Below are 144,179 nucleotides of genomic sequence, written 5' to 3' on the forward strand. Positions count from 1 at the left end.
CCCCATCTGACTGGCACACAAATTCCACAGATATGAGCCATACCCTATACCCTCACCAAGCACACACACTTACACACTGAGAGGCACAGTATTTGTCTGCAGTTTGCACACCCTTCTATTGGATAGCCCTATGGAACATGTTGTTGCTTTATAAATGCATGTCACCTATTAAAATAATAGGTTGATAGGCTTTTGTGTAAAGTGTGGCTTACAATTCCACAGATTCATAATACTGAATTCCAGTTTCCTCCTCTAAAAATGATTATCGTATCCATTCTACACCAATTCTACAGATGCTTGAAAAGATATTGCTCTTCAAAATTGGACTAAATAATTTTTGTCATTTTCTAACTGATGTACAATAAACAAAACAAGCTGGGAGAACTCATTCTCTGCTCTATTATTTCCAAAAGGATACTTATTGACTTAATGTTTTCATCATAATCAGCGCTGCATCATTTTCTGCAAACATTTCTCATTGTAAAAGAAAAACAGAAATAAATAGTATGCTGTTGAAATAATAAGTAGCCCTCTTCCATTCCATGTGCACTATTCTTATTCACTATCTTATCTATTTAATCATGACTAGTATTATATACTACCTCTATAGAAAGGTGCAACCACTGAGGTAGAACGCTTGGGTAAGGAAGCTTTATTATTTACATACAGAACATGCTGCCAAACATTAAACTACAACATTGCAGAGTTCATATTCCAGAGTATTATACAAGGTATTAAAACACTGAGTCATCTGAAGCCTGAAAAGATGGCTTACATAGCCATAGGAATTGCTATACAGCACATAGCTAATAATGAATGTACAAGAGCATATTGTATAGTACATACATGCACACAACAATATTCCACTTTCAGTAAAAGAAAAACATTTATATAAATGTCACTGTGGAAAAATAGAGTCATATAAAGCTGAGTGGTGCTTACTTTCTTTGCTTCATATAATGCCATTTGTGTGCATCGCCTTTGGTTCACTGTGTTTACTGCCCATTAAGGCACATCCTCAAGATCTGAGGTGATGTCATATTAATTGATTAAATTAAATTATTAGACCTTATTAAACATATAAAACACAACATATACAAAGCTGCTAAATAAATCAGAGGCCTGATAAATAAAGCATTTCTATGAGGATAATGTAATAAAAGAAGCAAAGTTTGCACCTAAATCAAAAGGTGAAACAGCAGCTCTCTAATTCACTTGTATAGGATTTTTGGGAGATCATCAAGGGAGTTAATGTTCGCCACCATTCTTCAGAGAGGAACTTCTCAGTCCTCTATTAGCTTTCTGGAACTAAATATAATTCGATACATTATTCTATTTTGTTGAGACATTTTGTGAGGCACACACCACAATTTATGGATGCCTGAGGACTAAGGACTGGATATCCAAAATACATATCAATTGCACTTGCTGTTAAACCGTGACTTTTAGCTTGTGGTGCTCCCGGTGTGACCGAACTAGCCCCAAACTGATGTCTGTGACAGGTCAAGAGAAACACAGTAGTGCCATATAATAAAGAAAATGGACATTTATCTACTGCTTAAAATCAGGTTGTTGCAAACAATCATGAAGCAAAGACTTGTATCTTTCTGTTTTACGACCAGTTTATAACCAACTGGGATGCCAGTTTGCTTCTTCCAAAATATGAGGTAAAATATCCTGATGGTTTAAATTCACTTTCATTCACTTCTATTTGTTAAATTGCATCCACAGACTCATCTGGTGGCCAGATTGCCATGATTTACATGTAGAATGCTTGCTTTGCCTCGCCAAGCCATTACCTGTGAATGGTATAGACACAGTATTCATAAAATACTGCCCTTTTTCACAGATATACTTAATTTCATATCCCCTGATTTTACTGGATTTTACACCATTTTTCTGGTCCCCTAAAATTTTTAAAATGGTGGTTCTACTGCTAATAATTGTTATTGGGTCCCTAAATGCTTCTCTAATCTGCCAGCAAAATAATACAACAAAGAGCAGATTACTGGTTTCCTGTTACTTTCTAAAATCCTGGTAGAATTTCTTTTATATTAGAAAATGTTGGTGCTAACACAGGGCAAACTTGCCTTGAAGAAAGTGTAGTGTTAGCACAGAGAAATTACAATAAAGAGTTAAATTTGATGTTGTGTAACAAAGGAAGGAATATTCATGTTCTGCACCGGTAACTAAATAAGGGGACTAAGCATCTCTCATTACAGCCGCTGTATTCATCTGCCATCAGTAAAAAGGGTTTATTAGGATTCTGTTGAAAATCTAAAAATGTTTTTTGTAAAGCACCATGTCTAGCCTGAAGCAATGTTCAGCCTGCTTGAACGTCTTATTTGTGCATTAGACAGTGTGATGAGTTACAAGCAATAGGGTCTACACCAGAACAGCAACTATGTATTTCCATTGCTTAAAACTGCTCCCTGTTCTCAGCGTAAGAAAATTTACTGTGCATTACAGGAGGACACAGACTGGCAAAAAATGAGTATGTAAATGTAATTGACTGTCAAATTCATATTCCTCAGATGCCCTTGGCCTACAAAATCCAATATCCTAGAATGCATGTAGATATTGATAATAGTATATAAGCCTTTATTTCTACAGTGTTGGAATATTCTGCAGTTCTTGATTATATATCATTCCCATCAGCCTCCATCCAAAAGTGTCTTAAAATCTAAGGTCCCTATCATATTCACACACACTATGGTCACTTTTATTATGAGCTAATTAACCTACCTGTATGTTTAGGCTGAGGAAACTCACAGAGTGATCCCCAACCAGTGGCTTGTGAGCAACATGTTGCTCACCAATCCCTTCAATGTTGCTCTCAGTGCCCCCAAAACAGGTAGTTATTTTTGAATTTCTGACTTGGTGACAAGTTTTGGTTGAATAAAAACAAGATTTACTACCAAATAAAGCCTCCTGTAAGCTGATAGTGTGCATAGAGGCTACCTAATAGCCAATCTTAGCCCTTATTTGGCACCTCCATGAACTTTTATGATGCTTGTGTTGCTCTCCAAGTATTTTTACATTTGACTGTGGCTCACAAGTAAGAAAGGTTGGGGACCCCTGGTAGATACTGTGCAGGGCAGCAATTCTTTCCCTGCTAGAGTAGTCTTATCATCCATATATACAGTACCCCTGGCCTATGCTGCAGTGCAGTTATTTCTGTGCAAGCCACTTGTTATGCCATGGAATTACTAATCACAAGCATTATGTATGTGATAGGAGTAATGTTTTGCAGTGATGCTGTGGCAACCCCTGAGAGCAGTCTGTACCGGGGTGGATCTGCTGTTGATACAGCCATCAGAGTTCAGGAGTTGTTGGTAAATGTAAGTAAGGAGGCAGTTACTGGTACTGTATGTATGTGCTTCTTCTATCCCTGTGCCCCAAACATCCTGTCTATGGAGCGCTCATTGTCCTGTCAAGGTGCCTGCCCCCTTTTCCCCCTTGGGAACCAATCTGGCTGTCAGAAAGCGCCCCACATGGCCAGCTTAGTGCTCTGGGTCCCTTAAGTCTCAGCTTGTGGGGGAGGAGAGGTAGGGTGCTGGGGGGCATAAGTGGGTCTGTGGGTTGCTGTGACACAGGCTGTTTCATGCCCTGTGGGGATGGATTAAGAGGAGAAGAGGGCAGCAGCACCTGAGAGAGTGGGGGTGCTTGGCGAGTCAGTACCTGGGATACAATAGAGGCTGAGCTTGGTGAAGCCTGGTTTACAGGACACAGATTACTGTTCCAAGGGCGGAAAAGAGTATGAGGTGCTTCCTGTGTTACAGTGAAAGTCTGTCCTGGGCTTGTGGCATTAAGTAGAGCCCAGTCAGGTCCCGGGTGCCTGGGGTACAGTGCATACAGGGCAGCACGCAGCCGTTGATTTTCCCGTAGGAGTTCGAGAGCCCTGAGCTCTAGCAGTAGCTCCTCTACCCGCCGCCTCTCCCTGCAACGCCGTGCTGCCTCATTATTGCGCCTCCTGCGGGCCCAGTAGGTACTGCTGTGCTCTGTGTGTGGGATGGCTCTGTCAGCCTGCTGTAGCCCTGGGGACTCTCCTGGAGGTGCTGTTGTGCTTCTAGTATGAGAGAGGGCTGATTCCATCTTGACTGGAAGAGGAGATACTGCTCACCCCCTCATTCGACTTAACAGCTGTCTGGAAGGCCACAGCCAGATACCTGTTCTGGGCACAGTTCAGATATGCAGTTGTAGAATGGGAGTTTCCTGGGGGGAGGGCTTGCACTTGTTTGGTACCTTGGTGCCACTGGCTAGTGCTGTAATCAGTTTGGTATCTTGGTACCACTGGCTAGTGCTGTCATCAGTTTGGTACCTTGGTGCCACTGGCTAGTGCTGTCATCAGTTTGGTACTTTGGTGCCACTGGCTAGTGCTGTCATCAGTTTGGTAGCTTGATTTCACTGGCTAGTGCTGTCATCAGTTTGGTACCTTGGTGCCACTGGCTAGTGCTGTCATCAGTTTGGTAGCTTGGTGCCACTGGCTAGTGCTGTCATCAGTTTGGTAGCTTGGTGCCACTGGCTAGTGCTGTCATCAGTTTGGTACCTTAGTGCCACTGGCTAGTGCTGTCATCAGTTTAGTGGCTTGGTGCCACTGGCTAGTGCTGTCATCAGTTTGGTACCTTGGTGCCACTGGCTAGTGCTGTGATCCTGATGCACAGTGTAGGTACAGGGGGAGATATTCTCACTCAGCCGAGGAAGTTAGTCCAGTTGTGACAGCAATCCAATTCTCAGAAGTTGCTCAGGATGTGAAACTCTTTCCACTAAGGCAAAGACTGTGGGGCTTCTCTCTGCCAGAAACTATAAGGAGCCCCTTCCTAGACCAGTGCCATTGGATAGTCCTGTGGCAGATACAGCAGATTTGCTAGAAGAGAATTCTAAGTAGCCCAGGGATGCATGCACAGGCCAGCCCCACACTATGTTCCTTATATACATTTGTGCCTTATACTTGTATGACCCCACCTCCCATCCACTCTCCAAAGCTCACTCGGTGGGTTTTTTTTCAAGTCAGTAAAAAAGGTGATTTCACAATTTTCATGTAAACGCCCTGGAACTGTGGTTACCAGCTATGGAAGATTCCCTCATTTTAACATCCCCTGAGCTTTGTGTTACATGATAAAGAACATGCACAACAGCTCTCTCACCCTCGCACATCTGTTTGATCTGAATCCTCTGTGCTTATAGCAGGCAAACAGTTATGGGATGTGCCAGAAATATTATATATACAAGTATGGAAATTATTTCATTATTTCATTCAATTATTTTCATTCAAAAACAATAGCCATCTACGTCTTCTGTGCTTTCTGTTCTCACAGAGGCACCAGCTTGTGCTAGAGGTGTCAATTTGCAGCCATTGCTGCATATGTGTTACAACTCTGGCCCATACAATAAGATGCGGTGCAGTGTGACTTAGTTTAACTGCTCACACAAATTGTTGGCCACTGTTGGCTGTTAAACATACATTATTGAGAATGGGAATAGAATTTCTTCAAACAGGCTGACAAACTAGCACAAGGACATTGCATGAATGGTTATTCAAGGCAGACTTCCCTTTAGAACCTTCATGCACTCCCATAACCTGTGCAGGCACTCAAGGTGCATCATTCAGAAAGAAACATCTTTGCTTTTTGGGATTGCCCATTTGCACAGGCATTGTTTGATGCACTGGAACATGAACTCAGAGACTGTGTCCCCAGGAACCTTTTCTCACACCATGCAGTGCTTTATGGGCTGGTTCAGGACACCCATACAGAAGGGGCAATTTTGGAAGCCTGGCGGAAAAGTCTGGACCTTTTCATGAAATATACATTTAAGCAATGAAACCCTTTGTGAGTAGGCAATTTTACGTGTATTTTAACAAATAAATGGTATTACGCTGTGTTTGCTTTTTTATACGTTTCATGAATGGGAAGAAGCTGACAAGTGGATCTGAGATATACTCATATTCCTATAGCATTTTGTGAGTAACCACCCAAAAGGTTGGTTCACTTGCCTTGCACATTTTGGGTGTTTTAAACATTTACCTTTAAGCACACTGTAACTTTTGGTAATATGGTGTGTTAGCAGATATTCAGTGCTAGAAGTTACTACCCTAAGGGGCTGATTTACTAACCCACGAATCCGACCCGAATTGGAAAAGTTCCGACTTGAAAACGAACATTTTGCGACTTTTTCGTATGTTTTGCGATTTTTTCGGATTCTGTACGAATTTTTCGTTACCAATACGATTTTTGCGTAAAAACGCGAGTTTTTCGTATCCATTACGAAAGTTGCGTAAAAAGTTGCGCATTTTGCGTAGCGTTAAAACTTACGCGAAAAGTTGCGCATTTTTCGCGTAAGTTTTAACGCTACGCAAAATGCGCAACTTTTTACGCAACTTTCGTAATGGATAGGAAAACTCGCGTTTTTACGCAAAAATCGTATTGGATCCGAAAAATTCGTAAAGAATCCGAAAAAATCGCAAAACATACGAAAAAATCGCAAAGTACCGATCATTACGAAAAAAACGCAATCGGACTCCATTCGACCCGTTCGTGGGTAAGTAAATCAGCCCCTAAGTGTGTTCCCTTCTCTTCCTTGATTTGTATAGTAACTATTTTGGTCATGAGTCAGGACTGTACCAAAGGGAGCAGCAAAGACAATTTATTAGTGAAGTGGTGTGGTACCAATAGAGAATTTTCTCTGTTTCTCTGCTATATCCAGTATAGCTGTCTCTCAAGGGTCCCTATGCAAGTAGATATCAAACTGTGGCACTGACCCCACTACCCTTGGGGCAGGGGATAGGCGCCAATATTGGGTAACTCACAATAATATTGAGAAGTTGACAGCTCTGTGATTCAGCCACAGAGTTATAAAATATTTGTATTGTATATGTTATAAAAATTGTGTTTGTGCTCTGTTGCTTTAGTGAAAGCATCTCTACTTATTTTACATCTGTTACCTTATAACTGAGACACAAGGTACAGTGTGCTGTTCTAAGGTGCTAGGGTACATGGTACTTTATATCTGACACTAACCATATGAAAACTTCAGTGGTCTCTTTTGTACATCCATGTTTTTCTTATTGCATACAAATGGAGCGCATTTTTGTAAACATTACGACCCATCTGTGTAACACCCATAAAGACATTTACAAACTGATGCAAATTTTGCATCAGTATTTTAGCATTGCAATACTTACCACAAAAGTTCTACAGTGACTTGTAATGGATATAACTTCTTATGTAATTTTACTAATTATGATGGTTTCTACCCAAATTTACTGTAATTTTGTAATTTTTTGTAATTTTGTCCTCTTAAAGGAGAAGGAAAGGCTAATAAAGAGTTAATCTCAAGCTGCAGGCATACCTTCAGTTCTCTCAATAGTGCCCTTAAAGCTCCCCATATTTCACCTGTTCAGATGATCAGAAGCCAAACAGGAAGAAAAAACACTGAGCTGTGTAAAGAAAGTTCCCATAATGCCTCACTCCTGCACCAAGAGCAAGACCGGTGTACATGCTCAGTTTGTAAGACTATGAGGAAGCTTCCTGCTGATTGGCTCAGATCCACATTCCTAAGGAGGGGGAGTGAGTTCTTAGCGTTCTTGAGGGAGGGGGCAGCAGGAGAGGAGAGAGCTGCGTGTCTCTGGAAGAGGAAAACAGACACAACACATCTTTTGACAGAGGACTGTATTTACATAGACCTTTCTGATAAAGCTTTAAACTTCAGTCAACCTTGTTAAGTCTATTGGCATTACAGTAATTCTGGTGTTTACTCATTTATAAAGAGTGACACGAAAAAGCCTGCCCACTGTTGATCCATAAATACTTGGATCATGGTCAAATAAAATCAAAACATTTTGAAAAGCACAGCGACAGGGGTACTGTCTCAGTAGGAGTATGTTTGCATATTACCATGACAGGAAAATTGGAGCAAAGTAAAGTAAAGTAACAATAGAAAAGAGTGGCCCAGCTTTGGTAGGTATATTTTGGGTGGGAACGTGCATTTTTAATTACTGGGTGGACTAATTTCTACACAAACTAACAGCACAACATACTGTATAGGCTATATTCAAAGGCTTATATGCTGCTGCAATAAATTCAGAAGTGTCAGAGCTGAAGTGACTTGAGGGATTTCACCAGAAATACACCAGAAGGAGCACCTTTTATATCTTTACCCAGGACACCTCTGCATCTTGTGTTGCCTTCACACTCACAGACAGAATCCAGTTCCAAGTTCAGACATTAACATAAAGGGGCATATTTATTATAGTGTGTAAGCCAATATCACTGGTGACGTTGCCCATAGCAATCAGTCAGCAATTAGATTTGAACGGCCACCTGCAAGTTAGAAAACAAAAGCAAAGATCATCACCAGTGATGTTGGCTTACACACTATAACAAATATGCCCCTTAGGCTGCTATGCCATTTGCAGCCCACAAAATTCTTGTCAGCCTTCTCATGTGTTGAGGGATTTACACTGGGTTTTGAAAGGGTATTGCTGGCTATCTTTACTGAATTGTTATAGTTATAACAGCATTAGCCAGTGTTGTTAAGTATCATTTCCTGTTATTGTCTATTATTTTACTAACCAATACTTCTTTTCAGCTGCAGGTGTTAATAAAGTCAGGGCATGCCTGTCACACTGCCATTCCTGTGTGCTTGGTTACTGGGGACTTGGGGGGTCACTGGGTTAGGTAAAGGAGACCCACTACTACTGCTGCTAACACATAAGGGTGAGCTACTTTGCTACTGTTTGTGTTTTGAGCTAGTATCTTGTTGCTAAGAAAATAGTTTTTTGGTTTCTATGATCTGACATGCTGCTGATTTACTATATTCATACTAATGGCTCCACTCCAGGAAGTGGTGAGCAGGTCACATGACCAGAGTTAAACTACCATTTTGCTAACAGGGTTGTGCAAAGGCTAGCAAATGGGCATTGTCATTCCAAGGCACCCTGGCCTTGGCCTGGCAAAGGGTTAACCCCTATCACCATCTAGTCTCCCGCAGAGACCCTTAATTAAATATGCATCCAGGGACTACTGAAAGGTGACAACTACAGCCACCTTGTCAGACTGGCCGTATCCAGCCATTTGGAGGGCGGGGAACCTGGGGCTATTGCTTTCTTTGATCTGTGATCAAAGAAGTTAGTTGTGGCCCTAGAACAGCAGGGGGGGGGGTGCAGCTATCATAATATGGATAATAGAAATGGATCCATATCTCCGCTGCTTTAAGGTCCTATGTGATTTATGAGGAGGCCCCAGGCTTCCCAATGATACCAAACAGGAGCGGCCTATACCCATCCGTGAGGGAGGATGGATTCTGGGGGACTGGGACATGAGACACCCCCCATGTTTGTTATCATTTATATCCCCCCCATATGGGTTAAGACAAGTCCCTATTGTCATAATAATATTGGGTACTTGGCAATATGACCAGAAACGGGCAGGAGAAGTATAGCTCTCTACAGGGGAGGTTCTGTGACACACCCCTGGGCACTCCCTCCTCATGAATACAGGAATGAGGGAGGGTCCCAGCAGTAGGATAAAAAGGGGCACAGACCCAGGTGCCAGTCAACTTATATTTTGGGGCATCCATGTTCTTTTGGATTGTGAGTTCACCGTTTTCCAAAGTCTCGCCTCAGGAGGGCACAAGATCCCTGTAACGTTTCTCTGTGTTTTTATCCCCTTTATTTTATTTACTGTTTGTACATGTCTCTTGTGTAATATCCTTTTAATGCACTGTTTACCCTGTAATATTAAATATAAAATTTAATAAGTTCTGTCCTTCGGCTCTATATCAATTCCCATGTACCTTGTATGACTGCTCAGGCCTAGAGGTGTATTAACTGCTTGGCTGTGTGTATACTAATTTGCTAGTGGGCTGTCAGTAGGACAGTGTATATGTAAAGTAACTGTGGTTGCTGGTGTGTGTGTGGAAGTAGTAGAACTATCCCTCACTGCAGTAGGAAAGTTTGTGTATGAAATATTCGGGTAATTGGGTTTCTATCGCCTGTTAATGATAGATGGTGGCAGCGAATAGTTGTATTTGGGGTGGTAGTTTGTTTGGGGGTGCTTGATGTTAGTCTAACCTGTGTGAAAGGTGACTGAATGTAACCCCTTGGTCCCCGTCCCGATGTCAGGCGTCTGTGAGTGGCGTTTCCGTGACAGGCATCAATTAAATTCCGTACATCTTTATATATAAATACTGTGTATATATATAACCAAGCAAAGCACCACACATATAAGGACTAAACAACTAGAAAATGTGTGTAAAAACAAAATGATCCAATTCTTCAGTCACATAATGTTACTTTCCTTTTCCTTTCTGCTTGTTTAGTATCTCTGAGTGTGGTGCTTTTATGGTTACATTGCTGCTTCTACCTACACTCAGGCCTGGGGGATTTAGTAAGTGATAAATATAAGCCAAAGTCCAGTAATGCAAAGGTAGCAATTATTAATAAATATTTGACTGGCCTAATATTAATGTGATTGGTAGCTGTAGGTTTCTGTATAGGATAGTATGAGCTTCAGTTTATTGTGGGCTCTGCTAGGTTGACAGTAGCATCTTTTTAAAGAAACAATACTGACTAATTATTAATTCAGAATTTGGAATGTTGCTTGCAGAGTTAAAAAATTACAGTAAAAGACAACGGAAGGTCTGCTGAACTCTTAGTTTTTTTAGCTACAGTTAGGCCTTCAGGTGCAAAGTTCTTCTGATAATGTAAAGTTCCCCTTTCATGCATGTGGAAATGAGAAGTAGCTGTGCCAGACCACATGTTTCCTTTTAATACTGCAGTAATTAAACGTACACTGTCCAGGAGATTTACAGCTATTTGTAGTTCCTTATACAGCTGCAGGCTTATTCTTTCCACCCAGGCAGGTGATATGAAGGTCAAAGACTCATGAATATACCGGCTCTTATTAACCAAATCTTTGGCAGTGTCCCTTAAAATTTGCAAAGCTCCTGATTAAGAAGATATCGTGTTAGATTAAATTTTCGTAGCTAATGGTGACAACATACAGACTAATACAGGCTGCTAATGCAATGATATTGGATGTTTTAAATACTAAAACTGGGATTGTTATTGCTATATGCTGATATCATCAGGATGTGGTTTAATATTCCAAGTCATGGCACTTTCTGATAAGCTATGACCATCAATGTTACCTTAAAACAATAAACTTCAGCACACGTACAAAAATTTTGACTTAGTGGGCCTCTGGGGGGCTGTTTCATAATGCCAGGGCCTATTTTGAATCCCAGTCCAGGACCGACATTCCTTATAATACCAATGCATCAGCAGCAGTCAATAGATCCTTTTGACCTACTTTGTCTCAGATGCAGTTATTGGGATAATGTAATAAAAGACAAACAGTTCGCAGTAGGTTTATTACCAATAGCAACTAATCAGGCATTTGCTTTCAAAAAAGTGTTCATTAAATTCTACCTGCTGATTTGTGGCAATAGTTTTCTTTGCCCCCAGTATACTATCTTCCTGTCCTAAAGTTCCCAGGAACTGTAGGTAAAATCAAAGATTCCCAGGCCATAGTCCAGAAAGTTTAAACCTTCATGGACAGTTAAATGATTGTGTTATAAAAGCCGTAGTAAGGCCACAAATGTAACTAGGTCACCCAGGGTGTCCCAGTCTGATGCATCTAGCTCTGGTTTGGGCCATATTTGGCTGCCAATAGTGAGAGAAGGCTCACAGTGATTGGCAGCACTGCCAGGAATTGCGGGAACTAGCCATAGGCCAGCAATGGGTGTCACACCTCAGTATTCCCTTTAATGACTGTAAAAATGCCAATTGCAGCATTCCCTTGTTAATGTCTACCTGGCAAGTAAGTAACTGAAATGCTGCAGAACACTTCTAGAGACATTTATCACCGCCACATTAGTGGTGAAATTGCTAAGGGGCTGAGGGTGTGACTGCACCGGAACCCACCTTTCCCATTGCAGTTAAAAACTCTGCCATGGTACAGGAGCAGTAAATTGCAGACACAGGGGATACATAATACAGAGAGTTTGCATTTGTTTTGGTTTCCATAAACTGAACTCCAGCTCTCATTTATGTCTAGTGATTTTCCTTTCTCCCGCTGGGAGTAAGTGGAGCATTGCTGCAGACGTGTTGGAGGGAATGTTATACCAGTAGTTCTTAGCCATATAGGTATTTTAATGAATAACAATAAACAAAATAAGGTACTTCCTTGAGTACCCCAATAAGTAAGACAATTAAGTCTTTAGAGGTATGACAAATCAAGCAGCTTTACAAAAGATCAGGCCTAATCACCTCAGCTTTCATTACTGGATCCCTCCAGTGGAATCCTCTAAGAGATGAAGGAGAGCTTGAGCCCCTTTTTAACTGTGGTCCCTACAATAAAGTGGATGTTTGGTCTGTACTAAATCCACAACACTTCTTTTTGGCGGAGTGAAAAACTACTCATGCACATTACAGTGTTACACCTCGGAGTGGGCAATGACAGTGCGGTACCACCACCTTTACTTCGTTCATAGTATCTCTGCTCCCAGGTTTTATTAGGACTAAATGTTCGGTACTGGGGAATTCTTCTCTAAGCTATCCAGCACATGCACCTCTGGTATAAGTGACCAAAGAGGTGGAACCATGTCTTATTTAAACTAGGGACAGGAATTGGTCACACTACCCCTGACCAACTGGTCAGCCTTCTTTCCACAAGGCATATCTTAAAGGAACAGTAACACTAAAAAATGAAAGAGCTTTAAAGTAATAAAAATATAATGCACTGTTGTCCTGCACTGGTAAAACTGGTGTGTTTGCTACAGTAACACTACTATAATTTATATAATAAGCTGCTGTTTAGCCACGGGGGCAGCCATTCAAGCTGGAAAAAAGGAGCACAGGTTACATAGCAGATAACAGATAAGTTCTGTAGAATACAATAGTGTTTTATCTGTTATCGGCTATGTGCCTATGCCTTTTCTCCTTAAAATGGCTGCCTCCATGGCTACACAGCAGCTTATTTATATAAATTATAGTAGACTTTCTAAAGTAAACACACAACTTTTACCAGTGCAGGGCAGCAGCACATTATATTTTAGTTACTTTTATACACTTTCATTTTTTGGTGTTACTGTTCCTTTAAAGACCTATGCCTATCTGATACCAACCCTTTGGGCCCCCTACACTGATATGCAGTGCAATGTCTCATTAGCATACAAGCAAATTAGGCTGTGATCTCTGCTACCTTGTAAATTAAAAATAGGGTAATTGTCTCAAATTACACCTGTTTTCTTGCACAGTACAAAACTATGAACTGGCCATTGTCATGAACTGGCCATTGCTATTGTGTTCTTGTGTTAAGGATATTAGATTGTAAGCTCAATGCACAAGGAACTGTGAATGGTTACACACTGGTAGCAGGGTCTGCTGTATGCTTGTTATGCCACTATGATCTATTATAAAACCTATACACTTTTATACTAAAGAATATGGATGTGCCATGATCATGGAATCTTAATATAATAATATTAATAATGAATAAAGAATATTAATAATGTTAACTCATCAATAACACCAAAAATATATTATGTACAGTAGCTGAACAAAATCAATAACTCTAATGAAATATTAAATATATTTTTCAGTTATTTAAGGGTTGGCTATTGAAAAAAACAAATTCATTTAGATTTCACCCCTTTGAAAATATAACCTTAAGCTTTTGCAAAGCATTAATAAACACTATATGGCCACTATATTTTCCCAATATAATGGCCCATGACCCCTGTGCATCTTTGCTTGAGAGCTAAACTAGCAACTAAATCACAATAGATAGATACATAATAATAATAAATGATGGTATATTTACACTAAGGTAACCATGTTGTTCATTCCCAAACATCACTGAGAGTCCAAACCATGTTTAGTTTATTGCTTAGGCTTTACACCACCTTTAATTACAAAGTAGCAGAACCACAGCCTGACTGTTATTTTCTCCTTGTTTCAGGAGTTAGCTTTTCTTTACATCTTGAACTTGGAAAGTCTTTCTTGGAAAGTTAGTTTATTATTTCCACTTGAAAACTAAAATTTGAATTTATCTGCATGCAGATGTTTGCTTCAGGTTCTGTATTTGTTGTATCGTGTGACACCTAGTGGACATTTTGTGCTTAACAACATTGATTCCAGTTCAGTCATGGTTCAGGATCACGGCTGCACACAAAATAGATAAAATACAGTTGATTAACTAAACCCACTAACATCTTAGCCTATGTAACATGTTTAAAAATTAAGAACAAACAGACCACTTCTGGAGTAAAAAAAAAGTGTATTACACTAGCATTACCAATTTGTCATCAAGTGATGCCACTCCGCAGTCATAACCCATACCATCTTGATGAGCACACTGCACCTAATATCTAATTTATAATTCACCATTTTATCAGACTTTATCAGTGTTATATGAAAATAAGAAGTTACCTACCCCCTTACAATTTTCATCAAATTGGAAACCACAAGCAAAAGTATTAGCACAAAGATGCCACCAGTTGAGCAGTCCCCAGTTACAAGCTATTTAACAGCATTTCCAGTCCCCCTGCTTTTACCCTTTTACCTTCATGGTAGTGACTCCAAAAAGGAGAACTAAAGCTTAACTAAAGAAATAGGGTAGAAATGCTGGACCTTATGTTTTGGAGTTTTGGACCAGTCCAAGGCAACCACGGCCTTTTACAAGACCTGTGCTTCTAACATTGTCCCTGGAAAGAGGGACAAAAAAAAATGCTGTGCGGCAATTTTTTGACCACACCTATTTTGTGACCACATCCCCCAATACCACTCCCATTTTACTAAATTTGGCAGGTTATTTAAAGTTTGAACACATTTCTGGGGGTTTGGGGGTCATTTTATGTGTTTATGTGTTATTACAGTTTTGCTAAAAAGGTGAAATTGCTCTTTAAGCTGCAAGTCTCAGATCCTCCAAGAGACCTGTTTAGCTTATTAGTTACAATTGTATCTAAGTGCAGGTGTGGCTTATTAAGTTTCTGGGCTCTCTGCCAAAAAGCCCACTTATTTAATTAAGCTTGAGAAACATTGTATCTAAGTGCAGGTATAGCTTGTTAAGATTTTGGGCTCTCAGCCAAATGCTACTATTTAATTAAGTTTGTATCTTTTTTGGGACTGCGGGCACAGCTTTAAAAAAAGAGGGACTGTAATGCGAAAATCAGGACAGTTGGGAGGTATGCAGTGTAATACAGTAGTCAGTAAGTTGCTATTTATGTCCTGGAAAAAAAGTCTAGAACCAAGATCATTCACAATAAGGTACAAATATCTCATGTCAAGTGGGGCACTTACTCAGGGCATAAGCGATTGGATAGATTTTTGTTATGGCTTTATACTTTTCAATCTCAGCAACATTATGCCGATGCCCTGGATAGATGCTTAATTATTTTATGTACAGTTGATGAAATTCATTTTACAATAACAAATCTGTATGTACCAAATACGGGTCAGAAGGTATTTCTTAGCCAGGTATTTAATAAGATTGCAGAATTAAGGCTGTCCAGATGTAAGAATGGAGGCAGGGGAGCTTTGACCAGGTTAGGCAGGCTTAGGAAGGAGAGGGTTAACGGGTGGGGGAGTCAGTGAGCAAGGAAGGAGCAGGAACATAGCCAGAAGCCTCGCTTTGTCTCCAGCAGTGGTGGGAGCAGCATCCCGCTCACCGACCCAGGAATCAAGGAATACAATCCATAGTTCATGGTGGGTATATAGTCACAGTTCAGTTGGTGGGGGGGAATGCTTGCAAGAGTGGGGAATGGGGGAGGTATTCCCCCCCCCCCCCCCCCCATTCTGTAGAGTTGTTTTTTACCTCCCTGGTTATGGCCCCGGGAGGTAGGGGTTTAAGTGAGGCTTACTCGCTTCTACTTGCCCATCCGAGTGCAGCAGAACGGGGATGGCTGTCACTGCGGGGGACCTGTTCCCTTGGTGGAGTATTATGAGCAAGCATTCCAGTTGAGTAATTATTTTGTAATAGTTCTTGCATTGTTCATTAACAATGTTAATAAAGCTGCAGCCGTTTCAATCCACCCATGTGCCTCAGTGTTGATTTTTATAAATAAAAAATAGGGTCTAATAAATGGTAACGACTACAGTAGCCTTGATGCTGCCCAGGTCATAAAAAAAAGTAGGCATATAATTGCTGAGGATTTTAATAGCGTAGAGCACTCAGGATTATATAGTATATAGTCTAGTTTATTTTCTATCAATAATAGTAATTCTTATCTATGTAATATTTTGTATAATTTTGGATTATATGATCTGCGGGGGATACAACAACTGTCGATGAGGGATTATACATTTTATTTATTGGTACATAAGTCTTATTCTCACACTGATTTTTTTTTTTAATAGGTAGAGATTTATAAGAGTCCATAAAAGATTCTGGGATTGAGAATATTACATGATCTGATCATGCCCCTGGTTTCCTGAGCATTAAACAGGTGCTTGGTAGTAACCCATCTCCTCCCTAGTAGCTGAATTCTACTTTGTTGGATACTCAAATGGGGAAAAATATAACTGAACCAAAGGTTAGAGATTATTTTAATTTAAATGATATGGAGGACAAGATTGCTACACTTTGGTTTGCTCATAAGTCAGTTATTAGAGGGGAATTCATTAAATCTGGGTATATATGAAGATACGAGGGCAAAAATTTACTAGGCAGTTAACAGATCTAGAAAGAATAAACAAGATTGCTCCCTCTGAGGTTGTCTCGAACAAGTTATGGTCTCTTAGGAGGCAAATAAAGCTCTTACCCACATATTCAATTCCTCTCTGGCTTCTGGTACTTTTCCCTTTCTCTTCAAACAAGCATGTGTCAAACCCATTCTTAAAAAGGCTACACTGGACCCGTCCTGCCTTTCTAACTACCGTCCCGTCTCTCTCCTGCCCCTAGCCTCTAAACTCCTGGAACATCTTGTCTTTTCTGGTGTCACTAACTTCCTCTGCACCCATTATGTGCTGGTCCCTATGCAGTCTGGTTTTCCGCCTGCGCACTCCACTGAGACAGCCTTATGTAGAGTGGCAAATGATCTCCAGACTGCCAAGGCCAAAGGACGCTACTCAGTCCTCATTCTCCTAGACCTTTCCTCTGCTTTTGATACGGTCGACCATTCTGTCCTTATGCAAATTCTCTATTCTCTGGGTATCCGGGATCAAGCTGCATCCTGGTTCTCTTCCTATCTCTCTAACCGCTCCTTCTCTGTCGCTCTTGCTAATAAATCCTCTACCCCGGTTCCACTTAGTGTGGGGGGGCCTCAGGGTTCTTTGCTTGGTCTGCTGTTCTCCCTGTACACTCTTTCTTTAGGACACCTTATTTCTTCTTTTGGTCTTAAATACCATTTATATGCGGATGAAATCCAGATATATTTAGACACCCCTGCACTAACCACTGTTCAAACCCAGATTGCTAACTGCCTCCTGGCTATCTCCTCCTGAATGAACCAACGTCACCTTAAACTTAACCTAGCTAAAACAGAGCTCATGCTGTTCCCACCCAAACCTGGCCCTTCCCCTCCTTTCACCATTACTATTGATGGCATGACCATCAACCCTGTTAATTCTGCATGCTGCCTTGGGGTTATCTTTGACCAGTCACTCTCCTTCTCTAACCATATTAATAACACTGCCAAAACCTGACGTTTTTTCCTCCGCAATATTGCAAAGGTACGTCCCTTTCTTTCACAAGCAACAGCTAAAACACTAATACATGCCCTTATCCTTTTCCGCTTAGATTGCTGCAATCTCCTACTAACCGGCCTCCCAGACTCCCGCCTCTCTCCCCTGCAATCAATCTTAAACTCTGCCGCCAGGATCCTCCTGCTCTCTCCTAAGAGGGAACCTATTCAGCATAACTTAAGCTCTCTTGCATGGCTACCTGTTAAGCAAAGGATAGCTTACAAAATCCTTCTGCTAAAATTCAAAGCCCTTCACTCCTCTGCTCCTCACTACATTTCTTCACTGGTCTCCCTGCACGTTCCTGGTCGTCTTCTCCGCTCCTCTCAGAGCCTCCGTCTTTTTACACCATCCACACCCACTGCGCTCTTTACCTTTCTATCTTGCTGCTCCTTACCTCTGGAACTCTATCCCTGAATCCCTCCATAGGGAACACTCACTAACTCTCTTTAAGAAAAAGCACAGCTGTTACCTTCTGGAGCACTAAAACATTATTTTGCCCAGTCCTGCGCTTAAGGGCAAATGCCCATACCTGGTGCACTCTTACCTTCCAATTTGTGCCTGTATGTTACCCAACCACTTAGACTGTAAGCTCTATAGGGCAGGGATCTCCATCCTACTGTGTCCCATACCACATGGAAATTATTCCCTGTGCATTTATATATATATTTATTGTATTTATTTATTATAACATTTGTCCTCCCTGTGTGTAATTTTGTATTTTGTAAGATTGTACAGTGCTGCGTACCCTTGTGGCGCTTTATAAATAAAGTTATACATACATACATGCAGTTCTATTGGTTCAGAAGGAAAATATCTTGGAAAATTAAGGGTAGAGGCATATCCCTTAAAGGAAAAGGAAAGGCTAAGTCACTTTGGGGTGCCAAAATGTTAGGCACCCCCAAGTGACTTTTATCGCTTACTTTTTACCCCAGGCTGGTGCCCCTGTTAGGAGAAAACAGCACCAGCCCGGGGTAGCTGTAGCGAACGATTCCTTCTTACTTCTGTCTTTGGAATCCCTGGGCTGGCGCATGCGCAGTAGAGTGAAAAGCCGACTTTTTTGTTAAAGTTTGGCTTTTTACTCTACTGTGCATGCGCAAGCGCTCAAAGGAAGAGGAGGCTCGTTGCAGCTACCCCGGGCTGGTGCGGTTCTCTCCTAACAGGGGCTTAAAGGTAAGAGTGACTTAGCCTTTCCTTCTCCTTTAACGTAAACCCCCAAGTTTGCCCAGGAGCAGTAACTCATAGCAACCAAGATGTTGACTTTTAAACAGGTGACTAGAAAATTCTACCTGCTGATTGGTTGCCATGGGTTACTGCTCCTGGGAAAACCTACTGCCTTTTATTACATAACCCCCAATGACATTTACAATAGGGAATTTACTGTATTTGAAAAGCGTATGCTGCAACGGAAATATATCAAGGGGGGGTATTTTTGACCTATCAACTGTTGGGACTCAAGGATCAGGATTTTTTGGAGGAGTGTAGGATAAAGTTCCTGTAATGCTGATCATGAGTAGATGGCAGAGGGCAGCCAGACTTAATAATAATGTACATACATTTACCATTCAGTGGTCCCCTTGGATGGAGTGGTGCAAGAACTAGAATGTATGTATAACAGAAGCATGATTGAATTATGTACAAGAATATGATTTATTTTTGTAACTTTTTGGTTAATTGTTGGTGGCTACCTCATATACCTCATATAAACATATATATGTTGTTAAAAAGTATGATAAAAAGGAGAAAAAAAGAGCATCTTACATACGATAAATAACAAATACAAAATCATACTAAACAAGACAAAGTCAAAATCATTAAAAACAACTGTTCTATCTAGATGGCCTGATTAGAAAGAAAGGGTACCCACCTGTGTAAGGGACTACTTGGGTTTTAGAGATGAAATCACTATACAGAGCGGGATTTTGTATAAGGGACACAGTCATCATACCCAAGACTCTTTTAAGTCACCTGGGTATAGATGCATGCCTTCACCAAACCAAAGATGTGCTATCCTGGCCACATATGGGACAAGAGATAATAAGAGACCATAACACTTGCAATAAATACCTCTATTGATGACTCTCAAACTGCCTACTATACCATAGAGTGAATTAGGAATGGAACCCTTTTTTATACTTAGTAATAAACTATTATCTAGTAATAAACTATTATTCTAGGAGAAATCTATGTGTGATGGTAAAGATCTTGCCATGAAAATCCACACTTGACTGGAGGAATACACCTATAACAGCAGTACTGTATAAAGACTTATGTCCCTACCTCTCACTGCTTAAGAGCTGCTGTTTCCAAAATTGATAGAAGGGGTAATTGACAAATTTACAGAGGTGCTGGAAAGCAAAAGCTTATTATGATAGAGAAGCCAAGGAACTTCCAGAACTATACACTGGTCAGACAAGACATATACAACCTTTCCTTGCTTCAGCAAATGAAAGATTGCGCCAAGGTACAGTATTTATTTGGAGAAGGTTGCTCCACATTCATACATAGCAGAGACTGATGGTCATTTTTACATTTCTATATTTTTCTATATGGACAGTACTCCAGTGTTTAAATAATATTCACTTTAATTTGGTTTTGTGTTTTATTAAAAAAGGGAGATAATTACATAAAGGGGACCAGAAAAAAACTGGTGTAAAATACCAGAAGTATATTTAGAAATGCTAATGTGCTGCCATCTACTGTTTGAACTGGTACTACAGACACTAAGGTTTGTGATATGGTCTGTGTTGAAGGCTGAAGGCACACGGTGTTACTAGTAGCAGCTACTTGTTGTAGCTACAAAAATAGACAATGCTGATCAATTACTTATAATTGTCTCTACGTGTGTTTTCACAGAGGTAATTCTCAGTATTGTCTATGGTAGGGTATTTTTTGGTGTTTACTAGCTGTGACAAGTAGCTGCTCCTAAATAGCTCTGTGTGTCTTCACCCTAAATAAAGTTTGTTGTTACAAGCTAGCCATAACACATTTCTAATAGAGTGGGGAAAAAAATAGAAAGACCTTTGTGAGCATAAATTGTTTCCCTCAACACAAGCAGGAATTCATTATCTACACGTAACAACTCCAACATATTGTATGAAATCTCCCATTTGTCAACATTGTATACTAAGTAAGGGTACAATGAATAATGGAGAAACAGATTGTGTCACATGTTGTGGGAGTTTTTGTGTAAAAAAACAGCTCACTGTAATAAGAACGTGACAAAGAAATATAAGAGTTCATTTACCATTGCATCTATTAGTGCAAACTGCCCTTTTCTAGTGGAAGGTGCTGCCAGACACAAGGGTGCCCTCTATTACTAGGTCCCAGTGCTTCTCAGTTTGCACTAAGGAGACATTCCAGGGTATGGCCATGTGCGCCCACCACCAGCAACCCTTAAATGTACGCAGTGCTGCAAAGAGTGAACCATTTTTTTTAACTTGCCCCTGCCCCAATATGCTTATTGAGGGCTACATTTATGAAATTAGAATTTTTTTTTCCAGTGTATTATCGGAGTCAATAAATATCTTGAAAACCCCTTAGTTCTAACCAACGTTTAAATCAGGCAAAAGGACTTAAAACAAATGTGAAAGTACACTTTGAAGCCATCCACTGCAGCCTATATTTTAATAACATCTTTGTAAATTGTTTTATAGAAACAAATGGATTGTCTACTAAATGCATACAAATTGTCAGTTTGCTGCTCAATGGTCAAAGTTTATGTGATGCCACTCGGCCAGTATTTGGCCAGCCCAGCCAATATATAAATAGCTAGGGCTATTTACATTTCCAGTAAATTTGTAATACCCTATAAATCCCTCCCTTCCCTAACCATCTCTTCTGCCAAATTACCCCGTATAAGAATAGACCCGCCCAAGTCCTGCTCATTTCCCTGTGCACATCACCCATTTCCCTATCCTGTGATGTCGTTACCCCACCCCCATATCACCACCTACTTCCCGCCCCCAAAGGCCAGTATTAATTTACAAAAAAAGGTAGCAACCCTGTGTGATGCACTGGCTTTGCCGCCTCACATTAAAATGGATAAATGGTCATTGGTAGAAAAATACAGGATAGCAAACAGAAGTGTGCTTGTGAAAAGAAGGGTCCTAGATTCCTAGATATTGTAGCTTTAATTTGCAGCTATTAACACTTTAAAGTTGCTCTATGCTGTGCAGTTTAGACTGTAAAGCGTTAATACAATTTCCAGCTGAGTACTTCATATACAGTGGTCATGCATCATTGGCTTGTCCCAATGCCAGACAATAAACAAAAATAAATACGATATGCATGTTCTTTGGCTAGAATTAACGTTCAGTTTTAGAACCTTTTCAAATTTTGTCACTCGTTACATTTTTAGTAAACAATAATAAAATTTACGTCTTGGCAGTATTAAACACACATGTTGCTGCTGGCAAAAAGCTGTCTTGTTTCCTGTAAGCAAATCAAGGTTTTACTGAGTGTTTATGTTCCGTATCTTGTATCCAGTAACATTGTGAGCAAAACATTTGATCATTTTTAGGCTTTCAAATCCCTTTGGTTTATAAGAGCTAAAAGGATCTTTCTCTTGTTTTTAAGGTGTGAATCGCCAAAGGCATGAACCATTCAGATGTCTGTCTATATCTGATTCTAGAAAATATATGCTGCACCAGGATCAGTGAGGACAAAACACATTTTTTAGGGCTCATTTACAATTGGGAGGCAAGGTGTACAAAAACCATTGTGCACTTTTCACTAAGTATCCCCTAGAATTTGTGCCCAATGACCATTGGCTCAGCTCTTTGCACTCCAAAAAAACAGCTGCATCAACCATTGGCAAAAACATAAGTGATAAGTGTATGGGCTGTAAGGGGTGCACATTTACTGTCTTTCACACATCAGCACCTGTACCCCTGCCCAGGGTAAATAAGCCCCTTTTACTAATGTCTATATTTAGCTTTCCAATGTGTTGCTATTTGGACCCTGAGTGGTGTATAACTGTAAAACAATATGCATCTTAAGGGCCACCAATTAGATTCCAAGAAATATTAATTGGCATTTAGACCTGAATCAATTCATATGTCTCATTAATTATCTTAAAAAAGGTACATTGTCTATGAAGAAATCTAGAGCTCAAATTAAAAAAAAAAAAACTAAACAAAACAACTCAAGCCAAAGTCTGAAAAAAAAGGCTCATGGACAATCATATTAAGACATAATTTGTTTCTATATAACTTGAAATTCCAGCCATAATGATAAAACTGTTTAATACAAATTAGACCAGAGAGCTTTAGCCAATTTTATCTGTGTCACCTTTATTAGATACTTTAAGTATCTGGATTTACAAAAAGAAACTATTGGGTGCAATGCATTGGTCATGGATTGGACAGAAACAAAAAGTAGGAACTGAACAGATTAGATTATGCCTATTACATAAAAACAGAAATTACACAAGTAACTTTAAACAGTTAAATTAGCCTTTTTTATGGGTCAAAATACTTCCATTAAAAAAGTTTATAAAAGGTAATAAAAACATAAATTACAATAAAAGTCTGTACACAATTTATTTTTTTATAAAGCAACCAGAACAACATATTGTCTGTTAAGAACACTGGATTTGGCAGAAAGACAGATATTTGAGGACAATTTTTTGGAATGGGCAATGTTTGCTGTAGGCTCCGAATACAAACCTTAGAATGTTTATGCAATCGGCTTTCTCTTCATATAAAATGTAAAGTCTAGTTTAAAACTAAACTATTAAAATACAGATATAATAAACTTGAGGTCTCTACATAAATCAACAAACGCCTACATTAATATTCGGTTGGTTAGTGCACAGTAGACCATACTTTTGGCTTCAGATTACTAGGATCTGTTGTAGGGATGCCAATCACCTGGCTGCCCAGTTACTGGCTAGCTAATCATCATGGGTAAGCCAGTGACATCTGGAAGCTCGAGTTTGGCATTCATTGGTTACAGATACAAGAACTGTACCTTGTAAAAATGACCAGCAATAGAGAAAAGGGTTACTCCTCATTTTCCAGATAAAAATAAACAATATTCTTTGTACGGTGATGGTGATTTACATTTTCCCATGTTGTACTCCGTACATCTTGACACTTACCATTGAGTGTGCTATAGTTCAACAAACTCTGTTTGTGGGGGTCCAGGCACTCTCAGAGCATTGCTGTGTGCCAAATACTTGTTATGCCTAACAACAACATGGGCACATTAATCTAAATTTACAATCACAGTCTTCGCTGCACATGATGTGCACTGCAAATCAGCCATATGTTGCACAGCAACTGTACATAAATTTTTTATGGTAACGTACATTCTGAGTCCAAGAGTTATAAAATCTGTACAAAAGCTGCTGTCAACACATAAATGAAACATCTTTATTGTTTATGGCTCAAACTTCAGATTCCAATTGTATCATAGGCACCGCGTGAAGATGTTTGTCCAAATTCATGCTAAAGTTAGCTATACTTAATTCAAGTCTTATAAGTCTTCTTTTCAGCAAAACACGTTAAGCTTCTGACTGAATATCTGTTTCATCTAAATGAGATGTGTCATTGTCACCCAGCAATTCTGTTTCCGGAACAGAGCCTTCTTCTTCCTGGACAGGGTTTGGAGACATATCTTCTGCCAGTAATTGAGCTTCATCTGCGCCATCTGCAAGCAGAGCGACCCTGTCAGCCATGGAATTATTTGAGGGTGCTGTTGTGACATACCCGGTACTAGTGGAACCACTTCCACTGTGATGGGATCCGGGTTTGGGTATAATTTGAGGTGGCATTGGTTGAGGAGCCATTTGCATTGGTATCTGGACTGGGTAAAAATAAGCAGCCATCTGTTGATACCCATTGACTGGAATGTAGAGTTGAGGTGGAGGAACCATAGGTCTAATTTGTCCTTTCATTGGCAAAAACTGTGGCTGTTGGAATGGCTGGGTTTTTGGCTTTGGCCCAACATACCTAGCATTGCTAACATTGCTGACTGGACTTGTACTTAGAGAACTTGTCTGTGTTGTATTACTTGCCCCAGATGTTTGTGCTGAGCTATTATAATTGGACATATTCTCCCAGGTTCGTAGCCTTGTGTGTATGTCCTTAAATCTTGGTCTTCTAGCAGGAAATTCACTCCAGCACTCTAGCATTAGGGTGTATATCCATGCAGGACAGTCATCAGGACACAGCAGCACCTGGCGATTTCGTACCATTTCAATGACATCCTGGTTGGAATACCCACAATAGGGTTGCAAGCCATAGCTGAAAATTTCCCACAACAACACCCCATAGGACCAAATATCTGAATCAACAGAACACTTGCCATATGTAATCGCTTCTGGAGACATCCATCTAATCGGAAGCATGGAGTTTCCCATCAGTTTATAGTAATCTGCAGCATATACTTCCCGGAACAGACCAAGATCTGAAATTTTAACGCTGAGTTTATCGAACACTAAAACATTTCTGGCAGCCAAATCTTTGTGAACAACATGGTGGCTTGAAAGAAATTCCATTCCTGCTGCTATCTGTGTCACAATATGAAGAAAATCAGTGGGTTCTAGAGTGGATTTAACTGTCTTATCATCATCTGTGCTGCCTACATCTGAGTGTGGTGATCTCATGACCAAGAACTCGTGCAGATCGCTAAGTGGAGAATAGCTAAATACCATGCTCATGGGCTGCTCCTTGGTCACGGTCCCTATAAGACAAACAATATTTGGGTGCTGAAGCCTGGATCGCATCATGGCCTCATGCTTGAATTCTTCACGAAGAGCAACTTCTACTTTGTCTTTTAGTGTTTTAATAGCAACAGTTTGAGTCTGTTCCCCTGGAGTGGTACCAAAGAGATGTCCCTTGTACACTTTTCCAAAACGGTCTTCGCCTAGCTCTTCCATGAACCTCACAGTTGATAGATTTATTTCTTTTACTTTGGGCTGAAAAGCAAAAAAAGATAAGATTACATGATAGTCTTATTGAAACTGTAAAAATACTGGTTATATATTTAGTAACTTTTACAAATATAAATAAGTGCAATTTTCAGTGTATGCTCCTCACTTCAGATACCTCGTGTCCTAGGTCAAATACAGTACATACTTTAGAGTATTTTATTGAAATACATTTAGTAAGCTTGCATTGTTCTCAAGAAGACCAAAATTAGAAACAGAAAGCCCTTGATGCCAGGTCTAACATGGTACTAGGGATAAGACTAATGTTTTCCTAATAAATGGTAAGCAATTGGAGTCAGATCAACAAAAGAAGTCTGCATCTGTTTGCTTGCAGCCCAATTACTGCTTATACAACATAACATTACTTCATGTTATATTGCTTAACTGCTTCATTTAAGTCACTACCATTATTGAAGTTACTACTGTATTTAGACGGATACAGGCTGTGGTAAACAACCAGGGCCCCAGTCTTTTGGGGTTTCTTCACGTCAAGCTATTTGCAATCTGTGGGAGAGCAGAGGGACTCCATTATGCCCTACGCTTTTATCTCTTTTCATGGAAAGGAACAAATATTGTGGTGTCGTGTACACAAAAAAAGCCAGGTAGTGTTAATAATACTTTGACAATGCTGAACTACACCTAGTAACTACTATACCAACTGCCACTATAAGGATGTTGAGGGATGCTCAACATGTGGAATTATTCAAAATGGTACCTTACCACCACTAAGAATTGTTCAATGTTTAAACACATTACCTGCTGTTTGTGCTGATTCATAAGGGGCATTTCCATGTCCTGGCTTGGAGAGGCCATGAGCTGGCGGCGCTGCGGTGTGGAGGCTGAAGCCTTCTGTTTATTTCGGCACATGCAGACTAAGAAAAAGAAGCAGGCGATGACCAGTGGGATTGCAATGCTGGGGACCAAGATGTATAGGATCTCCATCTTTGTGTTGTCACGTGTACCTATGAAAAAACATGGAATTCATATTTAAAGACCAGTTGCTGTACGTCCTATACATCTGAACATTCTCAAATAAAATTCTAGGCATGCTGATCACTGTGAAGTGCAATTACCATCTTGTTCTAAGTTCTCAAAGTTAGTTAGTGATGTACTTCATAGGCTAGATCAGGTGTCCATCCTGGCTGATGAACTATTTTGCTAAATGCAGGGGAGATCCCACATGAGGATTAACTATTATATTGTAAAAAGAACTGTAAATAATGTATTAAGTAAGTGCCTAATCATTCAAATATGAATGAGTATTACTGATATCTGAGTTGTATTTGCCCTTACATAGATAATAATGTACAACTGTATTGCTTCTTGTTTTTTTTCTTTAGCTGAAGTGTTTTTTATAAAAGGCATAAATCTAATGGCAATATTCAAATTGCAGACTATAGAAAATGCCTTAAACCAAAGAAAACAACGCTGTTTCTATAAAAAATGATAACACATAACCTAAAAAGCTCAGCCTTGATACATACGGCAAGCAGGAATATCGCATAGCTCCATGCGGACATGTTTATTCAGTGTGAAACACCAAGGTCCCTCCATCTGGCCTCCTGGATTTCTGCAGTAAGCGTGGCCACCACCGATTTCAGGGTGATCCGCACTGGATAGTGAGTGACTATGGGGAACCTGATTGCTCCATGGCTGGCACTGGTGGCCAGACTTAGTGACGATGACGGATCCTCTGTAATCAGTTCCAGTCCCATTGTAACACTGCTGATCTGAGGAACAGAAGAGTAGAAGAGAAACAGTAATAATTAGATATCCATTATACATATTGGAGGTTAATAACCCCCACAATATTTAAAAGATTGGTAGAACATTCTTTGTACATGTGTGGCGTTTAAAGTCTTTGATGTTCAGCCTTGTAGCAAACTCTAGCTCTGGATTCTGTATAAATTCTGTACAAATGCTGCACATCTGGCATGAATGTCACGCCGTTTAGACACAAACACTAAACAAGTTGGACAACCGCAAAACAGAAATAGACATTGTCATAGATGAGTCAGAGACTGTTTGGGAGATATTTACAAACAATGAACAGATAGCTGTCTAAAATGACAAATCTCATGAAAATTAATGAGAAGCCAAAGCGATCTAAAGATCACAAGTGACAATGAACAGAACTCACTAGTAAACAGTCTTCAGAATCACTCAGTGTAATGGTTCCCGCACAAAGGGAGAATTTAGATGGGAATTGGGAGCTTGTCGATTGAATTAGCAGTTCATTGGCCCAGGAACTGCACCAAACTAAATGCCTTTCCAAAACAATATGTGTGGGCTAAGCCCATGCTAGCTGGGTGATTTAATCATCACCACCATGTTAGAGGCCAAATCAGGTCTGCTTGTTTAGGTAGGTTACAAAGGTTTAATTAAATTAGATCAAATTGCTTTCAAAGATTGAGAAAAAATCTTGTATGTTGAGAATAAAAGCTCTCTGTGTGTCTACATTAATAGATATTTTGCATTAATACATAAGGTGAAACAGAGAAAATTTCTGTCTGGCTGTTACATGCCTAAAGTATCTTTATAAGCAACAATGGGCACCAATCCAGTCTAACCACTGCCAATTGTACAGCATTAGTAGGAAGTAGGTCAAGTGCTATGGAGCCAAGGCAGCCCAAGGCACATGATAGTTGTATCTAACCATTAACACTTACATCTGTTAAGCTTTTCTACTGGGATCCCAATCCTCATGCAGTTGGCAGCTTCTGGACTTTCAGGCAGTGGCAGTTCCTCGCAGTTTGGTAGGTGAAGCTGCATGAGAATGAGGGGGTTGGAGCGGGCAATGTTGTACTCCTGCCTGCATAGGTCATTTTCCAGCACTTCACACTCATCCCTGCAGAGCTCTCTTGGCTTGGAGGTTTGATCATCACAGAGAGGAAACACAAAGTGGCAAAATGATGGGATGGCAAACTGAGAGCACTGGTCAGAGAGATGGGTAGAGGTGCCAATCATTGTAAAGGCAGCTGAAAAAAAATAAAAGTCAATTATTTTTCATTAGCACTTTTTATTTCTCTGCTTAATTGGTTTAAAGTTTCACCTATAACATGACTACAAAACCTCTTGAAAAAGGTATTTTCTTTAGGCAAATGGTTTACCACTATATGACAGAAGCATCACATGGTATCTGGCAAGCTAGAGTCATTTTAGGGCAAAGTTATTACTTAAAGTATGCCTAATGTGTCTATCCAGGCACACAATATAACTAGGCCTTGACTCTTGGAGCTACAGAGAGACTAATTTATTTGTGTTTATATATAAATATTTACATTTCCATGCACTCATATATAAAGTATCCCTTAGCAAAACAATCTATAAAATGTTAGTTCTGAAGAATACCTGACTGTGAGACAACTGAGCAGCAGAGGGCGCCAAAACAATAAAGTACAACAATGTTAACCAAAAAAAAAAACAAGTAAGTCTCGTTTTGGGTGTCACATAAATATATAAGCATTTCATGAATATGAATTTGGAAAAGGGAACAATGGCAGTAACAGTCATTACTATGAATACACAAAGAGCCCTGCATGTTCAATTTCTAATTCCATCCTATACAGTACAAGCAAATGAACCAATTATACGTGTAATGTACGTTCTTTCATATTGTGCTGATAAGGTACACAAATTAGAATTTTGATGAAGAACTGGGGAAATGCTTGTCTCTAGATTTACCTTAAACTCACTTAGACTAACATGAAGTATTTCAACCACTGAAGCAAAGACATCTACAGTATAAAAGTATGCATTGCCTGTATATTATCTGCCTTAAGTTTTAGAGAAGCCCCCCCCCCCATCTATTCTATAAACCTATGTCACCCCATAATCAGATGTGCGAATTTTATAACTAGAAGTTAAGGGGCCCACAGCAAAAACTTTTCAGGGGCACCAAGCTTTAGGGACAATGCTCTCTTTTGCACATATATACTGAAACTACCAGCTCGAAAACTCACTGGTCCTAACAACTCGTGGCTCTGCAGAATGAGATGTTTTGCACCAGTAAGGAACAAGTTACACCTTTCTCTGTGTGGAAGTGACACAACAGGCTCTAGGCCAGTGGCTCATGAGCAACATGTTGTTCACCACTCTCTTTGATAATATTTGTTAATATTAATGGTTTCAAAGTAGGTGCCAATTTTTACATTTCAGGCTTGGAGGCAAGTTTTGGAAGCACAAAGACACAGTTTACTCAAAGCAGAGCTTCCTGCAAGCCAGAGGCTATTGTCCCACCCATTCCCCAAAACCAATAGCTAATTCCTACCTGTAATTCGATTTTCAATTTCCCCCTGCATCTGAAGGGAGTCCACATATATGGTCCTGTTGCCAATGAATCTCGCACAGGCAATACCTCTGTAGGGTTGACAAAACCCATCTTTGTGGTAGTCATCCCTGGAGGAAAAGAGAAACACAGACAAATGCATTTCACATAAGTAGGTCTGCAGATGTCTAGATGTTAAAGAACAGTGGAATTATGTTCTGAAAAAAACTATATGCATGTATGTATGTATGTGTGATTGTATGGATGGATGGATGCAAAGGTCTGGAATGAATCAGCTCCCCAGGTGCTGCGCTCTATGAAAAAGCATTAACCATTTCCCTGCAAGGTATAACATGGGATTAGCCATTTGCAGTGCATATAGCAATATTTCAGCAGGGAATCTGTTAAAGATTTATTTTGGATTCGACCCCAGAGGGTGACAGGAAGTGCTGAGGGGCCCCTTCCTAGCAAGTGAGAGGTTAAGGGACTCAATTCTCCAACATGTGAAAACAGCTGAGTGTACCTCTTCAAAAGCTGTTGTGGGATTTAAAGCAAGCTTTGGTTAAGTACTTAAGAGCCAGATCTGTAACATGTAGCTATTGATTCCTACAGCCCAGACCAACCAGGGAGGCAGCACAATAAAATATATAATCATTTCATATTTAAAGCAAACAACAGTTTGTAATATAAGGTCTTATAATGTGCCATCATTATCAAGACATTTCTGCCTTACGTTTAAGGTCAAGGGCACACGGGGCATTTTTATGTTGTGTTTTTAAAGTTTCAAGTTTATTGTCATATACAAATAACAATGAAGCATCATTACTGTAATGAAATTTTTTTGACCCGTGTTCCTCCCAACTTTACATAGACAAACAAAACAAACAAAAAAAAAATACAAATATTAAATATAATAAAAGTGTGCAATAAAGGTACAAGTATTTACAACAATAAAATGCAATGCAATAAAAACACTAATTTGAGCGAAATACGCATAAAATGCAGCCCAATAGGCAATGATGGAATATGCAGCAGTGCAATCCCAAGGGGTGCTTACAAGCCAACATATACCAGTCTATGCCATCATATGCTTTTTCTGCCGAAATGCCAATTCCATAGAGCAATATGGGATCTGCATGGTTACTGAATTTACAAAATGGCAGCAAAACTCTCAAGAGGTGGTTAGTGCCTGAACATATTAGCAGCGTAACTTTCGTGTTGTAATTAAGTTAGCTATTGATCCTAGGCCACCTTATGCCACTACATTTGGCTTAGAAATGCACATCATCAGCCACTTGTGGCTTTTGTTAGCATATTTAAACTCAAATCCACTTTTTTACAAACACCCTGTGTGCCCTTGCTCTAAGGCAAATGCACAATAATTAGTAATTCCCCTTCAACAAGATGTCTGCAACTCAGCTGCCAGGAGGATTTGCTTAAAGAGAAAACATGTTGGCTATGTGACGAACTCCCACAAACAAAGTGACCTTAATGTAGGCAAAATACACACTAACTTTTGCTAGTGTCTCTGTAGTTTTATTGTACATTAATGGCATTTAATAAAGGAATTTTTTGTGGGCATGGTAGGTTCCAGGGTACATTCAAAAGGCCCAGAGATCCAGGGAGCATCTGGGCCCACCAGGAATATTCCTGGTAACCCTGCGGACTAGTCCAGCACTGGATACTAGCCTGGGAATTTAGTTCACAAAATTGCCATAAACTGAAATTCTAGTTACTAAAAGGAAAAAACAAAATGTTGTAAAAAGAACAAATATATTTCTTAAAAAGGTGTTATTGTATCTTTGATGGCAGACTGTCCTTCCAAAAATGACTTTTATAAATTAGCAGTACCACTTGAGAATAATACAGATCAGTTAGAACAATGACCATCTGAAGTTGGTGTAAGTTTTTTTCTGCACTATTAATTTGATTGCAAGATGGCCTCTGATGTCCCTGACCCACCCACAAGTCATCAGTGCTGCATCCCTGACATCAAATTCAAAGTGTGGCAACCCTAGCGCACACAGTTACTAATAAACTACAGCTCCAAGCAACCCACTGACAGCTAAAGGGGGATGCAGATTCACAGCAATTGGTGGGATTTTTATATTTTCTCATCTTTGGGCCCGGATCTCCTTTATCGACCAGGGCAGGCTACCCTGTTTTGTAACAATCTCATTTTTAAGCAAAGGTGGACAACTGTCATAATTAACTAACTTGCAAACTAACCGCAAACTTGTAAATGTAGTTTTGTCATTCATTTTTATTTAAATTTTAGCAAGAACAAGTATTATTTTTTAAGATGTAAAATTCCTTCCTATACTAAAATATTTTTTTCCCATAGGGAATAGCTAGCACAGCACAGTGCTCACCCCAAATCCTACCCTACCTGACCAGCATCTACTCATCCAGAACAAAATTTCATTCTCCTCAAATGCCATATTAACCAATCAAGTTTGCCCCCCCCCCCTCACCTCTCCATGTGCCCCCTGGGGTGAGCCTCATGGTTTAGGGTCCTCTGAAGGGGAGCATTATGACGGAGACCTTTCAAAATGTTGTTATTTTTAGAAACAGTTGAAATAAGTCTTTAAAATAAATATACAGTAACATCATCAAATTTCAACTTCATAGGGAAAAAGACTTTGCAGCCAGCAATAACATGGTTAAACAGCAAGGTTTTCAGACAATTGCTAAACAGGGGGCTTTAAATATGCCAGGTTGCCTTATTTATAGCCCAGCTGCACAGCACTAGGACTCAATGTACATCCTGGGGCCATGGAACACTGAGTGCAAGAATGTCCCCAATCACAGGCTTTTTTAATGATTTACATTTTTTTGAGTTTCTGTTAGCTGCTATATATATATATATATATATATATATATATATATATATGTATATTATTATTTTATTATTATTATTATTATTCCACAATGATTTCTGATTGCACTTTAAACTGCTAGGCTCACTGGCCCTAACAACCAGGCCATTGTTTGAATATCGGAATGAAGAATGGATACAGGAGTAGCTAAATTAAAAAACATAACCTGTCTCAACAACGTTTTTCTGTTTAAACAGGATCAATTTAGAGATCTGAAAATGTGCAGGGACTACTAGGAGGCTGAAGGGGTTTAAGGTGGATTGGGGAAACTATAATGTCTAAGGTTTTTATTGCTGAGAGAAGCTAAGCTATAAAAATAAATTATGACAATCTTGGAGGCAGAATAGAAAGGCAAACATTAAGAAGACTATTGCAAAATTACTTAGATTACTTCCATCTGCATCATACTAAAAATAATTTGGGTCATTCTAGGCAAATCTGAACCATAGGTGTAACTCATGGCAACCAACACTTTTGCTTTTGTTATTCTACTTGTAGCTGGATCAAAGAAGCCAATCACTAAATGGTTGCTATTGCTATGGGTTACTGCCCATGTACAATTTTGCCAAGTGTTGAGCCGCAATTCAACAACAGGACAGTTTATCTTGCCCTTTTGAAAAAAGCAGCCATGCACAGAACTTGCTATGTTCTCCTGTGATATATACCTTGACGAACAGGCACTTCTCTGTAAAATGGGGTGCAAAGTTTGCAGGCACACTTTACTGGAGAATTAACTGAGATGGAAGTGCGGTTATTTGTTAAAATGAAATATAAATGCTTACAGCTGTTCGTAAAGGATATTGCATAGGAGTGCTACGGTCTGACTTGATTTGGGATTCATAGCCCCACAGAAACATTTAAAAGTTAACAATCGCTAGTAAATAAACCTCAAGTTCAAAAATAGATTACATTTCTCCTTTTCAAAATGTTCAAATAGAAATCGTCTTAGCGACATGAAATAAATGAAAGGAAAACACAGCAGCGTAATGGCCTGTAATGTTACATACATTAAACCAAGCGACCACTATATCAAGTGATGCTAAATGATAGACTCTCCCAGCTTCTGTCCTTACCGACCTTTAGAAATATTGGTGGCCATCAAAATGGATTGCATTTCACCTCCATGACTGTCACCAAGACATTCAAACTCTTAGCACAGGGGTCCCCTACCTTTTTTGGGCAGTAACCCATAGCAACCATTTAGTGATTGGAATTTAAATCTAAAAAAAAGTTGGGGAGCAACACAAGCATGAAAAAAGTTCCTGGGGGTGACCAAAAAGGCTGTAATTGGTTATTCTGTAGTCCCTATGTGGATTGGCAGACTACAGGGGGCTCTGTTTGGTAATACCCAAGGTACTCCAAAACTTGCCTCCAAGTCAGAAATTCTAGAATGAAGACCTGCTTTGAGGCCAGTGGGAGAAACATGTTGCTCATGAGCCACTGGTTGGGGATCACTGCTCTAAGCACTAACTGCTTCAGATAACTCACTTAAAGTAATCATCACAAAAGTCAGTTACACCATTTTACCTACTGTGGGTAACTATACTATAAAAAACACTTTGTTCAAAAGCCTTAGTATTCCTCAGAAATCAATCAAGGGCAGTGGCCCTAGGTGTGGGATATAACAAGATTTATGCTCTGATTAAAGGTGGCAATACACAGGCTGATAAAATCTGCCAACTTGGGCTGGAGGGACCAAGTTGGCAGCTTTTCTTGGCCTGTGCACAACTCCTGTCAGCCTGTTTAATTTGTTTTGTATCGGGCGCGTTGGAAATTCATTGGACAAGGACCACATTAGCTTATTGAAGCAGTCCGCTGTCAGCCTGCACAGACCTCCATTATGATACAATTGTTTTATCCGTGGGGTGGCCAAACCTGGCTTCTTTAAAAACCTCAACAAACGGAAAATGAATCTTCCATTATATGTGAAAAGGAAAAAGGCTAATTCCTGGCAGATAGTGTCCATGTTGGAACTGAACTCCGCACCCAAACACTAAAGGAGCCACCCAACAATGCATTCAGTTAGGTACTGTTTGAGGACACCCCAAACACAGACACCATCTTCAAGTACAGGTATGAGACCTGTTATCCAGAATGCTCGGGACTTGGGGTTTTCCAGATAAGGGATCTTTCAGTAATTTGGATCTCCATAACTTAAGTCTGCTAAAAATAATTTAAATATTGATTAAACCTAATAGGCTTGTTTTGCCTCCAAGGATTAATTATATCTAAGGATCAAGTACAAGGTACTGTTTTATTTTTTATTCATTTTTAAAAATTAGAATTATTTGGTTATAATGGAGTCTATGGGAGATGGCCTTTCCATAATTCAGAACTTTTAGATGCAATGGGAATGTCTTGTTGATGGTTTCAGTTCCCAATTAGAGCAACTGTTATCAAAATTGCACACATGCCTAAGGTAATCCTGTCTAACTAACTACATGTAACGGGCCAATTATATCTCATACAGCATGCTGGAGGGGTGGATTAAATTAAAATAATCTCATACAGTGAAGTCTATGGAGCCTCTGAACAGACTGGGAGCCATAAATAGCCTTTGGATGGCCATATTTGGCCCGTGGACCTCCAGGGGGGCAGCCCTGGCCAATGGCATAAACTAAAGATAAAAATACAATTTTCCCTAAAACTTATTGCAGGCTAACATTACTATGCCATTCTGTAAAACATTTACAAAGGAGTTTGGTTCACATAGTCATAAAATAGATCAATGTGTCATTAACATGGTTTGCTGGCAAACTGGCCTGTATATGTATAGCTGGGCCCAGCACCCAATCTGTGTATTTGGGAACGATTTACCAGTGCCTCCAATGCAGCCCTTATATGGCATGGAAAGAGCAGTCTAGTAATCTCAGAGCGCACTCTAACTGCTTGTTGAAACTAGCTCTTTATTCAGTCTCTTTTGTTGGATGAAATTCACATACCTTTTCTTACTGGCTGTGATTCTGGGAATTGTTGATCCAACTCTGTTGATCTAATTTTAGAAAACTAATGATACGCAATTGTTTTTACATAACATCATCTTCATTCAAAGGCAAAATGCACTTTGTCTACAAAGCAGCGGCCAGACACTGGGGGGCCAGGACATACTGTGGGACATGTTATACCCATAATGCTCTACTTCCCATGCAAGTGGATTCTTGTAATCCATAGATAAATTCAGCCTTCAGTCAGTGTTTTGTAATTTTGGCATACAGAGCTAAGATGGCACAGCAGTTAACTTTAAACAAGTTAACTTTAAGGCCAAATTTCCATTTTTTGAACAGAAATTCTGCTTTTTTTTAGTGTATAAAACACAATCGTCATCTCTACAAAAATCTGACCCAAAATCTGTACTACATTCATGATGTTCAAAGGATAAAGCCCCATAATAAGGGTAGCTATGCACCTGCACCACATTGCCCAACAAGCATAAGGGTGCAAGGCACAGCTAAACTGTACAAGTACACGGCATACCTCCCACCTATCCCTATTTTCGTGGGACAGTCACGATTTTGACAACTCAGCCCGCAGTCCCGGATTCTTTCTGAAAAGTTCCTAATTTCCCTTTGATTTCCTGCACTGAACCTGCACTGAACGCTAAAAAAGATACAATGTTTCTCAAACTTAATTTAAAAAAAGTAGCTTTTGGCAGAGAGCCCAGAAAATTAAACAAGCTACACCTGCATTTAGATACAATTGTAACTAATAAGCTAAATAGGTCTCTTGGGGAATGGAGACTTGCAGCTTAAAGGGCAATTTCAGCTTTTTTTCCCAGAACTGTAATAACACATAAAACAAGACCCCAAAACCCCCAGAAATGTGTTCAAACTTTAAATAACCTGCCAAATTTTGTAAAATAGGAGTGGCATTTAGGGGGCGTGGTCAAAAAAGTTTTGCTGCACCACACGCGGCATCTCATTTTGTCCCTCTTTGCATTTTTCAAATGTTAGGAGGTATACACGGGTGCCTGGAGTTGGTAAACATGGGTTTCCATATCATGTTTGCTTGGGTTTCCATGTCATGTTTCTGAAGTGACCAATAAAAATGAAGATGGCTACTGCTTTCTTCCATCCCTGTATGCACAGCTAAAGAGGGCTGTCAGGGATGTCCATACTAAAGCAGATCCTTTGTATCCATCAGTCATTCCAAAGGAAAATTCAGCAACATGGCACAGAAGACGAATGCGTAGGCTGTGCACCCTCCACAGGTGTAAAATAAGATGACATTGCAGCATTACCGCTTCCATTCTACTTCATATACAATGCAGACTTATTTACTGAGGAAAAGACTTTTTGTCCTTTAAGTTCAATAACATTATCCAGCCCCTAATTTCCATTAAAGTGAGGAAACAATCCTTCTTTACAAAACTGCTTCTGGCATCCACATGCTACATGTCACTGATACCTTGGCCACTTAAATATCTTTTATCATTCAAAAAGCAATTAGAAGCTAAAAAAGGTATATGACAGCCCAGCGTATAGAACAGCACAATAATAACACACAATAAATCTGCCTGTAGTAAGCCCTGCCTTGCCTAGAGCTCAGTATGACAGGTGCTTTGTTAAACTAACACTTATAGCAGTAACTGATATGACAGATAACCTCTGGATTTGACATGGGCTGCGATGAAGGTGTAAAACACAGAAGAGATGATTACAAAGTTACATTATCTCTATGGGGCCCTCTCCTACTCCCACACTGTTTTATGTTACCTTCTGCTGTTCCTAAACTGCAAAACGATAATTATATTTTTTCTAAAGAAACACAGCTGTTTTTATAGGGATTCCCACAGTGTGTTTTTATAAATACATCGGTACCTACTGGTTTTCTACTCTTAAGGGAAAGATTTCTTTCTCAGCAGACAGAGACAAGTACAACGCCATGTATTCTCTTTTATAGATAACATAGCTGTAAATATATTACCAGCCCCTCATGCCCATGGTTGGTGTATTTCAAAACAGGCTTTTCTTTTATAGCATATTATAAGATACTTGGGGGCATTTGACATTTGTCCCTAAAATCTGCAAACTTCTGGAGTTTACCCTATGTTCAGAAATCATTTGGCTATATGGTTGATTAGATATTTAGAAGAGTTAAGATATAGTGAATAATATACAGCAAGTTGTAAATTTTAAGAGGAGCTCCATGGCCATATTAAGGTCCAAGGCCAAAGGCCAAGTGCTTTTATACAGGTCATGGAACTCCGAGGTGACTTTGTTTATTATAATACACGCGTTCCAGAGTCATGTGACAGAAATAACATCACTAAGCACTGATTATAACTGGTGATATTACTAAGCACTAATTATAACTGATGATATCACTAAGCAAACGGAACCACTGAATTATAAGGATATAATGCACAGGATATTCATGGCTCCTGTGTATTTTATTTTAATATATAAGCCTAAAATCCAAATACATATACATTATTGCACTGATGTGGATAACCGATAGAGTGTCCAGAACGCATGTTTTGGGATTATGTGGTATGTGAAAACTCAAATCTAATAATTGTAAACTGCTCACCAGGAGCTTTAAGCTGTCTGACAACTCAAAATAGATGTAAAAATGCATATAGATATACATTACCACTACTTATTCAAAAATAAAAGGCTTTGTTAAAGCATTGAGGAAATCGGCCAACACAAGTGCATCTGGCAAAGAACATAATTTTATTGCTCTCACAATGAAGAAGATTGCCGCAAGTAATACTACCGAATGCTGTAAATGAGGTGCCTGTAATGATATGCAGCTTCTGTACAGTATCCCTCTGTGTCTTTTAAGCTGAGATGTGTTTATTACCAAGACTGTTCACCCTTCTTTCCCCCCTTTTCCCAAGTACAGACTCCTATTGCAAGTACAGGCCATTTTATTGGTGTAAAGCTTTGGCTAATGATAAAACTGTATGTCTGAAATGTAAAAATAATCAACAAAAATGATGAGTTAATATATAAAGCAGCTGGGGGACATATGGTAAAAGAAAGTCAGAGGCTGCAGTTTGGATGCTTAGAACAAACTGCCTTTCAATACAAACTCTCCACCCACCCTATGCATTCTGTAGTGTTTTTATTGTCCTTTAAAACACAAATCCATTTTACACACAGTTGGGCACATATGAAAATATCCTGACACATTTCTGTCACACTTCTTTTAATTTTAAATATTTTAATATATCAGCTGTAGAGCTTGCCCATTGTGGGCCATATTAGCTGAATTGTATGAGATCTCGTGTGTGTGGAGGGTGGGTGTGATGAATTTTGTACAATTGTTGTGATCTATGATGGATGAAACAACTAATCAACAAGGTTGCTGCATGGATAACATTGGCATTTCAGTGATTCAATTCAGTGGTTCCGTTTGCTCAGTGCTTCATTTGCCAATTCAGATGGCCTTATGGGAACGAGTGCATTAGAATAATTGTTTAGTGGCTTTGCAGTATGGGAGAAACCATGCTTTTCCATATGATCTGTTTACTATGCCTGGACAGTGCTGATCATATACAGAGGCTTTACTACTGTGTACAAGATATAGTAAAAGGTGTACAACGCATTACAAAGGAAGACTGCTGTCTAAATGGCTTACAGTCTACATGCAGTAAATGCACTGCTTTGAATGTAGTATTATTATTATCATGTATTTATTAAGTGCCAACATATTCCACAGCACAATACCATAAATGTGTTTATACACTTTAAACATTCAGATTTACATACAGAAACAACCATTAACCAATACAAAAGTTAAAGAAGGCCCTGCCCAAAAGAGTTTACAATCTAAAATGTATTTGAAGATAAAGCATGGCAGAAGGAAGAGAGGCAGTGTAACTAAAAGCTACTGGGCCTGATTTATTACAATTTATATATATATATATATATATATATAATTAATCAGAGGAACCACAGGGACTGCTATTGTTACAATCCACGGGGATTAGGGATTCTAGAAATCCATGGAGCAAATGTACTACATGATGAGAGGAAATAGGCAACACACTCTAAATGCTCTAAAACTTAAGCAAGAGAACTGCATTTTTAGTAGCTATTAGAAAATTTGTTGAAAAATATTTGCTTTTCCTTTCATGTACAAAACGATATGTATCATTGTTTAGCACTGAAACACAACACTGGATTAAAAAAACATATATATATATAGATATATAGATATATACATATATACATATATTTCTAAATCTATTTAGCAAGTGGAAGACAATTTAAACCACAACAAATGTGAATAGGAGTTTAATCACACAAAAGTCCAAAAAATCCCCTGTGGTTCTCTAGCTGAACCCATGGCCAGAAAACACACAAACACAATAACTTTCCCTTCAAATACAAGGAAGATTTTTCTGGACTCAGCTATCCATAGGGAGTGGGAAAATACAATTTATTCCTTGCATGTATTTCCTCTGAGCCAGCCAAAACAAATCTTCTTAAACTAACAGTGTTTAAACATGAGAAATATCGTGTAGATTGTAAGATTTTTTAGGATCCAAAAAATTATACCCATGGGGCGTCTTTCAACTGCTAAAGGCCCCGGCTAGATATTTTCCTATGTCATCATTTCATATTTCATTTACATATTAACATTTAATGTAGCAAAGTAACCAAGAAAAGGATATAGCAGCCTACATATTAGGCAATAATTATTAGTCTTGATACTATGTGTCACGTCTAGCGTTTAACCCCTTGCCTGTCCAAGTCATTGATTGTGCTTCGCTACTTGATGCCACACAGCACACAACTTCAAACAGATAGTGTACAGCTTATTTTACAGACTAAGGGGCATGTGTAAGCCAACATCACTCATGACATTGCTCATAGCAACCAATCAAATTTTTGCTTTTGTTTTCTAACTTGTAAGTGTTCAAACCTAATTGCTGATTGATTGCTATGGCCAACATAATTGGTGATATTGGCTTACACACTATAATAAATATGCCCTTTAATATTCTCTGGAGCAGAAGATGCTATACTGCTTACTTTAGAGCTTAAAGGAACAGTAACACCAAAAAATAATTAAAATATAATGTACTGTTGGCCTGCACTGGTAACACTGGTGTGTTTGCTACAGAAACGCTGATATCATTTATATAAATTAGCCATTGTGTAGCCATGGGGGCAGCCATTCAAGCTGGAAAAGGAGAAAAAGAAGGTAACAGATAAGCTCTGTAAAATACAATGGCATTTTATCTGTTATCTGCTATGTAACCTGTGCATTTTCTGCTTTGAATAGCTGCCCCTATGGCTACACAGAAGCTTTGTTTATATAAACTATAGTAGTCTTTCTGAGACAAACACAACAGTTGTACCAGTGCAAGGCAACAGTGCATTATATTGTAATTACTTCTATACACTTTCATATTTTGGTGTTACTATTCCTTTAAGGCAGTCTCCAATGCCACAATGCTACTGAACCCCAACTGGTCCCAAATATACTGCACTGTTCTACTGACACCAATAAAAAGCATCTGTGCTGCCGCTGCTAACTATAAGGCAATTGCCACTGGAATATCTAAATAAAAGTACAACACTTTAAACAAAGATGTAAAGGGATTTTTCTCTTTTCACTGCTGTCCTTTTTAGTGCTTATTTCACTTTAAAGCCCACAATTACAGAACCATGCTGAAAGACTTTTCCAGAGACAGACTAGTGAAAAACAATCAACATTTTATAGACGTATATAATGTGTAAGGGACTTTACAAAGCGAGTCAGGTTACATGTTTGCAAAAGCAACGTTAATGTTCATTCCCGTTAGCTGAGGATAGATTTACACCTTTAAAAAGAATTCTGTAGATACGCCAGCCAAATCTCATTGAGCACACATTACCGCTTTGCTAGTAAAAGCCAATGAAAGGAGAGAAAGATGAAATAACCAGTGATTTTAAAATGCCCCTTTACAAGAATGTCAAAAGAAAGAAAATTCAAAATTGCAAGCTGCTCGATATGTGGCCAACAGAACACTGTCTTTGTCTTCGTCTTGAAAGAAACAGTATATAGTTAACAATGAAAATTTAGAATAAATAGGAATTAACTGCATTTTGCTTTCCTTTCTCTACAGATATATGCTTCTTGCTCAGATACCTTTATTACCCTGCATTAATACACAAGCCATCTGCAATATTGCTAGCTATATTGTTAGCTTACTGCTGGAATTTAGTGAAACCCATGCAAAGGAAATATAACCTACAGCCACCTATATATCACGAAAAATTCATGGTTTCTGTTGTTTCCTGTGCTAAACAGAGCAAACAAGGAAGCTGAAGCTACTCCATGCAGAGTAGATAATTAGATTATTTGTGCACAGGGGGTTGTATACTGGTAATCTAATTATCTACCTTGCAAGCCCCAAACATGAAGTACCTTCAGTCTTCTTGTTTGCCCTGGTTAGTACAAGAAAAAACAAAAATATGTAACAAAGTATGTTCAGCACAAGCCCTATTCATTATACTGACCATTTCAGCTTAGAACGTCATTATGCATAACATTGAGAATTCCCTAATTTAAAATCTGCTCTAAAGCAGGGCCCTCTGTAAATGTAAACATCAAGGAAAGGAACACAAAAGAGAATCCCATGTGATTTACTAGATATTTCTAGTAAGTGTAGATCTAGTTACAGCATTTTAATTAGAATTGTACTTACTGGGTGTTCGGGTTAGGGCTGTTGGTTGGTCCTGTACAAACATAGAACAAAGAGACAGAGATTATATTACAGATATAAAAAATCTATTTATGCAAAATTCCATACATGAATATAAGTATGCAGTCTAGCAGAAGTTGGCACTAAAAATTAACACCGGGTAATTATAACCTCATACACTGGAACTATGGTGGTCTCCTGGCCAGTAAAAATGATGCTTGATATTGATGTTATTAATAGGGAATAAAGATAAAAATAGGAAGACAGAGATTTAAATAGGTGGCAACCCTACCTGTGACTTACACCCCTACAGGCATACTATTGTCATATCCAGACAATGTCTATGATTGGGTAGTTTAATAAACTTGTAGATGTGTATTATCAGTTGTAAGCTATGTATGCCTTGTAATAGCAACTTCATAAAAAAATAAATATCATTATAAAGTCTGCCTCCATACACAAAGAAAATACAAAATAGTACAGCATTCCAAACAGTTATCATGGCTCACATTTGGGGCATTATAGTCTACCAGCATTTGTTTATCTAAGGCAGGGCAACACTATATAACAACTGGAACTGGAACCAGCTTTTGCAGAAATGAAGATCTTTGTAGGAATTTCTGCAATTTCAGCTAACTAGGGCAGTGAAGGGATTTACAGCCAGGTCAGCTATTTGCCTTGTCTGTTATTTAATTGTAAAGCATTGAAAAGCTTACCAAGTCTGACAAAAAGGACTCCAGTGGCAGTAATGGTCTTTATCCCATTCGTGGCGACGCACTGATAATAGCCAGTGTCTGTGGTGTCAAGGTCTTGTATCCGTAATCGTGAGCCGTAATCTGTTTTCCTGATGGTAATTCTCTTGGGCTCCTGAACAACAGGCGCATCATTCTTCAGCCACTTTACATTGGGGAGCGGATTCCCTGACACTTTGCAGTGGAGCGTTGCCGCCTGACCTTGCACGATTGTGATATTGTTCACAGGTTCCAGAAATGTCAAGAAGTATCCTGGGGGAGAATATATAAGTCAAGAGGAGTCAGAGCACAGTTGGAGAAGACAGCCCCCAGGGTGCAATTATGTACACCATTTCTGCAAAATGCCTTTCTTTTTTAGGCATACTAGTGTGTGACAGATTGCTACACTTGATCTAAATCTATTCCCCTTTTTTATGAAAGAATTCAGCACGTTTCGATATCAATGTGAATAAATGAAGGCCCTAACCTCTGTCCTTCCCTGCAGCACAGTGCAACCTCTGGCCTGCAGAGTGAGAAAATCATTTCCAGAAATGAGCAAACCTTTTCAAATGTTTTATTACAATAAGTTTTAATGTAATAAAATAAACAGTAAATTATTCATATAAGCGCATCTTAGAGGCTGCAAGCCATGATCCTTAGTTGGGCTTCCAATGGCAAGCTCTTGCGAACAGGCATCTCTATAGCCCTCTGCATTTGCAGGAATAGTAATATTCCTTATTCAGGCAGAAATTGTTTATCTCCTTGTAATTGACAATAATAATAACAGTCATTTTCAAGATAAACTTAGACGAGGACATTTTCTCTGAATTCATATTAATAGCTGTCAGGCAAGAAATGCTTTAAGTGGTGCAGACGTAACAGTGCTATAAATATGGCATGCAAGGGACCAGAAATATGCATGCTGGGCAATGTAATATGAAAATCCCTTTTCTCGTTTGAAAGTTTCATTATTCCAAAGAACCTTAAACACTTGACTAAAGTCCTAAAAATCCATGGAAAGTCTGACATACACAAAGGAAAAAAAAAATAAAACGTGAAAACGTGAAACTGTCCGTGCTCCTACCATTCCCAAATGAGCCAGAACTGTTTTTAACATCATTTCTCATTATATTTCCAACCTTCCTAAGGTTGGGGGGGGTGAGTGTGTAGGTAAATGGTGTGTGTGTGTGCCTCTGTGCAAGCATATGTCTGGCGAAGGCTTTTGCCAGCTGAAATAGGAGAAGCGAAAAAAGGCAGCAATTATTTGATTATTACTGTTCTGTCTGAGAACAAAAACATAATCCCGTGGCACACATAAGCACTAGACTGGGGAAACTGGGTCCTGGGTAAACTTCAGTGATGGCTTTGCCACTTGCCTCTCCTTCTCTAATGCTAAATGCCAAGCTGTATAAATAAGGCTGGGACCAGAATTGCTTATGTTACTGGGAATACGTGCCTTATTTGTAATGGCTCACTTTTAAATGCCTCTCGTGCGCTAATACACCTACAGTAGCTCTAAATATTTGCCTTGGAAAAACACATTACATTCTCATAATTGAGATGTATAACATACAGTAACCTAAACAAATATATGTGCTGTTTTACATGACGATTGGTTGGAATTTGGTAATGGAATATAATGATTTTTTCCCTTCCCCAGACAGCATGCACACATTCCAAGACTTGACATTATAATGAAGCATTCCACTATATGCTGGTATATGTTCCTTTAATTGTAAAGAAATCAAACAATCTGTTTTATGCAAAGTTATAATGTGTTGCCAGGGGCAATGCAGAGTAGGAAAGTCATTCATAAGGTATATATTTACATTATTTTCCTGTAAATACTCAGTAAAATATTTGTTTAGGCTGCTCTGCCTGTGGAACCTTTGCATGATTAGGAGCTGCCATACTGTTGTCGGATAAGTGTAGAACCAATTGCCGGATTTTTATGGAATCTTCATCAAATTTACTGCATGACTACTTTTGAACACAACAACAAGCATGGAAAAATTAATGTTACTTAAGCAAGCACATCTACGTTTTTTTCAACGGTTTTCCCATTTCAGAAGTGTTTTTATTGTAATGTCTTTTTAATTCTTCACTTTAATCCATGGATTGTCCATCATGAGCATCACACCAGACTGTGACAAATTGTCTCCTATTTGGAAATAGCAAGTGTTATTGGTTACACAAATGTGTGATCTGGATCCTTTCTGCAACACGTGCTTGTCACCTCAGGATCCAGCCAGCATTCTATGCATTGCAAGCCTAATTGTCAGATGAAGTGATTAGTTGCATGAGTACTTTGGCAATCAGTCATTCACAATAGGCCTGCTGAGTCCATACTGCATGCTCACTCACCCCTGTCTGCTTCAAGCTGGGCTATTTTCCTTTAAACCAACTGGCACACAGTAAGCACTGTGTACCCCCGAAATGTTGTACAGAATTCTGCAGATAAATGTTCCTGTTTGAACCATGTAAAGTGTTCCATGATTCTGTGTACACAGTAAGCAGTTTGTGAATTGTGAACTTTTTTTATAATGTGCATATATTTTGAAGTCATACTTACAGGTAAGACTTAAGTAGAATGTGCCTAGGCTATTTCGGGTGCTCCATCACATAAGTGCATTCATGCACTTGAGAAGTTCTGAAATATCGTACTACGATTCATTATTGTGTCCTACCAAATAATTTTACATTTTGCATTGTTCTTAATGAGAAATAAGTTGCATAAATCTGTGTTGGTCGCAAAACAATGCTATCAGGTTTGTTTAATAATTCTATTTTGTTTTGTAGAATTAAGGTATGGTTATCTAAATTACAAAACAACTCCTTGTGTGGAAAACCACATCCAGATAACAGATCCCATACCTTTAGCTGGGGGGGCTGGCACTGGAATGAATGATAGCAAATGTTTTTTAAAAGCTTTAATTGCTCCTGTAAACCTGATTCCTCTGCAGGAAGATTTAAGCCTCTTTACTTTTACTTAAAGAGAAAAAAATCTTAATAGATGCAATAAATAATAATCAAAATGTCATACACACTCAGAACCTCTGTGTGCCATTATACTTTGACCCCAGTCACAAAAAAGCAGTTGTAATTCCCTTTAAAGAATATCTTAGAAACTGAGGTAATAAAACAGCAGTTCAGACAAGTAACAAAACCTGTATTATTTAGGCTTCAAACTGTGCCTTTTGTACGTCTGTCCAACAGGCAGCCTGCACCAACCACAGTGCTTGGAGTTTTTTTGCTTTAAGCCAGTACAGATTTATATGCCTACAACTGTAAGAATAATTGAATCAAACAGGACATATTTTGTAAGAAAAAATCAAGTTGAAGCATTATTGAACACTTGCCAGATATATATCTCAATAAAATGCCTATCTTAATAATCTTGCTTGCATGAAACCCTGTACTATGGGAGTGGATGAAATACATGTACAGATGTGATGGCTGCCTGTATTCCTTCATAGGAAATAACCTTCTGAAATGAACCAATTAGCTAAGAAGCGAGGAGTAAGTAATACATTACTTATATTGCCCTTTAGTGCTGGCCAAACATGGACAAATTTGGATAGTTCATCAAACAACATTCAAACTAGCCTTTGAATGCACTCTTCCATTTTTCTGGCAACTGACCAAATGACTGGACCCTGAGGAGGGCCTGGCAGGCAGCACAGCCAATGTTCTCATACACGGATCTGATTGCTGATCTGATTACTTCATCACACAGATTATTTTATAGTGTCCAGTTTGAAGGAATACTGTCATGGGAGAACATGTTTTTTTCAAACGCATCAGTTTGAGCTTTTCCAGCAGATTCCTGCATTGAAATCTGTTTTTCAAAAACACAAACAGATTTTTTTATATTTAATTTTGAAATGTCACATGGGGCTAGCCATATTCTTTATTTCCCAGGGTGCCACAGCCATGTGACCTGTGCTCTGATAAGCTTCAGTCACACTTTACTGCTGAGCTGCAAGTTGGAGTGATATCATCCCCCTCCCAGCAGCTGAGCAGCAGAACAATGGGAAGGTAGTAAGATAGCAGCTCCTAGTAGATATTAGAATAGCACTCAGAGACGGCTGCCTACACACCAATATTACAACTAAAAAAATAAATTTGTTGGTTCAAAAATAAAATTTTAAATAGTAAATTATTTGCTATGTAAACAGTGTCATTTAGAAATAAAAAGTACACCATAAAAATCAAGACAGTATCCTTTTGGCTTTGCACATTTGTTGAGAGTTAATGATTTACAGTGATTTATGCCAGTATAGGTATGACAGCTACACTGGGGTTCTAGCATAGAGCAAGCCTTACGGGCACTTAGAATTAGCTCTTCATAACAGAAGAAACATTATGATATGGTAATGAGAAAACAACTATAGCACTGGGTAATACCATGTAAAAAAAAACAAAAATGTATAGCCAATAAGTTATTTAAGTATATCTGTTTGTGTTCCATTATGCCATGAACCGTCATCTGTAAATGAGCCCTACAGTGTCTACTTTTAAACTGGAAGCTCTTGTTATTAAAAGAGCATGGAAGCTGTATAGAAAATAACAGACACCCTTAGGTTTGTGACATAACAAGAGCAGACTCATTAATAATACAACAGCATGCCACAAAAATGTTCCATGTTGTAAAATATGTGACATTTAAAACATTTTTCAGAATTACAAAATATAACTCAACAGTGAAATCTGTTTGACAGGCCTTGTAAATAGCAGAGAGGAGGGTGACTTTATTGACCTCTATCTACTCTGTGGGGGCAACGCCATTAAATACAATTGTACATGACAGCATTCTTCCAGCACAATAATAACGTGTGCCTGAGAGATTCCATATTTCACTTGAGTTATCAAAGCACCAGAGGCTTAGACTCCTAACAACACACGGGTCTCTTTAGGGAAGGGTCACAGTAAAATGTCAGGCAAGGAGCAGGGGTAAAAAAAGTTGGAATTTTGTGTAAATAATGGCTTGAATAAAACCTTCAGAGATTTTTTTTTCAGTAATGAAAACCATCAGTTAAAACAATACAGCATACAAAAGGCAATTTAAAAAAAAATATAGGTTTCACAGAAAAGAGACAAAACTATACCCTGTGCAATATGTTCAGGTTATATTGGGGAGGAAATCTGACTCAAAAGTTTGTTTTTAATAAATAAAATTATAATCCATAGACTACACTGGCCTTGGGCACAATAGTACAATGTACTTGGTGGTATCACATATCAGGGTATAAGCAGTGACATGTGGACTGATTCCAGCTCTTGTCTCTAGGCATCCATTTTGTCATGTTTCTTGTTAGCCATCTTGTTATCTCTTGTGTAATAATAAATAAAAGTGTAACATTTGCAGGGTTCTTCATCAAGCACTTGAAATGCTTTAATATGGACCCCTCACCCCCTCCCGGAGCTGATACTGCATTTTTGTCTTCTACACTATGATGTTTAGTCAAAGGAAGGCACCGATCCAATACAAATAAAAAAAGATGTGCTTCTATTTATTCAACCAGGAGACTAAAAGCTTTTAGGCCAGTCATAAAACCAACTAACCATATCCACTAAATGAAAGTATTTTCCTTACAAGGTCATGGGTAGTAGAGAATGTCCAAACACTGGTAAATGTCTGGTACTATATTCATCTGCCATCATTCACAGCAGAAGAATGATACCTTTCTAGTGAACCCAGGAGGCTGCGTGGGTAATAATGAGGGTTGGAGCTACATAAAGTAAAAGGGTGGACATTTAATGCATCATCTGTTTTCGAATGGTACTTAAAATGTTTCGCCACAGGGCCAAAAAATTGGTTCACAGTACAAGTAAAATTAGGCAGAAAAAAATAGGCTTCATTTGAAATAGTTTTTGTTATGGTTATAGAAAACTATGACTAAAATAGTATGCAAGCTAAAGACAGTGTTTTATACTCCAACGTACATCAAAAAATATATACAATTAAGATATTTATTTCTCTATTTAAATTACTTTCCTGTATGTTTAAATGTGTAAGACTAAGGACTTTGGTACCTAGGGCGCATTCAGTGATTTTCAGCTGGTGGATATGTGCCCAAATGCGCAAATACAGCCTGTCATTTAGTTAAATGGGACCAGTCTGACTCTACCAGTTACTGGGGTTTTCGGCCACAAAACACACATCTGAGTTTTTTTTTCTGTCTAATTCTTCTTAGCACCACTAGTGGCAGATGGATTCCATTTAACATAATGACAGGCTGCATGGGTGCTTCTCTGCCAGCTAAAAAACGCCCAGTGAGCCACAGGCCTCGTTTCGTACGATAATCGGTGCGTGTATGGTATGTCAGCGAGCCGACCGATGTCGCAGGAAGCTGCTGAAATCGGTCGGCTCGTCGATCGGCCAGGTTAGAAAATTTTGATCGGGCGCCATAGAAGGCGCCTGACCAAAATTCTCCCTTCAGAGCTGAATCGGCAGAAGGAGGTAGAAATCCTATTGTTTCTACCTCCTTACCTGCCGATTCAGCCCTGAATGGTGTGTGGCGGATCTGACGATGTTTCGTGCGACCGATGGTCGTACGAAACATCGTCGGATCGCCACGTGTATGGCCAGCTTTAGACTGTGAGGCTTAAAGCCATCTTCTATTTCTATTTTCTGTATGTTTACTGTATTTATACTTCCCTAGGGGTTTTCTGAGTAGATCAGAGGTGATTAGATATGGGTTAAAAAATAACAGAGAGATTACTTCTGGTCTTAGTAACAAATAACCAACTGAATGCTTGCTTTTAATATCCTAACATAACTCGGCTAGTGACAGCTAACATCTGATTGGTTGCTATGGAAAACTTTAACTCCCTGTCTACATGACTTTCAGGTTAAGCATACATTTGCAGAACACTTAAAAGCACGCTCACACTATCATGTGGAACATGATGCTATGATTCAAGACCACTCTTGCAAAACTACATGTACAGGTACCAGATCTATCAGCTGGAAACCTGGAAAGCGCTGAAATGCTTAATGAGAGCGCAAAGGGACTGTGGAGCAAATTAATTATTTAATTTCCTCCGTACATAAATGGTTAACTTACCCCCCAAAAAGGCAGCCCCTCCTCACCCCTCCTCTTCCTGCATCGCCCGCGCTGCGCGCCCCCCGCTGCTGCCAGTGTGCCCTGAGCCACATCTCCCGCCCGCCCCTTTTTCAGGCATATTTACCTTATAAAATTTAAAATTCTGTCAACCACATATAAATTTTGGTAAAGCACTGTTTATTCTGATTGTTAAAAGGTGTTAATATTTTGTCAAAGCATATGGCGGGTGATAGTCCTTGGCCATTTAATCTATGGTGGTATTTGATGTCTTCCGCATGCCCACTGTGTTCGCAGTGGCTGGCATTCGGTTATAAAACAGTTATACAGTTTGTTAAATGTTGGATAAAGGTGAAATACATGGCAAGGACTATTGATGATATATCCTATAATAAAGCTGTGTCCAAACTCTACCCCACCTAACTGTGTCCGTGTGTCCTTAATGCCAGACGATTACATCAGGGGGTCAGGTACAAAGGGAGGGAATAAGTCTCCACAGTCTGTACCTAGAAAACAGTGAAATATGGCCATGCCATATTGCAAGTCAAAATAAATAAATAATTGGTTATATTTGACATATTTGCTATTTTTTCCTGTTGGGTTTTAATGTTTAGTACTTTTAAGGCATGTTGCTCCATGACAGCTTGAGTCTCAGTACAGAAGAACTCTCAGTGCTGTGCAGGAGCGGTAATGCCCCGGGGTAGGTGTGCAATCAGGATGCAAACCTTTGTGACAGCCACTAGGTGGCATTAAGCCACAACACAGATTCATAAAATGTACCCTGGAGCTGAAAATCAGCTGATCAAATATGGCACTGAATTTCTACCCTTCCATTTGTGATTTAAATACAGAGTGTAATAAGTAAACTAAGATGACCAGATGACTTAAAAATTCAGGGGTATGTATAGAAAATCCAGCTGGAATGGCTGCACTGGCTGCAATTAAATGTAAATGCAATCACTGCAGCCATGCAACATTTATTATATGTGTCCCTGAATTTTCAAGTGATAATGTATGAAACCCACTTATTGTACAACGCTGCAGAATATGTCGGCGCTTTATAAATAAATGTTAATAATAATAATAATAATCTGGTAACCCTAACGTAAACTCCAGAAACAAATGCAGCCAGCTGAAGTGACACGCTCTTTCTGGAACTGCAGCCAAGTGAATGACCTGATGTAATGCGAGTTAGTAACACCAAACTGGACTTCCAAGAAAAAGTCAAACTTATAAAGACTTGCATTTGTTTTTTTCCCCTGTGTTTAGTGTTAAATCAAAATCAATTGCAATAGCACTGCCAAATCTTGGTGGTTCATTTTCAATATCTGCTGTGGTAATACACCCTTCTTTAGAAAAGGTTGCAGGAAAGCATTTGTGCCAATTCCTGGGGAAACTCATGTGCACTCTCCCCGCCACAGATTGTGACAATAATGATGGAATTCTATGGCAAAAATATATTGCATGTAATAGGTCATCTCCCACTGACATACACCTATGTAAGGAGATAATGAATGTCCTGTGCAAGCTGTATATGTAGCAGCATACAGTTGAAGTCATAAGATACAATTTGCTGGTAATTGTTGATCTGCTGCTTCAGGTAATAAACCAAAACCCCACAATGCATGGCACACAATTACTGCAGATAAATTGCCAGCCCAAAGAAAACATATCACCAAATACCACAGCAGTTCAGTGTTTTTAGAAATGCAGGAATGCAGATGTGCAGATGTCACTCTCTGGGAACACTTGTGTCTCTGTTCTGTTTGTTTGCCTGGGGCCAGAAACCCAAAGCAGCTGGAGCAGACATGTGTTAATCTAACAAGTAAGGTTCCCTCCACAGCTGGAGACTTAAGTGCAAACTAGATGCTTGGAAGCTCAGATCTGACAGTGCCTTTGATGGTATTCCTCTGTCTGTGCCTTTAATGGCACTTTCCCCACGAATAGGATGATGACCACAACAGAAGGTATCTGGGATTAGAAATGGAAATCCAGTTTGGACATCCACATTTTTTTTTAGTGATTGATGTTTTAGTTTCACACGCTGCTGAATAAAAGCTCATCCTTGACTTTTGCTCCAGTTGCCCTTTGGGTGCCCTGTTTGCATTCTCTCACAATAGTCAAGGTAATCAAAGTGGTATTGAAACATTTACAAGGCGAATACTAAAAATTGCAATGGCTAGCAATGGAGAACTTTGCTTACTCCCCCTAACATGCTATGTAGCTGACAGAGAGTTTAACTCATTATATATGAGATATGTGTATATATATATATATATATAGGTAAAAACCTACTGAAGCACTGTACTCCATAACAAACAGTTAGTTCCTTGCTCACTACTGTTTTTATTGTTGTACTTGTATGGGGCAGAAAGCTGTGTTAAGGTTGTACCGAACTGTTTTTTCCCAAAGGTATAAGCCACATCAAGGAATTAGTTATTGCAAAAGCTTCTCCTAGTTAAGAATCATTCTTTATAAAGGACTCACATGACATAATTGAATCAGTGAAGGTAAAACATGATTTAAGTGATAATGACACCAAAAAACTACTCTTTAAAATATTAATGTACATTAAAAGTTAGCTATAGGTCATGTTGATCGTTTTTCATTATTGCTTTTGTCAGTACTTGTTATTTAAAGTTCCTAAAAGCATCAGGCAAATACTTTTAAGGCAAAATTATAAAGAGCATGCATAAACAATGCTATGATAGATGTAAAAAAAAAGTGTAATTTCTGGTGTCAGTGTCACTGCATATAAGCTATATGCATATATAGCAGTCTGGCTTAACAGCAATTCGTTTCCTAAGGCAGAAAAAGATGATATCACACTTGTCAAGAAAAAAAATGTACATTAGCTAAATATGTCTAGAGCCAATACAGTAAGCCATAGTGCTTGATTCTATTGATAATTTTATATGTGCCCTATAAACATCCATATACTGTATTACGTTATTAGAGTAACCTTTAATGTGTTGGCAGGAGTATCCTTGTGGGCATTGAAGCAAATGAATGCATAGGCGATACATTCTATCAATGACAGTTCTGGATAGTTACTAACCTACCCAAGAAAACTAAATATACATACATATATTTATATATGTCTATAGATAATGAATTCAACCAACTGACCAGATTCATCCTCTTTTATTAGTGTATTAAACAGAGTCATTGCCACCAGAAAAATTATAACCTTCCCAACAGTGATTTTACTCACCTCTTGGAGTTGCTCCGAGCCTGTCGTGGCTATCCATTTGTCCCAGTGGGTCATTCAAGTCTGGTATTTCCATTTCACCTAAAAACATTAAGAATAACAGGTAAATAAAGTCTCCTCATCTGTTAATTTGATACCATTTATGGAAATAGCAGTTTCTTTGCTCTGAATACTGATGTATTTTAGAGGTTCTGGGATTTAGTCTGTTTTTTTAATTATCAGAACCAGAATAAGGATGCAAGCAATGCCTCATGTATTTAAGTGCCTACAGTCTGGTATGTTTTTTCCCAGTTAGAGTTTCAACTGATTATTTGCAGAAGATGCATGGAAAGACCATGACAACATTATAAATACCTGCCAGTAAAACTCTGACTTAGGAAGAGGAACTCCTCACCTGATTCACAACTGAACCAGCAGGGTCAGCACGATTATTATTATTGTCAATAGATGTGTATGTTCCTTAGAAATTGCACAGACAGTGAACAAGTGTCTCTATGCTGCAGAAACCCACTCCCACACACTTATTTTCTTTTACTGAAACTGTGTAAAGCTGCCCCCCCCCCTCCTCAGGGTGAAGACACATGGAGCTACATAGTAGCAGCAACTTGTCATGGCTACTAAATGCCAGAAAATACCCTGCCATGCTACTAAGTAGTGTGTCTTCACCCTGCATAATACTGAAAGACTGCCTCCATTTATGGCCATTATGCTGATACGCTCCCATGTGAGCTAAGCAGTGCTTTTGCACTTAAATAGATCCTGAACACTTCTGATGTCATTGTCTGGCGTTACTGCTTGATAATACCATGCACAGGGTAGTGTGTGTCAAAATGGCACTGCTTTTATGGTGATAGATTTAATTTAGTAACGCAACAGCATCATCTTAGCTTCTAAAACTTCTAAAGTCAAAGATATGTCTTTAATCATCATGTAACCAATGAATAATAACAGTTAATGCTAATTTACAGACGCTATAAATGAATTAGAGGTTTGTGAATAAATGCAGATTTCATGCTAGGGAGTCCAGGCCATTGTTCTGCAAATGCACATTATCTCACTTGTTACAACTTGCACAACCTCATTAAATCGTGGCCTGCCTAGTGTTTTTCTTCTATTCAAATTCTAATATCTTTCTGTGTATCCATTTATTTCCTAATTGCAACCGAACAAATGGCCTAAGGATTTGCTTTTGGCCAGGCAAAGGGTTCTACTGTTACATAAGAACATTTGTAATCAATTTTATGATTGCTTTTTTTGGCAGGCTGCAAAATGTTTATTTTCACAATGTAATGGCATAGTACTTAGGAAAAAATGACTTGCTTGAGTAAAACTACAATGGTCATATTGTTCGCTGATTCAAATACTTCTAAGTGCTGCCATACAAATATATTCCCTGTGCCTGTGGATAGGCTCTCAAGGAGAATTCACCGATATTATATTTAAACAGAACTCATGCATGCAAGGAAGGCTTTATTGAATTATACAGAATACTTTGATCATGACGATTTATCAGAAAAATGCAGTGGGGGCTTGGCAAAGTGAACTATCACAAATGTAAAATGCACAGAATATTAGTTATGTTTTCATTTACACAATGAATGTTCCTTGTGAGCAATCCTGCTCTACAATTAGGCATGCTATTGATGAATCTTTGGTATAATATATATCAAATTCTATAAATAAATGTTAAAGGGGAATCAAAATCAGTTGCATGGTGACATGCTCTTTCAAATGAGGGTTTTATCCATAATTTTAGATTTATAAGTTTAAGAAGATTATGACTTATAGCTTGAACTAGTTTTAGCTAAAAAGAAATGTTCTGTATTAAAGCTGGGTTTCTTTAAATAAACTCCTTCTCTTAAATTAATAAACTCCTTCTCTTAAATCAATATTATTATTATTACTAACACATAAGTGCCAACTTATTTCGTGGTGCTGTGCAATAGGAAGGTGCAGACAACCTGATCGATACAACATGGCTGTTCAATAAAGGCTAGGATTTTCATATATATGTTCAAATAATTTAAATTACAGGTACTTAAAATGAAATAAAATTAAATATTATAATTCATTATAATAATTACTTATCAGAACTGTATAATATAATATTCAAGTGGAAAACAAAAGGTACTATTTATATTTCATTCTCCAGCATCCCAAAATAGCTGGTGAATTATAATGCATTGTAGCCTATTCTCATCATCCCATCTACTTATTATGCCATTGAATTCCTAAAAAATTACATAATAAAACATACAAATTATTTTCTATACACATTAATAATTAATAAAAAGGGTTGCCACATCTGGAAAAAAATAAAAGCTTTAATATATTTTTATCTTTGTGCCCTATTAATAACATTGGCTTCAGCCATCATTGTTACTGGCCAATGCTGTAAAATACAGACCAGATGCCAACCCTTAATATATAAAAAAGTGTTGATTATTACCTGTAATTAATATTAAAATCTACCAAATTATCAAACAAAATTAAATTGAAATATATCTCTGGCAGGCAGAAGATTATTTTTTGTTGTTTTGTCAATTGGGTTGTCTTTCTCAGACCTATTGTAATTCTACTGGTAATAAATAGTTTCACAAAGATCTATTTGGAATTAGATTTTAGGTGACTGAATTCTACAGCAAAAACTTTCTGAAAGTTCTCTCCTATGAGGTCTGGTGGCTTGAATTCTACTGCACAGTCCCTTTTAAAGAAACACACATTCTAAATTCATTATTCAGTCGTCAAATGCGTCTTTCATCAAAGTAAATTCGAGACGACAGTGGTTTTACAGCAGAAGTAACGTTATCTTTATCTGATTGACCCCTTGGAACCCCTGTGCTACACTAAAGAACCCCTGGTATAAATCTTCACTTCACAAGAACACTTGAAGAGCGATCGTGTTCATTCATTCCTTCCATGGCATGTGTGTAGCTGTCTCATTCCCACAATGGAAACATGATGGCTTCACAAAGGACCACCTCAGCTAATTGCATTAGTGCATTTGATTTGAGCTCCTCGGGTAACATTCACAGAATTACATTTGTCTCTCTCTCTTTTCACACAACTAAATTGCTATTTAAAACACACAATGCCATTACCATTAAATATTAATTAAGTTAGTCTGATAATTAGAAGAAACTTTGCTTCACATTGGGGCTTCTACCTGCCACCCTTGCACAATACAATCCTTGCTCTGTTACAGGCAAGAAATGCTACAATTGTGCTTTTGCCAACAGATCTCTTACAAGGCCTCTTGCATGGCAAATGTGTGGCCCCCTTCATGTTCTAAGCTAGCCAATTACCTCCCACGGAGCCCCTGGTTCAGGTCATTAACCGACATGATTTTTCATTTAAAAATATTTATTGTGATCATCATCACCACCATATATTTATACAGAGTCAGCAAGTTATGCAGCACTTTCCATTTATTTTTAATTTGTTATTTAAATAGATGAACAGATCAGATTCCACATAATAATGCCCCACACAATTATAAAAATACAATTCAACTATAGAGGAAAAATTACAATTTATTCAAGCTTGAGAGATACAGGGAACTATGATCTCTTGACATGTTAAAACTCAGCCCTGCTAGGGCTTTGGCCAGGGATGATTCTGTGCCCCTGCCACCCCAAGATGGGCAGAGCAATAGATAGCAGACTATAGTGGGTAAATAGGCCAGTGGGGTCCATGACTGATACACATTTTTAATATTTGTCAAAGAATTATATCATTATTTGAATTTATAGAGCAGAATATTATGCACAATATTTACAGGGAGAATTCATCATTCGCATAATTTCCAGTGGAGCTTACAATCTGAGGACTCACATAATTCACACTTAATTAACCTAGGTAGGGACACCACTGTATGAGATTGCAGGGAATTGGTTTCATGAATGATTAAAAATGAATCATGCAGTGCCGTGGGACCAATTTATCATATGATGGAGACAATATTTGCCACTCTGTAAAAACAATGCCAACACTTCAGGATCTAATTCATTATTTTTGTTAGCTGGAACTATTCTTCCTGCATTGAAAGTGATTTACCGGGGAGCAAAAATTCAGATGACTGGTAGTGCCCAGCACTGCTGCACCCTATAAAGCAGAATAACATTCAAGTGCTTAATGTATCAAACACATTCTGCTGTACTGCTAAAGGTCCGAATTACGGAAAGCCCGTCTCTCATAGACTCCATTTTAATCAAATAATTCAGAATTTTAAAACTGATTTCCATTTTCTCTGTAGAAATAAAACAGTACCTTGTACTTGATCCCAACTAAGATATAAATAATCCTTTTTGGATGCAAAACAATCCTATTGGGTTTAATTAATATTTTATTTATTTTTTAGTAGACTTCAAATTACGGAAAGACCCCTTATCCGGAATACCATTGGTCATGAGCATTCTGGATAATGGGTCCTATACCTGTATCAGCTTTAATAAATGTGTTCATGCACGGGAAATTTCCTGACAATGCAGGAAAGTTTTGATAAATCACAGAATAGATGACAGCTCATGCCCATATATAATAAATCTGCCTCTGGCTCATTTTTATACAGTGCAATGAGCCAGTGTCCACATGAAAATAATCATATTCTATTTTTGATAATTATGAAATTCCTGGACTAACAGGGCAAAATTCATATTAAATTTGTCTACAGTAACATAATCCTGCAAAAGCCTCAAAACTTTATTTTTAAGGCGTTTTAATATTTTGCTTTATGAAGATTAACTTTGCTAACCTTCTAGGAATTTCCAGCCTTTGGTGCATATTAGACAATGAGACCAGTGTATACTTTGATTCAAATGCCAATCTGATTACTTTGGCTCTGAGAGCAGCCAAACACTTAGCTTTCTCAGTCAGGCTCTTTCTTTTTGCTTTGCCTTAGCATTCCTAGCAACCAATTGCTTGGCATTTTAGGCACACATTTTAAGATGATAAACCCAGATACTCACTATATGCCTAAACTTTCCATTATATACTATCTGCTTATACTTATGGGCAGGACAGGACTGAACATTTTGATCAGGTGTCATTGAAAGAGCCCAAACATCGAAATGTTAATGCTGAATCGTCGGATAGGGGTAAATAATTCCTTTGGTTTTATCTGCATATCTGACTAATCAGCTCTTAACATTAGTAGAGTGGATGAACAATATTTTATGGTCATGGGAAAGATTGTAATTGTAGCGTGTATGGTCACTTTAAGAAATGTATATTTGTTCACGGGTTCATTAGCCAATATCTTAGCTGGCATTTAGACCCAGAGACTAGATGCCAGTTTTTTACATGAATATTAATCAGCGCAGTAAAGCTGCCAATGATATACACATTTTACTTTCCCTTTCTGAAAAAAAACTCAAAGGAAATAAAGGTAAGGTCAATGTTATAATATAAGAATGACTTTATTACTTCTGCCAAGCTACACAGATTTAATTGATATGAACGATGAATAACACAGAGAGACCAGCAATTCACCTCTGTCAGTCTTATGATCCCTGGTGAACAGTTCACATTGCTTAGTTAATCTTCTAAATGCTTTAAATTCTTCCCCCAAAAACAGCCCTTTTGCTTTGCTCTCCCAGGATGGATACGCCATGCATGTACCAAGGGCTGAGCCGCTGCTGTAAAGACTGCATGTGTTGTGAAAATGTAAAACCAGCTAGCACTTATACTAATAAAAATGCTCAGTGACCCCAGCCAAATTACCCAAACTATTTCAGCAAGTAGGGGACTATTCAAACAGACATAAGTAAAAGTGGGTGTAGAATAAAAGGTGTCGTGTATTTAAAAAGTTTCATTGTTGTCCTTGTGCATGAATCAACACCGTGCATCACAATCACAGAAATACGGTAATCTATTAGAACGTGATAAAAGGCATATTTACAATATTTACACAGCTTTATAAACATGTGTGATTTCAACATGTCATAAAGTTGCATTAACATGGTGATATTTAGTTATTTTAGCAAAATTTTGCCCATGGGTCACACCTCTTGTATGCAGTGATGGAAGGCACAAGCAATTCTGCATGCAGAAACAGACACAGCTATTAGCTTTACATTTAGTGGCAGATATCCTCTAGGGGTGAATACTGGACTTATGTGTAAGCTAACATTTAATAACTTATTGGTATTACTCACTTATTCATGTTATGTACCTAGAATTGCACACAACTGGCTTCAGATATTTGGGTGTTGCATTGGTAAACCAGGAGTTTTAGTTCTAAACAGCTAGGGTATATAATGCTGCCTTTCCCAGTCCCACTGTATTTATTTGGAAAGTGCCAGAGCTTTGCCATCATTGTATTTTTGCTCCATTATGACATTTTTATTGTATCTAGTAGAATTAAGTCTAAAACAGCTGGACTATTCATCAGATCAGCCACTGGGCCAAATGTTGGAGCATTAAGTGATTTAAAAGTAGCTTTACCCTGCTCATTCAGGCCCCTTTCCTGGATCTGCTGATGCTGTATGTATGTGTTGTAAATACGGTAACCACGCCACCAGCCCAGCCGATAAAACACCAGATAGGGCTGGGGCCATAAATACATATTTACTAGCAACTTTTAATACGCTACGAATGCCGCCCTTCCCTGAGCAGCTCTGCTAATGGATTACTGCTTATCCGCCCATTTCCCTACCCCATGTGATGCCCCTGCCTGCACCCCTGACCGGTATTATAGTAAGAAAAAGGTAGCAAAATTAGTTCTGAATGTTCACCAGCAGATGCTTCTGGGGGTGGTGAGGGTGCAGCGTGTAAAGGACCTAGTGTGTGCCTTTATGTGTGCATAAAAATACAAGGGCAGTAGTAAAGTCCAAACTGAGCAAACCATAGAATATGTGTTATAACTGCAAAGCATATGGCAAATGCCGCTAATTCTGTGCTTTACTAACCCTGCCTTGCAGCTCTGATGGCTACTGACATAACTGGCTACTCAATCACTTGTTAATATCCCTTGAACAGGCCCACTAAATATTATTGCCGTAAAACTGCATATCCTGTGCTGTTGTTCAATAGCCCAGAAAGCCTGAAATGGAAACATATATATTTCCAAACATAAAATCTTTATGCATTCAATTATCGAGAGTCTATTCAAAAGTGCAGTCTGTGGTTTTCATTATCCCTTAGCAAATGTTTGCCGAAGTATTACTTACACGTGTTTGGTTCAGATGCACTCATGCAAGAAAAGGCAAGGCATGGCGCACAAAGGAACTTAGCAGCATCCACTGCTCCCAAAAGTGCAGGTAAGCGTATGCTCCCCTATTAGCTATGGCTTGTATCACTGGATATCCAAGGTCAGATCAACCGATGCCAAATCGCACCACAGATAGTCTAATTTGTACATAGGGAGAAAAGGTGATTTTCAGTGTGAGACCCCACACTTTGTTGGCAATTCTTTCTTTCTCAGAAACCAAGCATTTTCGGCCTTGCCTCTTCCATCTAACACTGAGTGAGTATATCTATTATCAGTACCAATGAATTTGCCAGCGTAACTGAACTAAAGAACAAAACTTTGTGGCAGTGAGGTCTGGGGAAAAATAGTGTGCGGACAAGCTATTAACAGTTAGTATTTCTTATTATATGATACTAAGCAACTGAGAAAGCTTATGGTTATAAGGGAATGATAAGTGATGTAGTTCAACAGCACTTGAGGACAGCTGATTGGAAAGTCCTGTGAATTGTACAAATTCCACCTATACATAATAAATAGACACCTACCCACATCTCTATACACTCTATACCAGTGATCCCCAAGCATTGGCTCATGAGCTACATGTTGCTCCCCAACCTTGGATTTTGCTCTTAGTGCCCCGAAACCAGGTAGTTATTTTTGCATTCCTGACTTGGTGGCAAGTTTCAGTTGAATAAAAACAAGATTTACTACTAAATGAAGCCTCCTGTAAGCTGATAGTGTGCCTAGAGGCTGCCTAATATCCAATCTTAGCCCTTATTTGGCACCTCCATGAACTTTTATGGTGCTTGTGTTGCTCTCCAAGTCTTTTAACATTTGACTGTGGCTCACAAGTAAGAAAGGAGGGGGCCCCTGCTCTATACTATATTTGCAGCCCCTACCCCTGACACCATCTTGTCTTACTATACAAACTAAGCTACAAAAAACGATAAAACAATGACGTTTTATGCACTGACCAACACTAGTTGAAGCAACCTCTCTTTTTTCTTTCTCTATTTTCTTTTTTAATAAAAGTAAGCAGATATAAGTGCTTCTTTGCAGGTGTGCATTCTTGTGAATCCATATAGATTATGGATGGAGAGGCTCTGCGAAGAGAACAATGAACTAATGCTATCATAACAGTACTGGCACTACCTGCCATCATTTATTCATCAACTCATGTAATCCCAGACAACAACATTCAGCCAGAAACTTGCATTGTTACTGGGTACCAAAACAAAACCATGCTGCACCCCTCCCTTCATGTTTCAGGGAAAGATGACTGTGCATAATCTGGGGACCAAATGGGTTTAATGCAGTAGCACTCTCTTGCACTCATCATGATCAAATATCAAAAACACAGAATCTAGGAAAGCCTTTAGCCTTATAGTAAGCAGTGACAACTTGTATATTATAAAACTTCCATTCCATATTCAGTTGTACACTACTGTTTGCCGAACAGCAAATTCCATAGGAGCTTAATTAATCATGGTGTCAAATTAATTTACCCCAGTGGCTACTTATACAATGCAGGACACAGTGCACAAAGTGCAAAAAAAAGTCTAAGTGCAAAAAGTGCTGCATTTTCATAGTAAATGACCCTAGCATCCAAAAACTGAAGCAAGATTTGCGCCGGTGACTATATTGTGCTCTACTCGCAAAATGTAATTTAAAAAAATCCCAGTTTTACTTTTACCCTTTGCACATATATTTAATATGTTTTGCTAACCCTTACAGTCTCATATGCCAACAGACTTCTCATTCTTACTGAAAAATCATTATTTTGCACCAAAAAAGTTATGCTACCAACTGGCAGGTTACAGTTGCATTATGGGTATTTACAATTGTAAAAAAAAAAACAGCATTATTCTGACCTATATAATGCCCTTTGCATGCCTGTCATTCTGTGCTGCAGTTGAAATATAAATGTCATGGAATTGCATCTATTGATGCGAAATGAGATGTAACTACAGGAAGACATCTTGGAATGGCTTTTGTGATGTTAGCTAATCCTTTAGTAAAAGCAGTTCAGTGTTGGTTTCTAAAAGGGAAAGCTTTTGTTTGATCATCTGTAACATAAAAAGGAACGCTTTACTAGAAACAAAGATGCGTGTTTAAACAAGTGTAATCCTTTCTATCCGCAGAACAGCCACTTGTTACATTATGCAGCCGATTGCTTGAATCAACCCCACAGACAAAAAGCAGGATTCTCCAAGACGAGGGATATATATATATATGTATATATATATATATATATATATATATATAAATAAACACAATATCAATCCAACAGTTCTGCTATATCTGTAAAAAGCATCTGGCTTAATTAATAGGCATTAACCCCTGATCTTCAGTTTTGGGCCCCACCTTTTGCTAGCGGGGGCATTTTGGGAGCCACTGGATTAGGATGATATCACACCTGGTTGTCTGAACAGTCTCACCAGCACCAACATGCTATGGATGACAAAGCCTTTCATAGTTGTTGGGTATGGCAGTCAAAAATGCAAAAATTCTGATAAGTGCAATAGGTATGGCAAGAATACTGTACTGGCTGGCTGCTGACACTAACAATTATTACAGAGTAGCTATGGGTGGCAGCAGCTTGTGTGCCACTCTACATCACTGCTGAGTAGTCATCTTGTTCAGTATTGTCAGCCATTACAAAGGTAAAAATAACAAGAAAAGGATTCACACCTAGTACTTTTAGTGACAGTAGCACTGGAAAAAAATGACTGAACAATACAACACATTTTATATTATCAAGATTCAAAACAAAAAAGAGGAAAGAAACAATTTTAAAAAGTTAGGCATGATCAGCAAAATTAAGCAAAATCCCCCTTGCAACCTTTCAATAACCCAGACAGAGCCTTTTGTACACCAAACATCTGTTTCTGATGGTAATGAAAAAAAAACCTATATATTTAAAGCATGGCTGTATAAGTCCATATGCTGACTTCTTGAAGTGCTAAAAACTCTTTTACATAAAGCACTAGCAGAGAAGCCAGTCACCTCATAAATAAAAGTACTTAGGAGGCACAAATTACTCAACCTTTTCAAACCCAAGATGTCCCCAAAATTAATAATGTGATTGCAAACAAACCATCTAAAGCAAAATAAATGAATCTGAGGGCTATAAAAAATGCAATAAACGTATTTTTGCTACGCTGAGCTAGTGAAACATTTCTATCAAACCACATCATCATGAAATAAAAAAGTAAAACAACAGAATAGAAATGATGTCTGAAGCAGGGATGGTCTCACCAAACCATTATCTTAAGTTTATATAAATAAAATATAAAAATTGCAGCAGCCATACTTTGTGTGAGTGTTACCCCACCTTTGCAGCAGAGCGTTGCAGAGATGTCAACCATCTTTGTGTTGAGTTTTGTTGATTTTTGACCATTCCCCTCTCACTCCTGTTACCCTGTATAACAACCCATTATACCAAAATCGCACCCCCACTCCACCCAAGCACAGGTTATAAATCCAGGACCCAAAAATACAGTTAATATCTGATGGGATCAGTCTATAAATATGTCTTGGGGTAATACCACATTTGCACCAAGTCTACTACACATAGCATCCAAACAGGCAGCCAGTGAATCCCCCAAGTTGGAGTGATCTATGTATATGGTTTTGATCAACTTTTATAGGAAAACAGAGGCTTAATGAAAGGTTTGTAATTCCTCAGATAATGACTGGGTTATCACCAGATCACAAAGTCTCATATTATTGGTGCTTCTTTGGTCTCTTAAGTCCAGCCAGCTTTTTTTTTTTTATCATTCCCAGGTCCCTTCCCATGTAATCATCTTCATGCCAATGAAACCAGCAAACCAGGAAAAGCATTTGAATAAATCATGTTCCTAAGTGAAATTCTGACAGTTATCCTGGATATGTTACATATAGCACTAGCGTGAGGAAATTGCTAGTCCCACTTTTAGTCATGGAATGGAATTTTTGTCAATGCAAGGAAAATGTAGCTGGCACACAGACACTTTTATTTAAACTTATACATATATTTTTTTTTCACCAAGTGGCGTTTTACATATGTTTAACGGCTGCAAATGAAACAGAACTGTCCAATTTTATCTTGGCAACATGACAAAATATACATCTATAAAATGGCGGTCTCTCTCTGTAGATTGCACCATTTATATTATTCAGTCTGCTAGGACCTACAAATTTCAGCTGCTGACATTCTCTGCATAACCTAAACGTTCAGCTCTTAAGGACTGTTTTACTTGTTAAAGTCTATTTAGATTCTTAGTAAGCGAGTGGTTCTCTATTTACATTAGGAGTTTAAACAGTACATGAATTGTTCCTGAGATTCTGCTCTTGGTTATGGGTAGGAGAGACATTTCATCCGTAGCAAGAATGAGCTATCTGAGGTCTCAACTCAAATAAACAATACATGTAAAAGAGCAGAGCTGGCAAAAAAATAGAAATGGACGCAGGAGATTTCTGCAAGTATTTACAGTTGATGCAGATCATTATAAAGATGGCAGCAGTGGATGTAAATTTGAAACACTACTAAAAAGAAGAATGGTTGTTACCCTTCATGTTTTACTGTAAGATAAACAGTAACTATGTCAAATTCCAAAAACATTGTAATGTGATTTTTTTTTTTTTGGTTAGATCCCTTACATTTGGCTGATAGGTTCCAGGTTGGATCCCCGACTAATGGAACATTATCAATAGCTGTTATCAATGCTGCTGTGGTCATTCATTCTACTGTCCCTGATGTGATCATCCTGTAACATTCCTCAGCTGCCTGCAAGCTGAAACACCAGGCATCTGGCTAGCAGCTCCATGACCTGCAAGGCAGATGTTAACACTAACCACCCATTTACAGCAATGCTCATTAGAGAAACTAATAGCTTGGCACTATTCCCAAGCATTGCTGCTTTACATAGAATACTAATAAAAATATTTCCCTTCCTCTATGATGGGCACAGAGACAAACAGATGATGATGATAATGATGATGATGATGAAGATAGACAGACAGACAGACAGATAGATAGATATATAGATAGATAGATAGATAGAAAGATAGATAGATGATAGATAGATAGATAGATAGATAGAAATATAGACAGAGATATACATACTATTAGGGATGCACTGAATCCAGGATTCAGGAATTGGGGATTTGTATTTTCAGCAGGATTCAGATTCAGCCGAATCCAAGTGCCTGGCTGAACCGAACCCAAAAAATCACATGACTTTTTGTCATTTGATAGAAGATAGATAGACAGGTAGAGACAGTGGATAAATAGACAGACAGATATTTATAGACAAAGATATAGGTGACAGATAGACAGACAGGTGGATAGATAGATAATTCTATTAGGGATGCACTAAATCCAGGATTCAGGGATTTGGGATTCAGCCATCTTTAGCACAATTCAGACTTTTTGTCATACGAACACAGAAGTTGAAAGTTTTTTACCACACGTGCACAGTTGCCTTTAACCCTTTATGGTCTAATTTGCATATGCAAATGCAATTAGGGTCCGGATTTTCAGCATAATTCAGATTCAGCCGAATCCAAAAAATCACGACTTTTTTGAATCCCAAAATAGTTGATTTGGCGCATCCCTAAATACTATAATCCTCTAGATAAACAACAACATGGTTTCATTTTCGTTACATATTGATTAAACATTAGAGCATTTGCAGTCCAATGCTAACTTTAATCATTGAGTTGAGGAATGCAGAAATCTGTATAAATGTGGAAAGGGAAAAAAGGTTGTGTGGCCATGGCAAAATACACATAAAGCAACAGAAACTCATAATCTGGAAAATGAAATTTGAGGTGTTTTAACACTAGGGATCAAGGGCTAATAAAAAAAAAATCAAAGAATAACAAAAGTTAGTAAAGGGGAAAACAGCAGGAATATGGAACAGCTGCACAGCCTCCCTCTCCTGTTACAAAAAGAAATATGACTTATGGCGAGTATGTTATCTCTAAGGATACGTGAGTAAAGGCAAACTGCCTGCCAAACTGTACAGCACAGGAGGCAACATCCTATTTTAAGTTCTTCCCAGTCATCACAGATATTTACCAGAACAGTGGGTGATTTATCATATTCAGTCTTTCGAGAACTTTTTAAAGGGAACAATACTTTTTTATGTTTGACTTGAAAAACTGAAATACACTCACATACATATATTTACATTTTACTGTACTTCAACTCCATGTTTAGATTCTTGTCTATGGAGAACTGAGTGCTTATTTATTTAGTATAAACAAAAGAGTCCACAGAACTTAAGCCTACAGGGATATGTCAAGATCTTCCAAGACCAAGGATTGATTAGATTGGCCTGAGAAACAAGCAGGTTATATAAGGAATTCATGAATTCATAAATGCAGAGTATAAGGATGGATCTCGGGACTTAAAGGGCACTTATGACCTGCTTTCCCCGCCAGAGGTATGAGCTACTAGAACTTGCATTTTGGTTGGAGGAAACAATAGTCTTTTTTTTTTTAAAAATAATTGCAGTGCTAGGCTGCCTGAACCAGGAGGTAGCTCCTGATGTTCGTGGCCATGTTGTTTAACTCGCATAAGGGGCGCATCTATGTGCGCTAAATAACATGGCTGCCCACACCAGAAGCTCCCTCCCAGTACCTAGGAGGGAGTTGTGTTTATTTTTTAAAACTATTGTTTCCCCCAACCGAGCAGGCGCTATTAGCCCATACCTCTGGTGTGGGAAGCAATTTTTCCTTTTAAAACCCTGCAGTAGTTTATATAAAACAAGCTGCTATGTAGACATGGGGGCAGCCATTCAAATTGAAAAAAGGACAAAAGGCACAGGTTACATAGCAGATAACAGATAAACTGCATAGATTCCTATTGTATTCTATAGAGCTTATCTGTTATCTACTATGTAACCTGTGCCTTTTCTCCCTTTTTCCAGCTTGAATGGCTGCCCCCATGGCTACACAGCAGTTTTTTTTATATAATCTATAGTAGCTTTTCAGAAGCAAACACAAAACTTTTACCAGAGCAGGGCAACAGTACAATATAGTTTATGTACTTTAAAACATTTTCATTTTTTGATGTTACTGTTCCTTTAAGGTTTTTTCCAAACTATAATAGATTAAGGGCTCTGGCACACGGGGAGATTAGTCGCCCGCGACAAAACTCCCAGTTCGCGGGCGACTAATCTCCCCAAGTTGCCTTCCCCTGCCATCCCACCGGCGAAAATGTAAGTCGCCGGTGGGATGGCAAACGCGGCGGCGCAAATCGGCGAAGTTGCCTCGCAAAATCGGCCGCTAGAAATCGCGCTGCCGCGTGTGCCATCCCACCGGCGACTTACATTTTCGCCGGTGGGATGGCAGGGGAAGGCAACTCGGGGAGATTAGTCGCCCGCGAACAGGGAGTTTTGTCGCGGGCGACTAATCTCCCCGTGTGCCAGAGCCCTTACCATCAAAAGTTACTCCTCGGTCCATTTTGTATTGACAGTTATTCCTTTGATGTTAAAGGAAAACATTCTGGATTTAATTTGACCTACATTTTGTCCATTGCTAGCAGGTAATATAGAGTCAGTTTCTGTCAGACAGACAGATAGATAGATGTCTTTCTTTACAATATATATGTATATGGAAACCAGGACCCTAATAAGACCCTACCTGCTGATTAGATGTCTGGTTAGGTTTTAATATATTAATAATAGTAGAGCTGCATGCCTATTGTAGTATAGAGTATATCGCCCATACTATCCTTATCTATTTTATCTGTTTTCTTGTGGCTCTGTTTGGTGTTTCTTGTGTCACTATCCCACCACATTATATGTTTTCTGAAATCTGAACTACATAAACTACACAGAATAATAAAAACATAGAGCAGTTGCCATGTCTTTCCTGAAATCCCTGCTGCAGAAGTTAATGTGCTTCTAATAAATGTATAATGTGGCCTGAAATCAGAATTGGGTAAACAAAGAACAAGCCATTCATCTCTTTTAGTTAATACAATGTTTCTAAGATAATTAGAACAGCAATTTTCTCACATTAATTTACTGCTTTGACAGATAATGTTAAATTATTAGTTGGGGTCAAAGACTGAACTTTCCAATTCTGTGCAATTTATTAAGCGTTTCCTTTTCTGCTCAGCCAAATTTGAGATCACTGCATCCAAATGCTCGTTTTTTTCCCCCCCTTTTTAAAATACATGTTTGTTTTTGTAGTTTCTGCCAAAGTAAATCAGTTTAACTCATGGCGGTATTGAGGAGTGTAATTTACTCCAGCACATTCGGCCTCTGACACGACTCCAAGAATTTAAATTGAGTTAACCTGTTCAGGTTAGCCCTTTCTTAGCAAGTTGAACAAAACAGGGTGCCTGTATTGACTTACTATTCTGCCAAACATGGATTGAAAATGCTCAAATATATGTCTACTGGGGTTATTCATAATCTGAAGTATCTTGAACACATTTTTATTTTTAAAGCACAATACAATTTAAGCACTTGGTCACCTTGTGTGGGAAGGAGAACACAGAACTAACGCTGTGTGCATATATGACTCCTTTATACCATTATGCCTGGCATTTGTACTGATAGTGGCACAGTGGCAATTGTACTCATGTGGTACATACTAAAAATACATTTTCCCATAACTGAACTCACTTTTTCTGTAAAAACATGTTCTGATTTTGAATCCATTGTCAAACTTTATAGAGATTCTAAATCTGTCTCATACTCCATATTCTGAGCAGACATCTCAGACAGGATATATGAATAAACTGTAGAGTTTGGGGGTCTTCAGCTTTTGGAAATCCCCACATTATATATGAGCGGTGGCGATATATTAATATTCTAGGACACAGAGTTGGGTATATGTGGTAGCAAAATTGGCTGTGCTATATTAGACAGATGATTCCTTAATCCCGTAGAAACCTGCAGAAAACAGACATTGCTTGGTGTGTTTACATTACAGCAAAACACTGGGTCATGGCAATTGCCCATTCTTACATGTGTAATTACTCTCATGTGTTTGTAATTACTCTGGTCAGTGGCTGCTTTGGCAGGAAAAATAATGAGTGTCTGCCGAATGGCAGCTTCAAGACAACATTCTTTGGTGCCGAATGAAGAACCAGTTCTTGTATGGTTAATAACAAAGTGGCTACACAGTAGGCTCCAATACATCATCCAACAATTTAATGGGAAAGCAAAAAGGATGGCCTGGCTGCTTTCTATTTTAGGACTTAACCACCCTTCATCATGAGAGGGTACTAGGCCTGGGCATTGCACACTTTGTTTGAAGCTTATGACAAACAGCAGATGCTAGAAGCTAGAAGGGGAATTACAGAACACCCACATCTGTTTCTAACCCGGCCAGAGAGCATGTAGACATTGAGGAATCAATACAGGAAGCTGTGCACATACACTCCAAGGGGCACAATTATTTGCATTGCTCTGATTAACCCTAAATAGCGCTTCTCATTTCAGAATTCCCACTTTTTGAATTTTATCTCATGAGTTCCCCGTGCCAACTTATTCCAACTGTATGTTAGGTATATGTGAAAAATGGACATTCATTTAAGAATGTATTGTTATTCACGGGGTACCTTTTAGGAAGCCCAATGCACACAAACTATGTGGCTGGGCTTACAAGTCAGTTATGTCCTGACCAAAGTGCTACAAAAAACTGCAAGTGACTTGCTTTCTTAAGGGTAGTTGTTCACCTTCAAATTAACTTTCAGTATGATCTAGAGTGTGCTTTTTTTAGACAATTTGCAATTGGTCTTCCTTTTTTATTATTTGTAATGTTTTAATCATTTAGCTTTTGTTCAGCAGCTCTCCAATTTGAAATTCCATAAGCTATCTGGTTGCTAGGGTCCAATTTAACCTAGCAACCAGGCAGTGGTTTAAAAGAGAGACAGATATGAATAGAGGAGGGCCTAAACAGAAAGAAAAGTAATAATAGCAATAAAAGTGTAGCCTCACAGAGCAATTGTTTTTTGACTACTGGAGTCAGTGACTCCCATTTGAAGGCTGGAAAGAGTCATGTGAGATAGGCACATAACACAAACACTATAACAAATAAAAAATGAAGACCGATTGAAAAGTTGCTAAGAATAAGACATTCTATACCATACTAAAAGTTGACCCGAAGGTGAACCACCCCTTTAAGGCTGAGGCCACAAAAAGACCTCTGCATGGTTTTATTTGATGTGAAGTAGCCCACCACAGTAAAAAAATACTGACCTTCCTACATTTTTATGTTTCTTCCCTATTACAAACTGGCACCAAACATAATTTTTAGATCATAACCATAACATCTATCCATTTTTTTATCTTTCTTGCTCTCTCTCTCTCTCTCAGTCTGCCCATTCATTCCTTTTGTCTGTTCTCTGCTCACGCATTTAATATAATACATACAGTAAATAATATATTAATTTGAATAGGTTGGAACAAGACAAAGACACAAAGTTAAATATATATCAAGTACATATCCCAAATGTTTACACTTCTGCTGCATCTCTAAGCTTTTAGCTGTTAGCCCTCTATCTGTTTGAGGATGATGGAAAATGAAGTTTAACAGTAGCAGATGACTGCAAGTTAGTCAGACCTGTATTATACAGGGACTCTTGCAAGGAACAAGTCAAAAAGCTATGGTGACAAAGCATGATAATGATGATAACCAATGATAACACAAATTCCAAAGAGGTTTTCATCACTGAAGGTCTGTAGAATGTTAAACAGATTAACCCGAGGGGAGCAACCCATTTATCACTAGCACATCTGCAAATCTGAAGTCTCACTAAATATAAAAAAATGTATATCATTGCATGCATTCTGCATTCTAAATACAATTTTTGATGTATAATGTACAAATATACAAATACCCAAGGTAATATAAAAATTGAATTTTCACTGTGACTCCATGCAGTGGTCTAGACAAGAGCCTCAGAGCATGAATTTTGGGTGAGGCTTGTTAAATATAACCCTACAAGAAAAAAATGCAAGCATTTATTTCAAACAAGCTTCTGTGGGTAGGCTCCACACTATTTTTTTTATTCTTCACACAATGGGCCCCAAAAAGGTAATTCTGGAGACCTGTAGACATGGCCATGTTTAGGGGGTGGCAAATAGGTGCAGCTGCACTGAACCCCACAGATGGGAGGACAGTGGTGAAGCTCCAAGCAATTTATTTAAGTGCAGGAAGGATTAGAAATAATGAGACACAATTTTATGGTGCAAAGTCAGTGCCTACCCCATGATTGCTTACAACTCTGCCAGCTGCCATGTTATCATGTCCTATATTGCCCGATTATCAATGTATCAATGCATAGGGCCATCACATCCCGGCTCTGCAACCACTTAGCCACTAGCCTAGTGATCCCCAACCAGTAGCTCAAGAGCAATTTGTTGCTCACCAACCCCTTGGATATTGCTCCCAGTGACCTCAAAGCAGGTGCTCATTTTTGAATTTCTGACTTGGTGGCAAGTTTTGGAAACATAAAAACCATGTCATATGAATACAACATCTGTCTACTGAACTAAGTAATGTCTGGAAGTTACAATCTAGTGTACAAGTAAAATTGATATCAAAAACAATATCAAATATACTATTACATTTAAGACACTCTTTCTCCTAAGAGGCCATCATAGCTAAAAACTTCTGGAGGCCCAGGCAAGCACATTCACAAATATAAAACAACAGAAATGTCTATATCATTAATTGGTACCATGAAACCTACAGTTGCATTGACACACATGGTTTGATGTTGTTTATAAATACCTATGTAATAGTATCATTTATTTGCAGTGCACTGTGTGCCTGTGTATTTCTGTGAAAGACTCATCTGATAGATTAGAAGCCAGAAGATTATGCTAAAAAGACCTTTGTTCCTGGTGTTTGGAGCAGTAGGCCATAGTAAATCATACATCACGTTTGTTTAATATCTGGTCTTCTGCCTTTCATCAGCTAAACTGAAGTGATGAAAGGGGTCCTGTTTATTTTCTCTCTGCTGCAGGATTCATTTCGGCAACCTTCAGTTCCGCCCTGTCTCACCAAAGCCAAGCAGACACACCAACTACATGTGTCCTTGCACGGGCACTGAAGGATGGAATCTGAAGCTGTGCAAACAGTTTTCACTCGGAGTGTCAAGCAGAAAAGGTAGAAGTTGGTTCATCTTTTAGTTTTCTTTTATTATCATTTGTAATATTGCATTACCTACTCTAAACCAAGCTGCAAGATGCATGACTTATGTCTAAAGAAAGAGCAAAACCTCAGAAATGTCTTGCAATAAAAACAAATATTTTTAAAACTACTTGACCACTGAGGAAGATAATCAATACCATGAATTTCTTTTTTTAATGAAGTTACTTTTAGTATGCCTGTTTAGAATAGATGTGCTTTTTCAATCAAGATTACAGTAGAAATAAGGATTAAGAAACCATAATCCACAGTCATTACATGGCAATAACTTTCGGCACATGAATCCTCCTCCCATTTTGGCTCACCCAGACAGCAGACATTTTTAGGCGCTCTGCTTTATAACAAGTAGAAAAGCAATCGTTTTTTGGCACTGGAACAACTTAGTAAAATTATGCAGTGGTTTTTGCCTGAACACTTTCCACTTGCTTGCAGAAGTAGCTTACATTGTGGCTTCATCCTGCAGGTTTGCAATTAACAGGACTTCACAACTGTTCCTGTGTATTTTAAATACTCACTGATATAGTTTACACTACTAACAAAGGACTAAGAAAAACTGGCCACACACAGGACGATTTCTGATTTGGATGAACTGATTGCTCTGCTGGTGGTTGAATGGTCCAATTGGCCAGACCATACAAGGCTGTGTAAATTAAAGAGAGAAGGGCTAATTCATTCCATTTGAAAAAAAACTAATTGTAGAAACCCAATTTGAATATGTAGCACAGTTTTGGTCTTTGCTTAGCTGTACTTGTCAATGCAGTTTTACTAAGGTCAGGGGTGTATTTACCATAGGCATTCGAGAGCCTGTGACTAGAGTGGCAAATTTAGTGGGGTGGTCAACGGGTGCCTATACGGTAAATAAAACTTTTGGTGGAAAAAAAAGCCCCTACCCCTGCTGCCGTATACTTTTCTATCAAATCCAGTAGCAGAGGCAGGGGAGTTCCTCAGCGACGAGCGAACAGAAGTGACATCACTCGCAGGCATGCTATGCCATGACATCACTGCCGGTGACATAAATGAGCATGCACCGACGAGTGCTCATTGGTCCAGCATACGCTTGTCACTGAAGTGTACAAGAGCCTGCAAAAAAAACTACAGGCTAAAAGCAAAGCAAACACTCCATGTGCCCTCAGCCTTAAGGTGGCCATACACGAGGCGATTTCGCTCGTTGTGCGATGAACGATTATATCGACAAACGATCATATGGCGATCGAGTTCCCATACGATATGCCATCCACGGGCAACGATAATTCGGGAAAGATTTTGTCGCATCATTATCGTAAAATACCTACGATCGTACATCTACGTACGATCGATGTCGTTGCTGGCAATCGTGACATGCGCAGAGAACAATCGTTGAAAGACAAATGTCTGACACTCACACCAACTGGCAGATTTTATCGTTAAACGACCAAAATTTTTAAACCTGGCCGATCGATTTTGGGGACGATAATGTCGGCTCGTTTAGTGGGCCGACGATCGTTCGTACACCACCAACTATACGATAACTTAACGATAGCATCGGATCGTTCGGGAATCGGTCGTTTGTAAGTAAAAAATCGGTCCGTGTATGGCCACCTTTACAGTCACAAGTCACAGAGAGACAATGGATGGCATTTTGACCCTGCCTCCCAGGCTACTGAACAAAAGCCTTTCTTGCAAATGGAAAGATACTTTGTGCTTTTAACAGTAGCTAAATGTAATCAATAATAAACTTAACAAAGGAGTAGGGAGGATGTTTACCCCCTATAACAGAGCATTTCTTTTCTTTTATGCAGCCGTCGGATAACTGTGGCCCTTGCTGAGTATTAACCCCCCCCTGTCATTCAGGTTTAACATGCCTGATCCAACAGGTAAGAAGCTGACACAATAAGAAAGTGATTGTGCAACACTGTTAAAGCATGTGTTAAACATTAAATAGATTGTACAGAAAAAGTAATGCTTTTTCTAAAGACTAATATCTCATTTCAAGAAGAAGGAATTGAAAGAGTAATTACAGCCTAGCACAAAGTACCCTTTTTCTAAGGTAATTCTACCTATCTGGGCTGCCATTTACCTTATGGTTCCGAACTAAAAACTTCTTCAGATAAACATGGAGCTAATTTCGCCCTATTCAACAATAACACACAGCATAGCTAAACCACTTCTGCTCAGTGCCAGAAAGAGATTGTGTTTCTACTTGCACACAAAAACATAGAATCTCATAATATGGGTGGGCCAGAAAATGGGAGTATCCATTTGGTAATTATAGGCCTAAAAAATGACGGCGGATCATAGTTACTTGTAAATGAAAAATCTATTAACTGAACTGAAGCGGCAGAAAATTTGTCATCCCTATTTAAAAACAAGTACATTTTTCCATAGGGGCAAAACATAGAAGTTTAAATATATTAGGGATGCACCAAATCCATTGTTTTTGGATACAACTGAACACTTGAATCCTTAGTAAAAGATTGGCTGAATACAGAACCGAATCGGAATTCATATGTTTCATATGCGAATGAGGAAAAGGAAGCTGTAAAGAGAACCATGGGCTGTATGCTGTGAAATGCGGCCAAATCCTTCTGAAAAAGGCTGAATCTTGAAAAGGCCCGAACTGAATCCTGGATTTGGTGCATCCCTAAAACATATTTTATAAATCCTCTTCTTTATAAATAAATGCTAGCCATGTAAGGAGAAAGAAAAGCCACCAGAAATGAATGGTATTCCAAGACAATTTACAACTAGCCTTAATTTGTGTGCGTTTTTTAAATGATATACAGTAACATTCTCTTTTGCAGGTCTCTTTTGAAATTTTAATGGTTTCTGGGGGTCTGGGGGGAACGTTTAACAATGCCTCAGACGCAAGTGTATCTTGATGCTCATTTACCCGGTATGATCATTCAAAAAGCTCAGGTCCCCCTGTGCCAATAAGTGCTCATGGTGGGGAAGTATGGAAATCTATTCTTTTGCACTATGCAACCTGCCTTTAAATATTATTGTGAAATATATGCTCCTTTGGCTGTTCAGTTACACCTTCTAATAGACATCAACAGTTAAGAAAACCACAGGAAAAATATTCCTAAAATCCATACAACCCAAAATTTAAACTGTTTAATCGTTTAAGAGCTGGGGTACACATATAAAGGCCCCTGTCCCTTTAAAATGTAAATAAATGTGATAATAAAAGAAGTATAGGCAACTCTCTGCCCCCACAATTCCAGCGCTATAGATGCTCAGTCTCTGCTATGGATAACTGAGATCACCTGCTGAAAAAAAGCAGGGAAAAGATTTATGGAGGAAGTATGAAGTACAACCCTATTATCTGAATGCTGATCTGTTTTAGAACCAGATGGTTGAACATCAGTCAACTAAAATAAATCAGTGCATAAAACATTAGCGGCCACTCCTGAATTATTGTTTCCATTAAAAATGTAGCAAGACTGAGCCATGAGTCTGTAGGGCTGAATGGTTAAAATTTTAGGGCTCTGGCACACGGGGAGATTAGTCGCCCGCGACAAAACTCCCTGTTCCGAAAACACCTCGCGAGGCAACTTCGGCGATATGTGCGAAATCGCGCCGCCGCGTGTGCCATCCCACCGGCGACTTACATTTTCGCCGGTGGGATGGCAGGGGAAGGCAACTTGGGGAGATTAGTCGCCCGCGAACAGGGAGTTTTGTCGCGGGCGACTAATCTCCCCGTGTGCCAGAGCCCTTAGAGTTTGAGAAAGGTAAGTCAAGAGCAATCTGCCTATCCAGATAAGGACTCCTTTAAAGGAAAGACAGAAAGAAGTTTCTTCTATCACTGGCAGTACCAGGAGAAAAGTAAAACATGTAACACAGGCTGACCATTATCAACTTGGCCAGGGTAGTAAATAAGTGGATTTGGTTTGGCTAAATCAGGCCTATCCAACTGTTAAGTCTAATTATAAAAGACTCTACAGATCAATCTAATATGTGCAATACAGTGCTCATCTGATGGCAGCAGCTTATCCCTGACCTAAACCGAGTTATCCAAGGCTGACAGACTGCACCAGAACCATCCAGTTATTTATCTGACTATTGGTTTGTACCTACACTCTGACAGTTCATGTTTAGTGAGACTGTGCCTCATCATACAATCTAAAAGAGGTGTAACTACATCAGGAATGGGTGGGGTAAGGCAGGGTGGGCCAGATGCATGGTAAAGCATATTGGAATGTTGCAGATAAGTGATAAGAGATATGCTTATGGACCTATAGAATCAATGCTTCTTCTAAAACGATATACCATTTTCTGGAATGGTGAGTAAAAGGCATAAATTCCTCTATTGCTCGAACCATAACACTTAATATTAAAAATCTGGTTTATATTAAACAGGATAGGCCTTAGAAAATGCATAATAATCTTCCTTTCAAAGTGGACTGAGTAATGCAAAATAAAAGCCCTATCTTTTCAGCTACCTTAAAATACCTCTGCATTAGCAGAAGGAAATTCCTTCTTAGGATGAGTCAAGGAAATTACAGAACTCAGCCCAGATTTATTTATTGTGAAGGCATCTGCGCTGCCCTATGCTAGAAAACACTTGAAATCCTTTAATAAGCTACGTTTGGAACAACAGCACTAGATTCTCTAATAAAGTAACAAAATATGATGTACTTTTAAACAAAAAATTGTCTGGATTCATTCCTGGCGCCAATGGTTGGATACATGAACCACAAGCACAGAACTGACAGAGAGATTCCAGGTCCTGCTGCTGAGGAAGCCAAAAGTGAATATGTATTAAGGGAAACCTTACTTTATCACTCTAAATACAACCAAGCAAGAAATTTAAATGGAACCAGAGCAAATGCTATATTTTTTAAATATTAACAACCCAGCTAATTTAACCCCATACATGCAGCAATAGATTTTTAATAGTGATCATTCTGACTCCTTGCTTTTGCTTAGACAACTTTGTGTTTAAACCTGTGGAAATGGGGCCTACTGCACATGAACGTTAATCTTCTTGCCAGTTTGTGTAGGGTTGTATATCTCTCCAGGGTTTTGGTGTCTTTTGGGGTTTTTTTGTTTGTTTTTAATCTAACTGCTGAGTCTTTTCTATACAGACCAAAGGACTAGGTTAGCTGTCTGTAGTGTTTGGAATGTTTATTCAAGTCACAAGTCTACCTAATCAGCCATTTCAGATATACAATCCTTTGAGAAAGGATATAACCCCTAATTTCCTCACTTCTTCAAAGCACATCCATATCAGCAATTGCCACATTTGCATTCATAACTAAAAGTCTGCGTTATTATATATCTGAACAACTTATTGCATTTCAATGTAGTTTACTGATATGTGAATGACCACGTTCCACCATTGTTACAGACTGGGCCTTGGGCAGACTAGTCAGATAACTTTTACTCTTTCCAATTTCCTGTACAGTGCAGTTTCAGAGAGACCTATGACTCTTCAAATGTGCTAAATAGAATCAATAGAGTTCAGTGCAAGCACACAGAACAAGAAAACAGACCACTTCTTGATCTGTCTAGTTTTCTAGTTTTTTGGTCAGTTAACTTTGGTGCAAATAGATTTACAAATCAAAGTAATCAGTTTAAGAAGGGGCTCATTTACAATAGATCATAGGGTTTGGTTTATTTCCTACAAAACCTTAAGACTGTATGTGTGAGACCCATAAAATAATTTTCTTTGGCCTTTAGAGTTAACAGAACAAAATGAATTGATCAAAGAAGAAAAAAATATTAAGACTATCATGTGTTGCAAGAGATGTATGTCCCCAGTATGTCCCCAGAGCCATGGTCCATGGGTCAACTAACGCAAGTAAAGTACTTCTCTGAAACGGTCACTGGTAGAAGTAGTTGCACACACGCTGTAAGCACGCAGCCACTCAAAAGAATAAAACAAGTAAATATTTCTAATTGGACTGGGTATTTCAGCAGAAAATAGTATTTCTGCATGCGTCAAGTAAACAGCACTGGAGTTCAAAGCTACAGTCAGGACTATTTTTACTACCACAAGTCTACAACTAGCAGTCCACCTCAAAAGCAACGGCACACATAACAACTTTGTTTTTTTACCACCAAAAACTACCACTAACCACACTTTCCAAATATAATCCAAATAAACCTCTTAATCAAGGCTACTGAGGGATGTGAGTAATATTTCCTTTATATTATCTAATCCCTTTCCCCTACAATTTAGAACTAGCTTGCTGAGTTATGCTTACTGACAAAAAATAAGCAACAGAACCCATAATTCTCCAAGATTGAAACTAGACCTAGAATATAAACTCCCCTTTGCAAAGTATAATTAGGAAACATAATGATGTTCTTATTATGAGTCTATAAAGTATATTACTGTTAATTCAGTCTTGACTCCTTACAATGGCATTTCTTTTTTTCAACACTAATTTAATGCAATATTGTCATTCCTCACAATTTACTTATTATATTAATTTTGTAATTGCTTTTCCAGTCTTGCTAGACCACCTGAGCAGTACACCACTGGGCCAGTTGTCTCTTACCATGGTGCTCTCAATTCATCCTTCCTAATTATCTCAGTGTAGCCCATATCCATGCTGCCCCAGGCTAAAAGTGATGGGCTAGTACGTGTCACAGCAAAGAAACAAGTGTGTGGCATTCTTTGGCTGTTCCTCCAGGCAACAAGAGGCTAAGGATATTCTGTGGTTTTTACCAAGCTCTGAGTATTTTCTAAATATTAGCATGTGCTAGATTTGCATGTCAGTTCTACTAATGCTGAGTGGTTGGTCCTGGTAGGCATCATTGTGTGTACTAAGCTATGCTAGTGTGGCAGTAATATTAGGATCATGAAAAGCAATAATTCGACTGCTAGGGTAACTCAAAATAGATTCATAAATAAATAATATTTTAAGACTGCAAACTCACTTTGTGAATGACCACAAAGACATGGTATCAGCTAAAAACCCCATAATCCTTATGAGGCTAACCATAGAAGCTGTGCTCCTCAGCAGATGGATGGGCTGCAACAATTCCGGTCACCTACAGCATGTGGAAATGTCGTGCTCTTTACATTTACCCACTTGCATGGACTTAAGGTGGCCATACACGCACCGATATTATCGTACGAAACCTCGTTTCGTACGATAATCGGTGCGTGTATGGCATGTCGGCGAGTCGACCGATATCGCAGGAAGCTGCTGATATCGGACGACTCGCCGATTGGACCAGTTTGAAAATTTTGATCGGGCACCATAGAAGGCGCCTGACCAAAATTCTCCTTTCAGAGCTGAATCGGCAGAAGGAGGTAGAAATCCTATTGTTTCTACCTCCTTACCTGCCGATTCAGCCCTGAATGGTGTGTGGCGGATCTTACGATGTTTCGTGCGACCGATGGTCGTATGAAACATCGTCAGATCGCCACGTGTATGGCCACCTTTAGCAGTAGACACTTAAAAGACTCTTTAAAGCATCAACCTCTTGATCCTTTTGTTTCAAATGGTAAAACAGTAACAGAGGTGAAGATATAGGACTATTGCTGCTATAAATCTTCAGTCCTATTAATTGCTGTAATGACTTGCTAGTGCTTTACCGCAGTTTGCTTTGGGGAAGTTCCAGTGCTTTGTTTTGTTTTTTTTTAATGAAATGAAAGTTTGTGTGACCCCAGTGTCTTAAGCCAGGTGTATAATATTTTGAGCAGGGGATACAAAAAAAACAAAGACAAAAGGCAGGCCAGACAAATGAAGTGTATTGGCATCACTGCCTTTAATTATCAGGCAGAATTTATTAGCTCACAGACCTGGTTTTTGCGCCTGCCACCATAAATTGGCCCCAGGGCCAAACGATCGGATTATTATTTTTTTTACCTAAATGGTCCCCGATATCGCCCACCCGTAGGTGGGGATATCGGGGGAAGATCCGCTCACTTGACATGTCGCCAAGCGAGCGGATCTGCTCGTGTATGGCCACCTTTACAAACATAAATCAATATATACTCAAGAAAGTCCATTCTTTTTATGTAAATAAATGAAAAAGTTGATCTATTCCAAACTGAACCTTCCAGATAAGTTGCATATGTCCCCAGTGCAGCCAATAGGTAGGGGCATGTGGCTAGCATCATGGGTGGGGGGGTGCGAGCACCTATAGAGGAAGGGGGTAGCGAACGTGCCCCAGGGGTGCAAGCATTCCAGGGGGGGCAGAGGGGCCTAGGGGTGCACATATTTAAAATTCAACCCTGCAACAAATCTGTTCTTTCTTTTCAATTACTGTGAACTTTCTAGAGCTGTTAACTTTCTCATCCCGCTTTGCATGCATGTAATCTTAAAGGGGAATACCACCCAAACACAACTTTCTGAAAAGCAAACTTTCAAGCAACTTTGCAATATACCTCAATTAAAAAATAAGCAACATTTTCATGATCCTGCACACATGATGTCAATAAGGAAAGGAACATCACAGTGCAATAATTGTGGGTTATGTAGTTCATGCATGCTGTCTGTAAGCATTGGAGAAATTGTTACAATTTTTAACATCAAGTTTTAGTCCCTCCTCCCTTGCCAAGATTTCAAATGATGCAGAACTGTTTTGCAGCTGGATTCCAGCATATAAAAAGGGTATTTATTCATACTTTTTGAAGGAACAATTACAGTGATGGGTATATTAGGGGTTTCTGTGGTGTGTGGGGCTCTTTAGCAAAATTTCCTCTGAAGCCAGAGTGCCCTTTTTATATGTAATAGATCCAAGTTGGAAAGAAGGTGAGTGTCTGGGCAGTTATGTTTAAAATACTTTCCTGTTATTCAATGTGTAAAATATGTAAAATTGCCTTCCTGTGAGCCGAGTGTAATGGCTGCAGCCCTGCTGTTCACCAAATGCTTAATTGAGCATTAGGTTTTGTGTACAGCACCTGCTAATTCCTTTGCATTAAATGTACAGATCAGAGCAACACTGAGAGCAATGGCTACAGTTCTAAAACCTGGTTCACAGGAAACATAAGGAAAGGAAGTTAAGGTATAGGAGGCAAGCAATTCTGTAATCCCTATAGCAGCTGCTTGGCCTGATCCTTTCTGTTTTGTTTTCTTTTTTTTTCTTGATAACATTCCTTTAAAGCAAAATTGCTTTTTTAATGTCACTGTGTCAGGAAAAAAAAAATATTTATTAGCAGAAACCCTAGATATTTTGGAACAAAAACTTGAAACATTGTTCAAATGAGCAAACTCCCTTCCATCTGTCTCTGTGTGATATAAATTACAGGTTTTGTGCTTCAGAAATATAATACCAGCTTAGAAAATGTTTGCGTATTCCCTCAGATCATTGAAAGTCATCCCAAAATAGTATTAAAGAAATGACACTACAGAGCCTTTGTCCATTGCGGTGAGTCTGAGACATTAAAAATGTTGATTAGATGTGAAATGGACTAAAAAAAGTTGGAATCCGAGATATTATTCAGACAGGGCTGGAACCAGAGAATTTAAACGCAGCTGACAGAACTGTTTAAAAATTCAATGTTACCTAAATTAGCCCCTTTCCTCATTAATCACTGTCGATTTCTGCCAGATGATATAGAACGCTGAGTCTAATAAAAAATTAGAAAAAGCACATTAAAGCACTTTGACCAGAAGTTTAGCTAACAACAGACAAAATGAAGCTTCATTGTATGCCCAGCTATTTTTACCTAAACAAACTTTTGGGAGGCCATTATTCACTGTTCAAAACATTCCTCCTTTACAGATTTCTGCAAACACATGAGTTACTATATGCCAGCTGAGCTCAGCTTAAACCCCTGGGCATCTCAGTGGCACCATGATAGTATACACAGAAGAACAGTGTGCAAATGCTAGATCATGTTCATGGCACATGGGACATTTGGCTGGAGTGCTCAGAAAGAATTGTAGAGTCCTAAAACGCCCTGTCTCTATGGCAGTAACTTGATTTCTATGGCAGATCTCAGGCAGATATTAAGTATTCCTCGTTTCACTGGCACTGGATGTTTTCTCCTTTGAAAAGCTTTTCTATGTCATATTCTTGAATATAAACTTTCTAAGAGGAGCACGGCATGATTGAAAGACCTAAAAATACCAGGTACTGGTATGAAATATTTGCCTTTGAACTAAGGAAGTTTACCTTTTTATTAGTGTTCCATTTTTTGATTCTGCTGTTAAGGTACAAGCATCCCATGATACAGGCATATTGCTGTGTATGTTTGCAAGTTACAAAATTAAATACTTCTCCAGACACTTGAAGATTAAGGCAAACGCAACACACGCAAGCAATCTGGAGAACATTACTCTATGTAGTATGGCCTCTGGCTACAGTCAGGCTGAAAGCTATATCTAGTAAGCTTGAGAGTGTGGTTCATATTGATCACACCTGGAGAAACACTTATGCCTTGAGTCCCATTTAAATCTCAGGCTACGTCATCTGTAAAAGATCATGGCCCTTCCATTGTATGCTTGCATCAAAGATTATTTCCATTATATGATGTTGAAACAGGGTAGAACATTTGCTTTGTTGTCAGATAATTACAAAGATGAAATTTACCCCTAGCGTAGCAATGTATATGCAAAGGGTCATGCCCTAAAATATTTTAAAGAATTGAAAAATAAATTGTTATACTGCAGATAAAGGGAGGATGTACTGGTTAGTATGGAAGTGGGCAAGGAAAGGGAGTGGGCAGAGTAAGTTATGGTCTAGAAACTTATTGTATAGAACAGTGTGCAATATGAAGCAGGCCCTTTCACAAGAAGACAATTACGGCTCCATAGCAATTCTATACTATAAAACACCTACAAGCTACCAGATCACTGTACTGTATTCATTTTGACATAAACACAAATTACACAACTACTTTTCAAACACATATTTATAAATTATTGGGCTTAACAAAGAGTTGTAATAGGCACCCTTTTACCATTTTCACATCCTTCATCTCATCCCAGACTGCACTGCGCCACCTTTGCATCCCTCCCTTTTAACTTCATCCAAGGACAATACTAAAAAAACAGACCGTTACTTCTGGATTGTGACCCCTATCTGTGCCTTTTCTTTCCTTTGTTAGTCATGTGGTGGGAAAACAACTTTTTTCTGGTGTGTAAACATAGTTCAACTATTAGACGGATGATAACTGAAAAGAGGCTATTTGTTAAAATATAGGCTAAAACATTAAAGATCCAGACAGCGATAGCGAAAGCATAGAATAATATACACTTTCTCTTCCTAGCAGCTTTGGAGCAGTAGATGCTGCTGGGACATAATGATTCAGACATAGGTAAGTATACATGCAAGCCACAGTGGCAAAGAGTTGTGAATCAAACTATTTATTTGCCTGCTGGGAGCAACTCGGGAGTGAGTTGCAATTCAGCAATAACTAAAAGGCTGCAATTTTGCCATTTCTAATCTGCTGGGTTTATGAACCAGACTACAAAAAGGAATCAAGTCTACTTCATTGAGCCTTTCAAACTGTATTTATGATTTGCACAATCATGTGTGCAACACCATGATGAGTCTCAACAAGTTATTACAAAGGGATTTGTGCATGCGTTAGATTATTGGGACATTAAGCTGGGACATTAGTCAAGTCTTCTTCCCCCCTCTGTCTCTTGACAAGTGTTATTTATGTAGCAAAGGACATCTGGGGAACAAGGTGTCAAGACATGTCTCAAGCATATTAAGGAGCACCAGCTTGAGGTTTTATGGTGTTTCTCAAAGCTATCTGTCTTTTACTAGAACTTTCGCTGCAGTCTTAAAAGGCGACCCTACACTCCGCCCTTTGGCACTTGTGTGTAAGTTTTTGTGTGCATCTTCATTTCTACAACACAAACATATTGCAGAAAAACATGCCCCCACAGCAGCTATGTGTATGTTGCAGCCACAACAATAAGCAGAGCAAACAGAAGTTAAGCATTTTTGGAAATGAGTCTTTGATATACTCTGAAGGGCTTACAGATGAAAAGCTTTCTGCTGCACATCATGATGTTAAATCTTCCCCACTGTAGGGCTGCACTGAATAAACAGGAAGCCTGGGCCAGTGCAAAAATGATTAGGCAGCCGTCTGAGGTGAGAATTTAACTCCTTAGCTTGTCCTTGGCAATGAAGGGAACGAAATGCTACTCCTTATACAGAAAACAGCAAATGGGAGCACAAAAATGTAGATTGAAGTAATGCTTAAAAAATGTCATAATTATAAGGATTTTTTTAAAGGTGAAACATGTACAGCATTTGCCCTGTGATCCCAGCACGAAGGAAGCACTCTTGACCATAAAATGTACTTTTCTATTTTTGGCAATTTTCTCTAAAGTTTTTTGTGGCTTAGTGTGTCGTTTTAGCCTTCACTAAATTGTCATTCTCTTACAGGCTGGCTAGCCACAGCATTCCTTATTAGCCATAATCTCATTACAAAACAAAGCCCAGGGAAGAAATGTGGCATCACTGGGGGGGCATGGCCAGTCCCACAAGGCACCGAATGGACCTTCCATAGTAAGGACAACTCCTATTTCTCATTTCAGACCAATATCTTCCCTCTTCTCATAATCTTTTCAGAAACATGCTATAAAACCATTGCCTTGAGACCTTGTTAATAAAATGAACACCAATATCTTAAATCACCATATTAAAAAATACACAAAATATCTAGGAGTATGTGCTCAGTAACTGATTTCCCCCTGGAAATATACAGCTAATATTAGATCAGAGCCTGCATGGAAAGATTTTGTCAGCAAGTGAAGGATTCCTTATATTCTGAGCGGATAACTAATATAAATGAAGAACATTTCCTGCTAGGGTCACCAGGAACATAAAATAAGAACAATAAATTAAGTCAAGCAGGCCCTCAACATATCGCTGCCAAAACCCAATAACTGAGAGGGACCTTGTGCTTTTATCCCATAAGGCTAGAATGGCTATGGAATATGGTGTTCTGCCTCTCAGTGGAAGGGTCACTTTAGCATTAGTATGCTGCCAGTAATGACATCCACATGTTTTAAGGTTACAGAAGCACAACAATGACCCGTTCCAAGCCCCCAAGGTGAAAACCAAAACAAGACATTACATCAATGATTGAGTCCATCATCACCTTCCAGATTCATGGCCAGGCAGGGTATAAAGGCTGTCACTCAGGATCTTACTATTACATGTAGGTAGGGGGCTGGCCAAAGGAAGATATAGCAGGGTATGCCTCTGTCCATTTTTGACTTTTTGTTTGGGGCCCAGCAAGCTTTAGTTACACCGGCTGTCAGTCAACCATCTCTCCAGACCTGAGCTGGTGTAGGTAACAGAGGCCAGATAAATAAACTCTCAGAAAACCAGGTGGAATTTAGCACCAACCAGAATAAAATGATGAAAACAATCAGACAGGGTTGGTTTTAGTGGAGACAAGAAAGAGCATTTGCCTTTGGGACACAGCATTACAGGGAGCCTTGAACGGGAACTTGCTGATAAAAATACATAAAAATTGCTGGTGGGATGGCATAAGCGGCGCGGCAATTTTCCACTCAAGGCAACTTCGGTGATTTCGGCGCCGCTTATGCCATCCCACCAGCTATTTACATTCTAACCGGTGGGATGGCATATCGGGGAGATAAGATGCCCGCGACAAGGGAGATTTGTCGCGTGACGACTCATCTCCCCGTCTGCCACTGCCCCTTATGTAAATATTATGTTGATCAAAGATGTTTAACCTTTGGACCTCCTGCTATTGACCTCATTTTCCAGCATCCGACCAATGGCCAGGCCTTACTGCCAGAGGGAACGCTAGACAATCTCTGGATAAATGTTACAATCCTATAGAACAATCTAGGGTAAAGAAAGTGTCAGCAAATCTTCAAATTTTTATTTTTTCTGATTGAAAATGGATAGATTCATAGCTGAATATGAATATACATTTTTTGCTCTTACATGAAGGTATTACTGGCTCAATATGCAGTTTAAGCATCCAAAAGGGCTTTGTATTATATAACAAACTTTGGTTCATACAATTTTCCCTAAAAATTACCTGCTTTACACAACTGTACAGCATGTTCATTATAAGTGGAATTTTATGCTTGGGTAAGCCCTCTCTTTGCTGGTCACCCTAGTTACATGAGGCTAACAAGTGTTTAAAAAGGATTACTAAATGAAGTCCATGTTCCTGGACCATTCTTGATGTGGTCAGTTTGAAAAGAGCTTGAGGTTTATGAGAAATAGGGAAAACTTCCAAATAAAAGAGAAGATTTATTCCAGAGAGAAAAAAAACGACCTAAAGAGGTGGGTATTTCCTGGCAGCTTCACAGCAGCTGGAGAGGTCTGATGCCTGGAGCATTATTCAAACCATTCATAAAAAATCCATTCCAAAGAGATTGAAAGAGACAAAGAAAACCTCTTGTCTTTTTGTTTATGCAAATCATAGGGCATTTCCTGTCTGCTAATCTCCACAATTGCATCCAGAGGGGGAAGAGATTATTTGCCGGTGTGCATCGTTTCCATGAACTGAAATGCTAATTTTGGTTTGTCCTCTTTAAGTACACATTCATTCTGCTGTGCAAAGACTTTACTGTTTTAATAGCCAATTAACTAGAAAAGTGCATTAATGGTGCAAAGTTGATAGGGGGAGTTTGCTACTAAAGGCAAGGTCTCTAATAATCCTTATATTGATTAGCATTCATTACTGGACTCATTAGTCTTTGGTTTGGGCAAGGGCAGGGTTCAATCTTGAACTATAGCTGACATGGTGGCTTGTTAAAGGAACAGTAACACCAAAATATGAAAGTGTTTTAAAGTAATTGAAATATAATGTACTGTTGCCCTGCGTTGGTAAAACTGGGGTGTTTGCTTCAGGAACACTACTATAGTTTATATAAATTAGCTGCTGTGTAGCCATGGGGGCAGCCATTCAAGCTGAAAAAAAGGAGAAAAGGCACAGGTTACATAGCAGATAACATATAAGACACCATTCTATTCTACAGGGTTTATCTGTTAGCTGCTGCTTTTGAATGGCTGCCCCCATGGCTACACACCAGGGTTTATAAAAACTCTAGTAATGTTTCTGAAGCAATACTTTTACCAGTGCAGGGCAGTAGTACATATAGTTTAATTTCTTTGAAATATATACATTTTTGGTGTTACTCTTTCTTTAAGAATGGTGGAACATGCTGCTCACCAGTCACTGAACTATGGCAAACACAGGGAAACCCTCTAGTATAAAAAGGTGATAAGCATGTTAGTCACAGAAGTAAATTTTGTGTATTCTACAAAGAAAGGCCACCTGACTTGTGTTTATCAGTTCAGCTCTAGCCTTGCATTCAGAGACCTTGGCATTATCCTTGCAGCAATAACCACAAATCATTTGACTTGTTCAACAACCGCTGGAGGGCCACCACTGTCACACTTCATCTTTAGCCACAATGTTACTGTGCGTATAAGTATATATTTATTTTGTACAACCTGCAAAATACCTACTCCACTCAGTATATTCTCTAACAGGTGAAATCCACCTCATACAGGAAGCATGCTGGGGAAAGGGTTGGGGCAGTGTTGATTGGGTTTCCTAGGGCCCAACAAAGAGCCTGACACCTTGGACCCAGCTTCATAAACATTAGATATAGATAGTGCCAAATAGTACAGGTTTTATATAAGCCCATGATGAAAATAATGATTAGCTAATGTGAATTGTCCTTGCCAGTGGCTCACTAGTACAAGGGGGGAGTATCCCCTGCAGATGTCTAATTATAAGGGGGTTAATCTGCACTAAGCCCTACTTTTACACTTAGCTGACTGCAATTAGATGTGTGGCAGGGGAAGGGTTACTGATGGACTAGATGAAAAGTCATACGGGAAAGAGTTCATCTGCAGTGAGTCCCCAGTTTAACCCCACACATATTATTCCCAGTCGGTCAGTGAGTAATAAAGTCAGATGTATGCAGAGTTCTTAATAAGCTCTCCTCTCTCTAATATCCTTACTGTATGACAGAAGGACTGTAATGACTTCATACAGTTTATTGGCAGCAAATACAACACTCCCATAAGGCACATTTCTAACTGGAGATGAACACATCTTTGACATTAAACTTTCTTATTCTAATTATAATGAAAATTCCATATTTGCAACTGGTCTGTTACATGATGGCTGTTTCAGGAGTTAAAGCTTCCAAGGCAGAACAGGGAAGGCCAACCTCCATACAAGTGTATTAACAAACTTCGCTGAGCTTTTATTGACCCGATGAGAGAAGTGTTACTGGAGGCCAGTTGGATTGCGTCCAGCAGAAAGTGTGGAGTTGCTATTATCACAAGATGTAGATTAATCCCCATACAACGTGCAGACTCCAGAGGATAAAGGCCACAGGAACAGACTCATTATCACACACGATGGCTGCTGTCTTATGTCAGTGCATTCTTTTAGAGACAGCAAAAACAGTCATTGGCATTACCAGACACAGTGACTATTAGTAGGAACTGATATATAAATTCATACAGGGCAGATGTAATAATGCCAATGGTAAATCTGTCTTATTTTGTACAATATGTTAACTTTCCCTAGAGAGACATTGTTTTTTGGTAAAGTAATCCCAGGACCACATCTTTTTGCCACTCTAATCTTCAATGGACATAACACACCATTCTACTAAGGAAAACGTTTTCCACAAAAGTATTTTGGGTTCAGGTAATAACACAAATTTTGCAGTGGTGCAATAATCCATTTTTCCTACAGCCCTGTTAAAGAAGGAATAATAAAAGCACAGAGATGCAGCCTGATCTGTGCCTGATATTGTTCAACCCTCCCTAAGAGGCAGCTGGACAGAATAACCCATAAGTTTGGTCTAACTTGAGTTGCAATATTTTGTAGTGGATCAAACAAGACAAAGTTTGTTGCATTTTATAGCACTACTGTTTGCACCCTATTCTATTGCACAGAATGCTCATAAATTATCCATTGTGTAATTAATATAGGAAAAGGTGATGTACCTTGTTAGCCAGTCAAAAAATGTTTACAGGGTAACCCTTTTGAAATAAAAAATAACAAAAGTGGTATAAAGGTGATACCTTTATTGGCTAACTAAGATAACCATAGCAAGCTTTCAGAACATTCTAGTTCCTTTTTCAAGTAATTAATATAGAAACACCTTTATAAGGGTTTAGCTAAAAATAATAAAATGAGCAAAAAGTAATTTGTTTACATCCGCACTTTAATTTTACCCATTCAGGATATAACAGGACTGTTAGCATAGCTATGTCCAAGGCACAACACAGTCAGAGGCACAGATTCCAAAGGCACATGACATGAACTTTTAGGGGAACCTTGGGAATGACTATGCTGCCTAGGCCATTAAACAGCTAATCTCTATAGCAGCCATGCCCCCCATGTATTTACAGCCTTGGTCAGCAGGACATCTATTGTCAAGTCCGGTTTTGTCATCAACAGTTAAAGTCAAAAACAGGGGCACAGATAATACTGATTAATATGCCTTCTGTGTGCTGTTCCACAAATCATAAATACTAATGTAAAAATTACCAGTTGGGGGTAATAGATTTTCTCTGCAACTGTATATTTTAAATGATAGCAGTTAATGGTCTCCGTTGTAGGGTCAGCGTTTAGGATGCGCTTTACAGGGCGCAATATGCCTGACTTGCCATTATTATTAATGTTCCCTTTATTATGAAAGAAAACTACTATTAGAATTTTCAAAAGAGGTTAATTTATACAAGCTGTAGGATTTCTAAGTAACTTCTAATTTTTTGAAGTGAGGAAAAATATATTACCTTTGTGGCTCAGAAGATATCACTAACTGCTGTTAATACTAATACAAAACATTAGCTTTGGGAATATACTTCTTTTGTTTTTGGGGGGGGGGGGGTTGTTTTTTCTTTAGAAAAGGAACAGGAATCATAAATGGCCTTATTATTTAATTATTTCTGCAGATGGGTGTGAAAAGGTCCTGAATATATCGTCTGTGTAACATTATCCTTTAAAGCAGTTTAAGTTCAAAACCCACTTTTTGCCTAATGGTGCCTTGTGGAATTAATAGGCTTGAAATAGGTTGATACTCTCTCCCAGTACACGGTAGCTTTGGAGTAAACTTAGGTCATTAGGTTATGTATCATGCCATTCTAAGAGTTTGCTACTTACATATCCTTAGTGCATTGCATGGTGCCTCTTGCATTTGGCCTGGCACTACCAGCCATATACAAAGAAAAGGAAGATGATGAACACTAATTTAAATCTAGTTATTTACATTCTATGTTTGCTTTATTTGGGCTTAAAAATCAGTTTACTGTTAAGCAAAAAACATGCTAACATGCTCATCAAGTCTTATGTAATATTTTAAAGGCATAGTAACACCAAAAATAAAAGAGTTTTACATGCATTTAAATCTAATGAACTGGAAAAAACACATGTTTTCTTCAGAGGCATTTTTACTGTGAATATAATTAGCTTCTGTGTAGCCACAGGAGCAGTCTTTCTAGTTGAGAGCAGGCTATAGTGCACAGGTTTAGTAGCAGTTAGCAGATAGAATATAATGGTATTAGTTACTAGAATGGAAAATAACTAGGGGACAAATGTCAATTATGGCTCTCCGCAGAACTACAGAACGAAAACCTTTCTCATATAATAAAGGGCTTTTGTTACCAATAAAGTTGTCTGTAGATGCTGAACCAACACATACAAACTTAAAATGTAAATAATTTTCAGTACCTTGTTACTGGGCCTTTAAAGTTTATGATATGGTTTGTTATGGAGTACGCACCCACATCAAGGCTGGTTAAGCAAACCAATATTATGCATCTTAATAGGTCCCTGGTAAGGCCTCACCTTGAGTATGCAGTGCAGTTTTGGGATCCAATCCTTAAGAAGGATATTAATGAGCTGGAGAGAGTGCAGAGACGTGCAACTAAACTGGTAGAGGGGATGGAAGCTTTAAACTATAAGGTTAGACTGTCAAGGTTGGGGTTGTTTTCTCTGGAAAAGAGGCGCTTGCAAGGGGACATGATTACTCTGTACAAATACATTAGAGGGGATTATAGGCAGATAGGGGGTGTTATTTTTCCCATAAAAACAATCAACGCACCAGAGGCCACCCCTTTAGATTAGAGGTAGGTGTGGGTTGTGTGTGCTGGGTTTACTTGGATGGGTTGAACTTGATGGACTCTTTTTTCAACCCTATGTAACTATGTTTTAACTACTCTTTTTTCAAAACTATGTAACTATGAATGGACATGTTTTTTATTGCAATTTTACAGCAGGAAGTGCTGCTTTGTTACAATAGAAAAAAATGTTTAATCAGTGTTGACATGCATTCACTTTGTATTTGGCCCTACCCCCAAAAAACCCTACTTACATTGTACTAAACACAATTACTTTCCATAACCTCCATGCTTTTCTGGGTAACAGCTCATTTTAAAACCTCCCTATAGAAGCCTGGAGGTTTTCAGACTGGTGAAAAGAGAGGCAGATTTGACTCATGATTTGACTCCCATTAATTAAATTATGGCACATTTTTATTTCATTATAGTTATATAGACATATTACCTGTAGCACAAGAGAGATTGGCTCTCCTTTGGGATCCATAGCCCCTAAAAATACCTTGTAAAGCAGAGGAATGGAGATTATCGCATGTAAAACACTTAACATTCAGCGATCCAGCTTAATTGCCAGAAAATATCTTCCTTTGTGATTAAGCGTGTAAAGTGAATATATACATATATGTGCAAGATGGTATAAGCAACTGAAATCAACATTCATTCTGCACTCCAGTTGCAGAGTTCAATCAATCATGGGGCAACAAACAAGCGTTTTGCCCTGGATAAAGCTGGTCATACACAGACCAATAAAAGCTGCCGACTCAGTCCTTCAGCCTGTTGGGTGAGGACTGCATCAATGCGCTGATTCAGTCCTCAGCTGACAGGATTTTCAAACCTACTCAGAAAATATAGGCCAGATATTGGTTAGACAGTCCCTCCAAAGGGACCCATATACAGGCCAATAAAATGCTGGCTTGGTCTGAAGTGGTTAAGATGGCAGTTCCAATGGGCCCATGTAAGGCCATCTTAAAGTAGAAGGAAAGCTGAAATTACTTGATACCCAGGCCAGTACTCCAGTACTAAGGGTACTTATGAAGAAGCACCATGTTGAAATCTTCTTCCTCTTCTTAGATATTCTCTTTGGCTCTAGGCCAGGTGCACATGAGCAGGAGAGTGAAAAGCCATTTTTTTATTTCTGAGTTCTGATTTTTACTCTATGGTGCATGCACACCCAGGCTAGAATTGCAGAAGCAGATCCAGAAGAAGATGGCAGTGTGGCACTTCTGCAATAGTAACCCAGGCTGGTGCACTTTTCAGCAAATAGTAGCAATGGCCTGGGGTATCAGGTAAGCAATTATAATTAATGGGGGTACACCTAACATTTTGGCACTCCCCAGTGATTATGCCTTTCCTTCTTCTTTTAGAAGGCGTGAGTCACTAAACTGTGTTCACTAGGCAAGAAAAGCAAAGGAAAACTGCTTCCCATGGACATACCTAGCTCCACATGTTGAAACAGCCAACTAAATAGACTGCCTTTTGTGGTATGCAGATAAACGCAGATGAAGCTTTTACACAATCATGATTATGTCTATAATGAGCAGGAAAAAAACCCTCAGTAATGCTTCCCCTGTTAATTGCAGAAGCAAAGTTGAATTAGCGGTCAGGTACGCAAAGAGCCAGGATAGATTTCCTAATGTATACGGAGCCTGAAATCAGATCCTGTGCACCAGATGCCGTTTTCTCTCAGCCTGGCATAAACCCTTCTATTTAAATGCATTTTAAGAAGCATTTTGTAGTCTTGGAATTGTACATACCTGTGCCTTTGGGTGCAGCTGGGTTCAATACTATGATATCGGACTCTGGCACTAACTAAACTGTATATGGGCATGAGCGTCTAATGCTGCTGTTCATTATTTTACTTCCATGATCCTCTGCTAATGACTGGAATATTTTACAGTTTAAAGTACAATTAATTCACTCCATACCATATGACATCATCCATACCTGGAACTAACCATGGCTACTGTCACTATGAGTCAAGATTGCTTCTATAATCCGTTCCCACCAGCAGTGTAGGTGCCAATGAAGGAGAAGCATACTGCATTGTGATCAGGAAAGAACTGCTTTAATAAAAAGCATGCAGCAGGGTTAAAATTATTCCAGGATACAGAAAAAAGAATGTTTTATATGAGAATTTCTAGTCAGCTCAGTAATGCAAGTAAAAATATGTTGTAGTTTATTTCTCCAAGAATTAGGTATTTGCAAAAGGTTAGGCTCTAGGCCCTTTGGAAGTGTGGGAAAGGACCAGGGTATGGAGGTTGACTATAAATGAGCTTATTCAGCACATTGCTTCCAGATTTTAGTGATGCCTTCACATATTTCAGCCTTCAGAAAGAAGATAAGGGTTTCTTAACGAAAAGCAGAGTTTATTTGCATGCATTGTTTTTGCATAGCAAGGCAAAAAAGATCTAGATAAAACCTTTGTTTGTTTGTTGTTTGAAAACACAGTTATGTGATAACTTTTTTATCTGTCCAACCAGCACCTACAAATAGGTGCTGGTTTTTTTAAGGTGGCCATACACGTGGCGATCTGACGATGTTTCGTACGACCATCGGTCGCACGAAACATTGTAAGATCCGCCACACACCATTCAGGGCTGAATCAGCAGGTAAGGAGGTAGAAACAATAGGATTTCTACCTCCTTCTGCCGATTCAGCTCTGAAGGGAGAATTTTGGTCAGGCGCCTTCTATGGCGCCCAATCAAAATTTTCAAACTGGTCCGATCGGCGAGTCGTCCGATATCAGCAGCTTCCTGCGATATCGGTCGACTCGCCGACATGCCATACACGCACCGATTATCGTACGAAACGAGGTTTCGTACGATAATATCGGTGCGTGTATGGCCACCTTTATCCTATAGACAGTTTTTATCCTATACTTCTCTAGAGAACCATAGATGGTATTCTACATAGCTTATTTAGGATAAAATGAAAAAACAGCAGCACTCCGGAAATGTTGTAGAAAAAAGTGACTTTACACAGCAACGTTTCGGGCTTAAACCAGCCCTTTATCAAGCCTCCATAGCTTATTTGTTATTTGCTATGTAAATATGTTCCCTTCTGCCCTATTCAGTTTGAATTGTTGCTCCATGGCTACACAGCAGCTCTTTTTATAACCTATATTTTGAACTATGAAGCAAACCAAATATGTTTATTGACTTACTATGAGACATTCTACAACAAAATGATCCAGTTTAATAGTCAATTTTTCTTATTTACTTCGCTTAGACCAAAAACACCTGTCCAGTCATGTTTTATTAGAGACATTTCAACTACACGATATGGACAAACATTCATAAAGCCGTCATAAATTATCCTTTCCACCCATGTGGCTCTCAGTGCTGGTCACTCATAAAAGCTCACTACAGAAAAACTCACCCACTTTCTATTTATTCCTATAGGATTTTTAGAATCTCTATATCAATGGGTGCAAGCACTTTGTTCCCAGTATGTGTTGCCAGTCCTACGCCAGAACTGCCGAGGTACAGATGAGCAATGAAAGACTACAAAAATGTTACAGGAGCTTGCATGCAGCCTGTTGCACCAAGCTTTTCTGCTTCTCCGTAGAGAAAGCTACATAACGCCAAGCATTACAAATATTTCATCAAAACACATAATCCCAATTGAAAGATCTCTTAATCAATTTAATGTTAGCACTACAAGGCATAGGTAATGTCTGTGCTAGCTGTTAACAACTCAATAGTTTGTAAAAAAATGGCAAACAAATGTGATGACTACCCTTAAATATTAAGCCACAGTTTTGATACATGCTATTGTCTAATTTATGTCTGCATTTCATTACTCTTACATGAGGCTTGGGGGGAAAACAAGTAACATCTGTTACAAGAAATTTGGGGGGAGAAAAAGAAATGTTACATGAAACTTCAGCAGAGATAAGAACAGATAATTTCTCCGTTCACTTGAACTGACATGTCAAACAGCTGCTCGCTATGCACAATAAGATGCTATACCATGCAAGGCATATGCAGTCTAAGGGTTAACATATTATATAGACACACTACAGCATGGGATAGGAATGGTTCCTTCACCATGATAATGATCTCTCATAAGCCTGTCTTTGCAGGGGACCTTACAAATGCTGACTGAATGAAAGATCTTATCTGGGAATGCTCTGCCCGCCTGTCAGACTGATTGTGCAAAACTTTGTGCTATGAGTAACCACAGATTCCTACCTATTAAATCTCCAAAGTCTTTTGTACCCACAGCATACATTCCTTAAAGCCTACAATACTGTCTTTATATTTCTGAGCTTTTCATTTATCTTTTAGAGAAGAAGCTGCTATATTACTTCAATCAGCTGCCACACCCTGTACTGATTTATTGACAATAGAAAAATACCATTGGTTTTTGACCAATAGCTAGGGGTTCTCTTCTGCAATACAACAAAGCTGATTAAAGTATGAGTGAAGACATTGGAAAGGAATGTTTGTACAATGAGCAATATCCATTTAGGTACCTCTAACAAAACAAACTGAACAGGGTTTCAAGATAAATCTTAATTATATAAATGGTGATTATCGCCCTTTATATGTATAGTGCCAACATAGTCCACAGTGCTTTACAGAGATTATACCTTGTTCACTGTACAGATCTAACATTCACACACACTGTGGTCATTTTTTTCTGGAGCCAACTAACCTGCCTGTATGCTTTTGGAATGTGGGAGCAAGCAGAGGAAACCTCACAGGCATGGGGAGTCCATACAAACTCATTGTAGACAGTACCCTGGCTGAGATCAAACAGAGCTGCAATGCATCAGCACTTAGAGAGAGAGTTTTACTTCAAGCAAAGCCTCCTGCAGGCCAGCAGTCCCCTTAGGGCTCTGGCACACGGGGGAGATTAGTCGCCCGCGATTAACTCCCTGTTCGCGGGCGACTAATCTCCCCCGTGTGCCAAAGCCCTTAGAGCACTGATCCACAAGTAGCACGTGAGCAACATGTTACACCAACCCCTTTAATATTTCTCCTCAAATTTGTTGCCCATTTTGGAATTTCTGAATTGGAGGCATAAAGACCATGTGTACTGCTAAACATACCACACTGGGCTACTAATTAAGTCCTTATTGGTCACCTACTAGAAAGGTTTTTGTGCTTGTGTTGCTCCCCATTTTTTCATTGAAATATTGCTCACAGGTAAAAAAGGTTGGGGATCCCTGACTTAGAGCTACTAAATAACCAATCACAGTCCTTATTTGGCATCCCCAAAGACCTTTTTACATGCTTGTGTTGCTCACCAACACTTGTTATGTCAGAGAAAATGGAGGTCAAACACATCTCCTTATTTGTACTATATTAGTCATTTATTCAGGCACCCCAAGCTTTAGGTCATACAAGTGACTGGTAAAAGTCAGTTTCTGATCCCTTGGGAACAGGACCAAGGTTGGATAACTATGATGTATATAAAAACTTTAATCTACCCTCTTTTTTTTTTTACAAGGATTTTCCATTGGGTACCCCTGTGATCATAGAAGCCCTGAGAAAAATACGCTCTCTACCCTATCTTAAAACTGAATTAAACTAATTGAAATTAAGGTTTAAAGTACGATACAATAAAGTTTTGCTAAATGCCTTTTGGCATGACAACACTTATCCACTGCAATATGAGAACTGCCAAAGTCAATATTTGAGCATGATAATTTTTAATAATAAAGGCTACATAAGCATGTATTTATCGAGTCTGGTTTATTTTAAAGCTCGCTATCTTGGCATTTTGACTGGACCTCTAACATAAATAAATTGGGAGTATGATTAATAAAAGCCTGTTTATCCAATGTCCAATAAAGTATAAGTAGAGAACCAGTGGGAATTACAATCCTTACATTGATAAAATACCCTCCCTATGCATGAATAAGCTTATACACACAAAACTTTATTCACTAATGCATTTCACATCTAAAAAAAAAAGGGTTTCCTCTTTTTTTTTCTTCCAACCAATGTTAACTTAATAGGAGGATTTGGCAGAAAGGACCAAAGCTGGCCACACACAGGCAGATGCTGTTAGGCAATGCAGGGAGCTGGGCCCAGAAATGGACCTGTGGCTGCAAGTCCCCATCTACAGTGATCCAGTTGTTTGGCTGACTGAAAAAAGCCCGGATCAATCGCCTTACTGAACAGCTTGACCCTATTTATGTGAGGCTACACATATAATTATACACCCAGTGGGTTGAGCACCTTGTGTATGGCTTCCACTCTACGTTCATAGCAGAGTGTTGTTGCTGACACTCTGTTGTTGACAATGTCAAACTTTTATCCCACATGTAAAAAAAAATCTTAAAATGGCCTCAGATGGAGAAATTAATACATTTTATATGCATGTGGTCTTCAAAACAGTGAACAGGAACAGGAGATCCTCTGGTATTGGGGCAGCCCAGTGTGGCTTTAAATTTGGGGTGAATATTTAATTTCTGAAGAGGCCCTGATGAAAATTGATTCAAAGCTGGCTTGAATCAAAACAACTGTACAGCTGGATTACATACTAATCAGAAAATGTTTTAAGAGGGACAACATACATCTGACAACTGCTGAGTAATGCAGCAAAGATTCTAAATGAACAAGCTTCTTGCAAAGGGAATTACCCCTACACACCAGGAACTGCAGCATTCATTTTAGATACAATAATAGATAATCAGTTTCATAATCTCTGCAAAACAGCATTTAAACCTAAATTCTAAAGCAAATGGGCTTAAATAAATTAAAATGGAGAATGAATTAAGCTGATGATGTGTGGCTATACAATGACAGGACTGAACTCATTCTTGTTGGGGGTGTTATTCCTTACTTGCAATTTGAGCAGCTTCTTTTCAGCAACCTTGAAATATGTGGGTGATTTAAGTGGAAAACAGTGTCAATTTGCACTGCACTTTATTGCTTGGTTTAAAGACAGGCTCTATTTTACAAGATAGCTGATCTCTTCTGAACATTTTCCCCTGAAATATAAGAAGTGCCTCCTCCCCTTCTACTTTTTAACCAGTGACTGACCTCATATAAACCGCATGGATAATCACTTAAGAATACCTATACTATAAGAAAAAGATGATTGATTACACAAGTAATGAATTGTATGTGTATTGTCTAAGGCCTAAGCAATGTACTGAGCCTCTCTTCTCTGCTGAAGGCTGAAGTATAAACTATTCCTAGGATATAACTACCAATAATTTTGCATATTCTCTCGATTTTAAAAAATGGAGGGCTAAATACATTGTGACAATATCCATTTCCACATACCCACCTGTAATTATTATTATTAATAGCAACATGTTGCACAGCTCTATAGCTTCACCAAATGGCTAGATAATAATTTATTCTCTATGTTCTTTATGATGCCAGTCTAAACCAATATAATTTATCATCATGATACCTATTTGTAAATACTGTAAAAATGTTATAACCATAATGTTAATTTTTACTTGGGAAAAAGCTAGGGGGATAATAAACTACCAAAAAACTGACCAAAGTTGCCAAAGCGTACTTACCCATAGCAGCCAATAAGCATTTAGCAGACTAACGCAGGTTAAATAAAAAATGCAAATCACTGATTGCTTGTTATACTTTACTGCACTGGGGCAAATTTTTCTAGCATTAGTAAATGTTGCTGGGTCTGTGCAATATATAGGACTACACCAGCACATCATCACCTTATGGTACATCCTATCATGGTGAACCTTTCCTGGAAATCAACATGTTCATGCGTGGGAGAGGGTGATAGCTTCTGACACACCCCTGGCTGCTCCTCACCTGAACGTTTTACAGTTTTGCTTGCTGTCCATAAGAACAAACTATATTAAATAGGGCCACACTAGGAAACCTACTGACTTACAGTAACAAACAAGGCAAGCACAGCTGTTAGTCTGGCAGATGCTTTTATTTGTCTCAGCTTCCGGTTATGCAGACTGCTAGCAGTCATATGTTGTACTTGCCTCTAAATCCTATATAAATACTGTTGTACTGAGTCATACTTAGCAAGGAAAGGGGTTTGATCCAAACTGGAATTTCTGTCTTTGCAAATATAATTGCTTGAGTTTATCTAATTTTGCCCTAAAGCATAGTTAACAGAGCCTTCTATAACTAAAGTGGCAGGAAACATGCAATGTGTAAAAATTGATTTGTATGGAATGGAATACAGATTTCTAAACCTGCAGTTATCATGAAACAGATCAAGGTATTAACAGATCAGTCATATAATCTGGCATATAAAAAATACAAAATAACACCAAAATCTGTAGTATCACAATTTACTGCCTGTTCCCAGCAAGCCTTGCCCACTGGCATTTTAGCAACATTTCATAAGAGATGTTGGGCCTGATTCACTAAAGTGCGATAAAAATTATCGCACGCTTTTTCACGTTAAAAAACGCAAAATAACTTGCGCGCGATTCACCATAGTATTATCGCGTGCGAAAAATCGCCATTTTCGCATGGGGTATTTCTCGCACTAGTTTTACCGTTTTGCGTTAATTTCCGCGCTGAAAAGAATACGATCGCATGATTCACTATAACTTTTGCGCGCTAAATATCGCATTCGGCTATACGAAAATTAACACCTACTACAGGCAGGCGAAAAATTATACAAAAGTACAGTAAATGATTTTTTGCAATAAAATATGGACTTACAGTGTTATTTATTCAAGTCTGTGTTTCCCCCAGAGTGACGCAGCCGCCAGTTTGCAGCGAAATGTTCATTTTTAATACAGTAATTTTCTGCAAGTATTGGCGTGTATGGCTAACATGGCGTGCGTTCATTTGCGCGACTATTTCTATTTGGCTACAAGTGATGAAATGTTTCGCCAGGCATGGATTCGCAGCAAATTTTTGGACGTGCGTTGAATTTTTTTTGCGGCGGATTTTTTCATGCGTTTCTCAAAACAATCCGCCAATGGCAAAACGCATGAAAAAATTTGCCACGCAAAAATTCACCGCACATCCAAAAATTGATACAAGTGTCAAAAAATAATAGTCACAGCAACAATTTTTTTGCCCGCACAACATTTTTGCCGTTTCGTGGATCTTTCGAAAGATTTGCTAATTTTTCACTAAAGAAACCAGAACACATTTGCTCATCACTAGTGGCTACTATTTATAAGCATCTACTATTTATATGATACCATTTATATGCTACCATTTATATGCTACCATTTATATGTGGCTAATATTTATATACACCATTGATATGCGGCGACAATTTTTATACACTATTTCTATGCTACCATTCATATGCGGTGATTATTCGCGTAATTTAGCGCATGTACCGGCAAATACCGCATTGAAATAGTCTTTCGCGAGTTAAATAACAATTGCAATATCGCGCGTAAAAAAGCGCGAGTATGCTTATAGTGAATCGTGCGAAAAATCGCCAAAATTAAGCGGCGGTAAAAATTTTAGCGCACAATAAGAATAGCGCACGTTTTATCGCCCTTTAGTGAATCAGGCCCGTTGGGTCATACCCGCCCATTTTTTTTTAAGTATGTGTGTATGAAGGCTATGAAGAAACTAAGGGTTTGTTTGTGCCAATGCCTAGAGTATTTAATTTCAAACTACTTTCTGTTATATAAAACATTTTATTTTCTTCAAGCCTACACTCATAAATTACCGTATATTCAGCCCAAAACTGCACACTTACTCATTTTTATGCTGAAATCTACCCTATATGCACAGTGATAAGCAGATACCATTGAAGACAATGGGTGTCACAGGAGGTGCTGGCGTTTTCTCCAATGGTGTTGTTTTATGCCAGCAGAGAAAACACAATGGGCCCGATTCACTAAAGTCCGAAATAAGGAGTGCTATTTATAGCATGCGTTAAAAATCTTATCACTTCTTATTTTTCACTCGATTCACTAAAAGGACACTTGTCATAATTAAGAAGCGATGTTCTTGGCGTTATTTATCTTACGATGACATATTTTAATGAAAAAAACTATGCGATAAGCGTTATTGACCTTTAGTGAATCGGTCCCTATAACGCTTATCGCATAGTTTTTTTCATTAAAATATGTCGTCGTAAGATAAATAACGCCAAGAACATCGCTTCTTAATTATGACAAGTGTCCTTTTAGTGAATCGAGTGAAAAATAAGAAGTGATAAGATTTTTAACGCATACTATAAATAGCACTCCTTATTTCGGACTTTAGTGAATCGGGCCCAATATGTTATACTGCAAAAGCATGCCCTTTTTCAGGCACCATCTATGCTGCAAGTGGCCTTGGAGTTCTTTCATGTCATTTGTCACACAAAAGAGTTAACTAAAGGCACCTAAAGTGCAATAGGCAACAAAGAATCCCTGTGATTACCCCCTGCCCTTCAGACACAGTCCCTCAGTGATTCTCTGCAAGCTCTCCAATGAAACTGTTTGCTGCTGAAATGGAGAGGTTTGTATAAACAGCCAGGGGTCAAATGCCATCCATCACTGTCCACTCACCCACTGAGCTGAAGCATGATACCAATGGGAACTTATAAAGTTGAAAGAGATGGATTTTTTTAAACACTAACTGTATCTCTATGTGGCATTGATGGGTCTTTGAAAGTCCAGGCATCTGATGTTCAGTGATATAAGCCTGATGCTGGCATGAGTAAATGTGATTTTCCCATGTACTGGACAACATGTGGTAGCATTTTTCTGCCTGACTGGTAAAAGCGTGACTCCTTTTTTTTGGTCTATGGAATACGGGTCATTGTTTTGCTTGCTCTTTTTGTTTGCTTGACTTTCTCAGACTGTAATGACACATCTACGGTCAATAGAAGTGAGAAGCAGTGACAATGTGCCTATATAGTAATGCCTTTCCACTGCTTTCTTTTCAGGTTTAACTGCCCGACTGGAAGCCTTGAGCCTGCACAACCCTCAGACATACTTAGCTTAATGACAACTTCCTCTATTGAGTAAGAAGTCTGATGGGAATAAACAAAATGAAATGTCTGGCTATTCCCAGCCTGTGGGGAGACTGCAAGCAGAAGCTGGATAAGGGCTCCCATTCTCCCACACACAAAAACCACAACGCCCCCATATTTAAACAGCAAACAGTTGTAGACAATCCTCCTGAGATACAAAACGCATGCGCCTAGTGTAAATGACTTCCCTGAGTGGATTCAATAAATTGATATGACAGCACAAACCCTTCAATAGGATTAAATAACAATGTGGCAATGCACACACTTCCCTTTTTTTCTACAATAATAATACTGAATTAGAAATCAAAAATATGATTCTGTTTTTGCCACCAAAAGACAGCTATTCCTGCAAGCTAATGTGGCTATAATAAAAGAATTAGAGTTATGTTGCTGTTAGTTGAGGCATGTAAATACATTGCTTTGTAACATATTTAGGCCCCCTGCTCTGGCTGTAAAACTGTGACTGTGAATCTATCATAAAAATGTTTTATTATCAGTTTTGCACCGTAAAACAGGATTTTCTGCTGACTTGGAGGTCTTCTCTTTATCTTATGTATATCAGTTCCCTCTTGATCAAAACCAGCAGCCTGTGGATGTCTATAGTAGAGACCTTCAGCCCCTTTCTGTAGCCTCGGGGCCAAGGTTCTTACATAGCCTGTAAAATACGCTATTATTAACAGCAAATGAGCAATGAGAATTCTGTTCATTGTTTTTGGGATGGGGAGATTGTTTGCTGGAGATGTTTTTCTCTAAACCAAATAAAAGCATAGTAAGTGAAGGGATTTCTGACTACATAAAATATAAAAATAGGGAGAATCTTGATCAGGTTTGTAAAAGTGTTTTATTTTACATGCTGCATATCTTTCAAACTACTGAGCTAAGGATTCTAGGCAGATTTACATTATAGAAAATACCTATAAAGAAATGGGAACTCAACCATTTTCCTTTTCTACCCACACCTTTCAAAGGGCCGGGAGTTTTGTAATTAGTAATCAAACCATTTCCATACAAATGACAAAGGCGATTAACACATACACCATAGGGCATTGAATATAAAACAGAATGCTAGGTTTCCTGCTGGCAACTTAATGCTGGTTAAACATGATCCATTCTCCCCTTCTGTCCCCTCACCTTTTATTCACCAACCCCCACAATTTAGCATTAATATGTTACTTACAACACAGCATAGAGATAAAGGGAACAATGCAGGGGAAGGGGGGGCAGATGATTTCAATAGAACAACACCATCCATTTTGGAACTGGCAAATGTAAATACATTTTTGCCTTTAAAAATGCAACTAAGTTTTCCCCAGCACTTTCCCCATTTGTGTAAATGTTGCAGACAGATATGAAAACCCAGTGTGACATGTAAGTGACAGAACCAATATGAGACACAAGTGTTAAGGTTTACTCACAATGCAGTCTGGCAGGACATATGCAGCGGACATATGCGCAGTAGCACACAAAACTGCTGCTGTATATATATACACACAAATAATTAGTAATGGCAACTCTGAGTGTATTAAAATGGTAATATATGAGGATGTAGACAAAAGTAGCAATTACCAATTGTACTTCATTTCTTCTTTTCGTGTTTTTAAATTCATATTTTTGTTCTGCAGATCTCTTTTGTTCTTTTGCTTTTGTTTAGTGCAGTGTAGGGCTGGTCCCCCTGAGGGAGCCTGGAGTAGTAGTAGCTGGAGTGGCAGGGGGCTCAGCCTGAAGGCCAGTTAGGGTGAGAATTAGGGCCTCCAGCAAAGCCCACTGTGAAGGAGAATTAAGATTCAGCCGAATCCATAAAATCATGTGACTTTTTGCAACATAAATGCGGAAATTAAACCACCAAAATAGTGGATTTGGTGCATCCCTAATTAGGATGAGATTTAGGGTGAATATGTATCTGCTGTCAGTAGTGTAACAATTTTGCCCCCCCAGGCTCCTGTGTGAAAAAATCTTTGGAGGGGCTCAGCACAAAGTAGTAACACTACCCGGCCCCCTTTCCTCTGCCCACACGCATCCCCTGACCCCACGGTCCATGCCCCTGTCCCCTAGCCCCCCAGCACAATCTTGGGGTCTGCTTCCTTGATACTATGGCTAACTGGCTTCATATAAAGAATAATTGAATAAAGAGGTCTTTCAACTACAAACATTTTTCTGTATGGATGACTTTAGAAATCAATGCAAAAATACTGTTGCAAGTTACTTTATTAAAGAATACAATGTTGCTGTTTAATAATGCCCATAAGAAATAATGGCACCAAATTCTCGCAGTCTGTAGCTATTAATAAGTTACAGGCACAAAGATCCCAGTATGAGCACCAAACCACCAGACAAATCTGGAACTGAATTAGTAGACAGCACTGCTTAGGGGTTAGTGCAACATGGTTATCTAATTGTATGCTAAACTTTTTTTTAAAGAAAATGACTAAAATTACTTGAGTGATGATTTGATGGTCCTTAGATGAGTCATTTCAGATGCCATAATTTATACACAATACACCTTTGATTATCTGCCCAGTGCTACATGCACTGAACTGACACATAATAAAACAAAACCATGAATATTCTGCCCTGCAAGTCAATAAGGAGTTTGAAACAAGACTATACAGTGTGTGTGGCTGCACAGTGGCACCTTGTGAACTCCAAGCTGAACATGTCCTGCTACTGAATAGAGTTATTGTATTTACAATTTTCCATTGGTTTTAGCTTTTCAAAGGAAAGCTTGTCCCAGGCCTGCCCATACCCAAGCAGTCATCCTACTAACTCCTGCAGAAAGATAAGATTGCCTAACATTGGCTCTTGCTAAACTACAACTCCTATCAACACATGTTGACTGCTGGTTGTGCCAGCATATTATATAAAATTATGAAACTGAAATTGCCCACATTGCCCGCAAAGAAAGAAAGATTTTCATTCGTGTTTTGCATCAAAATCTTTAGTAATATTAGAAAACATCACTTACTTCTTTATTAATACATATTATTACTATTATAGCCCTAAAAACACATTTGTTTCTAAGCAATGATTACCCATTCTGGGTAACTTAAAGTTGGATTTACTGATAAAAATTAGAAGGAGCTTTTTAGCTTGTATATGGCAGCCTGCCAATACTGACCAATATCCATTCTATGGGTTTCTCTTTCTGTTTTTCCCCCCAAAAATATAGAAATGCAGCCATAACATGTATGGCCTATAGTATGCTATTCATATAGGTATATTCATACCGGCTATTCCCCGGTATAGCCCCAGCCAAAAGCTGTCCAGACTAGGGCTAGGCCATTCAGTGCAGAAGCCAGTGACACAACTAAATGGATATTGGTTCCTTAAATGAGGGAAAAACTTGATCAGCTAATGACACCTGATCTGTATCAGTACTGGAGTAATATACAATTTATGGTTTACTATTAATTTTTCATTAACAAGGCAAAAAAAACTTGAGGGCACAGCTTAGTGTATGTACAAAATATTTTGCATGTTTATATTAATGACTAAAAGCTGCTATGCGCATCATAGGCCAAGTCATGCTACAGCCTCCACTTGGGCAAGAAATATGGCAGCTAAGCAAGTACACACAGTACACAGCAGGCCCAGACTGTGAGATGCCATTAAAAGAGAAGAAGTGAGTTGGAGCAAATTTCCAATATACATTAATTCAAGGGTTCTAAAGTTATTTGTAATTGTAACAACAACAGATAGCAGTGTTTATCTTTATGTTTCTCTGTATCTTTCTGCACTTTTGAACCAATGTGACAAAATTCAGCTCTCCTCCAACAACGGCTTTAGTATTCAAAGGCCTTCTCTACTTCCTCATTGGTACAGTAGTCGGATGGTTTTGCTATAATTTTTCAGTAGTCAGAATCACTAGGGCAAAGAATATCCTAATATATAATGGTAATACAAGCCATATGAAGCCACTCTGCATTACTCAATGAAACAATCCATTTCTAACTGCTCTAATTTCATCCAGCAATCCTTATTGGTAAATTTGCTGTGTGTTGTAATAAGAATTGTTACTTAGATTGTAAGCTCTATGGGGTGGAAACCTTGTTTCTCCTGTGTTTAGAGATGCATATACTGGTAATGAAATCTGCCAGTCAGGCTTAAGAACTGGATCAAATGGATTCTAACCAAACATATCATAACATACTACTAGTTCGGCATCTACTTGAATTTTTACTTGTTTATACATGGTATGAGTTATCTTTCTAATCCAATGTGTCAAAAATGTTTCTATTGGAATTAACAAGACTTCTGACAAAAACAAAGGTTATACAAAAGTTATTAAAATGGGCAAATATGCTTTCATGCTTCAGCTATATAGTGTCTCAATTAGAAGAAAGAAAGAATTATATTAGATTTAAAAGAAATGATTATGTGCCTGGGGTGCAAACATCTGTTTCTCCTAGATAACACTAGTCTGGGTACCAGAGCATTGTGGGAAATTGTATTTGGGAGCAATAAAGTCTTCTCCAGCCTAGGCAAGACTGAATGGCTGTCTGGGGTCATAAGGCCATATGATTTGAATCACGTGGAGCACGAAAGGGAGGTTATACTGCACAGATACCCAAATCTTGGAATTCACCAGACATCCGGTTTCTAATTAACTCAATCACTTCTGTGCCCTTTGCAAACAGACAATAAAGAGAGCACTATTGTGGTGGGAGGAAACATTACTATCTGCAGCCACTGAGAGAAAAGAAAAACAAATGTGACAAAAATCTCTTTGGGAGAAGTACAAAAGAAATCAACATTGTATTCTGTGGTTTTAGCCAAGCTGCAAAAGCACATATGCTTAGATGGTTATATGTCATTTTTACTTAGCCTTTTGGTTAAAATAAAGGGTTCCCATTGCAATAGCAGGAGGATCAGACAATGCACTGCTCTATCACAATATATCTTGGGACTGTTTTTGTCCCTCTTGGTGTTTGCCAAGTAGAGTTTCTAGCAGCACCCTACACACTTCTGTATATTGGGGGATGCTGGGAGTGGTAATTCAAACCAGCTGAATCCTGGGCAGTCCTAAATAACTGAGTAGGCATTTATAGGTGCAGTCAAAGGAAATATAAATTATAACACCTAAGAAGAACCCTATTAAGCAACAAAGCAGAGCAAAAATGGAAAAACTCCCTGCATAAAACACTGTTGTTCTCCCTCATCTCTCCCCAGTACTTCTCCCCCTCTGCCGTTAGAAGGAGGAATTAAACTGGGACATAAAACAGCCTGAGCATTCTACCAATGCACAGTGAACTCCTGCACAATGTGATGGCCCTTCAGAAAGGCCAATAAAAGTAATGCACTCACTAAGTCCTATGCTGGGGCCCCTTTCAGATAACAATAAGGAGGCTGTGCTTTGAAGGAAATGGCAGGCCCTTGAATTTACAAGCCAAGAAGCAGCAGAAGCCCCTTCTTAAAAGGTAAAAAGTGGTTCTGCACAACCGTTTCAAAAGGGGTCACCATAAATCAACAGGGAATAAAGAAAAACTGTCCACATTGCCCAGATCAAATGTCCCACATGACACAGAGGGAGTAGATAGGCTTCCCCTCCCCCCTCCAGGTAATGCAACAAATGGCAGCAAAAAGGCTAGAGCCCTGGAGCTGAACAACAGGAAGCACACAATCTAAGCATCTGTCACCTCCCAGGGAGAGTTAAATGGATTAGGGTCCAACCAGGAGGAGAATGGCCTTTCAAAACCTGCATACTATTAACAAGTCTGTCCAATATGCAACCTCACTGCTTTGCCCACTAAGAACCCCCATTGTTTTGAGTGGGATTTTAATGTTCAGTCAAGTGGGGGAGGCAGAACTAAATTAACAGACAAACAAAATGCATGTGATAGAATGATCTGATATTTGCAGGGTGATGGCAGCTGTATGGTTAATGTAAAGTATGGGATTAGGACACAAGGACATGGATAGAGATAAAGCCACGTTTAGAGAGGCCAGCAATCAGGCCATCCATGCACTGAGACCTCACAGTTGCCTTCAATAGCTGAGCAGATAGAGGGCCCTGTTGGTGATAAGATTATCCTAGTTCTATTGTCCTAAGCACTTCCCAGTCGAGTTATCTGTTACTCAAGGGGCTTATCTGTGTCATTCTACTTACTGCCCTACTGACCCCTTCTGTAATCGATGACCCCCCCCCCACCAAAAGCCTGACGCAAGGCCATTAGGATGTAGCACAACTGTCATCCCTGTATAATAACTAGACTTACTAGAATATATAAAAAAAAAAACGAAATAGGTAAACTTCCTAATGCTGGGCCTTTTGCAAAAGCGCAACCACCAGCCACAAACGAGCGCTACTCACCCAATAAGCACCAGCAATAAAAAGCACAGAGAGTTTCAACAATCAGTATAACATACAGCACTGCATTTGTGCTGCTAACAAGTAGTGGGGCCCAGTACCTCATGGTCTTTTTACCCCTATACAACTTTATAGTATCTTCCCTCAGGTCCTACAAGAGCAAAGCCAGAGCTCCGCGTAACTGAGCGCCACCTATCGGCAGGTCTGGCTCAGCACAGGGCGCAGCGGCACCAAACCATCAGATCTCCCCATCATTTTCACTGAACTAAGCTGCCGAGGGGATATCATCCAGCCACAAAGCTGCCTTTCCCCCGAATATTACAGTGTTTTACCTTTGGTTTTTTTTTTTTTTTTTGCTGCAATACTCCACTTATCTGAAAGATCAACCACTTGTGAGCCTGATACATGGTGCAATCCAGCCATTAACACCCCCCCAAGTCTCATAATTAGGCTTACTTACGTAATTATCAAACTACTACTCTCCAAATCGTAACATTAACACTTGTACCGAACCAGTGCATTCTGATATGTTAGTTGCTACCTATGCAACCAACTCATTATAACAAACAGGGATATTCCATTACCAACTACTCACCCAAATCCACAGGCACCCATCTCTTATTTCCCAAGTGCAAGCAACAACTAAGTGACCATGAAACACAGGCTGATCCCCCTACCAACCCAAGCCAATCTACAGACTGATCCCAGTAATACACCTTAATGCAGAGGCTGATCCCCTACTAACCCATGCTAATGTAATAGCTGAGCCCACAACCAACCCAGACACAATGCACCTACGGAACCCTTTCATTCTAGCCCAGTGCACTCGCTGATCCTATCCATGGTTACAAGAGACACAAGGTATATCTTAATGATCAAACTGAAATAACATTACTGCATGTACAAACTCTGCTCCCACTTACCAGCCATGATATGATCGCGCTAGCCCTATAACCTTATACTTAATATACTGATCATCCCAAACTCATGTGGGAAACCCAGTACAGTAGGAAGATGCCATGTGGCAGCAAGTAACGCGCTGGCAGCTCCAGGTGCCCGGGGCACAGGCTACACATAGTAGTAACTTAGCTTTCTCCTTACCTGAAGCTTGCAGAGCCAGCAGTATGGCAGCCACGATAAACCCGAGCGGGGCACATCCAATCCCCCCATTCTGGCTCCTGGTCCTGGACATCCCCAGAGATTGCTTCCAAGAATTGGTAATGGCACTAAGTATCCCAAGTTCCCAGAGAGCGGTGGGAGTCAGGCGAGGTAAGGGGGGCAACACTAGCCAAGCACAGAGCCTGGCAGCCCCTGACCCACCCGCCTGCTGCTTCTCCTCCTGTACAAAGAGCTCTTTGTCGCACTGCTCCTGCCCGATCTGTACCTTTCCACTTGAGCGTTATAGCTGCAGCCTGTCAGACTCCAAATTCAGGGCAATTCGCTGCTCTTTGCCTTTCTGCTAATGATGCCTTCTCTCAGAACAGGGCTTAGGTGGGCAGTATAGCCATCCTTCCTCCCAAGCGCTAGGTATGTGATGGGCAGGAAAAAAAACTCAGCTGCAAGGGAAAAAAAGTTTACTGCAGCCCCTTCTTAGTGTGGCAGTCCTGCCCCCTTGTGTGTCCCAAACAGTGAGAGGGGAGGTGGGAGTGGGCAGGTCTCCTCCCTGCTCTCCTGCCATCAGCTGCGTCACCGGGGAACCTCAGGGAAGGGCTCGGGGTTCAACCTGAGAGGGCGCCATCTGCTGGCCAGTTAGGGGCCGGGGTGGAAAAGCAGAGGGGATGCCGGCTCGGTGATCGGTACAACTACCTCAAACATCTTGTGTTTTCTAATGTATGGCTTGAAAGGAAAAAGGGGAGTTATTGCCAGCTGGAGCTTGTGTCGTCTGTATATTAAAAGAAAAACCCAGAGCGACCTTAACTATTAGCTTGCTTAGTGCAATACTTTTATTGGAAGATATAAATAACACGGAGCTCAGTAATGTTAACTAAGCTAATTCGTGTTCTAAATCTGTGAAGGACAATTATTTTTAAATGCCAGACCTCTTTATTACCACATACTGGGATAGTCATGCCTTTCATGTGTCTATACTTTAGGATTGTGGCGCTTCATTCAGGTTTATATCCCTTTTCAAGGCAGGATAAAATCACAGCAATGTTGAGCTGGCAGTACAAAGGCCAGTAAAAGCTGTGCCCCTCAAGGTCTGTGCAATGGGCACTTTTGGAATACCTGCCCCACTGATATCTGGCAGATTTTAAAATCCTATTAGGCAAGGAGTACCTCCATGCATTACTAGCCTGACAAAGCCCCGAAGGTCTACAGCAGTGATCCCCAACCAGTGGCTCGGGGGCAACATGTTGCTCAATGACCCCTTGGATGTTGCTCCCAGGGGCCTCAAAGCAGGGAGTTATTTTTACATTTCTGACTTGAAGACAAGTTTTGGTTGCATAAAAACCAAGTAGAATGCCAAACAGAGCCGTCTGTAGGCTGTCAGTCAACATAGGGGCTACCAAATAGCCAATCACAGCCCTTATTTGGCATCCCCAAGTATTTCTTGAATGCTTGTGTTGCTCCCCAACTCTTTTTACATTTAAATGAGGCTCACGGGTCAAAAAGGTTGGAGACTCCTGGTCTACAGTATTATCTGACTGTCGCTCCAGGTCAGAGTCAAACAGGGGTGTCAAAGGCCCACCAGGGCTGCAATCTTGAGCTCCCCCCCCACACCTGTGCTTCCCCCCACCCACACCTGCGCTTCCCCCCCAACATGTACCTTTGTGCCACATTCTGTAGTTACTTTCCCTTGCTGCCAGGTCTGGACTGGGATTCAAAATAGGCCCTGGCATTTCAAGTACATAGAGGCCCAAACAGCCCCCCAGCAGCCCACTAATAGTGACTGTCCGTGGCACCTTACAGCAGCCCCTCTGGCATTTGCCAGAATCCACAGAATCATGCACCCACCTTATCCCAATCTCCCAGCAGGGTAAGCAGCCAGTCTGGGCTGGCAGGGCCCACAGCCTTTTCTCACAGGTACTGTCGGCTCAGTCCAGTGCTGCCCCAGGTGCCCAAATCAGTACATGAGTGGCTACATTTTACAAAGAAATTGCTGATTTGGCAAGCTTTCCAAACCAGTCAATTTTTAAATCATAATTTATTTATATGGCTCGAATAAGCTACACAGAACTTTACATTCATTCATTAAAAAAAGGGTTTTACAATAATGTAACAAACAAGGATTACAGAATAAAATAGGGACGTTGGGCCCTACTTGAAAGAGCTTACAGTCTAAAGGGTTAGGGTATATTTGAAACATAAGGAATATAAAAACAGTTGGTGATTTATGATGACCTCTTGATCCATCAAGATCATGCTTCCATAAATGAATGGCTAGCTTAAGAAATAGAAGAGTGGTTACAATAAAGTAGTTGTTCACCATATTAATTAAATTTGAGAATGATTTAGACAGCAGAAATCCATGATCTTTTTTACCTAGTTTTGATTTTTTTAAAAACTTTATAAAATCGTTTATAATTTTTTCAGTAAGCTCTCATTCTTAAAATTCAGACCAATAGCAATTGGGGAATTTGTCCACCTGGTGATAAACAATGGCATTTGGTTGTTATGGTCTAATTTACTCCAGAGACCAGGCAGCAGTTGAATGAGAGACTAGAAACTGAATAGAAGTGGGATGAATCAAAAGATATTGAGAAAAAGTACCCCTATTTGAATAATTGAAGAGTATAAAAAAGACCAGATGAACAATTGCTAATGAGAGGACCATATGTACAACAGTATCTATAACATACTAAAAGTTAACTTAGAAGTGAACTACCCTGTTATCTGGTTGCTAAGGGTTAACTACGATATGTTGATGATATGTATCAAAATGTAAGATAAATAGTAGAGGGTCTGAAAAGTAAACTAAGCAACAAAACGCAAGAATAGTAAAAATATTAAAACCATGCAGTCAGTCTTTTATTTGGTAGTTGGGTTCAGCGGCCTTGGCAACAAAACAGCATTTTCAAGCCACAAGATGAGGAATACTAATTATTTGGAAACTATACAACAAACACTAATTGCCAAACTAAAAAGTTGCTTAGAATAGGTTCAGGTTCACCATCCCCTTTGATGTTGCTCCCAGTTACCTTAAAGTAGTAGCCCATTTTTACATTTCTGGCTTGGAGGCAAGTTTTGGAAACAAAGAAATACAGTTTTACTCTAAGCAGAGCCTCCAACAGGTTAGCAGTTTACATGGGGCTACCAATTAGCCCATCACAGTCCTTACTTGCATTCCCAAAGAACGTTTTTCATGCTTGTGTTGCTCACCAACACTTTTTACATCTGAGTGTGGCTTATGAGAAAAAAAGTTGGGGATCTCTGATGTAGACAGTGATATTTAAATTACATTGCTGGCAAATTTGTAATATCAGCACCGGCCTTGGCAGGTGTTTCATTGGCTAGGTCTCATTTTCTCTGGCAACTGGACATTGCTTTGAATGAGAGAATAGAAGATGAATAGGACAGGATCTAAACTGAAATGTAAATTATAAAAAATAATAAAATGAAATAACTGTAGCCTCAGAAAACTATAGTTTTTTTGGCTGCCTGCGTCAGTGATCCTCTTTTGAAAGCTAGGAAGAAGCAGAAAAAGAAGGAAAACAATTAAAAAACATATAAAAAATGAAGACCAACTAGAAATTTGTAATAAAGATTTGTTAAAAAAAGCCAAAACATTACTACTTGCTCTAAGTGGTGTATTCTGTGTACCTTCCTTTTTACAGTCCACAACTATGCCACTAAATATCCTTACCCATTTATAGGTTCTTTCATGGGTTCATCACCCTCTGATTCCAAGGTGAATTAACCTTGAAACACATTAGATGATGTCTAGGTTTGACTCAGCCATTGTGAACTTCTGGTGTACTTCTTGCTATTGTCCAGTATAGGTGCAGTCAGGCTACAATATGCAGCTGCAGCACAGCTTGCCTTCTAAGCTAAATTCACATTTTTGCCAAGGGGGATGAGAGTCACGCATTGCTGCATGAATAAACGTATGATTTATTATGAAGCATGCTTGAAAATTCAGTTTATAGGTAACCCGGGGCTATATGTCTCTATTGAAGAAAAGATCCAAAATAAACAACTGTTTTAAAATGTTCTCAATACAGCATTACAGACTTAGTTCTTGTGTTTAATAACTGTGGGACACAGTGTTATTAATTATTGTGCACAAGTTGTGCTTCCAAATTCGGAAGCTTGTTTAGTAGAGACATTCATTTTAGCTATAGATGGTAACATCATCATTAATATGAATTAAGGAAAACCCAGCAATTACTAAAGTTTGGAGTGTGGCTATACAGGGAGTTACTGGTATAAAATACACTCAAGCTATTGGTTACCAAAGGAACTGAAATATCAATGTTTGTATGGGAATGGAACATGGGAAAAATACAACAATTTTGCTAAGTTTATGATCATGTTATCAATACATCACAACTAACTTTATGCAAAAATTATTATACAGAAAATATTTTAACAGTCTTACACACTGGTGATGGAGATGCATATCAAGTAAACATGCTCATGACACAGCACAATCCTCATCTGTATCAAGGTCAAAGGACTTTAGGCTGGCATATGTTGGCCTCTTTTACTATAAATCAGGTAGTTGGCATGGCAGTGGAAGATAAACATCACAGATGAGGGGCATAAAAATGCCAGTGGCATGGTGGTATAGAGATTAGCATAACTGGTTTTTAGATCAGGGACTTTGTTGATTCTGCCCATAGTTCTATCTGAATCAAGCTGAAAGTTCTCTGGGTGTCAAAAAACATACTGCTGAATTAATGGGCTTTTAAACAGACCCAGTGTGTACCCGTGGTATGGAAATGGGGCTGTAAGATGCACTAGGGCAGGGAATAATAGGAATAATTGAACATTCTCTCTAATGTGAGTAATCTGTTAGCACTCTGTAAAAGAACTAACAATCTGCAGCACTCTCTAAAGGCTGACCATGTGTGGAAGCTCTGAGCCATTCCTACTTCCAACTTGGAAAAAACTATTTGACTAAACATCTTAATGAGAAACCGCTGAGAATCACGTCTAACCAGTTTATCACATATTGTAATATTCTGTAATTTAAAAAAAAAAAATTCAGTTGGTATGTATCTACTCTTATGGATATTTATATTTCTTGAAATATATATAAATATATATATAAAAAAAAGGGAAAGTTGTGCTCAACCACTAAATTTTAAACCATTAGGCGGGGGTGCAATGAGGTTGTGACCACAAAATACATAGAAACAACAACAAGAGGTCCTCTGCACTCACCCATTATCAATATATATAGGACATTAAGACATTCTGTGCATTAAGCTACTTAGAAATGCCCTTCCCTTTAAGCAAAACAGGGATTGTTTGTCCATATATTGCAATATACTTCAAGCTGGCCAACTGTGTCAAAGTCATCCCTTCTGACCAGTTCCTACACTGACTTATGCGATTCATTAAGAATTCTACTGCTTCAATATACATTTAGCAAAGGGACTAAGTTTTACCTGCAACTTACTTGCTTTCAAGGTTAAAACCCCCATATGGTTGCCCTTTTATTGGCTCCACTGGGATCACCTGACTGCCATATATGGGCAAACAATCCCTGTTTTGCTTAAAGGGAAGGGCATTTCTTAGTAGCTTAATGCACAGAATGTCTTAATGTCCTATATATATTGATAATGGGTGAGTGCAGAGGATCTCTTGTTGTTGTTTCTAAATATATATATATATATGTATATATATTTAGATTTTCTGAAGCCAATTGACCAAGTACCAGCTGTGCTTACTCATGCAGTTCAGTAAAACCCGGGAGCATAGAATCTACAGCATCAGCATTCTTTCAACACAATAAATTCTATGATTTTGCCAACTATGAGGTTAAACTGAATGAAAAGATGGTCTTGATAGCTTTGACATTTATTCCCATTTGTACCCAGTTTGCAGTGAGACATATCTTTTCAATAAGCTTTCTCTTATTTTTGGTTTTTAGTCAGTGTTATGTGTTTATTATGAAACATGTTACATAGTTACATAGTTACATAGTTACATAGGGTTGAAAAAAGACCTGTGTCCATCAAGTTCAACCCATCCAAGTAAACCCAGCACACCTAACCCACACCTACCAATCTATACTCACATACATAAACTATAAATACAACCACTAGTACTAACTGTAGATATTAGTATCACAATAGCCTTGGATATTCTGATTGATCAAGAACTCATCCAGGCCCCTCTTAAAGGCATTAACAGAATCTGCCATTACCACATCACTAGGAAGGGCATTCCATAACCTCACTGCCCTCACCGTGAAAAACCACCTACGCTGCTTCAAATGGAAGCTCCGTTCCTCTCTTGTCAGAAGTCTTTATACTGCATGTCTTTTGCAGGGATCTTTTAGCCCTTTTCTCCCTAACCAGATTGTTTTCTCTGCTTTCTTGTGTCTTTGTGGAATTTCTTCAGGTAATTTTGCTTTTCTCCGCACTATAAAAATATACAGGTTGGTTCCTGTCAAAATTTGACTCTAGTGCATGAATGCAATATGGACCACTGTAAAGTTCTGGCTCGTGATGGTAGGATAAGAAGTTAGACAAGTGGTTGTGCCACTTTAAGCCACACTAGGGACTATTTTGAGTTTTGAGGCTATTTTTATGACCCAAACCAGGAACTCAAAGTCAGCAAGCACAGGGGAAGTTCAAGGCCTAGGATTCAAAATAGGCCCTAGCATTTCAGGTAAACAGAGGCCCAAACAGCCCCCCTACCAGCCCACTAATAGTGACTGCATATGGCATCTTACAGCAGCCCCTCTGGCTATCTGGAGTTGTGCCAGCTGAATTATTTATAATTTAGGCTAGTGCCAGTTACAGACAGTTAGAATCCTAAAAATGGCTCTATAAGAAATATTTGATATACATTTATTTTGCTCTGATCTGCTTTATTACCATTAAACTTGGGGTTTCAAGCATAGTTTTCTTTCAGATTATAGTATCTCTTTAAGGATGAACCTGCGCCAAAAATTTGGAATGCTGAGAGAGAGATGTATGTCGGCAGCAGTTGGATTTCTGCAAGATACAGTCACTACCAAGGACCAAGAAAATAACAATGTTTTCAAGATATTTTTATATATTTTTTTGGCTTGGAAATATTTTATTGGGCAACTATAAAATGCTTTTATTTGTATCCATAAACCTTGTATAACACTGAGTAAATAGTTCAGTATAAGAAAAATACTTTCTCTCTTTTTTAGTTTGTTAAAGGGCTGGATTTCATTAGAAGTGATAATTAGACTTTGGCAGGCTTGCACGTTATTTCATGATTAATAGCTTCTCTATTCTGCAGCAGAATTGCTGTCATTGACCCAGCATTTAAGCCAGTGTTGTTTATGAAGGAAAGAGACTGCCTGGAACTATCACATTGCATTCTGCTTTGGGAATAACATTTAGTCGCCAGACAAACTTGCCAGGTATTTGAAGTAATAGGAATAGTAATTAAAACCCAGTGTACCTGGATTCTTGTGGCAAATCATTACAGTGGTGTTAGTGAAGGAAAGGTTTACATCAAATATCTTCTCAGACTTGAAAAAAGGTTGCAGAAAACCATATGTCAAGTAAAAGTTTAGAATAGTGTGAAGGAAAGGTCCTTCTGTAAACTGAAGCTAACATTAGGCATTATAATGAAGCTGAAGTGTTGGATCTCAGGCCTATTAGGGGTATTTAAATAATGCTCAGCAGCTATAACAGGAAAGCATCTGCCCTGCTTTCAACTTAGTGATTTAGGGGAATTTAAATAGTAAATCTTGTTACCTATACCTATTCACTCCTTTTAATCTATTAGTTTTGATTTACAGGATAAACCATGTTCACCTTTTTTGGGTCTATGGCCACCTATTAGTTTCTCTACACCACTGGCAATGGGGGCTTAATAAGTAGCATTCAAAGCTGACTTGATTTAGCCTCAAGTCCCACTCTTAGCAAATACTGTAAATGGAGACAGTCTTTGTAAGCCAGGGGGCCTGTTCAGTTCACATTCTTTAATCCCTCATAGACATATGTGTAACTGGTATTTGTAACTTGTGTATATACATCCAACACTGAAAGAGCTATGACGTTGCCTTGCATACCAGTGCTGCCAGGAAGAATCTGTTATTAATCATTGGCTGATGGCCAAGAACTAGCTGGAATGGTTCCTAAAATGTGATCACTGACAGTGACAATCAGTGTACGCAATCACATGGAAAAAGCTACGAAGAGTAAGTGTGTAGCACTTATGTATCAATCTGCTTTACATCCTGGGAATACTAGAAAACGGTCTAATAAATATAGGTTGGCAGGAGAAGAAGTTACTTCAAGGGATACATTCATAAAAATGCAAAGGTTTTATTTGTAACAAAAAACAAATGTAGCTTTGGTTTTAAAAACAATCATTTGAAGTAGTAATATATAAAGTTTTTCTTACTTTTTGTGTGCATGTATCTGTATTGTATGGCATATGTACTGTATGACTTTTTCTACTTTTATTCTAAAATCATACACACTAAAAATGTACAGACTGTACGGTAAAGGAGAACTAACCACCCCATGTGTTTTTAATTGGTAGCCCCAGTTCAGACCCCGCCCCCCAATGTATTACAGCCACAACCACTGAAGGTCAGCCATTACCTCCTAAACAGCACAGTGGTGCAACTCTATTTTTTAGCCGGTTGCAATTGGTGAATACTAAGTAGGGCTGTATTTGATGCTTGTGTTATTGTATTACCTAAAGTCTTATTAGCAGCCCAGTGTGCTGTTACTCTAAGGGAGTGATTTATCAGTTCACAATTTTACTGTGATTTGAGAGAATTAATTAATCTAAGGCCTATGGCACACAACATTTTTCCTGATGGCATTTTTAAAGGCTGATCCATCATGCATCCATCCCATACGTTAAAGGGGACCTGTCACCCACACATAAAAAAAAACTGTATAATAAAAGTCCTTTGCAAATTAATCATGAAATGCAAATTATTTTTTTAATTGAACTATCCATACATTGTATTAAAGTATCTTAAAATTGGAGCTACCAAACGTATATTGCCTGACCCACCTCTATACCTGAGGCATAGAGATGGGGAAGTCAATTACTTTCCTTTCCTTTTAGCACTACCCTCCTAACATTCCCCCTCCCTCCTCACAGTCTAGACTTGTGTAGCGTGGGCATGGGCACGAATTCCCCCATTCTGGCACATACATCAGATTTGGAGGTGATGCAAAACTTAATAACAGTGTCCACAATATGGCCTCTGCCTGCTTGCTGTGATTGTGAATTCTAAGACTGAGGAAACAAGATTAAAATAATTTATAAAGTGTAAGTAAAGTTTATTTTGCTCAGCTGACATGACAGAAAAGGATTTGGAATAATTTCTTAGAGTTACAGGTCTCCTTTAAGTGACAGGAATGAATGAGATCTGCTTGTCTCTGTGCAGGGGAGGTGGATTTGGGTCAGAAAATGCAAACATGAGCATTTTCTGTTCAAATTCCACCCCTTGTGCACAGTGACACGTCTTATGCCATAGGCCTAAGTCTCCATTAAGCACAAAAGACTGAGGGGACTTTGTTTAGACAAATTATACAAGAATATAATTAATATGTATTTATAAAGTGCCAGCATATATTGCAGTGCAGTACAATAAAGAATGGCTAAATTCCGCAGGGCTGATAACAAACACAGTCAAATGTATCAATTTTCTTATTTAGTGGTTATTAAAAGGAGCACCATCACCTTTTGGTGCAAGTTCAACATTCTGCATAACCATAAGCGTACATATAAAATGAAAAACTTGTTCTGGACTAAAAAGAAGTGGTATTTTTTATACAATTGTACAGCACTTTGCTCAGGAGAACTTTATGGGCTATGAATTGTGGGAAAATTGGGTTGAATTCCTGTACACAGCACACATGTTAGTATTACTTTGTGGCTTCAGGAAACTCACTTAATCATCCCATGTGTTTCAGTGTACCATTTATATATAGTTATACATTTATAATTCAGATAAATAATGCTCTTATTAGGTTGCCTTAAAACAATGTGCAATATATAGCTTAAGTGTAAAAAGGCACTGAGGATCATTAACAAGGATACAAGGATACAAGTGCTAGGGTACTAAGGGCCACAAAATAGTACCCCCTAGTGCCCATTTAATGATTAAGTCTGAGACATAGTTGTGGAGATGCTAAATCCAACATGAGGTGCAGATTGCTTTTCACTCTGCTCCCACCAGTGTGCCCAAACTTTGTGAACGATGGGTAAGTTATGGCATGGGGAAAGCCCAGGTGGGATGAGTGAAACCCCCCAACCCAGCCCTCTTTAATACAGATCTTAATACAGAAAGCAGGCATTAATGCAGAAAGTGCATGTTCATGTGCTTTATTCAGTGCAATAAGTGAAAATATGCTTGCTTCTGCTTTTTTTGCACTTTGCTTCCTTCCCTGACATTTGTGAATACTGTATGTCCTACAAAGTTTACCAGATCATAAGTATCCAAATGCAACAAATAAATCAACAGGACTAAAAGTCAGTTAGCGTGCATTTGTGACACATTTCCAGATCTACTGTAGTAACGCTGATGAATGGTCAATCCAGGCCCAACATTTGAGTGTGCAGGACAGGACATGTCCAACCCATTCTGCCACATGGCAACATAGCAGCCTGCCCTTTCTCAACTCATAACTGCCCTAGAACCCTGTGTTATCTTTGTGGGGTTCTTGGAAATGCTCTTTCCCATAATAGCACTTCCTGATTAAGTAATTAATAGCCGCAACCACAAAATCAACTTTTTTCTAGGTAAATTTGCAGTGATCATGGCTGAGGTTTGATGAATAAAATGCACATCGTGATTTGGATTTTGTGTGATTTTGAACTTACAACTTTTCACAATTTATAAAAAAAAAGGATCCCAAAAACTTTACTCCAGCTCCATGAAAATGCATGGGAAATGGCGACAAATGGCGAATGAAAGCAATTATATTCTGAAACGTTAAATGCTGAATAGTGATTTTTCTTAAAAACAAAATCTTGGAAAAATGCAGTTATATTTAAGAAAGTTGTAATGAAATGTGTCACTGTTCAGCTCTTGTCAAAGTTCAGGCCTTAAAGAAACCTATGCCAAAAAAGGGTAGAAATCTATTTCCCTTCCTAAGTGTGCAACCAGAGTTGAAATGGCCTTGCTTTGCAAAACATTGTATTTTATTATATATGCAGCTTTTCCCTCTTCACTTCAAATAGGCCTGTGACAAGCCTGTTATTGATTGTGCTGGCCTAAGACAATATGTGTATATAGTGTTAAATGTGCAATTTTAGTACATGTGGGCATGCTTTTTACCCGCAATGCACCTTCATTACCCATAATTCCGGTATCATTTTGTCCCATGCAATATTGCACCCACAGTGCTAATGGTTAAACACCGTTGAGCTGGAAGCCTTCAGTGTTTGACTGTTGTCAATTTCCACACACAAAGTGAACTGCATTGAAACAGGCTGCTGTGGGATAGAGGTATCAGCTCTGAGGGCAACTAAGCAGTTAAATGTGAAAAGCAGTTTTAGATGCAAGTCCTTTAAAGAATGCTGTATATTCATACAACGCCTGAAGCAAATGAGCTCTGCAGTCATAAATGGTCCCTAATTCTTTAACCACTATAAAGGGTAACACTTATTTTCCTTCTATTTTTGTCTGTGAGTTACCCTCTTAGATCATAAACAAGGCAGAGACATCTTTCTTCTTGCCTCTTAACACTTTGAACTTATTCTGAATGATGTAATTTTTGTATTTATAGTCGTTATTTGTATTGTCTTAATGAGCACAGTTTGCTTATTCAAGTAGAACTAAAAAAAAAAAAATATATATATATATATATACACATATATGTATTTACATGTGCATCCATCATAAATACAAAAAGGAATATATTGTACAGGGCAGCGGTTCTCAAACCCACATCTATCTCACAGTGCAAACTCATTACATGGCATTTAAAGTAATCTAACAGGAAATTACATAATTTATCTTCATATAGAAATAGTATTCTATGTGCTCTATTGGAATGCATTATATCTCTCCTCACATAATTTATATTGCATTCGTACTCTAAAATCACTACGAAAGGAGCTCCTATACCACAAGAATAAATACAAATCATATTTCATTTGTGTATCCACCACACGTCTCTTTGTTTCAGTCCAACATAAATCTGCTATTAATTTGCGCAACATGAAACAACCGGTTTCTAAACACTATGGAACAGCAACATAGAGCAGAACAGTTGAGATTTATGCTTTCGGAAGTGGTCCCTCTATTAAAGTGTGGGGGAGACAAAGAATTACGATTGAAACAAAGAGAAGTGTGGTGGATACACAGAGTAAATTCTCTTTCTCCTGTAGGATTAAACAAAGATTATGATTTGTGATGTAAGAGTTCATTTTGTAGTGATTTTAGAGTACTATGCGTTCAATATGAAATATACGAAGAGATATATATAATGCATTCCAATAGAGAGTTCTATTGCGTTCTATAGCATTCTATATGAGAACGGATGATGTTTAGATCACTTTCAATGCTGTGTAAAGAACCTGTATGGCAAGGTGGCTTGAGGGCTTGAAAAAGGGCACATTGCATACCTGAAACACTGCCTTATGCCTTATATGCCTTACCCTCTTTTTCCATTGCAGACTGTTGTTGGGGGTAAAAAACCTAAATAGGCATTAAAATGAGCACTGATAGTATTATATCATTATATAAAATGTGCATTTCCCATTAAATTCCCTACATTTATCATGTCCTTGGAAATCCTAACAAACACTTGGTTATTGTAATATATTCCCTTGTGAATATTCGGTATGGGGGGGGGGGCACAAAAACATTCTCTTTGTAATGTGAGCAGAAAATATCCTCCGTCATTTTCTAATATCCTGAAATGCCATTTAAACAAATTTCATGGCATGGGGATTGTGCAACATTACACTTTTAATGTACCCCAGCCCCCTTGAATGGGTTAAGAACTTTATTCTATAAATGTCAGTATGTACTTGAGAGAATGAAAATATGCACATGTGTTTCACATTGTTGCATATATAAAATACCTTTTAGAAGGGAAATATAGTCTGATTTTCTCATCTAGTCTGACTCCTAATTGAGTGAATATCCCTGTCACGCAAGATCAAATGTACTCAATAATATTCCGTTTCCTTCAGGCAACATCCTGCAACCATTACACTCGCAAAATGTGCGCTTGATGAAAAGTACCATGGGGTTGGACTGCACAACACAAAAGGAAACGGCCATCGTTTTTAATCCTTAAACCTTATATAATAATGTATATTATTGTATCTGAACATTGTAGCTTTCATACGAAAACAAGCTAGTAGATAGATTACAAAAAAAAAATAATACATATAATTCCAGTAATAATTGCTCTGTATATCTTTCTGTCTCTTTGTTTCTATCTATCTATCTATCTATCTATCTATCCTCATCATCATCATCTAGCTATCTCTTTTACTCAGAGGCTTTGGGATTAGAGCAAAATCCACAGATCTTCTATATTATGGCCTTTATTGAGACCTTGGTATAGTAATATTCCCATTTACTAGCTCCGCCCCTACCTGCTGAGAATGTTTTTTTGGCTTCTGCACAAATTCAAACGAGATTTGTATTTATGTGAAAAAAAATACACAAAAATACAGTTGTAAATTAGAAGAAATTCGGAGAACCTCTTCTATACCCAAAATATCCCTCAAAATGTTGTAAATATAACTTCAGTTTTGCTGATTTAGAAAGCTGTAACAGCTAAAAAAAACATTTTGCTTTACTCCTTTCTTCAGTAATTCATTGGAACCTATTTCCCAGTGATAATCCTTCATGACAACTTACTTTCTGCTTCATTGCACCAACAGAGTAATATTATGGCAGCTCGTGATCATTACTCAATGGCATTGCTTCCATCACTTCCATGTGATTTTCTTCTGATTTTCTTCTTCTGAATCTCTTTCAGTATCTACCACATCACCCCATTTTCTTCTGGACTTGGAGCATAATACTCTGTCTGCACTCGTACTTTTTGGAACACAAGGGGACAGATTTATCAATGGTCGTGATTCGTATTTTTTGGGCTAATAATCACAATTTTTAAAACTTAAATTTGCATGGTCATCTAGAAGGTGATGGGAACAATGCTAGGCTTTTTTTTCAGTTCTTTCACTACAAGGTATTCAAGTTATCACTTTTTTTTGGCATCCTTGTTTTTTTTGTAATAAATAATTTACGTTTACAAATTTGCAAAAAAAAGTACGAATTTTGACAAATCGGTCCCTTAATATAATCCTTATGGCTACACCTTCTATTGAAATGACTTTATGGAGGCTTTTAAGACAACACAAAGAATATTTAATAGTACATAATGCAGACCACAATATTAAAATGTATATAGCATTTTAACAAAAGGACACCATGTAATATGATTAAATATTGACGCAAGGATTAGCCCATTTGCAGGAGTTGATTATATGAGAGTTCTTATTAGTAAGGCAGCAAGCTCACCAGAAACAGACTAAACAGTTGGATACCACTCAGCAAGCCAGATATACAAGTGGTACCTACTTCAACCAATAAAATAACCTTCCAACAATGAAAACAAATAGAATGCAGATGCTGTATATTATACAATTGTCAGAAATAGAGGGGATAAATAGGAGGCATTTAAGTAATTTAATGACATATAATATAACTGAATGTTAAATAAATTGTAAAATACATTATATTCACATTAAATCTTTAAAACATTAAAACATTTTTTTTGTGCCCATTTGTTTAGTGATGTAACCAGAGGTTCTTGGGTGCCACAGCAAAATCTTTTTCAGTCCTCTGCGGTGACTCATTGCAAGAATGCATCAGTCAAGGTTTCATAAGTTCATGTATGATTATTCTGTTATCGTTTCCCCTAGATTCTTATAAGGTATACATTTTCCCAGATTCTAGGCCATAGGCAACTTAACCCCTCCCATAGCACTATGATAAACACATTTAATTCTGGCAGTAACTTATTGTAAAGGCCAAGGGAAACATGGTCTGGTATCATTGGGGAAGTGGCTGGCCAAATTTTTCAGGTAATGGCAAAGCCCAAACATAGTAGAAACAGGAACACCCCCATAAGTTTACAGGTACAGTTTGGTAAGGGTGTCAGCAGAAATGCTATTGGTCCCATCATATAGGGGCCTATTTATTAAAGCACGACAGGTATGAATTACAAAAAAATTGTATTTGATTGTACTGTGCGTATTTTCTGCTACATTTTCATATTTTGCGCAACTTTTTCATACTTTGCGACAAAATTTGTGTGACAAAATCGTATTGTCGAGTACGAAAGTTTCGGATTCATTCAAGCTTCGGTATCGTGACTTCCCTTGGGCCAGGTTGGAGCTGCAGAGTGCCATTGAGCCCTATGGGAGACTTTCCTTGGGCCGGGTTGGAGCTACAGAGTGCCATTGAGCCCTATGGGAGACTTTCCTTGGGCCGGGTTGGAGCTGCAGAGTGCCATTGAGTCCTATGGGAGACTTTCCTTGGGCCAGGTTGGAGCTGCAGAGTGCCATTGAGCCCTATGGGAGACTTTCCTTGGGCCAGGTTGGAGCTGCAAAGTGCCATTGAGCCCTATGGGAGACTTCCCTTGGGCCGGGTTGGAGCTGCAGAGTGCCATTGAGCCCTATGGAAGGCTTTCCTTGGGCCGGGTTGGAGCTGCAGAGTGCCATTGAGTCCTATGGGAGACTTCCAAAATCATGCACAGAAGGATCAAAGTCAGAAAGGTTTTCCCGCCGTTAACGATCGTTCGATACAGAAATTTCGTGACTTTTGGATCGCTAATACAATATTATTGTGACTAATGTGATTTTTTCATAAGCATTTTCGTGATATTTGCGATTATTAGAAATTATCGTATCCAATCCAAATTTTTTCCATTTCGGAATTCAAACTCGTACTTTAATGAACAGACCCCTTGCTGTTACACCACTGACAATAAACTTGTAGTAATTTGTTTTAGTGTTTTTATAAGTGATTCTTCATCCAAATTGATTTGAAGGCACATTTTTATATATATATATATATATATATATATATATATATATATATATATATATAAATATAATATATATTCTAAAACTAAAAGAAGACAATTCCTAACAGTGTGTGAGACACACAAACTATATGATGCATCCCATGTGCAATGAAACAGAGATTTCCTTGAAGATTGCTTACATTACCTTCATGTGTATTTCCCATGCAGAGACATAAGTATGCCTGGGTGCCTGGCACCCCAGATACATGACACAGAACATTCACATATTTTTTGGAGGGGAGGGAGAGATTAGCTCAGAAGCATTTTTGTGGGTGTGAGGAACTATAGTAACCACCCAGTGAGATAAGCCGCAATACTGCAATATAACTGTCTAACAGCATGCAATAATAGCAGATTTCTTTCTAAAATATCTGCTTGGGCAAATAAGAAGGGGTTAAGCAGGGCACAACCATGGATGACAGTGTATGTATGGTAATAGGTGGATATTAATAATTCTTGTGTTAGTGCCAACATGGAAAAAGGCATCTGTGAGAACAAACTGGGAATCTGGTCTGCATCTGCCAACTGGTAATTCTAAGCAATAGGTTTGAGGTGTATCCTGCATTTATCCCCTTGGTAAAACTGTTTCCGAGGGCTATTGCATGTTTTATGCCTTTTCATTATTCTTTATTCTGGTAATGTGCCAATGTAAAAGGGGGAATGGAGTTGGAACTCTTTTCCATAGGTTCTTAACCTTTTCTCAGGGGACTCACATTCATTTAGAGAATCAGCTTTGCAACCCAGAACATTGGTTTAGAACCAGTTATGCGTCTCATTTTCTTCATTTTCTATTTTGAAATAAATGTTTTAATAGAACCAAGCTGACCCCAGTGAATAACATAGGGTAGGGTGCATTTTTGGGTTAAAAACTTCTTCAATAAAGAGACAAAAAGCAGCAGTTTGTCAAACTTGATACACTTTTAGTGATTTTATTTATACAAATTGTTCTGCTTTCTAATAACAAGATTCTGAGTGCTGGTCCAGCTATTGTATTTGGGGTTTAAAAATTAGTAGGATTTATGTGGATGGCAGATCTTGAATGTAAAAATGCAATAAATTAAGTGCTTGTACCTAGAACCATGTATACATTACACTAAATGAGGTACAAGGTGAATGATGTACAAGGCACAGTTCACAAAGATGCTATGAGGCTCTATACTTTATAACTACCATTGACTATAAGTGTCATGTACAGAGGTTCCTTTCTTTATTGTACCCCGGTGATATAATTTATTGGTCATTTTCAAATCTATTTGAAATATCTAGGAATACAAAATTAAATCAACTGTAAGGGTACAGTCTGCAACTAATCTTCCTTCTTCTGTTCTTCTTAACATTACTATAGTAATGTCTCTTACCATTGCCTCTTACTTGGCTTCCTACTGGACCTGTTACAATGGTTCCTCTCCTCACCAACCTTCCCTCATAGGCTCAGCAGTCAGCTTGCTGCTAATTGAAAGGCTGCCATGATTTTCTGAAGCTAGCAGATGACTCCATGCTACTCCAACAAGTTATATCATTTTGGATTCAAGCAAGACCTTTCTGTATCTCCAACAGAGGATCCACCTCTTCACCTGGCCATGCCTATGTTGGGGTGTCTCAAGACTCATTTAGATTATAAGCTCTTGTGATCATGGCCTTCTGATCCTATTGATCCTATTTTTATTCTGTAACACTTGGTTGTTAAACTAATTTAATGTAACTCTCTGCAAAACTTGCTGGTGCTATATAAATAAATGACAGTTACATTACTGTGATGTTTTTGGACTGTGGGAGGAAACCAGTACATGAATCAGAAACACATAAAAAATGCCAAGAAAGTATACAAACTCCAAACAGACTATGTTTTGGGCAGAAAACACATTGTGCCAGACTTTCTATAAGACTACAGTAATATATGCAGATGTCCAATATTAGCAGTACTGATGTTCATATTAAGCAAGGAGGGGCAGAAATAGAAACCTTTTTAGAAAGGTGATATAGGGGTATTGTTCTCTGTCCTAAGCCCTTATATGTGCACAAGATTTATGATACAAGAGCATGCAATACCCCTTGACAAAATATTTTGTATAAACACACATAATTAAGGTCTTGCCTTGTTTCATTTGTAGTATACTAATATACTATGATCTATATATTATACTATATACTACACCTAGATCTTACTAGCTCACACTAAAAATTAGGACTGTAGTAATTGGCTCCCCCTCCTGATCCATTGTGGCCAGCTTTAGACACTGGGTTAACTTTCTCATGATTTGATTTAATCTTTATGCATTTCTAACTTAGATTTACTACTGAACTCAAACCTTTTTCATTTCGTACACTAGGCATTTTAGCCACCATTGTACACCATTGTACCTGTTATTGCTTAATATTTAATAGAATGGGAAACTATGCTGAAGGAACTGTCAGGAACTAGCAGTAAAAGACAGGGGCTACTCAGCAATCCAGAGCATTCCCAGAGGGTCCCTTTCTATCAAAGAGTGTATCCTCTTCTCACTTGGCATAACACTGTCTTGTCAGTCTACAGTAGTAGCATGTTTAATTTCAGTATTATACCGGGTGTTTTAACAGAAGGTAACTTCCATATCTTCACACTTGTTCTTATCCAATACATTTGCCTTAATAATAATGAAATCATTATACATTAGATAAATCAAGGCTGATATATGCATTTTCTCATTTCTGACTGAGTTCTTACTATATTGACTCTATTTTCTGATTAACCAGTTTATTCAATGGTTATAGGTCAATATAGGATGAAGATAATGGGCATTCTCACAATTAGGAGATCAGTTTAAAGCTCAGTGAGTGGTTAGCACTGCTGCTTTGCAGGCCTAGTGTACTTGGTTCAGTTCAAATTTGGGCACTATTTTCAGGGGGTTTGTAAGTTCTCCGTGTCGGTTTTCACTGGGTACTCAGGTTTTCTCCAATACTATAAAAGCATAAAGGCAGGTTACTTGGCTCCTGATAAAACTGACCTTCCTCTGTTGCATGAATATGATATATTGTTAGGTCTACTTCAGATATTTCCATTGCCATTTAATATTGCTAATCCATTTTCCTTTTTATTTAAACAGTTCATCAGTAAGACCAGTAATGCATCAATTTTATTACACATTCCTTAATATGAGAACACTTCTGGTTTTAGCATATCTGACTACAATTACTTTATTTATTGGTTAATCCACTTTAGCTTTGGTATATTTATAGGGATACACATGTTGGTTTTGATTTTTTTTTTATTCCAGTATATCAATTTAGGTTGCAAACCCCGTCAGTTTGTAGCTAATAGTGCCCATATCAGTATAGAATCGAGATTAATAGGTGTTCTTTTCTCTTTCATATTGTTTTATTCTCACTATTTGTTAAGGGTATTACTATTTAATATGAAGTATTACTATCTTTTCAGAGCATGTCAAAAGTTTCCCATTTCTACAATATAATAAAGTGCTATATACATAAAGCATAATAAATATTCCATTCAAATAAGCAAAACTGTTTGTGATTCTGTTCTTTCCAGAAATTAATTTTAATGTTATTTTTTAATAAACAAATGGTGTATTTAGAAAGTAGTAAGTGAATAAATGAATATTAGTCAATAAATAGTTTATGCATAGAAATGTTAGTAGTAAGAGAAGGTAGAAAATGTCAGCATTCAGGTAAAATTAAGTGAAAATCCTTAGCAGTAATGGGTTAAAACAAAAATCCTTTAATATAAAAAATATCCTCATGTAATAATGATATAAAAGTTATTTTTAGTATCTCAAATGTTACACTCCCACAATGCTCAAATGGTCTTGAGAATGACCCACATCCTCTTCTCCCAAACATAGCTCATTATAACAGTAACAACTAGATTTGCTTTGCCAGCTTAGCCAAAATGAATATATTTTCTCCAGGGTTCTTTTATATTGGGTGTGATAAACACTGAGATGCCAAATTTTACTTTATTATGGGAAAACAAACAATTATGACAGGCAATATTTATAAATAGCTGCTACATTTCAGTCTGAACATATGATTTGGTACCCAGTGGGAATGATAAAAATATGCCTACTCATACTTTTCTAATGTAAGCATTATTTATTGTTTTTTTTTAACTTTTTTAAATGTTGCTTAATACTCTATGACTCCACATTGTCCTACAGAGTGTAAGTTAATTGTACTCCTGATTTAAAGGCTGCTGACCACACATGGTATTCCTTATGCACAGAATATATTTTCTGCAGTGATCATGTAGCCCCATATGTAAAAACAGACACTAAGGGGCACATTTACTTACCCACGAACGGGCCGAATGCGTCCGATTGCTTTTTTTCGTAATGATCGGTATTTTGCGATTTTTCGGAAAATTGTCGCGACTTTTTCGTTGCCATTCCGAATGTTGCGCAAAATCTGGCGATTGTTTCGTAGCGTTAAAACTTGCGCGAAAAGTCGCGACTTTTTCGTAGCCTTCGCGCCGAGTACGAAAGATTCGGATTCATTCAAGCTTCAGTATGGTGACTTTTCTTGGGCCGGGTTGGAGCTGCAGAGTGCCATTGAGTCCTATGGGAGGCTTCCAAAATCATGCTAAGTCTGAAAGTTTCGCCCGCCGCTTACGAGCGCTCAATACGAAAAAGTCGCGACAAGATACGATCGCATCGTAATGGCTACGAAAAACTCGCGTTTTTTCACGCAAATCGTATTGGTAACCAAAAAGTTGCGACAATTTCCGAAAAGTCGTAAAGGCGCCGGAAAAATCGCAAAAAATATGAAAAAGTCGCAAAATCTTTGTTTCCAATCGGAATTTTTCCAATTCGGTTCGGATTCGTGGGTTAGTAAATTTGCCCCTAAGGGGCTGATTTATCAAAGTTCAAATTTCAGACTTGAAAAAGTACGTTTGGGAAAAATTCGGATGAAGTATGAAAATTTCTGATACGCGTTATGGTCATACGAAAATATTGTGGTTTGATCCGAAAGTTCTGAAATTTTCGTATCCGAACGATTATAAACGGCACAAAAACCTTTCTGACTTTGATCCTTCAGTGTATGATTTTGGAAGCCTCCCATAGGATTCAATGGCACTCTGCAGCTCCAACCTGGTCCAAGGAAAGTCCCCCATAGGGCTCAATGGCACTCTGTAGCTCCAACCCGGCCCAAGGAAAGTCTCCCATAGGGCTCAATGGCACTCTGCAGCTCCAACCCGGCCCAAGGAAAGCCTCCCATAGGGCTCAATGGCACTCTGCAGCTCCAACCTGGCCCAAGGAAAGTCTCCCATAGGGCTCAATGGCACTCTGCAGCTCCAACCTGGCCCAAGGAAAGTCTCCCATAGGGCTCAATGGCACTCTGCAGCTCCAACCTGGCCCAAGGAAAGTCTCCCATAGGGCTCAATGGCACTCTGCAGCTCCAACCTGGCCCAAGGAAAGTCTCCCATAGGGCTCAATGGCACTCTGCAGCTCCAACCCGGCTCAAGGAAAGCCTCCCATAGGGCTCAATGGCACTCTGCAGCTCCAACCCGGCCCAAGGAAAGTCACGATACTGAAGCTTGAATGAATAACAAAACTTTCATACAAATACGATTTTGTCGCACAAATTGTTACAAAGTACAAAAAAGGAATTTTTTACATTCGTACTCATTCGGACTTTAATGAATGGACCCCTAAGTTTGCCCAGGAGCAATAATGTATAGCATCCAAAAAGAAGTTTGCTTTTAAACAGGTAACCAGTATATTCTACCAGCTGATTGGAATTTAGAGGCTCTTATTACATAACCCCTTTTGTGAAGTTTTAACTTCTAACTGATGTTTATTGGGGCCATACATGGGAAGTTAGGTCTGCCTGGTATCTATTTCTAGATGCAAAGCCTTTGCAAACTGTCTGCCCTGAGGGGAATAAATACCTTACAGACACTGACCAGTGGAATTATCTATTTTGTAGCACCAAAAAGGTAGCTCTAGCCCAACTAGATTATTGTAAGCACAGGCCAGTACTGGGATTCAAAATACATCCTGGCATTTCAAGTACTGGCATTTTCAAGGTCCAAACAGCCCCCCAGCAGCCCACTAATATTGACTGTGCCAGGCATTTTACAGCTGCCCCTTTGGCATTTGCAGGTGACCTATAGATGACAACCATAGACTGTTACACAAAAGCAGCTTCATAATATAACCAATTAATTAGATTTTTTTAATTTGAGGTACGGGTTCATTTAATTACAAAACTAATTATATGTATGACTATCTTAGAGTACTGTACAAGTTTTACATTTTTGTGGTAGAATGAAATACTATAAATTAGAGCTCAAAGTCCTACACCTGATAAAGGGAGACTTCTTCTGATACCATTGTGGAGATCATATGGTTTGGCTCCACCTAAAAGTGGAGGCTCTCATTGTGGCTCTCAATGTCTCAGTGTGGAAATGTCTCTCTCTCCTACTCCTCTGTACACACTATTGTTCAGCCACAATGTGTGGCAATGCCATGCTCCCAACCATCTAATCATGAGGCAGCCCCAGCAAGCTTCCACTCCATTGCAACAGTACCATCCATCCCCTTACCATCCTGTAGCAGTACAAGTAGACCACCACAATAATGCATCAAATCCCATCCCCTTAGAAATGTGGGATAAAATAACTTCTTACTACTGTCTGTGAAAGGCCTCTGTGTGTGTGTTTTGTGGTGAAAGATCTAATTCTTTGTTCCTGAATAAGCTCCCTGGGTTGTGACCTCTGCAACCCAGTAGTAAAACCTTTGGCTTAAACTGTTAAAGTAAATGCATAATGGTGCCATATGTCCAAAAAGCAGCAATGACAAACCTGTCAGGCTATTGTGGGGATAGTCTTTCCTCCACAGCTGGAGGAGTGACATCTCTGTCAAAACGGCTACAGTTCATTTGGTTTCAATGATCCTGAAATGAACATAGCAGCAAAAATTCTCTAGCCCCTCCAATAAATATTATCATACAATTAGTCCTCAGTATCTTGCAAGCTTTAACAGTTTCTGTAAAACTGTCCTGAAGAAGGGGCTTTGTCCTGAAATTTGTGATCTCTTCCTTTCCATTTAGCTAGTAAAATGTAACTTTCAAATAAAATGTGTTTTTTTTATTGTACACACATTCCCTTTCTGCATTTATACTTTGCCAAAGGCATCATTATTTGCCAGTTGTTATAGCTCTTAAAGAAAGAAAAAAAAATAAATAAAAGAATCCTGTACTTGCGAAAACCTGCTCATAATTTTATACAATTAAATTGCACGAGATTGAAGAATACATAAAAGTTTATAGTCGTTAAGGTTAGTTAAGTTAACTTGCTTTATTTAAACCAGTATACATCAACTAGTCAAATTACATACAAATACAGAAGGTAAAGAGGTCCTTGTTTGTTAGAGCTTACAGACTAAAATAAATAGGGGAACTGATACTCAAGGTAAAGAGTAAAATGTAAGTTTGCATGTATAAAAACTCAGCAGCATCTCAGTGCAGCCCATTGTGATTGGCTGCTTGTGAGCAGTTTGTTAGAATAGTTAGAGCTACTAGCTAGTAGGAGCCTTTGTGCTGTGTAACCACGAACAAACACTCGATGTACAAACAAAAAGATTTAATAGTGAAAAACTGAAGAACAAAGACAACAGCAGAGAAATGTAAAGGAGTTGACAGATAGGCTAGTATCTATAGCAGTCAGCAGGCAAACAAGCCCATGAAACAAGCACTAGGTCAGAGCAAGAAACAGACCAGGGGTAAAAAAACAGGGAGTCAGAGTATGGGGGAAGTAAGGGCAAGGGAAACTCACAGTACTCAGAAATTGAGAACTTAGCAATCTGGAACTCAAGAACAGGAGGCTTGATTACAACAAAAGGGTTTAAAGGACATGTAAACGCCACACACAAAAATTTAACCATTGAACTGCCTCTTTAAAATCTTTAAATACCTGCCACTCCGTTTAGTAGGCTGCAGTATCCCCTTAATCACTTAGGATTTCTCCACCTCCTCTAACCCATTGGGCTCCCCATTTCCTTTGGCTGTTGGCTACTGAGCATGCTCAATTCTTCTCAGCTCAGATTACTAAATATGCTCTCCAGTCTAGCAGCCAATGATGACATGGTATTGTGGTTCCCATTGAAACTCTGCTCTGCCTGCTCCTATATTTTTCTTCTTCCCTTCTCTCCTGAGCTCAGCTTAACTATTACAGGGTGCAATCCAAGCAGAATCTTTTATGAAAGTAAGTTCTTCCTGTGTAAGCCTGCATTCGTCATTGCATAAACTTTACAGCGCACATGTCACTGATCATGTGTCAGAAGCTGCTATTTGTTTTAAAAAAAAATGTGATGGTGCTGGCAAATGGAGTGAATATATGCAATACAAATGGTGTGGTTTGGGTGGGGGGATATACATGGTAGAAAAATGTAGGCTTTACATGTCCTTTAATGATCCAGCAACAGGGTAGATGAGAAGGCAGGTTTAAATTGCAGTAATTGGTAATCTATGTTCCCCTAAAAATATGTTACTATAAGAAAAAAAAGAATGCTTCAAATAAACATAGCAGATATATTTCACTCATGAGTTAAAAAAGTAATTTTACGCTGTAACCTTGAATCTGTTATATTCATTGATGTATGTTCCTTACAAGATCCAAGTGGGAATGCTGTAAATACGACTAAATGCTGTAAATACGAGTGAACAAGTAAAGCAAAACACACACAGGGAACAATCGACTGGCCCTATCACTTTCTGAGCTTATGAGAAGAGTAGAGAAAGGCATAAAAGTGATATGCAACTTGGTAAATTCCAAACAACATGACCCATGTAGGTAAAATACCTGACAATATAGAAATAACAACCAGTTTGTGAAACATCTGATAGACAAAGAGCAGTATTCTGTCAGAATGATATATCTTATGACAAAGCAGCATTCTGGCAAATACCTCCCATCTGCACCTTAGTTTCATACAGTTGCAGAAGGATTTCATTAGTGGCCTGGGTTATGGCCAGAACAGATAATTTTTAGTCAGTGTTGGTCCTTCTCTGCAGGTAATATTTTCTGTAAAGGAGGTAATCGGAGGAGGCCAGTCATTTTTTTTTGTTGTACATGCCTGCAGCTAAATTACTCTTTAATCTGTAACAGATCTCAGAAGACTTTCTCTGGGAAGAAAAATTTCATACATGGGTTTGAGGGCTGATAATCCATTGTGTTGTTTACGCTGATGATTCTGAATCATAAAACAGTCTTCTCACCTTGTTCTCTTCAATCTTGCCTAGGCTAACTTGATCACATAATGCTAAAGTAATATCAATACAATGATAAGGGGGCTGCAGTATAACAGGGATGGGGAGTTTCAGCATGGAATAAAATTTGCTGATGATGTCAACAGGTACAGCTTGGAAATTCCTAATATAACCAGTGCCTGCCATAGTACAAGCAATTCCCATCCTTATGAATCAGAATTGACAGGTGGTGAAAAGTATTTAAATGCCGTGGGTCTCACAGAGAGCACTGCATGTATCAAATTATCTGTGCCACCCCCTGTTAATTGCTGTCTAAAGTTTTTGAAGGCTTTAAGGTCACATGACATTAGGGGGTCATTGATGCTATGCACAGCAGGGTGCAAAGTGCCATGCATTTCAGCAGTTCTGTATTCATGAGGGGCTGATAGGAAGAAGCACATAGGTGCAACTTCTCTCTCCCCCTAGCCATCTGCTAACTTGAATGTCATTCAGAAATGCAGAATAGAACACTGCCTCTGCCGCAACTCAAACATGAATGAGAAATACGAGACATGCAAGTTGAGCTCTATTAAGAGTGATTTAGCTAAGGATCGGGCCAAATACAAATGTTTAAAAACGTTGGAATTTACCCATGGATGACAATGCCCAACACAGCTCAGCAGTAGCATTCGGTATTACCACCTGTCTGAATCTTTTCTCCCCAGTGCAAATCAAATGCAGAAAGAAAGGAATAATATTTTGCACACTGGAACTAAACGTACCAGTGCCAGTTGTACAATCCAAAAATATTGGAGATATTTTTCTAAGCAATAAGTATAATCGCTGCTCAGTACAATTTACAGATACTTAAAAAAACAGCAACATTTTTATTTTCCTTACCAGTAAATGCTGTTACATTTCTATAGCATTCATGTAATAATTCCAGGCCCAAGTGAGTGTGAGAAAGCACCTCCAAATACCTCCAAATACCCATGATCTATGGGAGAGAAAATGATGAAGTCCAGAACCACATGTTACTTTACAGACACATAGCAGAGATTTTGTTACAGTGTTACTAACTCAAACACTTGAACTGAACTTATACAACTAATAACATGTAATTGAATTAAAGCTCCCATGCTAGCAAATGGTATATAAGACACAGCACAAAGGAATGGAATCCATATTATGAATGGATTAAATGAATGAATGAATCATCAGACTCAGGGCACAAGTCCCAAGGCTGGGGGCACTTAGGAAAGTAAGAAATGGCTAGGCTCATGTCCCATTCCAAAATGAAAACGATCTATTTGCTCCTTTGAAAAATAAATTTCAGTCCATGATTCAACTTAAGGAGCACTATTAATTAATGCATTTTGAAAACACACATGTTTCTCTTGACAGAATCCCTTAATCTTTTGTTATCTGTATTTAAAGTACTAGTGCTGCTGGCATTATATGTGTTATAGAAATAAAGGCATCTATTATATGGGTTACGCCTAGCAATAAGCAAAACTGCCTGTTTTGCTTTGCAGAAAAATTTGCGAAAATTTGCCCAAACGTTGCCAAATGCTATGGGATCAATGGACATTTTTTGCAATGTTTTTCTAGGGCCAAGGGTGTTTTTTTCCCACTCAAAAAGAACTTAATTTCTCTATGAAGTCTGCCTATTAACTGTCCCTGCATTAAATAATTAATGTTCCAGAAATCCCAGGCAGATTTGCACACAAAAAGATATAAATTTACCATTAAAAATCTAAACTTTTTGACTCTTAAAGTTGCCAGGGTCAGCTTTAGGCAAGGTTCTCACATGTCTCATGGCTGCAATTGCACAATTAGATGCAAGTACAGAACAGATCAGGATGGCGGGAAATCCAAGATGGCAGCCGTAAGTTTATTAGCAGCAGAAATGAGGAATTCTGGATCATTTCAAATAATTGAAAATCAATGGTAAAAAGAAAAAAATAAAATAAATTCTCGCTAGCTTTGTAATCAAATCATCTTAATTGCATGAATTTAGTTTTAGTAAACATATTATACTAAATCCATTTACAATGCCCCAGCTGTAAAAATATTTTATAAAGTATAAAACATTACAACATGTAGACAGGTTTGGACTTGGATTCAAAATAATTATACAGAGGCCCAGACTGCCCCCCTATTGGCCCACTAATAGTGACTGTCTATGGCATCTGTCAATGGCAGTCCCTTTGGCATTTGCCAGAATCCACAGACTTGCATGTAGAGGAATTACTGTCCTTCTGTGACGGTGAATCTTGTACCACGCTGAGGGAGTGCTGTGCTGAACTTTCTCAGGCTTGTCGGAAGCTGGATCTTGCTTTCTTTGCCGTGCCTTAAGGAACTGAATAAACTGAAAATATACATAACTAAACTTATTGGACATATGTACTTGTAGTGGATGCTCTTGAACTGAGAACAAGATTCATAGACAGTCATATTTATTTAAACATGTCCCACTCTTGGTGTGTTAACAAATCAGCTCTCATACAAAAATGTTTGCCTGACATACATAAACAAACCACCATGTAATCACTGCATTCCCCGGATATTACTTAATATCCTATTTAAAAAAAAAAAGGCTGTGTTTGGAGATTTATTTTATTTTCGGTTGCTTAACCACCAACAGATTGTGTTTTCATGCCCTCAGATTAAACATTTGCTTTGTATATAGCACCAACAAACAGCACATATTTGCCTTTTGCAGAGCCATGAATTGCCATGAAATCAACCTGCATTATGTTCAACTCTAGTGGCCTAATTAAAAATATACACCATGTATAAGTAAGGCCTTACTCTCACCTAATTGTTCTATACGTTTGTCTATTATATTGGAATGGTTTATTCCACATTAGATAAGTAATTTATCTGCATATTTTTATTATTAAAATGTGTGGGAGCTGCTGCCTTTGCCAAGGTAAAATAAATAGCACCTGTGGAATCTAATAAAACAATGCCTTGATTCCCATTTGAGAGTATAAAAATAAGTAAAGACAGTAGGTGGCTAAATCTACCTTTAACCCTCAGAACTCTCCTACTTGCTCAACAGATGGATGGATGTTGGGATTTGTAGTTTTATTTCAAGTTAAGAGGCAAAAATGTCCCTTCCTTCTTTCTGTAATAAATCAGCTGCTCACAAGCCTACCCCACCCCCACATAACTCCCCATTTTTTTATTATTTAAACATAGGGCAGCCCGTATCCCCTCAGACATTTTTCCAGACAGTAACCTTTCCTTTACAATGTGGTTGGTCCTTTGATTATTTACCTTATACAGTATCATTCAGTCAACTCCATGTAAGACCTCAAAAATGTTCTGGTAGACACCTTGTTGTTACAGCTGAAGGATTCCTCCCATGTAACTCATTTACTCATTTTGCCAACAGAGTCATATTTGAGGGCAAGGATAATGCCCCCCCCCCCCCAACAGGCTGGTATACTTGTCACTTAGATGGGAGAAGAGTCTCATTACTTACATGATATTTGGAAATATTTCTATATGAAAAATACAATCTTCCTTTGTTGTTACCATATCCTGCAGTACAAAATCAGAACTGGTTCTAAATCTGCAAAAGGGTAGATAAAGTGTGAGATAAGAGTTAGATGTCAGATTGCAGAAACTTCCAGTAATAAGCAATAATAAACACAGCAACCTGGCCTTTGGTATGACCCACACAAACCTATATTACATCCACATGGGAAAAATACCGAATGTCCAGAGATAATAAGATTACTTGGACCACCTAGTATGACTTTCTTTCTTGATTTTTAATTTGTGTTCCTTGGGCTTCTATTTTTCCTCTTCTTCAAATGTAGGTTTTATTACAGTTTTATTACAATCTATGTTGTCTTCCCTTCTTAGAAACAATAGAAACTCTATTCATATTTTCTGCCTTCAAATTATTTTTTATAAGTGGTATTCTGTCACTTCTAAATACATGTTTTTGCACAAGCAAAAAAAAAGGCTCTTATGGGACTTTCCCAGGAATAGTATTTATGTGGGCTGTTATTCAGTTTTATAAATGACTAGTTACAAATGTTTGGTAATACTATTATAATCATACAGCTGTTTTACCATGACTCGGGGGTTACAAGTAATGTTATTTACAGGTCACTATAACAGTATGAGTGTTTCTCATGCAGTGTAAAGCATTTTATCCCTGGTCCTTGTCTTAATGAGTTCTGGAACTGATCAAACCCCAACTGTGTTCAATCCATAATGTTAAACCTTGGGGTGGTCTGTCTCATAAGACACAAACCTTACTGAGAAGAACCAGAGAGTCATGTTTAGAAAGTCATAGATTAGATTCTACGCTTAACGAATGAAACAGGAGTACAGGAAACAAAGGGCTGAAACCATTTTGCTCATTTCTGTTGTGTAGGTTTAAATACATCTTATCTTGATAATGCAAAACGGCAATATGGTCCCATGGTCCTAATACTGCCTTAAAATCCTCTTCAAAAGTTACAGTATGAAAGGGGAATGCAGAGCTGTAAATATTTACTGGAACATGAATGATCTCCACATTGTATTTAAAAATGGAGATTGTGCTGGTTAACATCACATATTTGATATTGGCAATCATACAGTTAAAAAAAAGTTACATGTTAACTGTTGAAAAGTAATTACTTTAGTTGGAAACGCATGATATGACTGAAAGGCCATTTCACTCCCTTGGGCCACAGAAAACTGTTGTACTTGACGTGTGTATACTTACTTACAGATATATGCCATTTGTGTCTATGACAGGGCAAGGACTACAAGTAATTGTGCAATTTGTCCAGTAGGAATGAGCAATATCTACAAATAATGGTAATACTCATGAAAGGCCATGTTGTTACATTCATAAGTATTTATATATATCATTCCATTACCTGTTAGATGGAATATGAATTTAGATTTACTATAACTTATCCTCTAAGTTTAAAACTCCCAAGTAGTTGCCCTTTTTACTGAGCACCACAGGGATTACCTGACAGAAGTTGGGAATGATGTGACCTACTGCACAACATGGAGCTAGCCATTGCTCCTGTATATACTATAATAAGCACAAGGGAAAGTTATGCTGACCACTAAACAGTTTTAAACCACTAGGTGGGGGTGTAATGATGATGGGACCCCAAAATACATACAAAGACAAGAGGCCCTCCCTACTCACCCATAACAAAATATGGGTGGACAATAAATGACAGTATAAAATTGTGTTCCTAAAGCAGCTAACAAATGCCCTTCCCTTTAAACGAAAAAGGGATTGTTTTTCCATATATGACGGTGTACTCAAGCTGGCCATCTCTGCCAAAGTCAACCCTGGACAACTGCAATCTACAGACAAATAATCCCTTTGTTGGTTAAGGGAGAGGGCATTTTAAAAGCTTTATGACCAGAGTGTCTTAATGCCTATAATATATTGATATGGGCGAGAGGGCAGATTTCTTGTCTTGTCTAAAAATGCCCTCCCCTTTATACAAACCAGGCATTGTTTCTCCATGGAAGTTTTGGATTTCCGTATTGGTATGATACTGTAAGTGGCAGCTATGAAAGATAACATTTGAGCTCTATCAGTGGCAGAGCAATAAAAAGGAGCTTTATATGAGCGTGCTCAAAGTCCAACCACTATTACTGTGTTTAAACTGTTAGAGTTAAGCTTCTATAAGGAAGAACATGGGATAGTGCTTTTATGTGGATAAAGTTCTGTCGGTATCAGACCGGGTTTGATTTTTTTTTTAGGTTTCAGCCAAACTAGATGGGTTGAATGAGTTGAATTGAATAACCTCAATATTTTTTATTGAATGAATGTGAATTACCTCAGGTTATTCTGCTTAGCCTGGGATTACTTCAGCATGTGTGGAAAACAATGATGTATTCTGGGGAAAATAAATTAGAGGGATGGAAAAAACATTTCCAACAATACAAACAAAGAACCTTCCAAAAAATATAATTTATAGAACCTGCTTTAAATGGCTTTGGATATTACATAGCTACATAGTGAGTGATAATGGGATATGTTCCGTTCCTAGAACATACAGTATATAGCCTCCTGCTGTGCCACTGACACTAGTAAACTATGGCAGCAAGAGTGTCTTTAGCTGAAATAGCTGTTAGCCATACTGCACTTAAGGCACCTGGTAAAGTATATTTACCTAAAATAGTATGTAGTAAATTTCTCTCTCTTGCTCAAATATCATGTGGCCAGACTGCCCAAGGGCTTTAAAGAATCCTTTGTGTGACCTCATCATTTTAATATTATTTGGCCCATGAACTTGTCATAAATCAGATAGCTGGCCATCGACAAGGAAACAGTTGGACAGCACTGAGCAGAGACTTCCTCCCAGCAGTTCATTTACTGGGTATTTGGTGAAATGAATTCTGGGGTATCGTTTCTCAGATTCTGTAAATGAGAAATGCAGGATCGGTCCCCAAGTGAGGCTGGCCTTTATTCCTAGGTCAGTTTTCTATTTTAAGCATTTACCTTGCCTGCTTTTGAAAAGTATTCCTTTACCTCTTATATGTGTGGTAATGCTGTGTCCTGTAGGAAAGGACATTATAGTGAATTATGCATCCTGCAATAAGCCTAGCTTATGATATGACTGTGCAACAGGTGGATAAGTCATTTGTGAGACATTTGCTAAGTCTAATAGATTAAGCTGCGCTGCTGTGTTTAACATCACGAACTTCAGTTTAATTCAGAAAAAAATGGATTTTTTAAATGATATCCCCAGATGCTTCTATACAATACAGCATTCATAATTGTCATGCACTGGAAACCTGATATTCAGTGTATCTTTATTCATACAAATATATAACATACTTTTTTGTAGTGTTTAAAGTGATTTGGTGGTTGTTTGGGACAATATGAGCCCAAAAGGAATAACTGCTATTTCAATTGGCATCTTAATTACAGGTATTAAGCAAAAGGCAGACATCAGGCTAAATTCACCAGAACAGTTTCTTTTCAAATGTCTCCAATGACTTTAATAAAGTTTTCGCAAGACAGAACATTTCCCCAGGCAAATGCATCTAGATAATAATAGGGAAAATCTAATCCTTTGATCTCATGGACCTACCTACAGGGTAAACCATACCTTCCAACTCTCCCAATTTTTGGAGGACAGTCCCGACTTTAACAGCTCAGCCCGCAGTCCCGGATTCTTATTATATATTATTTTGAAATATAATATTATATATTATATTGAAAAGTCCCTCATTTCCCTTTGATCTCCTGAACTGAATGCCAAAAAAGATACAAAGTTTCTCAAACTTAATTAGATAAGTAGGTTTTTGGCAGAAAGCCCAAAATACTCATTACCTGCAGATACAATTGTAACTAATAAGATAAATAGGTCTTTTGGGGTAACTGAGACTTGCAACTTCATCTTCATTTGAAACTGTAAGAACACATAAAACAAGACCACAAAACCCCCAGAAATGTGTTCAAATTTTACATTACCTGCCAAATTTTGTAAAATGGTAGTGATATTTAGGGGGAATGGTCACAAAAATGGGTGTGGCCAAAAGATTTTCAGTTTTCTTTTTTTCATGCTCTGACTGTTTTCAGGAATTTAATCCGGCTCAGCTGGATGCAGAGTTGTAGCCCCACTATCTCTAAGGCTGATGCCACACGAGGCGTAGGGCTGATATTTTCGCCAAGCGTTTTTCCGCTTGCCGAAAATAACAGCCCTACGCCACGTGTGGCATCAGCCTAAGACTGATGCCACACGTGGCGTTTTTCCGCTGCGTATTTTCTAATTCTCTCGGCAGCTGAAAAACGCCCGATATCATCATCCATAGAAATAGCTTGAAAAGACTCGAAGCAAACCACACAATACGGAAATACGCTAGAAAATGCCTTAGCACGGATTTTTCAAGAGTAGGCCGAAATACGCCAGTATTTGCACAGCAACCTATTCCTATGTATATGCAAAGGCAGCTGCCAGACCTAGCGGAAATACGCTGCGTTTTTTGCTATTTCGCACTTTTAGCACCATGGAAACGGGATTTGCTTACGTCACCAGTACTAGGCTGAAAAACAACAAAGTCAGGGGCTGTGTGGCTTGTGCGGCATTTTTAGGCTGAGAAAAAACGCAGTGGAAAAACGCCACGTGTGGCATCAGCCTAAACTAAGGGGGAAATATTTATACAGGAGATAATGTACAATTCCTGCTAGTTCTGTCAATATTAAAGGGACATTTTAATGCTAAATCACCCTACAGAATTGTGTTCAGTGCAAGGAGAAACCTAGAATGGCATCCTTTTATGGTTCAGTACTATGAACCAACTTATAGCATAGATTAATCAAATCCAAGCAAGATTTCTGCATGATTCCAAATTCAGAAGAACCTACATCTGTTGACTTTAAAAATCTCTATTAGAATTGCAGCACATATTATAACTGTATGGCTCACCCAGTTAGTGCAGGGCTATTTTACTAATGCAAGCATTATGTGCCCCTGTAAGAACTTCGTACTCAGAATGGTTTTGGCCCAGATTCATTTTCATGAGAAAAACTTTCTTTCCTAATTATATTATAGATTGCCCCACAGGGTCTAATTCAATTTAATAAGACATGAAAACATTGTGAAACCTATGGATAAATCTGCAGTTAAAATATACTATAATGAGTTTTCTCATTACATTGACTATAACTCTAATAGGCTTCAATGGAGTGTTCATGAGATAAATCAAGAGAAAGATATTCTCACAGAACTAAATATGGCCAATTATATATTAACACTGAATGACAGGTATGTACAAACCCTCGACCCAAATATGTGAACTTATTGCTCTGTCTGTAATCATATACAAAAATTTTGTAGCAGACACTGTGAAGGCTTTAA

At 38.6% G+C, this 144,179-nt stretch overlaps 1 protein-coding gene across 1 annotated transcript; it reads right to left on the bottom strand.

Moving 5' to 3' along the window:
• Window positions 1-22,957: 22,957 nt before the first annotated feature.
• Window positions 22,958-110,560, bottom strand: ror2 (receptor tyrosine kinase like orphan receptor 2). The gene is made up of 9 exons (NM_001015834.1): window positions 110,060-110,560; window positions 53,421-53,498; window positions 43,125-43,412; window positions 42,412-42,442; window positions 29,890-30,017; window positions 28,289-28,597; window positions 27,104-27,349; window positions 26,376-26,581; window positions 22,958-25,607 (listed from the first exon to the last, which is right to left on the bottom strand). The coding sequence occupies exons 1-9, from the start codon at window positions 110,148-110,150 to the stop codon at window positions 24,192-24,194; spliced, it is 2,793 nt and encodes a 930-aa protein (NP_001015834.1). The 5' UTR covers window positions 110,151-110,560; the 3' UTR covers window positions 22,958-24,191.
• Between the last annotated feature and the right edge of the window lie 33,619 nt (window positions 110,561-144,179).

The sequence above is a fragment of the Xenopus tropicalis genome, chromosome 1 (assembly GCF_000004195.4).
Source record: "Xenopus tropicalis strain Nigerian chromosome 1, UCB_Xtro_10.0, whole genome shotgun sequence".
Taxonomy (NCBI): domain Eukaryota; kingdom Metazoa; phylum Chordata; class Amphibia; order Anura; family Pipidae; genus Xenopus; species Xenopus tropicalis.

What these genes read in the sequence shown, in the direction of transcription:
- ror2 (NM_001015834.1), bottom strand. Translation starts at nt 110,150, where the DNA reads ATGTCCAGGACCAGGAGCCAGAATGGGGGGATTGGATGTGCCCCGCTC. An exon ending in GCTGGCTCTGCAAGCTTCAG is followed by an intron (nt 53,499 to 110,059) that starts GTAAGGAGAAAG and finishes TAATGTTTTTAG; the next exon opens with GTGAAATGGAAATACCAGAC. An exon ending in ATGCGATATTCCTGCTTGCC is followed by an intron (nt 26,582 to 27,103) that starts GTATGTATCAAG and finishes GTTTTTTCATAG; the next exon opens with GTACACGTGACAACACAAAG.